Source organism: Erinaceus europaeus, chromosome 7 (genome assembly GCF_950295315.1).
Source record: "Erinaceus europaeus chromosome 7, mEriEur2.1, whole genome shotgun sequence".
In the NCBI taxonomy this organism is placed as follows: Eukaryota; Metazoa; Chordata; class Mammalia; order Eulipotyphla; family Erinaceidae; genus Erinaceus; species Erinaceus europaeus.
Window position 1 is genome coordinate 123,560,856 of NC_080168.1, and position 144,179 is coordinate 123,705,034.

Consider the following 144,179-nt stretch of genomic DNA (forward strand, 5'->3'; position numbering starts at 1 on the left):
GGTTGAATGCATATGTTACAAAGTGCAAGGACCCAGGTTTTAGTCCCCAGCCCCCCACCTGCAGCGGGAAAGCTTAGAACAGTGAAGCAGTGTTGCAGGTGTCTCTTCGTCTCCTTCCCACCCTCTCCAACCCTTTCCTCTTGATTTCTGGCTCTCTCTATCAAATAAATAAATATTTTTAATAAAGATTAAAAAAAGGGAGTTGGGCAGTAGCGCAGAGGGTTAAGTGCATGTGCCACAAAGCACAAGAAACAATGTAAGAATCCCAGTTGAAGCCCTTGGATCCCCACATGCAGGACAGTCACTTCACAGGTGGTGAAGCAGATCTGCAGGTTTCTATCTTCCTCTCTGTCTCCCCATCCTCTCTCCATTTCTTTCTTTTTTTTTTTTTTTTGGTTCATTTCTTTATTGGGGAATTAATGTTTTACATTTGACAGTAAACACAACAGTTTGTACATGTATAACATTACTCAGTTTTCCATATAACAATACAACCCCCACTAGGTCCTCTGTCATCCTTCTTGGACCTTCAACCCCCCCCCCCCAACATGCACCCAACCCAGAATCTTTTACTTTGGTGCAATATGCCAATTCCAGTTCAGGTTCTACTTGTGTTTTCTCTTCTGATCTTGTTTTTCAACTTCTGCCTCAGAGAGAGATCATCCCATATTCATCCTTCTGTTTCCTACTTAATTTAACTTAACATGAATTTTTCAAGGTCCTTCCAAGATCAGCTGAAAAGTCATAATTTTTTATAGCTGAGTAGTATTCCATTGTGTATATATACCACAACTTGCTCAGCCACTCATTTATCCTTGGACACCTGGGATGCTTCCAGGTTTTGGCTACTACAAATTGTGCTGCTAAGAATATATGTATACACAGATCTTTTTGGATGGGTGTGTTGGGTTACTTAGGATATATTCCCAGGAGAGGAATTACAGGATCATATTGTAGGTCCATTTCTAGCACTCTGAGAGTTCTCCAGACTGTTCTCCACAGAAGCTGGACCAATTGACATTCCCACCAGCAGTGCAGGAGGGTTTCTTTGACCCCACAACCTCTCCAGCATTTGCTGCTGTTACCTTTTCTGATGTCTGACATTCTCACAGGAGTGAACTGGTATCTCACTGTTGTCTTGATTTGCATTTCTTTGATAATCAAAGACTTGGAGCATTTTTTTAATGTGTTTCTTGGCCTTTTGAAACTCTTCTGTGGTAAATATTCTGTCCATGTCCTCTTCCCATTTTTGGATGGAGTTACTTGTTGTCTTGTTGTTGAGTTTGGCAAGCTCTTTACTTATTCTGGTTATTAGCCTCTTGTCTGATGTATGGCATGTAAAGATCTTCTCCCATTCTGTGAGGGGTCTCTTGGTTTGGGTAGTGGTTTCTTTTGCTGTGCAGAAGCTTTTTAATTTAATGTAGTCCCATAGTTTTATGCTTGCCTTAGTCCTCTTTGTAATTGAATTTGTTTCATTGAAGATGTCTTTAAAATTTATGTGGAAAAGAGTTCTACCAATATTTTCCTCTAAGTATCTGATAGTTTCTGGTCTAATACCTAAGTCCTTGATCCACTTGGAATTTACTTTTGTATTTGGTGCAATACAGTGGTTCAGTTTCATTCTTCTGCATATTTCAACCCATTCTTTACAACACCATTTGTTCAAGAGACTCTGCTTTCCCCATTTAATAGTCTGGGCACCTTTGTCAAAGATTAGATGTCCATAGGTGTGGGGGTTTACTTCTGGGCTCTCAGTTCTATTTCCACTGGTCAGTGTGTCTATTCATGTTCCATAACAAGCAGTTTTGATGACAATGGCCCTATAATACAGTTTGAGATCTGGGAGTGTGATGCCTCTAGTTCTGTTCTTTCTTCTCAAGATTGTTTTGGCAATTCTAGATCTTTTCTGGTTCCAGATAAACATTTGTAGCATTTGGTCTATTCTCCAAAAAAATGTGTTTGGGATCTTGATGGGGATAGCATTAAATTTGTATATGGCTCTGGGTGGTATATTCATTTTGATGATGTTAATTCTGCCAATCTATGAACATGGAATACCTTTCCACTTCTTTGTGTCTTTTTCAATTTCCTTGAGTAGTGACTCATAATTTTCAGTATACAAGTCTTTCACTTCTTTGGTTAGGTTTATTCCTAGGTATTTTATTGTTTTGTTGCTATAGTATGAGGAACTGATTTCTGGATTTCAACTTCTTCTAACTTAGTGTTTGCATAGAGGAATGTCACTGACTTTTGAATGTTAATTTTGTAGCCTGACACCTTACTGTATTGCCTGGTGATATCCAAAAGATAATTTTGATAGCTTGTGTCTTCATTTTCATTGAACTCTCAAAAAATTCTGATTTCTTCCTTTATTTCCTCATTGACCCAGTAGTTGTTAAGTAGTGCCCTGTTGACCTTCCACATTTTGGGACTCTTACTGTTTTGTTGATTGTTAAATGTTTAATTCCAATGTAGTCTTAAGAAGATGCTTGGGATGATTTCAGTGGTTTTGAATTTGCTGATGCTGTGTTTGTGGCCGAACATATGGTCTATCCTTGAAAATGACTCATGGTGGACTTGAGTAAAATGTGTATTCCAGTTTCTTGGGATGAATGATTCTGAAAATGTCCAATAGTTCTAGTTTACCTATCTCCTCATTTATCTCCCTCATGTATTTTTTGATTTTCTGCCTGGATGATCTGTCAAGTTGAGAAAGTGGGGTGTTGAAGTCCTACATGACTTTGTTGCTGTTAATATATTGCTGTAGCTCTTTCAGTAGATGTTAGATGTATTTAGATGGCTTCTCATTGAGTGCAGAGATGTGAATAATTGTTAAGTCCTCTTGATTGACTGATCCACTGAGCATTAAGTAGTGTCCATCCCTTTCTCATTGAGCCTTTCTCATTGAGCCCTCGATAGACACCTTGCCATTCCAATCTGGCCTGTAGTGTTTGTGTGGAGAAGTCTGCTGCTAATCTTATGGGTTTTCCTCTGTAGGTGACTTGTAGCCTTCAGGATCCTTTCTTTATCCTTATTCCTTTCCATTTTATATATGATGTGTCTTGGTGTATATAAGTCTGGGTTAATTCTTTTTGGGAGCCCTAGCTTCTTGAACCTTTATGTTTTTGATGTTGTCTGGGCTAGAGAAGTCCTCAGCAATTATGTCCTGAAGAATACTTTCTTCCCCTCCCTCTCTTTCTTCCTCTGGTAAGCCAATAATGCACATATTATTTCTTTTGAAATTATTTTTGAAATTATTTCCATAGGTCTCTGTTGTTGTTTTTAGTATCTCTTAATCTCTAATTTGAGATCTCTTACTAATTTTTTAGTTGTTTCTAATTCATCTTCAATCTTGCTAATTCTGTCTTCAGCCTCATTTATTCTATTCTCTCTCCCCTGGAGTGTTTTCTAGAGTTCATCTATTTTACTACCCTGTTCTGATACTGTTTTAACTTTTTCAGCTAGTTGTAATCTTAGTTCAGCTATTTCAGCTTTCAGCTCTAATAACCTTGAGATAATTAGTGTTTTCTTCCTCCATGGTCTCATTTGTTGTTTCTGCATTTCTAATGACAAATCTTTCAAACACTTTACTCACTATTGTGATTATTTCCTTAACTAGTCCTATCTTGTTGCTGTCCCAGGTGGTCTCCCTTAATATTCCTAGTTGACCCAGGAGAGGAGAAGAGAGGAGAGGAGAGGAGAGGAGAGGAGAGAAAGACCCCTCTCCATTTCTCTCTGTCCTATCTAACCATGACGACATCAACCACAATAATAACGACAACAACAATAAAAACAACAAGGGCAACAAAATGAAAATAACTAAATAAATATTTTTAAAAAAATTTAAAAATAAAGATTAAAAAAAAGAGGTAGGGAGAAAGAGACACCTACAGACCTGCTTCACTACTCATGACCCTCTCACCCTGCAGGTGGGAACTGATGGTTTGAACCTAGGTCCTTGTGCATTGTAATCTGTGCGCTCAACTAAGTACACCACCACCCGGCCCTTATAATTCATATTTTATAAAATCATATCCACAAACTTTTTAATCAGAGCATTATTTGGATGACTCTTGTTTCATAATCTGCTCATCCTTCAAGCACATGTAATTCCAGTGACCAAATGGGGTACCTCCCTCTTGAGATCCCCACATTTTATTGGTTCCCCTACTAGAAATAGATAGACATTGAGATAGGATGGGGGAGATAGAGAAAGGGAGAGAAAGATAGACACCTGAAGACATGCTTCACCACTCATGAAGCGGGGCCCCTGCAGGTGGGGAGCCAGGATTGGAACCCAGATCCTCCTGTTTGGTAATATGTCAACTTAATCAGATGCACCACCACCCAGCCCCTAATATGATTATTTTCCCCCATTTTATTGGGGAATGGTTAATGGTTTACAGTACAGTTGTGTTGGTCTGCTTCTAAATTCTTCTTCTAAGACCCCTTCTGTTGCACTGCTTGCCACTGTGGTCTGTGTACATAATCATTGTTTTGCCCACACTGGTTTAATCCCCACTGGTTTGAGCTCTTTTTCCACTCCGCCCCCTCTCCTAGTCACATCCTGTTTTCCACCATTTAATCCCCACTGGCTCTCGAGTTTTTTTCCTTCTCCCCACCCTACAACCTCTTCTGACCTGACACTTCTGCCTCAGAAGATATATAGGACAGGATTGTGATTAGAGATAGATTGCTTGCACTGCATCCCTCATTAATAAAGATTGAAGTGCGTTCCCAGCTCAGCCATGAATCCTTGGTCGTCTCTCCTACCCGTGAAGCTAGACTGGCACAGTTGTTGTCTGCTGGGTACAATTTCTCATGCCCCACAGTAGGTGTCTGCAAAGCACTCTCAGCCCTGGCTCCGGTCCTGTTCTACCAGCCTCTTCCTCCAAACCCTTTGCATCCTTAGCATAAGCTCTTCATCTTGTTGCAATAGAACACACCCAATCAAGTTGCACCTTATATTTTCCCTTACTGGCCTTGCTTCTTAAATTTCACCCAGAATAAGAAAATTGTGGTGGTGGGAGTCCAGCGGTAGCACAGACGCATAAGCACACGTGGTGCAAAGCACAAGGACCGGTGCAGGGATCCCTGTTTGAGCCCCCAGCTCCCCACCTGCAGGGGAGTCTCTTCACAGGTGGTGAAGCAGGTCTGCAGGTGTCTGTCTTTCTCTCCCCCTCTCTGTCTTCCCCTCCTCTCTCCATTTCTCTCTGTCCTAACAACAACAGCATCAATAACAACAACAACAACAATAACTACAATAATAAAACAACAAGGTTACCAAAAGGGAATAAATAAATAAATAAATAAATAAATACTTTTAAAAGAAAACTGGGGGGGGGTGTTTGTGTGTGTGCAGTATGCAGCTGTTAAAAATGATGAGGCTCTCTCCTTTGCCATATCTTGGACAGATCTTGAAGGTATCACACGGAGTGAAAAAGCCAGAAAGAGAAGGCTCAGGCATTCTTAGAGCAGCATGGCTTATAAAGCTCAGCTTCCTGAATATGTACCTTCTATAAGACCCACCCATGTTCTCCTTCCTGTTACCCCTGCTACTATCCTTCCGTGGGCCTAAAGATCTCAGAAAATATATGCAGAGCCATCTGATCGTGCCTCCTCCTGCACACGGATGTAAAGTAAGTTTCTGCCATCAGGGTGCCTCCCACTTTGTTCCCCTGCTCAGAAAGCTCTACTCACAGGAATATGCGCACCTTGCTTTCCTAGTCACGGTTCCTGCTTCTTCACAAAGTCTGTACTCAAAGCAGAGTGGATGTTTTCTCTCTCTCATTCCCTGGGGAAGATATCCTGGCCTCAGATATGCTCTTCCATTTATTTATTTATTTATTTATTTATTTATTTATTTATTTATTATTGGATAGAGACAGAAAAGTATTGAGACGGGAGGAGAAGATAGAAACACCTGCAGCCCTGCTTCACCACTTGTGAAGCTTTCCACCTGCAGGTGGAAGCCAGGGGCTTGAACCTGAGTACTTGTGCGCTGTAGCGTGTGTGCTCAGACAGGTGCACCACTGCCTGGTCCCAAAAGCCAACCTGACTTTCAGCTTCCCTGTGCTGCTGCTGCTGCTGCTACTTCTCCTTCATCATCATCATCATCATCTTCTTCTTCTCCTCCTCCTCCTGCTCCTTTTTTTAAAAAATATTTATTCCCTTTTGTTGCCCTTTTTTATTGTTGTAGTTATTGTTGTTGTTGGATAGAACAAAGAGAAATGGAGGGAGGAGAGGAGACAGAGAGGGGGAGAAAAAAGTCACACCTGCAGACCTGCTTCACCACCTGTGAATCAACACACCCCCCCCCCCCCCGCAGGTGGGGAGCCTGGGGCTCGAACCGGGATCCTTAAGCTTGTCCTTGCACTTTGCATCACCTGTGCTTAACCTGCTGCGCTACCACCCGACTCTCCCCCCCCCCCCCCTCCGTGATGCCTCTTTCTGAACTAACCCCTATGGTAGTTTTTTCCTTATCTAGATCAAGACCCCAGTGCTCTGTAATGCTCCCTTTGCATCACCATCTAAATTTACATTATAATAAGTGTCTTTCCCTGACTGAACCCATGAGGTTTTAAACCTTTATAGATGGGCTGTGTTGTTCATCATCTGTCTAAGCACAGAACCATCCAACGCGCTCAGTAAACATCTGATTTCTTTAGCTGCCTTGAGCATGCCTTCAGAGATGCAGCTTCCGTACCTCAGTGCAGTTGCTTCACTGGAGAAGAAAAGGCAACATTTGGCCATGATCCTTTCAGCATCTCATTATGGGCACCGTCCTCACCACTGCAATCATCATGCGTTAAGAGTTCCTGAACATCTGCAGACCTGAGACTTGTCCAGGGTGTAGGCCTGCATGCAACCAGCACAGTTTCCAGCAGCGGTGCTCAGAGTGCAGTGCACCTTGGCCATACTTAGGATTTCAGTGCATGGAAATCGTGAATTGAGGCAACTCTGTGGGTGCCCTTTCTGATTGGATGACTTAGGTCTTTAGGCAGTGGCAAGGTGTTGTTTAGAGATGGGACTCAGTTCTGGTTAACGTGCTTTGAATCACTGTAGATCTTGCCTGATACAAACCTTGTTCCAAAAACAAGTCCCAACCATTCTGGACTTCGGGCCAATTGGAAAGTGATCACGATCATATTTGGGGACTTTGCAATTAGAAAGATAGCCAGAGGACAGGATGTTGGTGCACTTGGTTGAGAGCACATGGTCCAATGCTCAATGACCCAGGTTCGAGCTCCCGGTCCTCACCTGCAGGAGAGGAGCTTCATGAGTGGTGAAGCAGGGCTGTAGGTGTCTATCCCTTTCCCTCTCTATCTCCCCCCCAACTTCTCTCTGTCTCTATCCAATAATAACTAATTAAAAATAATTTTTGAAGAGAGAGAGAGAAAGCTGCAGCTGTGCTTCCCCACTCATAGAGCTTTCCGCCTGCAGGTGAGGACTGAGGACTCAGACTCTGGTCCTTGCTCGTTATAATATACACACTCAACCAAGGGCGCCACCATCTGGTTTTGGGTTAGGTGATTTATTAAATAAAATATTTTACTACACAGGTCAGGTGATTACACTGTTTTTCAATGCTTGAGATAAGTCGTCTTTGGATGATCACAAAAGGACCATAAGTGTGAACTTGGGGGTTACACAGAACTGGCAACATGCTGGCCAATTCGAATATAATCCTCACAGATGATCAGGATCTGTTGTGCTAAGAATGAGCCAACCAGGAGACTACTGCAAATTATAAAATGTTACATGAATTCCTAGCAATGTAGAAAGGGTATTTATTAAGTTTATCACCATCATTTAACTTGCACAGTGTGCTAGAAATAGAAAGCTGTCTATGCTTGCTACATCTGGTACTGTTATAGACCTCTACGTGTTTGTTTGCTTAATTCTCTCTGCTTGGAGTTATCTATGGCTCACTCTGTCTTCAATACCTAAATCCTATCCCATCTTTTTTTAAAATAATATTATTGGGGACTCGGGCTGTAGCGCAAAGGATTAAGCTAACTGCAGGTGGCACTAAGTACAAGGACTGGTTCCAGCTCCTGCCTCCCCACCTGCAGGGGGGTCGCTTCACAAGTGGTAAAGCAGGTCTGCAGGTGTCTACATTGCTCTCTCCCTGTCTTCCTCCTATCTGTCCATTTCTCTGTGTTCTATCCAACAACAACAACATCAATAATAACTACAAGAATAAAACAAGGGCCACAAATGGGAATAAATATTTAAAAATATTATTTATTTGTTTTTATTATTGGAAAGAGACAGAGAGAAATTGAGAGGGAAGGGGGAGATAGGGAAAGAGACAGAGAGATACCTGCAGACCTGCTTCACCACTCATGAAGCATTTCCTCTGCAGATAAGGACCAGGGGTTTGAACCTGGGTCCTTATGCACTGTAATGTGTGTGCTTAACTAATTATGCCACCAGCTTACCCTCAGTCTTTTTTTTTTCATGAATCACTTTATTTTTATAGTTAACTGTCTTTTTCTTACTGCATTCTTCCTTTTTTTATTTCAGAAGAGCAACATGGCCTTCATAGTCAGATACTAGCCTGGGTATAAAACTAATTTTTGTATAAGTATTGGGATCACTTCAGTTATGTTTATATCTTCTAGGGTCCAAAGAGTCCACAGGGGAACTTTTTTTAAATCTTATTTTTAAATTACCTATTCATGAGAAAGATAGGAGGAGAGAAAGAACCAGACATCACTCTGGTACATGTGCTGCCAGGGATCGAACTCAGGACCTCATGGTTGAGAATCCAGTGCTTGATCCACTGCAGGACCACTCTTTTTAAATACTTATTTATTTATTACTTGATAGAGGCAGAGATAAACTGAGAGGGGAGGGAGAGATAGGGAGGGAAAGAGGCAGAAAGACACCTGGAACCCTGCTTCACCACTCATGAAGCTCTCCCCCTGCAGGTGGGGAGCAGGGATTTGAACCCAGGTCCTCACACGCTACAATGTGTACACTTAACCAGTTGTACCACTACCTGCCTGCTTCCCATTGAGTCTCCACAGCCCATGCTAGCCCACGTTCATCAAGGAGCCTGCCTGTCCTCATTCTTCAAAAGTATCCTTCTTCTCAATGCCTACATTTCCATATCTTGGCATTTGGGATGTAATAGGTTCTCTGCCATCTTTTTATTGAAAACTTCACTATAAGGCCTTTCTCCCCATGTTTTGAAGCCTTGGTATCTAGTGCAAGGCCAGACTTGTGGAGCCTATCAAAGATCAGGTAAACTGAACTAAGCCCAGATGAGGGTATGATGGATTTGTTCTGTTAAAAAAAAAGGGGGCGGAGTCAGGTGGTAGCGCAGTGGGTTAAGCACAGAGGGCACAAAGCCCAAGAACCAGCATAAGGATCGAGGCCCGGCTCTCCACCTGCAGGGGAGTCGCTTCACAGGCAGTGAAGCAGGTCTGCAGGTGTCTTTCTGTCCCCCTCTCTGTCTTCCCCTCCTCTCTCCATTTCTCTGTCCTATCCAACAATGACGACAACAAATTACAACAATAAAACAAGGGCAACAAAAGGAATGAATAAATACATGAAGAAAAAAAAAAGAATGAGAGTTAAATATGGCTCTGTGGGGAAAAAAAAAACGTAAAAATGAGGTCGGGCTTAAATATGTTGAAGTGGAAGATAGTACACAGGGAAAGAGAAAATGAGACAAGTTTCTTTGATCTCAGCCAGAGGAGACTGTGAGGGAAAGGCTGAGAGCTCCTCACAGAATCCAGGTGGGATGAGTGAGCAGAGCAGAACAGTTATGGAAGAAGCAGGCATTATGCTGGAGTGCATTAATAGAAGCATGCCAGGCTTACCATGAGTAGTGATCTTTCTCCCATATTTGGCAATGATCAGGTCTTTCCTTGAGTCTTTACAAGAGGGCAGGGGAGATGTTGGTGCTCATTCACAAAAGATCAACAGAAAACGAGAATAAGATGATTCACAAAAGATGAAAGGAACTCCAGGGCTGCAAAGAGGTCAGAGAATAGCAAGAGGGATCATGAATTAGAACTTGTCATCAAGCCCAGCCCAAGGCTTGGCACACGGGTCAACAAATAACTCTTTTTTGATTAATTAAATTACTGAAGTGGAGACTCAAAGACAGAGATCAGTAATCCTGCTTGTAGTGATGGCCAAAGATGAATAAAATCGATTAAAAGTCTAGAAATAAATAGAAAGTTATCTGAAAGAGAATAGAAAGCACCAGGTGATTAAGCACTGGAACAAACGTCACTAAGTCAAGAATAGGAACAAAGGACTGGATTACCTGCCCTATTAATCACTCAAACAGAATTATGGGGGGCTAGGTGGTGACTCACCAGGCTGAGCCCACACCAGCAGCCCTGCTTCTCCACTTGTGAAGCTCTCCCCCTGAAGGTGGGGACCAGGGGCTTGAACCTGTGTCCTTGCGCTCTTTAATGTGTGTGCTTAACCAGGTGTGCCATCGCCTGCCCCCCCTTTTGCTTCCTTCTTTTCTATCAGAGCACTGTTTAGCTTTGGCTTATGCTGGTGCAGGGGATGAACCTGGGACTTGGGAGCCTCAGGCACGAGAGTCTCTGTATAACCATTATGCTAGCTACCTTCCCCCTGCGTCCATTCTACTTCTTTAGTTGAATTATTTAAATTATTTTAACCAAAGTAACTTTTTAAAAAAATATTTATTTATTCCTTTTTGTTGCCCTTGTTTTATTGTTGTTATGACTGCTGTTGTTATTGATGTCGTCATTGTTAGATAGGACAGAGAGAAATGGAGAGAAGAGGGGAAGGCAAAGAGGGGGAGAGAAAGAGAGACACCTACAGACCTGCTTCACCGCCTGTGAAGCGACTCCCCTGCAGGTGGGGAGCCGGGGGCTCGAACCAGGATCCTTATGTGAGTCCTTGAGCTTTGCGCCATGTTTGCTTAACCTGCTGCACTACCGCCCAACTCCCAACCAAAGTAACTTTTAAGAAAACTTTCAACAGTACCAAATACACTGTCGCAGTACTTCTAGTTTTGGCCATAAACCCCAAACAAGTAGAGAGGAGAGATGTAATAAAATTTGTGTGTGTGTGTGTTTAATCTTTCACATAGTGATTACAAGTCAGAGGACTAACATTGTAAGTCTGGATAGAGTAAATAAAATCTTATAAATAACCCCATGGTTTAAAATATGTCAGTCACCAAAACAGGACTGAGAGATATTTCAGGAGGTCGTGTGTCTGTCTTGCTATCTGTGTGACTCAGGTTTGATCCCTGGCAATATGCAAGGACCCAGGTTCAAGCCTCTAGTTCCCACTTGCAGGGGGGAACCTTCAGAAAAAGGGAAGCCATACTGCAGGCCTCTCTCTTTTCTTTCTCCTCTCCTCTTTTCCCATTTCAATTTCCCTGTGTCCTATCAAATCAACTAAATAAATGGTGGGGAAAATCATGGCATATTTTTCCTACATTAAAAAAAAATGGATCGTGATGTTTCTGACAACCCACTTTATAAAAAAAAAAGTTATGATACTTAGTGTTATATAATTGTTTGTATCCTGCAGTGTGCAACTTGAATTTTACTTAACCTCTTGATAAACTCTGTCCATCATAACTATTTTCACATTTCTCAGTTTCACTCACACATGTGTTTTCCTTAAGACCATCGAGAGGGGTGTTTTTATTTATTTTTTCTTTCTTATTCTCACCTAGAAATAAACTTGAGGCAAGGTACAAGAAAACAAAAACGAGCTCTCAACTCAGCGAGAGCTGACCACCTTTCTTTTCTGTAAGTGGTTCTAGTAATAACCTGTTTATGATACCCATTAATATCATTAATGTTCCATACATTCGTGTAGGAACTTTATGTGTTCTATCTCGTTTTCTCCTCACAAAACTTCTCTGGGAAACGTACTAGTAAAATCTATTATATGGATGAGGAAAATTCATTATTAAGTACTTTCAAATCACAGGAATTAAGACACAGAGTAAGAATTGAATTATATATTTAAAAAAAAAGAATTGAAGTATAGATTTTTTTTTATTCTAAAAGATAAATTTTTTCTTTTGTTCTCCTCCCCTCTATCCCACCTCCCTTTTCTCCCTCCCTCTCTTCCTTCCTGCCTCATTTTTTGTCAAGGCCTAGGCTTCACGCCTCCAGAGAGTGGAGAGACAGAGGGACAAGGGAAAGATAGCAGTGCAGTGGGGGCTGGAACCTGAGTCCTACACGTGACAATGCAGCAGCCCTGCCAGGTAGACCCTCTCACGGAACGCAGAAGACAGACCCACAGCCGCTTTCTGTTCATCCCTTTGTCCATCAGTTTACCCAGGTGACAGGTTGAGTTTCCAAGGGAACAAATCCTGAGATAGAACTGAGTTCATTGAGTTCATAGATGTGTTGGGGAATTTTCTCAACGAGACCATTTTGAGAGAGTGAAAGAAACAGTACTGACTGAGCAGGGAAAGGTTCCAAATTCTAGGAGCTTTGTAATCATCATCATCATCACCATCACCATCACCATCACCATCACCATCACCATCACCATCATCATCATCTCAAACTGTTTCCTGAGAGGACTTCAGCTGTAGGACCCTACAGAGTTGTCTCTCTTGTGACAAGGGGTTTCTGTGTCCACATGCTCATCCTCCCATTCATGAATGGCATCCCCTAGAGAAGGGTGAATCCTAAGAGAGAGACTCAAGTTCAACTCTTAGCCCATCTCAGATGAAACAGGACATAGGAGGACCAGCCTTCACAGTTCATATGACAGGGTATATCAGAGAAGTCGTCAGTAAAGATATCTGTGGGCTCAGGTGGTAGCGCACCGGGTTAAGCACACATAGTACAAAACATAGAGATCCACGTTTGAGCCCCCGGATCCCCACCTGCGCGGGGGGGGGGGTGTCACTTAACAAGTGGTGAAGCAGATCTGCAAATGCCTATCTTTCTCTCCCCCTCTCTAGAAGCTTTCTTCTCCTCTCAAATTCTCTCTGCCCTATTTCAATAAAGATGGAAAAAATAGCCTCCAGGAGCAGTGGATTCGTAGAACCAGCACTGAGCACCAGTGATAACCCTGCAAATAAGAAAAGGCTCCCTCTTGTGTTACAATCACACTACACAGAGAAAAAAGAAATAATAAAAAAAAAAAACAGGCCAAGTGCTGAGCTGTTGCTGTAGTCCAGGTAAAAACTGACGGTAGCTAGCTGGTAATAGACTAGTTACAGGGCAGATGGAGGAAGATGACTGGAATTCTGGGTCTCTCTGGAAGGAGGAGCCAAAGAATTTGCTAATCGACCATTTACTGATGGGGCCAGGCCATGGCACACTTAGTTAAACACACATAGTACTAAGCGCAAGGACCCAGGTTCAAGCCCTGGTTCCCCACCTTCAGAGGGGACACTTTACAAGCTGCAGAACAGGTCTACAGGGATCTCTCTTTATCTCTCCTTCTCCCCTTCCTCCTTCAATTTCTCTCTGTCCTTATACAATAAAATGTAAAAGATGGCTGCCAGGGGAAGTGGGGCCTTAGTGCTGGCACTGAGCTCTAGCGATAAACCTGGAGGCAAATGATAATGATGATGATAATGATGAAGATAATAATACATTAACTGTTTGGCCTTAATGAAGCTACTTACTTTTTAAATTTTTTTTTATATTTTCCCTTTTGTTGCCCTTGTTATTTCATTGTTGTTGTTGTTATTGTTGTAGATGTCATCGTTAGATAGGACAGAGAGAAATGGAGAGAGGAGGGGAAGACAGAGATGGGAAGAGAAAGACAGACACCTGCAGACCTGCTTCACCACCTGTGAAGCGACTCCCCTGCAGTTGGGGAGCCAGGGGTTCCAACTGGGATCCTTATGCCGGTCCTTGCACTTTGCACTATGTGCGCTTAACCCACTGCGCTACAGCCCGGCTCCCGTTACTTAATTTCTTATGCCCTTAGATATTTTCTTGAAGTCTGGGATTTCCGTATCTACTCAGTTGAATGAACTAGAGGGAAAGCTGTGTGTGTGTGTGTACATCCAGCCAATGATACTCTGTTCCACCTTAAAATCCATAGTTTGCTTTTTACTTTCAACATTCCAATTGTTTTTTTTTCCTTTAAACTTCTTTTTATTTCTTCCTTATCAGATAGTGTTTCACAGTAGTGGGAAAGGGAGAGAATTTTATATACAAGAGGCAGGGAGGGAGACACTGGGTGGGAGGGGAGAGAGAGATGGGGGGAGAGAAGAAGTCAGGAAATTGCTTAAGTACATGTGTGTCCAGATTAAATGGGAACCTCAGGCATGCAAGACATGCACACTACCAGCTGAACTATTTCCCCAGGCATCACACCATTTCATATTTATTTATCCTTCCCCACTCTCTGAAGGAAGACTGGGTCAGTATACTCTGCTGCTGGAGGAAGACAGGCCCAGAAATAAGTGCAGCCTCAAATATTCCCAGCTATGACCATGGGATGTGAGATCTGACCTACAGGACTGCCGAGGTTACACAGGCTTCTCTGTTGAATATGGGCCCCAGATCCTATCAGTGGGGTTTACAGCGAATGGTATTTATATGCTTTTCCCATATTTGGGAGCTATTCTCTGCCCTGATCCAACTTTCTAGCCCTATTTCCAACTCTGACACCATCTCTCCAGACAATACTTTTAGCCTACCTGCATGTTAGCTGTTGGGCTCAGGCAAAAAAATTAGTAAATATAGGAATATACCTAAAATAGACTTCTTAGCTTATTCCAAAATGGAGACTTTGAGTCATTTCATTTTTACAAATGCACTTTAAGGTAACAGGACCAGCATTATTGAGTTTGAGTTATGTATAAGGATAGGCAACGCTGTCCATTGAACTTGTCATTTGGAAGGCTCTTCAGTTGCAGTGCTGACAATGCATACATTATTAGCTCACCAGCCAAGGCAAGATATTCAGCACAAAACAAAATGCTAATGATTTGAGATCCTTTTGAATTATTTTTTTGGTGGAACCAGGGTTTCACACATGTGTGATTTCACTGCTCTGAACAATCACAGCTCTGAGCTAATATTATATATATGGAGAAAAAGAGAGGGAGAGGGAGAGAGGGGGCCATACACCACTGGACATGACTCTTACCGCAGTTTAGCTTCAACTATAGGGTCAGCACCACACTGTCCAGTGTTTGAACCCTCCCACCTAGCTTCCCAGTCTCCCAAGGAGCCAAACCACACTTGACAGCCTGGGGACTTTTTTCAAGTATGCTCTCCAAATCGTAAATTTCAAAAATTCCTTTTTAAGAAACATATGTCACCAGCAGCTGTCTACATTTAATAAAGCAACCACTGGCATAAGGAGAAAGAGAGATGGGGCGGGGGGGGGGGGGAAACGTCGCAATGTCGGGGGCTTTTGAATACTGTGAATATAGTTAAATTGAGTTAACATGCCAGCATGGGAATTAAGGCAGAGGATGGCTCCCTAGAATGCCTGGAGAGTCCCAGGCTTCCCAAAGCAGTGTTGACAATGCATGTATGATTAACTCACCAGCCAAGGCAAGCTATTCAACATAAAACAAAATGCTGATGATTTGAGATTCTTTTGAAATTTTTTTTTTTTTTTGGTGGAACCAGGGTTTCACACGTGTGTGATTTCACAGCTATGAACAATCAGATCTCTGAATATACATACATATATATATATATATATATATATATATATATATATATATAGAGAGAGAGAGAGAGAGAGAGAGAGAGGGAGATTATAGAGGCAGAGAATGGAATATAACAGTACTGAAGCTTTCTCTGTTGCCACAGCAACTCCCATATGGTGCCAGGGGTCAAAACCCTGGTCACTATGTACATAGCAATGCAGACACCTCACCAGGTAAACTATCGCTCCAGTCCTGTTTTGGTTACTGTTATATTTGAAAGCATGTGATTATTTACAAGAGGCTTGGGTAAGATTCTGTTACATCCAGACTAATAATGTTAGTCCTCTGACCTGTAATCACTCTGTGAATGATCATACAAAAATGCTATTACGGACGTGTACATGTTTTTCATTTTTATGGTCAGAGCTAGAAGTACTGCAGCAATGTATTGGTACTATTGGAAGTTTTACTACAAGTCACCTTGGTTAAATTCATTAAAATAATTCAGCTAAAGAATAAGAGAGTGGGGGTAGATAGCATAATGGTTATACAAAATGACTTTCATGCCTGAGACTCCCAAAGAAGAAGAAAAATGTGTGTGTGGGGGGGTGGCTAGGTGGTGGTGCACCTGGTTAAACACACACATTAGAGTGTACAAGGACCCAGGTTCAAGCCACTGCAGGGGGAAAGCTTGACAAGTGGTGAAGTAGGGCTGCAAGTATCTATCTCTTTGTCTATCTTCTCTTCAGGCTCAGGTTCATCCCCCCTAGTCTGCATCTGTAGGGAGGAGGCTTCAGAAGCAGTGGAGAAGGGTTGCAGGTGTTTCCCCTTTTCTCTCTGCCTTTCTCCCTTGCTCTCTACCTCTCAGTGTCTGTGATTACTGGCCTCTAGGAAGGGTGGAATCATGCAGGCACCAAGTCCCAGAGATCACTGTGCAACACAGGCACGCGCACTGAATGTAAATTCTACCCAATGGATAGTGATGGAGTCTCACGGGAGCTTCAAGGTCAGAATCCTTAGGGACAGTTGTTAAACATGCCACACTCTAAACCACTTTCAATAATTAACTCTGGAGAAAGCAGGACTCCCGAGCCTCACTGACACAGATAGCCAGAGACTCAGTTTTCACAATCTCGTGTTTCAGGGCCACTGAGTGTTAAGAGTGAAACTTCAGAGACCACATGAACAAGTGGTGGAGGTCCTTTGGTATTTAGCTTCCTTATCTGCAAATTGGGAATAATTATATTACCTCCAGAGAATTGTGCTGGTTAAATTAGATAAGCCCAAGACTATGAATCATGCAGTCCAGAGCTGTCAATGCTTATCACTGTTATTGACCTGGAGTTGTGGTTTTTCTGGGCTGGTTCAATGGAAAAAAAAATCAAGGATTGGAGTATATTTTCAAGAAATCAGTTGAAGTAATAGATCATGAAATTTCAACATATTACTGATTAAAATGAAGCCAGCAAGAATTTGGCAGAGTGCAAGAAAAATGAGTGTTGGAAGGTCTGAGAGTCTCGATGAACTCACAGGAAAACACACAGTCTGAAGCAGGGAGAATTGGCAGCATGCAACAAAGCAGGCTCTCCTCTTATCCCTCCATTTTCAGAATGGGGTGGGGAGGGGAGGCAGGCAAACAGGGTAGTTTTTAAACTCTAAGGAGTTTAAAAAACTGGTTTTCTACTGCATTCAAAGAATCTGTTTCTCTGCCCAAAATGCTGTATTGCTTTCTGTGAGACTAAAGGGTCAGCCAGAAGATTAAGAGAAGTTGATGGGGCCTGGAGGTGGTGCGTGGTGCACCTGATTAAGCCCCCCACCCCCTCCCCCTGCAGAGGGGAATCTTCACAAGTGGTGAAGCAGGGCTACCAGTGTCTCTGTCTCTTTCTCTCTCAATCACCCCTTCTTCTCTCAATTTCTCTCTGTCTTTATCCAATAATAAATAAAGATTAAAAAAAGAAAAAAAACATTTGAAAATAAAAAAAAAACAAGAAAATTAAGGATTGCGACTGTTTTGTGGTATTGGGTATCATTCGAGGCAAGGCTCAGAATATGGTCACACAGCCAAGGAACTGAGACGGGATGTGAGGTCAGCAGGGTGAAGGTGGAGGAGTTAGTGTTGCAGAATGGGAGACTTTTCAGCACAGCTGGGAGGATGACAATGTTCAGGGGTGAAGGAGAAGATTTGACTCCAGTGGCCATTAGGCCATTAGATGAAAGAAATGTGTAACCTGGAATAGTGTCCCCACACCCCTCCAAGTTCACCCCAGTCCCCAGGAGGAAGAAGAGACTAAGCCAAGTACCCAAGAGCAGCGTGAGTCACAGGAAAGCAAAAGCTCGTATGTGTCAGAAGGTTGAGAATGTTGGCAAAATCCTGGTTGTGGGCTCTCAATTAGGGCCTGCATGCAAAGGGGTGTACACTGAGTGCCTGAGGCTCTTGGGGACATCAATCCACCTGCCAACACTCAGGTGCAGCAGAAAAGCAATCACAGAAGCCAGAACTCCCACCTTCTGCACCCCATAAAGATCTTCAGTCTGTACTGCCAGAGGGATAAAGAATAGGGAAGCTTCCCCCATGTCAGGCAGTAGCGCAGCGGGTTAAGCGCACGTGGCACAAAGTGCAAGGACCAGCGTAAAGATCCTGGTTCAAGCTCCAGGCTCCCCACCTGCAGGGGAGGCGCTTCACAGGTGGTGAAACAGGTCTGCCGGTGTCTGTCTTTCTCTCCCTCTATCTTTTCCTCCTCTCTCCATTTCTCTCTGTCCTATCCAACAACAATGACATCAATAACAACAATAATAATTACAACAATGAAACAACAAGGCCAACAAAAGGGAATAATAAATAAATATTAAAAAAAAATCTTTAAAAAGAAAAGAATAGGGGAGCTTCCAATGCAGGAGAACGGACATGGAACTCTGGTGGTGGGAATTGTGTGGAACTGTACCCCTCTTATCCCACTGTCTTGTTGATCATTATTAGATCGCTAATAATGCTTGAATTAATTTTTAAATAAAAATCAATGTTTTATACTTTATTATTTTATTTTACTCCTTTACACTTGCCATATATATGTGTGTGTGTATTATATAATTATATTAATATATATATTTAATAATGATCAACAATAACATAGAATAAGAGGGGTACAAAAATTTTATTGAAGCATTATTACACTATAAAATAGTTTTCAGGTATGTGTCAATAAAAATCAGCAAAATAATAGAAAGTAAATCACTAATAATTTTTAAAAAATGAATACTAATTTTATCTTTGGACTTGTGTTTTGTAAGTAGAGTTTGATGGGAAAGTGGAGAATTGGGGGGAGGGGAGTCTCAGCTGTTGGCCTGCATGTTTCCTGCCTCCCTGCCTGCTTGGAGTAAGCCTCAGATAACTTCCTGCCCCCTCCCCAGCTAGCTACTTAGTTAGATTCTTTGTTTAAATGAACTTATTCAGAGAGAAGGGAAAGACATTAGAGCATAATTGGCATATGCAATGATAGAATTTGGGATGTCAAGCCTCCAAGTCCTGCCCTCTGTCTTCCATGGTCTCTTTTTCAATGCATGTCTTTCTCCATTTCTATGTCATGAGTCTAAAACATCAGTGGCCCTATCCCAATCTACCCACCTTTCTTCTTTCACCAGTGAAATACCCACAAACACGCTACTTACTGTGGACCACTCGAAGTCAATAATTACCAATCTAAGGACCTTCCAGAAGCACTGATCAGCAAATAATAATGTCAGCATTTCAGAAAGAGAGCTATTGGTCATTAAGAAGTTGAAATGAGGGTAACATGATTATGACGCTTCCATAATTAATCAAGCTTAGTATGTACCAATCTTTTTGAATACCACGCCTCAAACATGTATCTAAGTATAGACTAAGTAACTTTCGTCTCTCCAATTTTGTAGTGTTTGGGGGACAATTTCTTTTATTTATAACATGGAAATACTGACAAGATCATAGTATAAGAGGGTTACAATTCCATACAAATCGCATCAGCAGAATGTCATATCCCATCCCCTTCCCTGAAAGCTTTCTTATTCTTTATCCCTCTGGGAGTATGGACCCAGGATCATTATGGGATGCAGAAGGTGTGCTGGGAAATTGTGCAGATGCAGTCAAAACCATCATGTTGTCCCCTCAGGTTATTGCCAGTTCCCAGGAGAGTTAATACGATATTCTCGGAGTGCCTTTCCCAACCAATCCTGTCCTGACTCGTCACTCCTGGTTTTTGCCCTATGAATCCCTCCTGCTTCCACCTCTCTCTCTCTTGCCCGCTTTTCACCTCGGTGAATGGACGCAGGGAAGGCTGCTGTGCATAGTGGGAGGCGGCCATTTTTGCTAGGTCCACATGGCCCGAACTGCTGCGCTCTCACCCAACTCTGAGGTGTCCTCACGAATAAAGAATTGTGTTCCCTCTCCACTCCAGATTTCCTCTCTCTCTCCTCTGTGTCACAGCCCGACAAAGGTGGAAGGTCTGGCTTCTGTGATTGCTTCCCCGTTGAATATGGGCATTAGCAGGTCGATCCATACTCCCAGCCTGTGGCTCTCTTTCCCTAATGGGGTGGACCTCTAGGGAGGTAGGCCTCCAGGACACATTGGTGGGGCCGTCTACCCAGGGAAGTCAGGTTGGCATCATGGTAGCATCTGGAACCTAGTGGCTGAAAAAGAGTTAAGATATAAAGCAGAATAAATTGTTGACTAATCATTGACCTAAAGGCAAGAATATTGTGGATGAAGATGTGCAGGTCTCCATTTTGGAAAAACATACTCTATGTTATCCAACCGACCTCTGGAGAATGGAACAGTCCCTCCCACTATTGATCCACATTGAGAGCAAGTTCCTACGGGGGCCCACAGAGGGGTCCATTATGTTGTTCCTGATGGAGATGACCAGTGACAATGGTGAGAGGAATCCGCTAGAGGTCTAGGCCCATCATGTCTGTGTGGGAATCTCAGAACTACTTGACTAGGGCCCCAGGTGATGCGATGGCCTGGTAGTGACCAAAGAGACATCATTAGAGTCTGCCAGTCTCTTTCCCTTACCCACCTTTTGTATTCCTTACTTTGTCTGGCAAGGTTAACTTTGGAGTGATTGAAGGAAGTGAAATAGGAATTAAGTGAGAAAGATGTTTAGGTCTAAGTAGAAATTATTTAATTGGGTACTTTATGATGTCTTTTTTAGGTCTTTTTCTGCTTGCTTGCTGCATTTATTGACTCACTGCAAATGATTGTGCACTTTTGCTTTAATGTATATATATTCCCCCTCAAAACTTCTGGATAGATACATGTGTATCTAAACTGTATCTCATGGGCCCTGGTCTATATCTAGGTTTTGAGGCTTTGTTAGGAAGTACACCACCTGAAATGGAATTAATGAGTCCTATGAGCTAGGAAAGGTCTCACCACAGTAATGAAGCTGAAGAGTTGATATTCCACGCTTGATGTCTCTGGACCCAGTCCCAAGTGAAACATGCTGAGGTGGTACTGGCTACATTAATTACGTTGGGATAAGCAGATGCTGTATCACTTGGTATGTAATTGAGAGAAGCATGTAGGAAAGTGAGACCCCCCCCAGAGGTTCCAGGACTGGGAGAAGTATGGGTTTTGAGAATGGGGAAGGTTCCTGCTGTCAGGGTTTATGAAGGCAATAGATAGTTATTGCTATAGCCAAACTATTTGACAATTGGGTTAACTTTGAAAATTCCCATTGTTAGGATTTGCTGTATCATACAAGACCTCACCATGATTTATATCCCTTAATGTTACTTACATATAACTGTATCTTATAAAGTGGCATCACCAGTTGCTTCTGTTCTCCCTGGTCTAAGTGTATAGGCAGTTTCCTATTTCAAAGCCCAAGTCATAATGAGAGATGCATGAACAGTTTGAGCCTAGAGTTGAAATTCAATCTGATTGATTTGTACCAATCTTTTTTGAATACCATGTCTCAAACACGTATCTAACTAGATAACGTTCATCTCTCCAATTTTGTAATGTTTGGGGGACAGTTTTTTTCCCCCTCCAGGGTTATTGCTGGGCTCGGTGCCTGCACCATGAATCCACCACTCCTGGAGGCCATTTTTCCACCTTTTTTTTGTTGCCCTTGTTGTTGTAGCCTCACTGTGGTCATCATTATTGCCATTGTTGATGTTGTTCATTGTTGGATAGGTGAGAAATGGAGAGAGGAGGGGAAGACAGAAAGGGGGAGAGAAAGACAGACACCTGCAGACCTGCTTCACCGCTTGTGAAGAGACTCCCCTGCAGGTGGGGAGTCGGGGGCTCGAACCGGAATTCTTATGCAGGTCCTTGCGCTTTGCGCCATGTGCGCTTAACCCACTGCGCCACCGCCCGACCCCCAGGGGACAGTCTTTTAATGACTTTGAGTACCCCTGATCTCTGCCTCCCTCTCCACAGCCTAAGTGCTGGATGTAGTCCCTAAATTAGGCTGCTGGCAGGGACTCAGTTCTCTCAGGGAGTGAAGACTGGAGTGATTCTTTGAAAAGATCGCCATCTAGGGGAAATTGTGGGTCAAAGCACCATCTGCAATGCACCACAAGGGCAGCCATGGTGATATCAGATGATGTCAGCAAGAACCAAAACATAGTAAGACATTCTCATATTTCAGTACATGTGGTGGGATAGCTAAGAGTCACAGACATACTAGTGGACTTAGAATGTCCTTGTGCACAGATCTACTTTTCGCATTAACTTGACAACTACTTGTACATCAGGGGTCAATTTCTATCTTTCCTTCATATATAGAATATTTACAAGCATACATATCCTGATATCTAGAGTCTATGAATCAAAATCCAGTTATGGATTCATCAGATATAAAATGTAAATGTTAATTTACTTGGGACTCTGAATATGTTTAATAACCTAACATAGAAAAGTATTTCTATCTGAATTATCTTATAGATCTTATAAACTTTTTGCTTATGAGCATTTCTAACTAGTTCCCCAAAGGAGACCCAGAAGACGGGGAGATAACTTAAGTGGTTTGTTTAGGAATAAAGAGACTTTCTTATGTTTTTTGATAAATGTGCTTAGAGAATCACTGTATTTTCCTGGAATTCACTTGGCCTGAATTATGAGCCATGTAATAGTCCCTATACACTGTGTTACAAACATGGAACCTTGTGAAGGGGCACAGTGCATATTAAAAGTAGGTTTACAAAGATTATTTAGAAGGAGAAAGGGGGGTGAGATGGTAGTGCGGTAGTGCAGTGGCTTAAGCGCACATGGCACAAAGCACAAGGGCCAGCACAGGGATCCAGGTTGGAGCCCCAGACTGGCTCCCTACCTGCTGGCACCCCACAAGCAGTGAAGCAGGCCTGCAGGTGTCTATCTTTCTCTCTCCCTCTCTGTCTTTCCCTCCTCTCTCCATTTCTCTCTGTCGTATCCAACAACAGCAGCAACAAGGGCAATAAAAATGGGGAAAATGGCCTCCAGTGGATTTGTGGTGAAGGCACTGAGCCCTAGTGATAATACTGGAGGGGAAAAAAAAAAGATGAAGTATTCCTTTTGTTTCACAAATAGTTAATTAAATTTAAAAGTTAGCTCTGTTGAGAGGTCTGAAAATAATTGACAACGAAATCATGATAGTCTACAAATAGCTTTTTTTTTTTTTTTGCGTGATTTAGCTGCCTCTGAGTTGTGCATTTTACAATGCTTAAAGAATTGTGGGACAGCTAAAGAAATGAGTCTACTGGAATACCTCAGACCTTCCTGCCTTAGGTTCTCAGTTCAAACCCTAGCACTGCATGTCCCAGGGACTTCTCCCTCTCTTCACCTCTCCCTGTGCCCTGTCTCAAGTGAAGCTCTCTTTCACAAGTAATACAGTAAATATTTTTAAAAATTTAAAAATCATGGAGTAAGCAAAGAGTCTAGAGAGGGTGAGAGCAACTGTCCAAATATCTTGGAGATATCTTATTGCCCTTTATGAGGTTATACTGTGGGGGTAATAACTTTAAATCCTATCAATCTTCTCTCCTTGCAAAGGAAAGGCAGAAACCAGGGAGGGGAAAAGCCATCAAAGTGAGCATTCAGCTGGCCACATAGTTCCGGTAAATACTGCAGTTGCCTGGTCAGGAGTGCCACCCGGAGTTGAGCTTAGGTGTGGTGCTGTCCTTCTCCCTGTCTGTCTGTCTGTCTGTCTGTCTGTCTGTCTGTCTCTGTGTTTATGTTTTTATCTGAAGAAGTGAGTGTGGACCCATGAGGCCCCTGTAATGACAAAAAGAAAAACAAAAATCCAAGCGTGTCCACATTTTGGTGCAATCTCTGTCTCTCTGTCTCTCTGTCTCTCTGTCTCTCTTACCTGTCTGTCTGTCTGTCTGCCTATCTGTCTATCTTCCCATCACTCTTTCTCTTGGCCTGCTCTCTCCCAGCCCATAAGAGCTGTTATTACCTGCTCTCCCTACACACGCACACACACATACACACACACACACACACACACACACACACACACACACACATACACACACACTCACACACATACACACACACTCACACACATACACACACACACTCACACACACATACACACACACTCACACACACATACACACACACATACACACACACTCACACTCACACACACTCACACTCACACACACACATACACACACACTCACAAACACATACACACACACACTCACACACATACACACACACATACACACACTCACACACACACACACTCACACACACACACTCACACACACACACTCACACACACACACACTCACACACACACACACACACACACACACTCACACACACACTCACACACACACACACACTCACACACACACTCACACACACACACTCACACACACACACTCACACACACACACACTCACACACACACACACACACACACACACTCACACACACACTCACACACACACACACACTCACACACACACTCACACACACACACACTCACACACACACTCACACACACACACACTTTCCCTCCTACTGTCTCACTGCTTTTCCTACTGATGGATATTGTATTTTTTTTTTCCTGAGATGTGAACACAAATCGAACTAGCTATACACAGTTCAGTATCTGCAATCACATGCTTTTCCACACTGTTTTATTTATTTATTTCTTGGGTAGAGATGGGGGAACCAAGGGAGGAGGAGCTACAAATGGAGTGAGAAAGCATGATAACAACAACACTCCCTCACTGATCCCATCCCTGGAAGCTCTGCCCCTGCAGTTTGGGGCACCTGGGCACTTAAGCCTTGGTCCTTGTACATTGTAGCATGCCTGTCTTCCCAAGTGTGCCACTGCCTGGCCTCCAGTGCTTGTAATTTTTAACATCTTTTAAACTTTATTTATGTCTTTTGATAGGACAAAGAGGAATTGAGAGGAGTGGGGGGAATAAAAGGAGAAAGAAGAAGACGGAGGGCTGAAATGGAAAGAGAGAGAGACCTGCAGCACTGCTTGTGGTTTGTGAAGCTGTTCTCCCTGAAGGTGGAGGCCGAGGGCTGGAACCCAGGACCTTGCTCATGCTAACATGCACACTTAACCAAGTGAACCACCACCCAGTCCCCTCTAATAATTATTTAAAATAATGATCTTTATTACTTTTTCAATGAAAGAGAGAAAGAGATAGCCTGGTACTGCTCAGCTCTTGGTTGTGTGTGCCTGGGATTGAACCTGGCACCTCAGAGCATCAGGCATAAGCGTCTCCTGGATAACCACTGGACTGTCTTCCTAGCCCCACTTACGATATTTGCACTGCACCGCACTCCACCCCACCCCCAAACTGTGACTGCCATGTGAGGTCTGTGTGCTGCAGTCCTCCAGTTTTCCACATCTACCCATTTCCATTGGTGGCAGCTGATTCCCAATTTAGGGAATTCAGAACTTTGCTGTCAGGGTGTGCTTTAAACTCTCACCTGGGAAGAAAGGGTCAGAACCAGGTGGCTGTGTATCTGGTTAGGCAGAGGCTACAACACACAAGGACTGGGGCTCAGAGCCCCTGCTCCCCACCTGCAGGGGGAAAGCTTTGCAAGTTGTGAAGCAGTGTTGCAGGTGTCTCTCTGTCTCTCTGTCTTGATTTCTGGCTGTCTCCCTATTCAATCAATAAATAAAGATTTGAAAATACAAATAAGTGTTGGGAACATGTGTAAGCCTGATAGAGCTTAGGGAGAACCACCCCCATCTTTGGATGGAGGTCTGAGAAGATAACCTCTTGGTAAGTCTCTCTCAACCGAGGTGAGCATAAGGGGGGAAACTCAGACTTGGTTCTTTCCTTCTTGACTCTCAGGCCCACAGAAACCCCAGTACTTCCCTCCATTAACTGCAGGCCACATGGCCGCAGATTCACTCATTCAAAGTCACCTTCTGATCACAGAAGAACACACCTTATCACACACTTCATCACACACCTCAGACCCCAGACAAGAGAAATTCCAAACTATATGGCCTTTTGATATCCATCTTCTCTCTGTCTCACCCTACGGGTTTAACCCCTATGCTTCTCTCAAATACCTTTGGATAATTAAGTTGCTTGTGTTATGGAGAATAACTGTCTTATATCTCATCAATTCCTGTCATACCAGCCCCCTACCTTAGGGGCATGCTGACTGTTAAGAAACCTGTAATTTCTGTCATATTTCAACAATAATTAACTTCATTGCTTTTCTATTTAACTCATGTCCACTTTGCTAATAAACGGACTCTAGGATTCTGGGACTCTAAGGACTCAGATTCTAGATTCACGCTAAGAGTCCCCTGGTGTCTTTTACTTCGTGTCACCCCTGTCGTGAGCGAGAAAGAACCAGCCCATTACCTTTCCCCTGGAGGACACCCTGCCGGAGAAGGAGAGAGACACCCCAAAAAATAAGAAAGGGGAAAGGGCTCAGGAAGTGGCTGTCATGCAATGAGTATTCTAGCACAGTTTTCCACTGGACTTTTCTTCTCTCTGTAAAACTTCTTACCCTGTACATAATTTATCATAGAAGCAGTGGACAGGAATTACAAAACCTCAGCTTTTTCTTTTCTTTTCTTTTTTTTTAGGATGGCATTTCAATAGGCAGTAAAACTGCAAAAGTTTGACTTTGGCTATTGCCTTAATGGTCGGTCTGTCCTCAAATAATCTGAGCCGAAGCTCACCTTCCATTACTTTCACATCTTGTTCACATAGCAGAGTCAGTGCTATTGGGAAGCCCATCCATCGTGACTCCCAAGCTCCATGGCCTGTTAGCTGTGCTGTCTTGGGAAACTTGTCTCTAGATCTTCGCATCCCTTTCCTCCTTCCTAAACGGAGTGTCTCTGTACTTAGCACTGGCCTGGGCACAGGAGAATGCAGCACAACAGATGTGGCTGTGTTGCTTTGCCTTGTCCATGAGATCCAGCTTCAGGTCTGGTTTCTAGCACCACGTTGAGCAAAGATTCAGTACTGTAGTCTCAGCCTCTGCCTGTGCCTCCCCCTCCCACTCCCCCTGCCCCTGCTTCTGCCTCTCTCTCTCCCTCCCTCTCACTCTCCTCCCCCTCCCTGTCCCTCTCCCTCCCCCTCTCTCTCCCTCTCCCTCTCCCCCTCTCTCCCACCCTTCACCTTTCCTCCCTCTGCCTCTCCTTCCCTCTCCCTCCCTTCCCTTCCCCTCCCCCTCCCCTTCCTTCCCCCTCCCTCTCCCTCCCTCTTCCTCTACCTCTCTCTTTCCCTCCGTCTCCCTCTCCCTCTCCCTCTCCCTCCCTCTCCCCTTCCCTCTCCCTCCCCCGTCCTCTCCCTTTTTCCTCCCACTCCCTCTCCCTTTCCTTCTCTCTGTCTCCCCCCTCCTTCCCTCTCCCTCCCACTTTCTCTTGCTCTCCCTGCCAATCTACCTATCTGTCTTCATCTAAAACAACAACAAAAGTAACCCACAGCTAAAGTTAGGTTAAACAGGAAATGAAATAAATGCTGTAGGTTTGTACTCTCAACTGTAGAACAAAAAAGAGAAAGAAATACGCTTTTGTATGCACTGAAGATTTGTTTTCAGTGCACATTATCAAGTAGATTTGTCCCTCTCAATAAATGGCTGTCTCTGCCGGTCCCTGTTTGAGGCGCCAGATTTGTTAGGCTAGATTTGCGGGCGGAGGGAGATGACCAGGGACTCATGGCTGAGCTGAGGCACAGTTCAATCTTTATTGATGAGCGGGGATGCAGTTCGATCTTTACAGATGAGGAATGCAGTGCAAGTTAGCTATCTCTAATCACAATCCTGTCCTTATGTATCTCCTGAGGCGGAAGTGTCAGGAAGAGGAAGTAAGTAGGATAGGGGTTGGGGAGAAGGAAAAAGTGTGCAAACCAGTGGGGATTAAACCAGTGTGGGCAAAACAATGATGATGTAAACAGATCACAGTGGCAAGCAGTGCAACAGAAGGGGTCTTAGAAGCAGAATTTAGAAGCAGACCAACATGTCTCTATTAAATAAAGATAATTAAAAAGAAGAGAGAGAAAGGCACTTACAGCACTGCTTCAAAGCTCATGAAGTTTCCTCATTCCAGGTGGGGACCAGGGGCTAGGTAGTAACTTCTGTACTGAGTGTGCCATCTCCTCCCTGCCCCCATATCTTCACTTATTAAACTTTTACTGAGGATTTCTTAGGTACAACACCCCCCCCCCCAAATATAGAAGAACAGTTCCACAGCCTTGTAAGATTATCTAGGATGAAGAGAGAACCACAGACAGATGAATCTGGTTTTGAGAAGCTGATGGAATTATCAATACAGCAAGCATACAGGTGGCACAGAGTTGCACTACCTACTTTATCCAAAGGGGCTGTGGAGTGGCACATAGCATGAAGCACAAGGACCCATACAAGGATCCATGCAAGGATCCAGGTTCAAGTCCCCAGCTCCCCACCTGCAGGAGGGAGCCATTACAGGCGGTGAAGCAGGTCTACAAGTGTCTTTCTCTCTCCTTCTCTGTCTCCCCTCCTCCATTTCTCTCTGTATCGTCCAATAAAATGATTTAAAAAAAATTATCCACAGGAACAGTGAACTCAGTGCAGACACCTAGCCCCAGAGATAACCCTGGAGGAAAAAAAATGTTATGCAAGTGCAGACCACCTGTCATGGTAAGGCAGAACAAACCCTTAGCAGTCAGTGATTTATGCTCCCAGTCAAAGTTGTTACGCAACTAGAAGTGGGACAATCATCAAAAGATTAATTATCGCCTGGCTGCCAGGCCAGCAAATAAGCAGGGCTGTATCATTCCCGAAAATGTGGTGTTCTAATTAGCATCTGTGATCGTGAATAAGTTAAAAGACACAAATCCTAGACTTAATCAGCTACTACAGGACCGCAGCCTACGCTCAGGCCCTGAATGTGCCTTCTCATTTGCTGAGCTCAGGACCAAGCTATGAAACAGATTTTAGTGTGTGATTTAGAATTAAGTATAAGCATGTACGGCTACATTTTAGAAGTGTTAGTGACCTTCTTCACCATCGATATTTTTATTGAAGAATAATAAAAACCACTGTCTTTGCAAATGGCTAATTCGCAGTCTTAATGGCCAAAGAAATTCAATACAGATCTCTTGGAGTCAGGCCTTTAAACATTTATGATGGTATACAATGGATATAGCTGTATGAAAATAACAGTTCCTGGGGCCAGACTGGGGTTGCACCTGGTGGTTAATCACTCATGCTACAGTGTGCAAGGACCTGGGTTCAAGCCCCCCTTCCCGTCCCAAGCTTCAGGGGAAAGCTTCACAAGTGGTGAAGTTGAGCTGCAGATGTCTCTCTGTCTCTTTCCATCTCTATCTTCCCCAGTCACTCTGTTTCTGTTCCTATGCAAGAATAAATAAATAAAAAGAGAACAAAAGAATAAGAAAAATACAGTTTTTGCCATGTGCACAACCAGAGTTGAAGTTTGACCCTACCACTACACTGGAGGAATCTTGGATGCTGTATTTCATGTTTCTTTGATAATTATTTTTCTCACTACCTTTTTGTCTCTGTCTATCTGAAAAATTCAAATTAGAAGCAGTGGATCCTAGTGATGAAAAAAATAGTAATAATATGTGGGATCCTAAGGACTCCTGTAGGACTGTTTTCTACACTTCATCTTAGAAACTTTGATAGCTTATACATATTTTTAAATTTTTATTTATAAAAAGGAAACATTGACAAGAACCATAGGATAAGAGGAGTAAAACTCCACACAGTTCCCACCACCAGAACTCTGTATCCCATCCCCTCCCCTGACAGCTTTTCTATTCTTTATCCCTCTGGGAATATGGACCCAGGGTCATTGTGAGATGCAGAAGGTGGAAGGTCTGGCTTCTGTAATTGCTTCCCCGCTGAACATGGGCATTGACAGGTCAATCCATACTCCCAACCTGCCTCTCTTTCTCCCTAGTGGGGTGGGGATCTGGGGAAGCAGGGCTCCAGGACACATTGGTGGAGTGGGGTCCTCTGCCCAGGGAAGTCCGATTGGCATCATGGTAGCATCTGGACCCTGGTGGCTGAAAGAAAAGTTAACATATAAAACCAAACACATTGACTAATCGTGAACCTAAAGGCTGGAATAGTTCAAATGAAGAGTTGGGGGGTCTCTGTTTTGTAGATAGCTAGTAGGCCTATTTTAGTTATATTCCAAAGGGCCCATGACTATATTAGTTTTATTTTTATTTTTTTTTCCTAAGCCTGACATCTGATAGGCAGGTGGATCCAAGTTATTGTCTGGGGAGAAGATGTCATGGCTGGAAAAGGGACCAGAAAGCTGGATCAGGGAAGAGAGTGGCTCCCAAATATTTATGGGTTATTGCAACTGATCAAAGAAATACTGCTTACAGGGACCTGGGAAGTGGTCCGGGAGATAAAGCATTAGAAATACTGCTTACGGGGGTCAGGCAGTAGTGCGGCTGTTTAAGCACACATAGTGCAAAGCACAAGGACCAGTTTAAGCCCCCAGCTCCCCACCTGCAGGGTGGGTCACCTCACAAACGGTGAAGCAGGTCTGCAGGTGTCTTTCTTTCCCATCTCTGTCTTCCCCTCCTCTCTTGATTTCTCTCTGTCCTATCCAACAACAATGAAAGTAATGACCACAATAACAATAACTAAAACGATAAACAACAAGGGCAACAAATAGAAAAAAAATGGCCTCCAGGAGCAGTGGATTCATGGTGCAGGCACCAAGCCCCAGAGATAACCCTGGAAGCAAAGCAAAGCAAAGCAAAGAAATACTCTTTACTGTTTACTTACTAAATGTTAAGGCACCTGGAACACATGGACTAAACAGTCTTTTAATTGGTGCCACTGTCTTAACAAAACTCCTCTTCAGGTGTTAACTTTTTGTAGGTCCCCAAAATAAATTTGTAAATGGTCCTATGAAGTTCCTCAATCACCAGTTCACACTGAACTATGTTCCCTCTGCCACTAGGTGGCAGTTTCCTATTAATAGCTGCAGAGCATACATTCTGCCTTTTGAAGGCAAGGCGCATTTGTTTGTTTGTTTGTTTGTTTGGGAAAAGTTCATGTGATGAATTTGATTGTGTATTGAAATATTTGTCTTAGTATGTGCATTGAGGTTACGAGCTGACTGAGTGAAATGGTGTGGAACTCAGGATAGAAAACATTAAAATGTTTTTTAAAAAATATTTATTCCCTTTTGTTGCCCTTGTTTTATTGTTGTAGTTACTATTGTTGTTATTCATGTTATTGTTGTTGGATAGGACAGAGAAAAATGGAGAGAGGAGGATAAGACAGAGAGGGGGAGAGAAAGACAGACACTTGCAGACCTGCTTCACTGCCTGTAAAGCGACTCTCCTGCAGGTGGGGAGCCAGGGGCTTGAACCAGGATCCTTATGCCAGCCCTTGTGTTCTGCACCACGTGCGCTTAACCCACTGCGTTACTGCCCGACCCCCTAAAAACCTGTTTTTAAAGAAATTTAAGATATGGAGTTGGGCGGTAGTGCAGCGGTTAAAACATGAACATGGTGCAAAGCGCAAGGGCCTGCGTAAAGATCCTGGTTCCAGCCCCTGGCTCCCCACCTACAGGGGAATCGCTTCACTAACTTTGAAGCAGGTCTGCAGGTGTCAAAAACATTTTAAGATATATGCTTATGCTGACTATATATATATATATATATATATATAACCACTTTCTAAATCAATGCTTTCTTTTCCTTTTACAGATGATATGCTATTATGTATATGTATACATATATATGTGTATGTATGATACATGCCATATGTTATATATAGCAGCATAAGTTAAAACTTTTGCATATATGCAAAGGGTTTTTTATCATAGCTTATACATTGATGGTTTATATCTGATATTTACTATTTATAGAACTTATTACTATCTTTATTTTTAAAGAGTTTTATATTATATTTTATATGTGAAGATCATTTGTGCATTATAGCTATGTTTTTCTTTTTTATTTTTTTTCAGTTTTTAAAATATTTATTTACTTATTTATTCCCTTTTGTTGCCTTTTTTTTTTAGTTTTTATGGATGTTGTTGTTGGATAGGACAGAGAGAAATAGAGAGAGGAGGGGAACACGGGGAGAGAAAGACAGACACCTGCAGACCTGCTTCGCCACCTGTGAAATGACAAGGATCCTTAGGTTGGTCCTTGCACTTTGTGCCACATGTACTTAACCCACTGCCCTACTGCCTGACTCCCTATAGCTATATTTTTACAAGCCACTTTTATCTGTGATTAATAGTAGCTTATAAGACAGTAAGATTGGTTAGTCGGAACCTAGGACCTGACCTTTTTTAAGCATCACACATGCATTTGGATGTTGAAATGCCATGTTCTAAAGCTCATTACCAGTATGAGAAGTAAGATTATACATATCAATGGGTCATTTATCTTACTGATGTAAAAAATTTTATCATCTTTATTTATTGGATAGAGACAGCCAGAAACCAAGGGGGAAGGGGGAGATATGGAGGGAGAGAGACAGAGAGACACCTGCTGCACTGCCTCACCATTTGCAGAGCTTTCCCCCTGGGGCAGGGGATAGGGTACTTGAACCTGGTTCCTTGTGCATTGTAACATGTGCACTCAACGAGGTGCACCACCACCAGGCCCTCAGTGGGAAATTTATTTATGTACATATCTATTTGTTTTCTTGTCATGGAGGCTCTACCATTCAAGGTAAACTTTTTTCAGATAGCAAGAGACAGAGAAGCAGAATCAGAGAGAAGGATAAAAGACACTATTTTACCAAAGGCTGAAACTTGGGTGGTAAAGCAGGCAGACTATTCAAGTGAGCTATTTTGCCCAGCCTCAATATTTATTTTTCCTTTTTTTTGACCACAGCATTGAGAAGCTCTGGATAATGGTTGTCCAGGGGTTAAACCAGGGACTTTGGCGCCTCAGGCATGACAGTCTCTTTGCATAACCATTATACTATCTACCCCAGGTCCCAGTGTGTAATTCTTAACACACATATTTTAGATACTATCACTAGGTATGAGAGGAAACATCATTGGCACAGAGGTGGAGGGAAAAGGTAAAGGACAGAAAAAATATTCTGGGAACAAATCCAGCTCTACAGACTTGACTGATTCTCCATCCTTTCATAACAGCAGCAGCACGTGGGGCTCAGAGGAGCAGGTCCAGCGGTGGCTGTTCATGGGGAGACAAGACAGAGGTAAAGAAATATTTTGCTAGTGTTCTTGTGAGATTCTGCATTGATAGTTGTGGTATATGCTCTTATTCAAAGTTGCTCCAGTCTGTAACAAGTGACCTTTAAATACTACCAAATATGCTAATTATGCAAGCATACAGTTAGTACTTACTATAATTAAGTAGTTATTATCACCATTCTCAGTGCTTGCTGAGTCGCAGCCTATTACACCATTTTTTAAAAATTTAATTAGTGATTTAATATCAAATTACAAAATTACAACATAGTAGGTATAACTCCACACCATTCCCACCAGCAGAGTTCTGTATCCCCACTCCCTCCCTTGGAAGCTACCACAGTTCTCCTAGCGTGACAGATATCTCTTAACTATTAGTTCTACATCTGTCTGGGTATATTTGTATGCCAGTCCCAGTTCTGGGCGCCAGTTGCCAGGCTAGCAGGCGAGAGAGAGATGACCAGGGGACTCATGGCTGAGCTGGGAATGCAGTTCAGTCTTTATTGACAAGCGGGGATGCAGTTCGATCTAGCTATCTCTAATCACAATCTTGTCCTATATATCTCCTGAGGCGGAAGTGTCAGGTCAGAAGAGGATGTACATAGGATAGGGGGTGGGGAGAAGGAAAAAGCACTGGAACCAGCGCTGGTGGGGATTAAACCAGTGTGGGCAAAACAATGATTATGTAAATAGACCACAGCGGCAAGCAGTGCAACAGAAGGGGTCTTAGAAGCAGACCAACATTTGTATAGATTGATTTTCCCATGGTCCCATCTTCTCATCCTTTCCAAGTCACACCTACACCTATCATTGCATCCCAATGCCCCCTTTTCCTCTTCTTTCTCTGTGTCCTGAAAAAGTTGGAGTTCAGAGCCCTCTAGTCATCTTTCCCTAACCCCCCCCCTCCAGTATCTCCACCACCACCACCTCTAGGAGTATGGACCAAAATTCTATTTGAGGTACAAAAGGTGAGAGTCCTGGCTTCTGTAATTGCTTCTCTGCTGGACATGGACATTGTCAGCCTATTTCATCTTTATAGTCTTGTGCCCTGTTGTGTGACCCAGGTTCAAGCCCAGTCTCCACTGGCTAGGGCAAGCTTCTTCATTCTCTCTTGTCTTGTTCTCTCTGGGAAATTTGGGTTGCAGCAGTGGAACCCCAGTAATGACAAAAGGAAATCTTTATAATCTCATTTCATCCCACAGAATGTGTACTAGAAAGGAACAAGAGAAGCTGCAATTTCAGTAACATGCCTCCAGTTAGTAAATAATTGAAGTTTCAAGCCCGCAAACCACAATCTTAATCATGCAGTTCTCATGAGGGATCTGCAGGGAATCTAACCCCTAAACCACAGAGCTCCTGAGTCTGTGATGTGATTCATCACACTTGGCAATTTTGCGACAAAGCACTTTCCAACTCATTAGGTCTGGTTAGAGCCTGGGCTTCTGAATTTCTAGCGAGTTCTCCTGGTGCCAATAGAGTGATGCATGGGTCACAGTTTAGGGGAAAAAAATCAAATCTTTATTTATTGGGTAGAGATAGTCATAAAGAGAAAGGGAAGGGGGAGAGAGGGAGAGAAAGACAGAGAGAGAGAGAGAGAGAGAGAGAGAGCGCTGCAACACTGCTTTACCACTCCCAAAGCTTCCCCTTGCAGGTGAGGATCAGGGGCTTGAACTCAGGTCTTTGTGCCCTGTAACATGTACACTTAACTAGATGTGCCACCACCTGGCCCTGGATCACACTTAAAAGTTTTATTTTTATTGTCTTTATTTATGTATTGGGTAGCGACAGCCAGAAATCAAGAGGGAAGGGGGGGTGATAGGGAGAGAAGCAGAGAGACGCCTGCAACACTGCTTCAGCACTGGCAAAGCTTTCACGCCTGCAACAAAGCTTCAGCACTGGCAAAGCTTACTGGCAAAGATGGGGTGGACTCCAAACCTGGGTCCTTGTGCATTGTAACAGGTGTGGCCACACCTGTTACAATGCACACCACCCAGGCCCAGAGCACACTTTCTCTACCAAGATGTTAGACCTCTGCCTCTGTGCTATTTTTATATAGCTATTTATTGTACCAGGGGCCAAAGCTGATTTTTTTAAAAAAGCTAAATTAATAAATTATCTAGGGACAGTGGGAGAGGGAGAGAATGAACTAGAGCAACACTCCAGGAGTCGAGGGCTTGAACTCAGAACTTTCCGCTTCAAATCTTGTTTTCTACTACTATGTCACCTATCTGGACCTCCCACCCCAACACCAGACCCATGCTTAGCAACTCCAGTATCTGTATTTGTTATTCAGTCAGTTGTTCAGTGGGATTGCAATGAGATTCTCAAGTCTTACTTACGAATTTACTCTCATGGTCAGAAATTGCATGATTCTGCTTCTAAGAAAGTGGTTTTAGTGTGTGCTGATTAATAGTGACTTAGTTCACTGTGAGTCCTTCCCAGTAACTGCTTATTTGATCTGCGCAGTAGACCTGAGCAGTAATGGAATAGGATGGTTGCATTTGAGGGAGCCATGGCACGGTCCTTAGATAGCAATAACATCACACAGATGCCCAAACTCTTTCCTTAATCATGCGATTCTCATGAGGGTTCTGCAAGGAATCTAACCCCTAAACCACAGAGCTCCTGAGTCTGTGATGTGATAGATCACACTTGGCAATTTTGCTACAAAGCAGGTTCCAACTCACTAGATCTGGTTAAAGCCTGGGCTTCTGAATTTCTAGCAAGTCCTCATGGTGCCAATACAGTGATGTATGGGTCACACTTTAGAAAAATAAATAAATCTTATTTACTGGATAGAGACAGTCAGAAGTTGAGAGGGCAGGTAGACAAAGAGGCAGAGAGAGAGAGAGAGAGAGAGAGAGAGAGAGAGAGAGCGATCAGACACTGAGCTTAGTTTATGTTCTGTAACTTGGAAGCAGCTACCAGTTGGCCCCATTCTGATTTCACTTGAACTGCACAGGTAATCAACACAGAGGGATTCAGGAACTTGGTAGTGGCTCAAATGAGCTTGGAAATGTCCATGTCATTTTGATATATAACTCAAATAAAAAGAGCTACAAAAGCTGTGTTTATATATGTTCATTTTCCTTTTATAAGCAACTCTACTAGTGCCTATTATTGTTATTAATTTATTATTTGACCGTGTGTGTGTGTGTGTGTGTGTGTGTGTGTGTGTGTATGTACACAGCTCTGTGTGTTCATGTGTACTCACAGGTAGGCACTGTTATTTCAGAGGATCAGTGCCTTCACGATGAATTCACTGCTCTGGTGATCATTTTTCCCCTTTCTTTCTTGTGTTGATAGAGACAGAGAGAAATTGAGCAGAGGTAGGGGAGATAGGGAGAGAGAAAGGGAGACACCTACAGCACTATTTCACCACTTGTTAAGCTTTTCCTCTTGAAGGTGGGAACCAGAGGGTTGAAGATAAGTCCTTGAGCCCATTACTATCCTTATCTTAAAATAAAGAAAAATTATATATATATATATAGAGAGAGAGAGGGAGATATCATTCTGCTGGGCCCTCACAGTGTTACAGCTGTAGCAGTGCTGGGCCCTGTCATTTAAGCAAATCCATCTGTAAGCTCCCAGTAGGAACAGGTAGGTATTTGGAGAGCAGAGTTACCTGCTTTGGGTCAGAATCTAGGTTGTGTTTTTATATTTATTCCCTCCTCCCCACACCCTCAGACACTGTAGATTTGGTATTTTCATTTTTTAAAAGATTTTTAAAAATATTTATTTCCTGTTTGTTGCCCTTGTTTTTATTGTTGTTGTTATTGTTGTTGATGCCGGTGTTGCCTGTGAAGTGACTCCCCTGCAGATGGAGAGCCCGGGGCTCGAACCCGGGTCCTCATGCCTGTCCTTGCGCTTTGCGCCATATGCGCTTAACCCCTTGTGCTATTGCCCAACTCCCAGATTTGGTATTTTCACAGAAGACTGGAATTTGTTCTCGTGTTTGCTTAAACAGGACTAATTATGGTAGAACTATTGGCTCTCCTTCTTCTCCTCCTTCTTCCTCTTCCTCCTCCTCTTCTTCCTCCTCCTTCTCTTCCTCTTCTTTTGTCTTCTTCCTCCTCTTCCCCATTCTCCTTCTTTTCATCCTCCTCCTCCTCCTTTTATCTGCCTCCAGGGTTATCACTGGGGCTCAGTGCATGTACTATGAATCAAATTCACTGCTCCTGAGGCCATTTTTAATTTTTTTCCATATGACAGAGAGATATTGGGGGGGGATAGAGAGGGAGAGAGCAAGAGACACCTGCAGACCTGCTTCAATGCTCGTGAAGTGACCCCCTGCACGTGGGGAGCTGGGGGCTCGAACTGGGATCCTTGCACAGGTCCTTGTGCTTCACACCATGTATATTTAACCTGGTGTACCAACTCCTGGCCCCCTATTGTCTTTTTTTTATTTTCATTTTTTATTTGACCAGACAAATTGAGAAGGGAGAAGGGGGACAAAAATGGAGGAAGAGACACCTCCAGCTATACTCCACCATCCATGAAGCTTCCCTCTTGCAGGAGTGGGCTGGGGGCTGGAACTTGGGTCCTTGCCCATGTAACATGTGCACTCTACTAGGTATGCCACTGCCTGGCTATGGAACAACTGTCTTCTTTTTAATTTTAATTTCTTGTTATTTTTATTTATTGGGTAGAGATAGTCAGAAATCAAGAAGGAAGGGGGTGATAGAGAGGGAGAGAGACAGAGACACACCTACAACCCTGCTTCACCACTCACAAAGCTTTCCCCCTGCAGGTGGGGACTGGGGGCTCGAACTTGGGTCCTTGCACATTGTAACCTGTGCCCTCAACCAGGTACACCACCACCCTGCCTCAGACTACTGTCTTCTTCATATACAAACATCACAGAATTTTATGACACCCTACTCAGAATTCAGCGTTGATCTCTGAGTCAAAGCATACTTACCTTCCCAAGAGGGATAATGTTTTAACAGAAAATATATATCCCTTCGAGTGACTGTAGTGACAAATTAATGATAAAGAGAAATGCTGTCAGTTACAGGCAGGGGAAATACCAGGATCTTACCATGCAAAAGCATCGAAACTATGCAGCAAATGATCTTACAACATATTTATGATGTGTGATGCCATTTTTTTGCCACCTGCGCTTAACCGCTGCGCTACAGCCTGACTCCCATGATGCCATTTTTTATGGCAAGTGACAAAGGAAATAACACCTCCATTCTTGATATTGTTGTGGCTCTCTTCCATGGTGTGTTCACTCATAAAAACTGGCATGATCTTAAGAAGACAATGAGCCAGGACTGGATGATGGCACACCTGGTTGAGCACAAAGACCTGGGTCCGAGCCCCCAGTCTCCACCTGAAGGGGAAATGCTTTGCAAATGGTCAAGTAGTGTTGCAGGTGTCTGTCTCTCCCTCTTTATCACCCCTTTCCATCTTGATTTCTGTCTCTATTCAATAAATAAAGATAACTTAAAAGGGTTAAAAAGAAAGTAATGAGTCTCATTTTGCAAAGATTGTGCATTGCCCTGAAACATACACTTACCTCTAAAACAAAATACCAGCTGTATGCTGAGTCCTGTTATTGTTGGTCCTCTTGCATCAAGTTGTACTGGATTGTTCCATGGAAAATGAACCATAAGACACTCCACTGATGCTTGGCCCCTGTCACTACATGGTCATGTGGAGAGAGGTCTTCTGGGTATTCTGGGATGACCATCCTATCCTCCACCAACATACTGAACCATTCCTTATTTGTTTTCTGGGTTAGTAGTAGGACCATAATAAAATATGGCTAAAGAAAAAAAGGAAGGATGGAAGGGGGAGCAAAGGAAAGAAAGAATACATGAAAGAAAAAAGTAGAGAGAAAGAATGAAAGGATGGATGGATGGATGGATGGATGGATGGATGGATGGGGAGGAAGCTCACCTTCTGGAGCACACACCTTTCCATGCTTGTAAGATCTAGAGCCCAAACCAGTACAACATGGGTTTAAGGCATTGGGGGGAAGTTCCGTAAAGTACTATGGTCTCTCTTTTCCTCTTCCTTCCTCTCCTCCTTTTTCTATAATAAACATGAAAAGTTGACCTGGGGGGCCGGGTGCTGTTGCAACTGGTTGAGCGCACACATTAGAGTTCACAACGACCCAGGCTCAAGCCCCAGGTCCCCCACCTGCAGGGGGAAAACTTCACAAGTGGTGAAGCAGGACTGCAGATGTCTCTCTGTCTCTCTCCCTCTCTATCTCCCCTTCTCCTCTCAATGTCTTTACCAAATAAATAAAGGTAAAAAAACAGGGGCTCCCCACCTGCAGGGGGTTCATTTCACAAGCAGTAAAGCAGGACTGCAGGTGTCTTTCTCTCCTCCTTTCTTCCCCTCCTCTCTCGATTTCTCTCTGTCCTATACAACAACAATGACCGCAGTAACAATAATAATGATGGTGATAAACAATAAGGGAAATTAAAAGGGAAAAAGTAGCCTCTAGGAGCAGTGGATTCATAGTGCAGGCACTGAGCCCCAGCAATAACCCTGGAGGAACAAAAATGACTCAGGAACAGTAATACCTCTCATTTGAGAAGCCCTAGCACTACTTAAAACAAAGTAATTCAAACAACAAAACCTCAGGTGGAGAACCACTGATGTCTAGTTATTCCTTTAATCCCTGCTTGCTAGTATCTGTTTCAGAAGACAGGAGTTTTGTGTTTCAGCAATGATTATCTTTTCATAAGTGAACAGCTAGCATGACTTCTGTTTCCTTCACTTACCATTAGCAGTTTCTCACCAACTCAGGTGTTTCTGTCTTTATTTCCTCACAGACACCGACCCTAAAACTAGTTTCCTTAGACTAGCCATTTCCCTTGTCTACCCCAAGGTTCATTGGTGCTGGCGGTGGAGCTGACTTATGAGAATTACTGATGCCTTTAAGAGTACTCGCAGGACACATTTTTTTAAACTCATTTTTTAAAAATATTTTCCAATTGTATTGGGTGGGCAGAGCTAATGGTTCATAGTATGACTGTTGACACTTGGGTCCAGTTTCTTACCATCCCAAGGTAGATGCCTGCAGAACAGTCTCAACCCAATTTAGGCAAGACCCCCAAAAGCTCTCTGAACCTGCCCCCAACCTTTTCCCCTCAATCTTTTTTTTTTTTTTTTTAAGTGAAGTACACCACACTCAGTCTGAGTTTGCTTTGACTTTCCCATTTATGTCATTGTTTCTTAAATGAGATTATCCAGTATTCGGCCCACTCTTTTTGGCTAATCCCACTCAACACAATGCCTTGTAAAGTCTAAGCAACACAAGAGCCAAGAGTTTGCTTATTTACCATATACCCTCATCACCATTCCCACTCCATGGGCCCTTTGTGGTTTGGAGAAATTTTATTGACCTAGAGGAAACTTTTGAAGGATGGATGACAGTTGCATCTTTTCCAATGACTAGTGCGTAGAACCTTATGTGAGACCCAGTTACCTGCTGCATTTTATTTTAATATAAAAGAATATAAAGATAGAGAAATGCCCAGATGTCACTGTAAAGAAATTCATTCCACAAGGAGAACCTACTTGTCTTATCAACTATGTGTCTTAAATGAAATACCAATGGGCTGTGCTTTGCAAGGCTTTATTGACCAGTATTAAGAGCAGGAAACTTTGTTTCCTCTCTGTGCATATAAAAGGAGAATGACAGCTTAGTCACCAACTTTAAACTGTTTTTCTCAGACACCCAGAAATTGCAGTTTGGGTGGGCGAGACACCTCACTGGATAGATTTTTGTGTTTTTCCAGATACAGTCCAGGTTCAAGCCCCAGGACCATCATGGGGCCCAGAAAGCTTCAGTGTTCTCTCACTCCAGTACCTCTTATCTGAATAAAAAGCAGCCTGAGTGTATCATGAAATCTCTGTATTTAGACCAGGTCCACACGCATCTCCACTGTGACCCCCAAATTCATCTTGTAGAAAACAGTTTTTTACAGTATAACTAAATATCTGGTTATTCACTGCTATCAGAGTGTCTGCTGTCATCAATTTTGATCGTGTTAGTTTTCTTCTGCTTATTGTGTTGGTCAATAAATGCTGATTAATATTATATATTAATAGCTGTGCCCTATGGTGTTGCTGAGTATTGAATCTGGGGCCTAGAGTACCTCAGGCAGCAAAGTTGCATCACCATTATGCTATCACCCCAGCCCCTGAAGAATAGATTTCTGATATTTCAATAATGACACAAGAGACAAAATACTTTTTAACACTTTATTTTTAGACAGCTTACTTTGTTAATCACTGCAAGTAAGCTGTAATACATTAGTAACAGAGGAGTGAAGATCAGTATCCAGGCTATATATCATAGTTCCCTTTCCAAATTAAAACTGACTTGTGGTTCAGTCTGTGTTATTTCTCAAAAGATGTCATTTTTGAGAAAGCAAGTTCAAATTCCTCATCTAGGGATGTTCTAGAAATAGAATGTGGTCTGAGACTTTTATTGAGATATTGAGTGCTCAGGAAGAAATCATTTCTTCATTTAAAAAAAAAAAGCGTAATGAAAATTACTGATTCAAGTGATCCATTTTCCAGAGGTGTTTATCTAGACCTTTAAAACTAGCTTACATAGGTTGCTCCCTCACACAGAAGAGAAAGTGGGAAAGAAAAAAGATATTCCACTCCCCAAAGATCAATCGTTTTTTGGTGTTTTTTTTTTTTTAATCTGTTCTGCAAAACCTATGATGACTCTTGTGAACTCATGCCAAGGACTAACATATCTAGGAACAAGGGTTTTGATTCTACATTGTGTTGCACTGTTGGCAGTTACCTTGGATTTGTAACTAGATGTGCAAGTTGACTGCTGGGTCACCATGGGGAATCCTCTCCATGGATGAATGGATATGGATTGCTGAGGCCATGGCAGATAACCAGTTCCACAGAAGCAACTTCATGTTCTTCTGAGGAAGATCCTTAGCACTGTGGAACAAGGAATATAAATGAGCAATGCCCCCAAGAGATGGCACATGGGGGTTACCAAAATTCAACCCTCAAAAAAAAAAAAAAAGTCTGAAGGTGGAGAGTCTGCATTGGAAAAAAAAAAATATATATATATATATGTATGTCATAGCGTTCCAAATGGTGTTTTCTATGTCAAGCGCACAGATGGACACTCAGTAACCACTGGAAGTATTTCTTAAGCACAAAATAGTAAAAAATTGTGATTTCAAGCTTCGCCAGTAAATACAGGATACTGGTCTAAAAAATAGGCAACTTAGAATGGTTTAGGTTATGTAAGTACTGATGAACATTTAGTAGTTACAGCAGGCAGACCCTTTTTTAAGCATTTGACAGTCAAAATCCATTGATTTCAAGGTCATTAAACAGAGAAATTGCATGAATTTGTATTTACTATGAAAAGAAACACTGCGTTAGTATTTCCAGAATTAAAACAAAAAACTCAGTGTCTGAGGAGAGAAAGCACAACATAATAATATTCAAAATGTAGTTAAACGCTAGCTGCCTTTAGTCATTCCCAGTGAAACTCATATATATATGAAATGGAGAGTTCCTGCCCCACCTAGAGTCACAAACACACACATCAATGTTTCAAAATTTTATAATGGCCAAAGAAGAGGGATACATAGATCTGTTCTACTGATGGAACTCACTTTTCAGGGTTATTTATTTTTTTTAAATTTTTTTTTTTTAGGAAGTTGGTCATTTATTTTAACCTCAAATCAGTTCCATCCCATTCCACAATCCCTTGCCTGGGGTCTTAACAGTTAATGTCCTGGACCATGAGGAGGGCATCCTGAGACACATTGGGCATGATCTCTTCCGGGTTTAAATAAGAACAGTCCATGAAGCACTCTCTCTCTTCTTCAGCCCCAAGCAGGAATGACAAAGGCATCTCCAGCGGGAGATGGTTCTCTTCCGCTCTCTGCTCCTCTTCCATCTGGTCCTCTCCAATCTTTTCCTCTTTCTCCCCCTCCAACATATTGCCAGCCTCCTCTACCTCCTCTTCATAGTGAGCCTCGCTCCCCTCCTCCTCCTCCTCTTCTTCTTCCTCTTCTTCCTCTTCCTCCTCTTCTTCCTCCTCCTCCTCCAACACTTCCTTGTGGTTTTTCTCTCCCTCCTCCTCCCCCATCTGCAGGTTGGGAGACTTATTTTCTTCCTGCTCCTCTGGGCCCTGGCTGAAGAGAAGGGAGGGATCTTGCATGAAGTTGTAAAGTGTTTCCTGCAGTTCCTCCTCCCCGCCTCTGGGGGACACGTGGGTCTGAGCCACCTCGCCACCCTCCTGGGCCTGCTGCTCCTGCAGCGCCTCCTGCTGGCGCTCCAGCTTCTCTTGCTGCCGCATGTCCTCGTAGATCTGGTTCATGATGAACTGCGTGGTGTTGCGTGGCGCCCGCATGCCGGGAGCTCGCCAGCCGTACAGGTTGACCGGGCGGAGCAGGGTGCTCAGATCCACCTGCGGGTTCTTCTTCGAGGTGCGGCGAGGCTGGCGGCCCCTACGGCCCCAGCGGCCCCAGCGCTTCTTTATGCCTGGGGGGCTCACCCAGCCAGGGTTGCAGGACCCGTGCATGCAAGAGCAGCAGCAGCAGAGGTGGCAGACCGGGTGCAGACCGTACACCCAGACCACCTGCACCGGGCTGGGGGGATTCCAGAATCCCATGGACGCTGGGTGGCACGGCCCACCCCAGGGCCCCCAGGGAGGGTGCATGGACCAAGAGGACCTGGGGGCAGGTTGGAACCAAGGGCCATGGCCGTACTGCGGCTGCGGGTGTTTCCTCGGGGGCTCACGCTTGGCCTTAGAGGCACAGTGGTAGCGCCTCTTAAAAACGGGGGCGCCCCTGCGCCTGCGGGGGCAGGAAGACGAGCTGGAAGACGCCTGAGCTGCAGCCTGGGTCCAGCCTCCTCCCAGGTTCAGAGGGTCTTCTTTGGTGTAGAGGGTCTGGCTCATGGTTCAGGGATCCCTCAGAGGGCCAAAAGGCAGTGTCCTACAAAGTGAGGGTGAGATCTGGCCAGGCCCCAAGGAAGGGGGTCTTCAAGAGCCTCGCCACCCCGGGCTCCGGCTTCCTTCTGCAGAATTGCCCTGGACTGCTGTTGTCTTTCGTCGTCACTGCTGGACCTTTGCACCGGGTGTGTGGGCTTATAGGTGGGTGAGATGGACACTGGGGCTGGCTAAGGATCGTGGGTGTGGGTGGGTGGGGTACACACGCAAGTGAGACCCGCTCCGAGTCCCACGCACACCCGCCTCCTCGGAGGCTTGGGCTGGGGACAGGGAGGCAGGGGTTTGCTCGCGTTACCTTGCTGATCCCTCTCTACCCAGGCACTTCTCAGTTGCTGCGTCCTGGCCCGACTGAGCTGGAGTGGCCAGGTGTGGCCTTTATATACCAGCCGGAGGCTCACCCTCCCCCGCGTGCCCATTGCGTCCTCGGTTGCCCTGGACGACAGCCAATCAGAGTCAAGAGCCTTCTCCTCGTGCACAAAGGAGACTTCCGGGTAGAACCCAGAGCTCCACGTGAAGGTTCGCCCAGGGGCTTGTGACGCAGGGTCTGAGCCCCAGCGACTGGAGGGACCGGGCTGTGTTGGTGGCAACCATCTCAGACAAAGCTCGAGGAGGTTTTCTTTGAACATTTTTCTTGATGGATTTCTCAATTTGGTATTACATTAGAAACAGAGATAGAAATCACAAGCATATGCACACACACACTCACACACACACACACACACACACACACACACACACACACACACACGAGACACCTACAACCTGCTTCACCATTTGTGAAGCTTCCCCTCCCGCCACCCCCTTGCAGGTGAGGCAACCTGGGTGCTCAAAACTCGGTCCTCATGCATGGTAACTAATACCCTTTACCAGGTGCTCCTCCTCCCAGCCTCTCTTTGCAGCTGAAGTTCCTCCTTTCAGTCCCAAGAATCCAGCAAGACACCTTTGAGCTAAAGCTTGCATCGTGGAGGGTGGGCTGGGAGGTGGGACAGCCTGTGAGCTACAGAACTGGTGTCCTTCCTACAGCCCTTCCTGAAAGATCCACAACGTCAAGAGATCATTCCTGGCCTCTGTAAACCAGCTCCGGAGCCTTACCTGATGCCCATATGTCGTTTTAACTATTGGCAACTGGAGTCATCCTATAAAAAACTGTCTAGGGGGACTTGGGGCACACCGCCCTCACAGGTGCTTTGTGAGGTTTGGCATGGTCACCATGTCTCACTGAGGAGGGGGCTGAGAGCTGCATTTGTACAAGGAGCCTCAGAACTAGGCATTTGTGGCCCCAGCGCCCCAATTCATCGTGAGGCTGGTCCACAGCCCGTCGTCCAACCCCGGACAGGACTTTTGTGACGAGTAGGTGAGCTCTGTATGAGATAGCGCTATACTGATGGGTAGACCAAATGGACCAAATAGAATTTTTTTTATTATTTTAATTTTTTAAATTTTTATTTTCCCTTTTGTTGCCCTTGTTTTTTATTGCTGTTGTAGTTATTGTTATTACTGTTGTTATTGTTAGATAAGACAGAGAGAAATGGAGAGATGAGGGGAAGCCAGAGAGGGGGAGAGAAAGACAACACCTGCAGACCTGTTTCACCGCCTGTGAAGCTGACTCCCCTGCAGGTGGGGAGCCGGGAGCTCGAACCCGGATCCTAACATCAGTTCTTGCACTTTATGCCACATGTGCTTAACCGACTCTGCTACCGCCCAACTCCCTAAATAAACTTTTTACCAAGATGTAACTTTATCATGGCTACGTGATGAAAGCGCCAATTATAGCATTCTCTTCGACCTCTATTGACTGGTCTGTCTGTCTGTATGTATGCCCTATCTTTATCTATCTACTTCTTCTCTCATAAATAGATCTTTTAATTTATGGAAGATGCACATTCTGACATAGTTAAAGTGGAATCTCATGTAAGCCATGTGCACTCACAAGTTTCTTTTTCCGTTGATGGTGGGAGGGACATACTCATGAGTGTGGGATAGAGTCCGTACACAATCCCTTTCTTACCTACTCGTCTAACTTAACTGAAACTGCTTGGATAATAAAGTCTGCTTTTAACATTGTGCTTTGACTTTAATTCACCAATAAAAATTAGCCTCATTATTCAGTTTTTGTCACCATGGTTACCATTGAGGCTCAGTGCCTGTATGACTCCACTGCAGCCATTTTGGTTTCCTCTCTGCTAGATAAAGAAGGGAAAAGAAAGGAAGGGGAGGAGAGACACCACAGCATCTCTCCACTGCTCTTGAAGTCTCTCTCCTTTATGTGATCCAGTGTGGAAGTGGTGGAGAGGGGTGATTGAAATTCAGATCCTCATGGACGTTAACACACACACACACACACACACACACACACACAGGTGAACCATCTTCTGACCTCATAGTTCACCAATTATTAACCCCTGTGAGTAAACCATGAGTATAGTTACATAGTTCATAGTCCCTAATGCTGGGGTCAAAAGTAAAGTGTTGCGTTTGAGTGCTTATTGTCAGTACACTGCACACACTCATAACTGTTGCTTTTATTATTATTTTATTATTATTTTATTACATTTAAATATTTTCAAACTTCCTTGGAAAGATCCATCCTTATGAAAAGCAAGAGAGGTTGAGAGAGACAGGCTGAGGATGGATGTGTTGACATCTGGCCCACCCCATATTCTTTAACAACTGCGAATGAAATGTTCTGAGAACACCCCATGTGCTTATGTAATACTGATATATTCGATTTCAACTACTACCTAACAAATCCCCACAAATTTGGTTCCCTGGAACACCTTAGGGTGGTTATCTCAGAGTTTTCCAGCTTTGTTGGGTTTCTGTTCAAAGTCTCCTTAAGGGGGTTATCAAGACATCTAATAGTTTGCACTCTTATCCTGGAGCTCAACACATTAATATCTGGGTGCAAAGTTATTTATGTTCTTGGAATTACTCTCTTGTTCTTGTATGACCCTATTTTGTCTTTTGGAGAGTATCTTTAGCTTTAGAGGGTTGGGATGTGAACAGAATTAGCATACAGCTGACATCGGCCTGAGGAGCGTACAAGGGATTCACTCACACCCACAAGGGATTGTGTGCGTATCAAAAGTTTCTGTTTAAGCAAGTGTCTGACAGAAAGCATTCCTCTTCTATACTGGTTGTCCCTGCTGCTCTTTCCCCTGATCTTCTCCTTGGGACCTGCCATGCTGCTTCCTCCAGGTCTTGAACACATGCATCCAGCCACGGGTAACATGGACTCATGGCTCCCAGTTGGTCATTGTGGCTAGCTGATCTTTGCCCCTTGGTCTATTTTGCTTGACCTAGGCATTACACTCTGGTTGTGATGTAATAAAACTCCCGTTTGTTTAAACCCAAACAAAGCCCATGAAAGCTTTTATTTTTGTTACGTTTTTTTTTTAGAGGACACATAATATAGCAGTTTCTAGAAGCTGCCCTCAAAAGACAAGAGTCACTCAAGAATCTTTCTCTAGTACATTCTAGTATAATGATAACACATAGACACGTGAAGTTGACATTTATCACTTGTGATATATCCCCTTTGCTACAGATTCCATTTATTGGAATCAAGATCCAGTTCCTACAATACTCAGTAGAAGATAATTACTCAAAAATACCAGCACCATAGAATCAGGAAAATCACTAACCCAAGTTCAGACCCTGGTACCACATAGGAGATGTGGTAGTGGAGAAGTCTCTGGTACCTTCCACCTTCTGCACCTCACAAAGGATTTTGGTCCATACACCCAGAGGGTTAAAGAATAGGGAAGCTGAGAATCAGGCGGTAGTGCTGCAGGTTAAGTGCAGGTGGCTGCAAAGTGCAATGACCCAGTGACCAGCATTAAGGATCCCGGTTAGAGCCCCCAGTTCCCCACCTGCTGTGGGGAGTCCCTTCACAAGCGGTGAAGCAGGTCTGCAGGTGTCTATCTTTCTCTCCTCCTCTCTCTCTACCCCTCCTCTCTCCATTTCTCACTGTCATATCCAACAACGACACCAATCACTACAGTAAAACAAGGGCAACAAAAGGGAATAAATAAATATTAAAAAAAAAGAATAGGGAAGCTTCCAGTGGAAGGGATAGGACACAGATCTCTGGTGGTGGGAACTGTGTGGAATTGTACCCCTGTTATCAAACAATCTTTTAAATTATAATTAAATCACTAGTAAAAAATTATTTAAAATGGATAGTCAGGAGGTAACGCAGCGGGTTAAGCGCAGGTGGTGCAAAGCATAAGGACTGGTGTAAGGGTCTCAGTTTAAGCCCCTGGCTCCCCACCTGCATGGGGATCCCTTCACAGGTGGTGAAGCAGGTCTGCAGGTGTCTATCTTTCTCTCCTCCTCTCTGTCTTCCCCTCCTCTATCCATTTCTCTATGTCCTATCCAACAACGACGACAACAACAATAATAACTACAACAATAAAACAACAAGGGCAACAAAAGGGAATAAATAAATAAAATAAAATAAAATAAAATAAAGTGCCTGTCATATTAACTAGTTGCAGCTTTGAGTTCTTTTAGTAGCATTGTACTTTGAAATTCTGCTAAATGCCCTAGGGTAACATGTTTTATGTTCTGCAGAAAATAGACTGGGAATGCACTGTGATTTGGATAATGTGACTGTGCATTTGTGTGGGTGGAGGAGAATAAAAGCTAACACTTGATGGCAGTAGTAAGTCATTAAAGATTCAGTCTGCAAGAACAGTCCCTGTACAAAATGAACTCGGCCACGTGACATTCATTGGATGCTTAGTTTGAGAATCTTCCCACAAATGACACATTGAAGAGATTTCAGGTTGACACTATCAATAATTACCTTTTGTTCATGGGCAAGTAGATTTGGCTTCACTTCTTCATTTTAACATTTCCAAGTTGACTTTTAGAAAGCAAGCCTCAGTTTATTAAACTTGCAAATAAAATGCTGCAGTATGGTATGAATGATTCCTTTGGCCCAGGAAGTGTAATTCGATGAATCTTTAAAATTGAAATCTTTGGGGGAGCTGAGCGACAGCGCAGTGTGTTAAGCGCACATGGCGCAAAGCACAAGGACCTGCGTAAGGATCCCAGTTCGAGCCCCGGGGTCCCCACCTGCAGGGGAGTCGCTTCATAAGTGGTGAAGCAGGTCTGCAGGTGTCTGTCTTTCTCTCCCCCTCTCTGTCTTCCCCTCCTCTCTTCATTTCTCTCTGTCCTATCCAACAACAACAGCAATGGCAACAATAACAATAACAATAAAAACTACAACAAGTGCAACAACAAGGGAAACAAAATGGGGAAAATAACCCCCAGGAGCAGTGGATTCATAGTGCAGACACCAAGCCCCAGCTTAACCCTGGAAGCAAAAAATAAATCAATAAAAATTTTAAAAAATGAAAAAAAAATTGAACTTTTTGAAAGCAACACATTACTAACTGACACACAAGTAAGGTAATTCTTGATAGAAGGCATTTTATTTTATTTTTATTTATTTATTTTTAAAAAGTAGATGCATCTTTTAAAAATGTTTATTTATTCCCTTTTGTTGCCCTTGTTTTTATTATTGTAGTTATTATTGTTGTTGTTATTGAACATGGACAATCTATAGGACCAGAGATTCCTATTCTTTTTAAAAAAATATTTATTTTTTCCCTTTTGTTGTCCTTATTGTTTTAGTTAATATTGTTGTCATTGTTGTTGGATAGGACAGAGAGAAATGGAGAGAGGAGGAGAAGCCAGAGAGGGAGAGAGAAAGACAGACACCTGCAGACCTGCTTCGCCGCTTGTGAAGCGACTCCCCTGAAGGTGGGGAGTCAGGGGCTCGAACCAGGGTCCTTACACCGGTCCTTGCACACTGCGCCACCTGTGCTTAACCCGCTGCACTGCCACCCGACTCCCAAATAGAATGCATTTTATATATTCTTAAAGATGTGCTTTATTACACTGTGAACCCATTCATGTACAGAAATATTAAATCTCCATATTAACTCACCATTTGGAATCACCAGGGTTAAATATAAGGTACAAAACCTTATCATAGCATTTCAAAAGTAAGAAGGGATTCAGTGCCATTCATTTCGTCTTTGGATTTATGAGCCATTATATTTGGATTTATGAGCCATTATATTTGGTGAAATAACTCAGTGATTGCTGTACCATGTTATTCATATGGCTATGTAGAGAAAGCATGCATAAAATAAATAGAAATAAAACACTTGAGTATGCAACCAATCTGTGGTTATCCAAAAAGGAAAGGACAAGTCAGGTGGGTAGCTTACATATAAAGAGGTCAACTGGCCTTAGAATAAGATTTTTAGCTGTCATCTGAAAACAGTATAATCCATATTTTGATTTGAATGATTCACACTTGAAACTTTCATGATTTATGATACAATCTTCAGCAAAAAAAAAAAAAAATTGGCACATTTTAAAAGCAAATACATGTGTGCTAATTTGTGAAAACAAAATGATTCATTGCTTTCTCCTAATAATTGGGAGGGGGGGGTTGCAGGTGACTTTTCAATGGATGACATGTGCTCTGTTATCAGGAAATGCCATTGCAGCTGGCATTTATCCACTGATAATTCCTATTATTTAAACAAAGGAAAAGAGAAACTTCACTTTGTAACAAGGCCACCCACAGACCAACGTTTCTATGTCTCCCAAGAGGAAGAAGGCTGTGAAGTTTATACTGCAACCAACGATACTCATTTAAGTATTCTATCACCCTGTGAACATGTTCTTAATCTTTAAACAGGTCGGGGTTTCCAGGGAATTGACACAACATGAGCTCTGAAAAATGTGCACTTGGTAGTGATTAGTTAGGAATTGTTCGTGTGGACACATTTGTTTATAGTTTTTGAGTACACTATACTATAGGGAAGTTGTTTCCCATAGTTGCCTCTCCCTCTTTGGGAAGAAGTATGCTTTTATAAATGTGTGTACCTTCTGTAATCCTATAATATCTAGAGAAAAGGTTGTTTAGTAAATGGAGAAAAGAAAACGACATGATTAAAAAAAGTCACCTTGAAATAGAGTTCAGCTTCAGACTTACAACTGCCAAGGAACATAAAAATACCATTTAACTGGGACACATTGAGAAGGTATGCTAAAATGTTGGGCCATCATTTCAAGACTATATAAAGCACATCTCCTAGAGTTGACGTTGTAGTGAGTGGGCCTGTGAATGGGCCCCCATACTGATTCTACCAGTGAGAGTATCTGTGGGCCTCCTAACATTCGCTTCTCGGAATTTGACTCGGAATTTGATTTCATTTTTGCAATGACTTCCCCCATCCTGCTTCTGTAATAACGGCTTCCTGAGAAGGCTGTGAGAACAGAGGAGTGTTTGTTCTATGCCCTGTAACCTTAGCATAGACAAAGCCTACTTCTGACTTTCAGGGGCTGTGTTGCTCCACATACAAAGAAATACTTAAATATGTTTTCGTTTTGATTTTTTTAAAAATTGAAACTATCATAGAGTTCTGTTGAATTATCATGGGTGCTATGTCTGCTGGGAGTTGCCCCTAGTGACTCTGAGGTTCTCAGTTCATCTTCCAGCTGCTTTTTCAGAGGCTAAGTAATTGGGGGTTCACTCTGTTCACCTTGGACCTAGAGATGTTTTGGGGATGTGGCTCCATTCAAAACACCTCCACAGAATACCTGTCTAGTACTTCATGTCTAACTGTTAGATACTATTAGGAGAGTATGTGCTTATTTCCAAACTCATTTGTTTATCCACTTATTGTGGTCTCTGGGGCTCCCTCATTCTGGATTGACTTCTTCAGATAGAAAGAGAAATAAAGGGAGAGAGGGGAGAAAACATAGCACTGAAGTTTTCCCCAAAGGTTGTGGGGACCAGGTTTGAGTGTAAGGTCACACACATGACAAAGCAGGGAGCTTCTGAGGGGAGCCCTCTTGCTGTCCCTTACGGACTCTTTTATGGAAAAAAAAAAAAAATAGGAGGCTGGGTGTTGGTGTACCTGGTTAAGTGCATACATTATATACACAAGGACCTGGGTTTGAGCCTCTGCTCCCCACTTGTAGAGCAAAGCTTCAGGAATAGTGAAGCAAGCACTGCAGGTGTCTCTCTGTCTCTCATCCTCTCTATCTCATCCTCCCCTTTCCACTTCTCTCTGTCCTGTCAAAGGGGAAAAAATGGCCACCAGGAGTGTTGGACTTATTGTGTAGGCACTAAGCCCCAGCCATAAACGTGTGTGTGTGTGCGTGTGCATGTGTGTGTGTGTGTGTGTGTGCAGTTTTTGAAGTTAAAACTGTATATCTAAAACTCATTTTTAAAGCATTATTTTGTTTATCTGAGTAATTATCTTTGTTTTGGTAAAGGCAGAAATTAAGATGGAAGTGGGAGATAGAAGAGAGAGACAGAGAGACACCTGCAGCACTGCTTCACTTATGCTGAAGCCCCCTCTGCAAGGGGGATTGAGGCATTCATGTGCATGCTAACTTGTGCATTCTGCCTTCCACCCAGCCCCCTAAAACTTACTTTATGATGCTATCAGTATGCCTTCTGATAATCTCTTGTTTTATTTCTGCCTTTGCTTTTTCTTTGTTGGTATGATCTTTATTTACATATTGGATAGAGACAGCAAGAAATTGAGAGGGCAGGTTGTGATGGGGAGAGATGCCTGCAGGGCTGCCTCACCACTTGCAAAGCTTTTCCCTGCAGGCTGGGATGGGGGACCGTGGCTCAAGCTTGGGTCCTTGCACACTGTAACATGTGCGCTCAGCCTGGTGCGTCACCCCCATCTTTTCTTGATAGTGTTATGTCTTTTTGTAGCTTAGACATTGTTTTACGTTATCATCAGAATGTTATGGGAATGCTGGGATTTGCCAAAGGATGCACTGTCCATGTTCTTTGACGTCATTAGGATGCATATGTGATAAATCCTCCCCATTTCTTATCTCCCATATTTTCCCCAGGGATACATGCAAAAATGACACTAGCAGATAGTTTTGACTTTAAAAAAATGTATGTGAAGAATAATTCAGGGGTGGCAAAAGAGCTCAGTGGGAATGTGAGCCTTATGCCCCAGGTTAGAGATCTGCTGCCTGGTGCTTCCTCCAGCACTGTGGTGTCCTTCCCTTTGTCTCTCTGTCTGTCTCTGTCTCTGTCTATTTGGGTAAAGTCATCCAGGCTGGAATGGTAACGACAAGCAAATGATATTAGCAATTGAGCAGTGAGAAATGTGTTGACATTTTAATTTTGTCTAAAGTGCCGTGCAGTACTTCTTAATCTGCAACAAATGAATCAGAAGCAGTTCAGCACTATCCGTGACTCTGTTAGTTTGCTCATTCTCCCACTTGGACACATGCCCAAAGAATTGTCCATTTTGATGTTTTAAAAATGTGTCAGATAATAGCTCCATGAATTGTAATGAGTAAATACTGCTGACATAGTATTACTCTTTATTATCAATCCCAACAATAGTTGTGGGTTTCTATGCAGAATTATTACATTAGAGAAGGAAGGTCATACTCTGTTTCTTATGGGGAAAAATATATGCAGAAAACCCTTGATGGCTATTTATTTTGCCTGGGAGTCCAAGGCCTTACTCACTGCACTACCTCCACCTCCAGGGCTTACACTGTTTCTCTGGAGAAGTAATGGCCCCAAAGCTGGAAGAAATGCTAACTTCCATTATATATTCATATTGTCATTAGATATTCATATTACTTGTATTATGATCCTAAATTACAAAGGGATCAACTAGTGTTCCTTAGAAGGTATCACTAGTCTTCCACATTATCTATATTCTCCACGTTCTTCTTGACAGACACAAAAATGCACCAGCAACTAGCTAGATAAACAAAGGTCACATGTAAACAGAAAGCACTTTAGGTTTATAAGAAGTTAAGGTGTGTGTATTGTTGAATTACGATGTGTAGGTTGTATTCATGATTAATACTTTCTCATGAGTTCACTGTACTTGTAAATACTTTATTCTTGTTATCAATCTAATGAATTTGTAAAGAAAAACATGCTTTGATTAAAAAAAAAAAGGATAGAAAAGTATAAGTGAAATCATCTAAGTCTTGGCAGGATAACTGCCAGTATTCATTTGTAATGTCTCCTTGTTATCTACTCAACTTGAAATCAAACAGAATGTGAGTCCCTGACACTTGAAAGCTACATGAGACTTCTCAGTATCTATGAACTATTTTCTCACTCTCCTAGATTTACTTTTCTGTGTATCTTTTGCCTTACTCCGCATTCCTCTGGTATTTTCTTAGATCACTAAATGACCATAATATCTTAAAGCTTTGAGGGGTATTTTAATCAGATCACTCTTCAGAAGATAATAGGATAGCAGCATGCGGATTTTTTTTTTTTTTTTTTGCTTAAGAAACACCATAACAATTGTTTTGTTCCAGTATCTATCATAAAACTGCTATAGGAAATTAGACAAGACTCCCAACAGGCAAACGAGGTAGGCACAGGTAAGCTTGAGGAGTTTTGCTAAGATTGATAGGATTTCCATCCAATCGGATATCTTCTAGTGCCTTCCGAATGTACGTCAGATTTTTCATGTTGCAGAATGTATCTTCATGCATCTCCAGGATATTGTTGTTCTAAACAAACACACACACAAGTTATAAGGACAAATACAACATATGCTTAGTACTGATTAACAACACAATCCATTTTGCTTTGATTGACATTCAGACTTGTAGGTTATGTAAGTTGTGCACATACATGGATCTTTTTTTTTAATATTTATTTATTCCCTTCTTTTGCCCTTGTTTTTGTTGTTGTAGTTATTATTGTTGTTATTGATGTCATTCTCATTGGATAAGAAAGAGAGAAATGGAGAGAGGAGGGGAAGACAGAGGGGGAGAGAAAGATAGACACCTGCAGACCTGCTTCACCACTTGTGAAGTGACTCCCCTGCAGGTGGGGCTTGAACAGGGATCCTTACGCGGTCCTTTAGCTTTCGCCACGTATGCTTAGCCCGCTGCGCTACAGCCCGACTCCCTCATACATGGATCTTACTGCTCATCAAACACAGTGTGAGCAGGAGGAATAAATCAGCTACCCAGCTACCAAGTAGACGTGTCAAGCCATGGCTATTTTAGTAACTGAAGAATGCAATAAAGAGATGAGAAAATTAATTTGAAAGGAAAGAAAAAAAAATTTCTACCCCCAAAAGATGAGTACTATGTAGCAAAAGCAGAGATATAGGAGTTTTCTTCAGAGAAGGTCATAGAGGGGCTGGGTAGTGGCACACTTGGTTAAGTGCACATAGTACTAAGTGCAAGGACCCACACAAGGATCCAGGTTTAAGCCCCAGCTCCCCAACTGCAGCAGTGGGGATCCACAAGCTGTGAAGCAGGTTTGCAAGTGTGCATCTTTTTCTCTCCTTTTCTATCTCCCTTAGCCCTCTCAATTTCTCTCTGTCCTGTTGTGTAAAATGATGGAGGGGAAAAAGAAAAAAAGTTGGGAATGGAAGCCAGGAGTGGTCGATTCATGCTGAGCCCCAGCAACTAGAGGCAAGATATATATGTGGAGAGAGAGAAAGACAGAGAGACAGAGAGAAGGAGGGAGAGAGAGAGACAGGCATAGGTGAAAAGAGATTTTATTTATTTAATATTTGGATAGAAACAGAGAGAAATTGAGAAACAAGGGGGGAGAGAGAGAGGGAAAGAAACAGAGACACCTACAACCCTGCTTCACCATTTGTGAAGTTTCCCCCCTGCAGGCAGCAGGGGTCGGGGGCTTGAACCTGTGCACTGTAATGTGTGTGCTCAACCAGGTGCGCCACCACCTGGCCCCCCAGAAAGAGATTTTAAATTTGAATACCCCAGAAAGAGACCACTGAGTTCTTCTTCTTCTAGTGTTTGCCCTTCTTCCGTAGCCAGTCAACAGCGTCAGGTTGAGCCTGATGTCAAGTTTCGAGACCTCCTTTGAATCTGGAGAGGTGGCAGTCGTTGACCATGTGGGTCATAGTCTGTCTGGAGCCGCAGGGGCAGTTCGGGTCATCTCTGGCTCCCCAGCGATGGAACATAGCGGCACACCGGCCATGGCCTGTTCCATAGCAATTGAGGAGGGCCCAATCATAACGTGCTAGGTCAAAGCCGTGTTGACGCTTGCAGGGGTCTGTGATGAGGTGTTTGTTCTGTACCTCAGCTGACTGCCAACTCTGTTTCCAAGAGTCTGGAACAGAGAAGTTCAGTGTAGGCACAGGGGACCAGATTGGATGACGAGACGTCAAGAGTTGGACAGGGTGGGCGAAGATATCCGCGTATATTGGCAGGTCCGGTCGAGTGTAGACGTGGGAAATGAACTTAGATGATGCCGCATCCCGACGAATATCTGGTGGGGCGATGTGGCTAAGAACTGGCAGCCATGGAACCGGGGTGGAATGGATGGTTCCAGAAATTATCCTCATGGAGGAATATAATTTGGAATCGACCAAGTGGACATGGGGGCTACCATCCTGGGGCACAGTATTCTGCAGTGGAATAGCATAATGCCAGAGATGATGATCGTAGTGTGGAAGCGCTCGCGCCCCATGAGGAGCTGGCCAGTCTTGCAATGATGTGATTCCTCACGCCCACCTTTGCTGCAGTTTTTATGAGATGTTCGTGAAATGACAGAGTGCGATCGAGAGTAACGCCAAGATAGACTGGCTGGGCTTCATGCCGTATCGCCAAGCTGCACATTAAGCTCACGCGAGGCCAAGGCATGGTGTAGATGGAAAACAGATGATACCGTTTTTGCAGTGCTAGGGATTAGTCGCCATTTTTTACAGTCATCAGATATCAGAGACATGTCTTTCGTGAGTGCTTCCTCGAGACCACTGAGTACAAACCTGGCATAGTTTCCATGGAGTGTTCAATAGTGGAATCAAAGTCAACACCTTGCAAGTGAAGTCACGGAGTACTTACCAGGAAGATGAGCAGAGTCCAAAGCCAGAAGATGCCCTGGCCTGCGCACTCACACGTGCCCCACACTAACCAATAGTTTTACTTGTTTGTCCTCTTTACTGTAGCCAGACGAGTGGGTGTGAAGCAGCATCTTATTTTGTGATTGGACTCATTGGCAATAGACCCAACACAACAAGTACAGTTTGCATGACTTTTTTTTTTTAATGTTTGTTTATTCCCTTTTGTTGCCCTTGTTTTTTTTTATTGTTGTAGTTATTAATGCTGTCCTCTTTGTTGGATAGGACAGAGAGAAATGGAGAGAGGAGGGGAAGACAGAGAGGGGGAGAGAAAGACAGACACCTGCAGACCTGCTTCACCGGCAGTGAAGCGACTCCCCTGCAGGTGGGGAGCCGGGATTCGAACCAGGATCCTTATGTTGGTCCTTGCACTTTGCACCATGTGTGCTTAACCCACTGCGCCACTGCCCGACCCCCTTTGCATGACTTTTGCAATCAGTCACACCGCTGACCCATTTTGCCATCCCAATAATTTAGTGTATTTCTTGTGGTTTTCTAGATGAGGTCTGTGGATTAGTTGGTGCAGTGATTTATGTGAATGATGATACTATTTTCCAAATTATGGCCACAAGGTATTTTCTTTATACCTTCCTTTCCCTTCAAATTTATTGCGGGGCCAGTAACATCACAGTTAGCAGTAATAAAAGTTACTGAGTAAGTAGAAGGATCCATTGCCAATTTTGTTTTGAGGTATCCTGGAAAATACTCCTTCCAGCGTACACAAGGAAGGGAATCTTCCTAAGCATACAAATTCACCCACAGAAGAAGAGAGTCGTCTAGAGGCAGGTTGAGGGCTACACAGGATGTACACAGAAAGAAAACGAATACACAGTTAAAAAGAGATGGGAGTCCACAACTCATGGGCATCAACAAAAAGGTACCGGTGCTCTACAGAAAGATGTGTATTAATAGAGAGAGAGAGAAAAAAAAAAAAGATACAGAATAGTTAACACAAGAAATTGAGATTCACTCTCACAGAGCAAAGTCATTCCTTGGAATGACTTGCACATTTTGACTGCCAAATATATATTGTTCCATGATGGTGCCCTTTCTCTGAGCTCATAATGGGCGTGTTCTCTACTTTTTTTATCCCACAGAATGAATAAAATTATTGCCACGTTGAAGACAGTTGTGGGCCAAAAACTAAAGGAAGTCATGTAGTGGATCATAACATTTAGAAACTATGTGTTTACTCATTACATCAGTGATAAAATGGAATTTAAATTAAAGCATACTTTCAAGTGTGTGTGTGTGTGTGTGTGTGTGTGTGTGTGTGTGTGTGTGTGTGTGTGTGTGTGTGTGTGATTAGACATAGGCTTTCCTTAATCTGGAAAGATAGTATTTTTATCTATCAGTAAATGTGTAGGCCCAAGATTGAATTTAACTAGATACCTAAAACCAGAAGCCAAACTTGACCTTTTTTTTTTTTTACCAGAAAACTAGAAATCAAATTATATTTCCTTTATCTTTCCTTTCTCATTTATTGAGGGGATTGTTGGTTTACAGTAATTACAGTTTTCAGTACATGAGAACTTTTTTTTTTTTGATAGGACAGAAAGAAATCTAGAGGGGAGAGAAAAATAAGGAAGGAGAGAAACAGAGGCTCTTGCAGACCTGCTTTACTACCTGCAAGTGGGAAGTGGGAGCTTGAACCCAGGTTCCTATGCATGGGAATAGGAGCACTCAACCAGGTGTGCCACCACCACTTGGACCTCCCCCCAATTTTTCAGTCTTTTGTAAAACACTGTCACCCTGAGACTTAAGTCTTCCTCTGCCACCATGCACCAGGATCTGAAAGCCCTCTTTCCCCCTGAGTCCTTTACTCTGGTGTGATGCACCTGCTCCAATCCAAATTCTACTTTGTATTGCTATTTTTCTGTTCTGATTTCTCAAGTTGTGTCCATGATTGAGATCATCCCATACTTATCCTTCATTTGTGGGCTTATCTCACTTAACATGATTCCTTCCTTCAATCTCCATCCAAGATGAGGTGAAGATAATGACTTCATCATTCTTAATAGCTAAGTAATTTATATTTCAAATTTACTCAGCCACTCATCTGGTGTTGGGCACCTGGGTTGCTTCCAGGTTTTGGCTACCACAAGTTGTGCTGCTACGAATATAGGTATACACAGATCTTTTTGAATGGTTGTGTTTGGTTCCTTAGGCTATATCCCCAGGAGAGGAATTGCAGGGTTATAGGGTAGGTCCACTTCTAGCCTTCGGAGAGTGCTCCAGACTGTTCTCCACAGAGGTTAGACCAATTGACATTCCCACCAGCAGTGCAGGAGGGTTCCTTTGTCCCCACAATCTCTCCTGTTTCATTTCTAATCCTCTCACAACTTTTCAGTAGGTGAAGTTTTCTGTTTTGAACATTCTTTTGAAAAATTTTGTGTGTGTGTGTGCAACAGAATGCTTTCTGGATCACCTGGGAAGCAGTGCAGTGCATAGACCACTAGACTTGCAAGACTGAGGTCATGAGTTCTATCCCTAGCATCACATATGCCAGACTACTGATCTGCTTTGTTCTTCTCCAGTTCTACTTCCTCTCTTTGTCATTATCCATATGCCTCTACACCATTGTTATTTCACAAAGAATACAAATTAAAATGAAGGCTTTATTGCTACAAGGCAGTATAGCTAAGATCATAAGTGTGCAAAAATTATACACTCATACATAGAGCAAAAATGAATGAGAAGAGAAAAAGAAAGTTTCCCCTTTGTCACTGCAGACCATTTTTTTGATGTCCCTTTCCTCTTGTTTGCTTTTGCTTCCCTCACTGCTGGGTTCACCTGACCAGTTACCGTCAACCTACCTGGAGATGAAGGGCCCTGAGGTTTTCCGGCAGCGGCAGAGGGATGTGGTCCAAGTTGTTGTCGGTGAGGTAGAGATGACGGAGTTCATACATATCCTGTGAAAGTCCAGACACGGGAACTTAATAGCAACTGGGAGGTCATCCTTACTTAATCCTTGTCCACACAAGCACTTGCCAGCCAACTCATGCCTGTTTGGGTTGGTCCTGCTTTGCCAAGCGGAAGCAGATTATTCCTTAGTCTTTACACTATGCAAAGGATATTTACATAAACTTTCACCCCAAGCCAGAGTTTCCTAGCGAAAAAGAAAAACTGTTTCTCCATCTCTAGAAAGAATTTCGCTTTGCCCACTCTCACTTTTTCCACTTGAGTAATGGAGCGACTTCCCAGGGAAGACATTCTACAGTAGAGTTTTGAAAGCTTTGGTAAGGTATAGAAAGCATTGGCTGGGAGTCCGATGGTAGCACAGTGAGTTAAGCTCAGGTGGCTCAAAGCTCAAGGATGGGCTTAAAGAAACCAGTTCGAGCCCCCGGCTCCCCACCTTCAGGAGAGTCACTTCACAGGCAGTGAAGCAGGTCTGTAGGTGTCTGTCTTTCTCTCCCCCTCTCTGTCTTCCCCTCCTCTCTCCATTTCTCTCTGTCCTATCCAACAACAATATCAACAATAATAGCTACAACAGTAAAACAAGGGCAACAAAAGTGTATAAATAAATATTAAAAAATAAATTGATTGATTAAAAAAAAAGCATTTGCTGGGCCAGGAGGTGGCACCAGGTTAAGCCCGCATAGTATGAAGCTCAAGGACCCACAACAAGGATCCCGGTTCGAGCCTCTGGCTCCCCACCTGCAGGGAGCAGGTCTGCAGGTGTCTGTCTTTCTATTTCCCTCTCTACCTTCCCCACTCCTCATAATTTCTTTCTGTCCTATCAAAAAATAATAATAATGGCCACAGAAGCAGTGAATTCATAGTGCAGCTACCAATCTCCAGCGATAACCCTGGAGACAAAAAAAAAATTGCTTATTTTTACAGGAATCAAGAAATGATAATTCTTTTTTTAAATTTTTTTATTATTTATTTTCCCTTTTGTTGCCCTTTTTATTGTTGCTGTTATGGATGTCATCTTTGTTGGATAGGACAGAGAGAAAATGGAGAGAGGAGGGGAAGACAGAGAGGGAAGAGAAAGACAGACACCTGAAGACCTGCTTCACCACCTGTGAAGCGACTCCCCTGCAGGTGGGAAGCCAGGGCTCAAACCAGGTTCCTTAAGCTGGTCCTTGTGCTTTGTGCCACATGCGCTTAACCCACTGAGCTACTGCCTGACTCCCAAGAAGTGATAATTCTAACAATAGTTGCTCTCTCTGGTTCAATTATGGGGAAAAGCCTAGAAAGACAGACGAGAAGTAGACCATAATATTCCAACTCTAGCCCACCATCGTAGAGGTAATGGACTCATATCACCCATGTCAACTGGAGGTGAATGAGGTTATGAGAGCTTGGTATTTAGCAGTCTTTGAAGCAGCAATCTTATTCCCTTGCCTGCCAACATGATGCCACTGGAAGGCTGCAGAACAGACAGGCCTGGGGCTGGATGGTGATGCACTTGGTTGAGCGCACATGTTACAATGCACGAGGACCTGGGATCAAGACCCCAGTCCCCTCCTGCAGGGGAAAAGCTCTGTCTCTCACCCTCTCTATCACCCCTTTCCCTCTCAATTTCTGGCTGTCTCTATCCAATACAAAAATATGAAGATAATAAAAAATGTTTAAAAGAAAGAGGACAGGCCTTTCATGAGTGTCCAGTGCCAATGGGGCTTCAGAATCTCCTTAGGTCTCCCAAGCAGTAACATGGTGACCCATCAAATAATATTTTAAATTCACTTCTTTGGAATAATTTTCAAGGAGTAGATGGAATGGGGCAACTTTGGGCTACAAAACTGGTTGGCTAATGTTTCCAGAATCTATGGCCAGTCTAGCCCCAAATTTACTGCTACTTAAAATGTAACATTTTCAATATCAACTGAACCCATCCTCTTTTCAAAATAACTGATAAAATTCTTTGGTTCTGGGGGGTCAGGCGGTAGCACAGTGGGTTAAGTGCACATGGCAAAGCGCAAGGACCAGCGTAAGGATCCCAGTTCGAGCTCCCGACTCCCCACCTGCAGGGGAATTGCTTCACAGGTGGTGAAGCAGGTCTGCTGGTGTCTGTCTTTCTCTCCCCCTCTCTCTCTTCCCCTCTATTCTCCATTTCTCTCTGTACTATCCAACAACGACATCAATAACAATGATAATAATAAGTACAACAATGATAAAACAACAAGGGCAACAAAAGGGGAAAAAATGATCTCCAGGAGCAGTGGATTTATGGTGCAGGCACCGAGCCCTGGCAATAACCCTGGAGGGAAAAAAAAAAAAAAAAAAAAAAAACTCTTTGCTTACTCAAAGTATCATCCATACCCTGTACTAGTTGTTGCCCCCATATTTTTTCTTTCTTTTGAGAGAGAGACAGAGACAGAGACAGACACCACAGCATGGAAGTTTCCAATGGAATGGAGGCCAGGCTCGAACAGGTATGGCAAAGCAGCATGCTATCCAAATGAACTATTTCAGCCTCCCAGGCTGTTCTGTTCTGCTCTTGATAACATAGCTGAGTTTCTGTAAGTGACGTGCTTGGGGACATACAAACAGTTTACACGGCTTTGAGGTCAGCCTGACGGGTTGGTGATCTAGGCAGCTACCCACATTGAAGTCCAGCCCAGCTTGCTTTGTTGGTTTCCTAGCAGCCTGGGAGCTGAGGAGAACACACTATTTTCCCAGAATATAGGTACAGTGGGTTGTCAAGCATATTGTAGGATTTAAAAGATTCCCCACTACTGGGCCCTTTCTACAGGAATAAGAACAACTTGTCATCAAGGACAAACAGAATCGGGAACGTGGGAGTCTCTCCTACCCCGGCTGAAATCTTACTTTAAATGCTTCCTGCTTGATGCCTTTTCTTCCAAGTCTGTTGTTGCTGATGTCAATAAATGTTAAGGTGGTTGGCAGTTCTGGGAGCTGCCTTATTCTGTTATCACGCAGAATAAGCTCATGGAGCTGGGGCAACTTTCTGAAGGCATCTTCATCAATCTCAGATATTAAGTTTGATGTCAGATCAATTCTTCTTAAGTCATCTAGAATGAAGAAAGCTGTTGGCCTCTACTCAGTATGTTCCGTTCACACAAAATGCCATTGTGAGTTTTTCTGAGTATAAACAATGGTAATTGTGAATTCACCTAGCAGTGGGACCTTAATAAAGTCGTTATTGATAAAAATTTAATTGTTACCTCCAAAATAATTGTCATATTTATTAGGAAGTATTGTTTTCCCGAAGAAATAGGCACATTATATATATAACAACTAGTGTTTACTCTAGATTCTTCATAAGATTTGCCTGGATCTTATTATTTAAAAAAATCAAAGCTGTAATCTTCTTTATAAAAAAATCTATTAGTTTTATTAATATTTGTTTATATTTATTATTGAATAGAGACAGAAATTGAGAGGGAGGGGGAGACAGAGATGGAAAGAGACAGATACTTACAGCCCAGCTTCACCACTCATGAAGCTTTCCCCTAATAGGTGGAGACCAGTGGCTTGAACCCGGTTCGGGTCCTTGTACACTGCAGTGTGTGTACTTAACCAGGTGTACCACCATGTGGCCCCAAACTTCAAAGTTCAACCTAATGATTTTTTTTTTTTTGCATTTTCTGACAACCAGATATCTATTAGCATTGACATATAGAAGCATCCAATACTTTTTCAAGTAAATAAAATTTAAATAGTCTGAAGAGAAGGGCATGATTTTATCCATACTTAGACTTGCAAAATCATTTCTGTTGATCTTCTTAATTCTGTTAAAACGGGAATAGAAATATGCAGTATTCTTGGGCAGTGGAGGAATAGCATCAAGTTCATGGTCATCACAGTAAACGGTGGTACTTATACAAGTACACAGAAGGCATGTTGGAAAGTCTAAAAGATAAGAAGAGAATAAATACATGGAGATTACACAGGTGTTTCTAAGACATAGCTTGATGAAGACTTTTTGTTTAACAAGATTCTCAGAAAGACCTTCCTGGAATATTTCAAATTTCTTTTTTTGTTAATATTTTATTTACTTATTCATGAGAAAGATAGGAGAAGAGAAAGAGAGAAAGAGCCAGACATCTCTCTGGTACTTGTGCTGCCAGGGATTGAACTCAGGACCTCATGCTTGAGAGTCCAGTGCCTTATCCACTACGCCACCTCCTGGACCACAATATTTCAAATTTCTTAAGTCATTTTGTAAGTGGAATATCAACATCAGATACCCCAGTAAAAGCTCACCCAATAGTTAATGTTCTCTCTGCTGCATTTTTTTTTTTACTTTTTTATTTTAAATTGCTGAGTGAATATAGTATGGTCATAATGTACCAAGTACAGATGTGAATATTAAAAGTGTGGCTTAAAAATGTAACCACGTATCCACCTATTAGGCTGTTGGCTGCATTTTTAAATAGCAGAATGAAACAAGGTCTCTCTCAAGAAATCGACTAATCACCATCAATATTCATTTATTCTGTATCTACTTAGAGACTCCTTTCAATATAAATAGCACCATGCTATCAGTTCAAATCATAGTGACACTTGTGTCTGGTCGTCTGCTGTGTAAGGTGGATGTATGTCATAGGGAGAGACTCCAGAAATGAGAGCTATTTCTAACATAATGGAAATGGAGGACATTCCAGGTTGCCACAGCAGATAAAAATGTTGAATGTACCAGCATAAATTTGATCTCCTACAGCGAGTGTACAAAAAATGATGTCTAGTTCTGTCTTTCTCTCCCTCTCCCTCTCTCCTCCCTCTCCTTCTATCCCTCTCACTGATAAATAAAATCTTTAAAAGAATGGAAATGCAGGGGAAAGTTTTAAGTTATGAAACACTTGCTCATTTCTCCAGTGATCATTCATTAGTATTTGCCATTTATCGTTCTTTTGTTGTTGTTGTTGTTTGTTTTAAGCCATGTGAACTTAATTACGATTCAGCCTGCCTAGCCCTGACCTTCATTGGTGTGTGGGCCCAGAACCCCAATGAATTCAGGTTCCTGAGGGGAGGAGCCGTCAATCAGCCTGGGGGTGGATTCTTCCTCTTCTTCTTCTTCTCCCTCCTCTGGCTGTGGGGCCGGGGTAAGGAGCTCTCTGATCCCAGAGGGCATCATGGTGGCTATTTCAACCTGGAAAAAAAGGACGATTAAAAACAAAATTATCATCATTATTTTTAAGAAGAGTAAGATGTTCGGGTTTATGGTAGCTCAGAGGCGTGAACCTCTGGCATGAAAGCCTTTTGCAGAACCATTGTGCCGTATCTCCAGTCTGGATTTTTTAAAAATATTTTTATATTTATTTATTTCCTTCTGTTGCACTTGTTGTTTTATTGTTGTAGTTATTGATGTCGTTTGATAAAGGACAGAGAGAAATGGAGAGAGGAGGGGAAGATAGAGAGGGGGGTTGCCCATTAAGCGATGCCCCTACAGGTGGGGAGCCAGGGGCTCAACCCCGGATCCTCACGCCTATCCTTGTGCTTTGCGCTACCTGCGTGTTTTTTTTTAAGGTGCAGATTACTTGTTTGTAGATCGGTGTCTACAAGGGAAATCCAAATCTTAGTTTCAATTCAGTAGTTGATTACCTTTACTAGTGACTACATGGAAAGTTTTATTCTGTGATGCACTATTTTCAGAGCATATTCTTCTTTCATTCACCAGGGCCTCCTGTTTCTTAGTAGGATGGGTTTATATAATCGTGTTCCCTCTCCTCCCTTACTGCATGAAAATGAATTTCATCCTCTTAAACACTCTGCCTGCCAGTGGCACGAATTTAACATGCGTCAATTCGGCCACGAGAGGGCGCCCGTGTTCTGAAGTTCAACCCAGTGCTTGGCCCGCTTGTTTGGGAAGGAATGTGAGGATTTTAATTGTCCTTAATGTTTTCATTTCGGTTTGCTCCTCAGATCTTAGTAAAAGTTTACACTTCCTTTACATTTTTTTCTTTTAAACAGTTTTATATGTATGTTCATTTTGTTAGACTTAAAGAAAAAGAAAAAAAAAAAAAACATGTATCCTTCAACTACATAGTCTTAACAACAAAGCACACTTATAATGAAATAGTAGTTTCATTACCAGTTGTGAAGAGTAAAATCCAGAGTCCCTTTCATTCTGCAGACCTACAAATTACCAGTAAGAAATAACTTGATGTCGTGGTCCAGGAGGTGGCTCAGTGGGTAAAGCATTGGATTCTGAAGCATGAGGTCCTGAATTCAATCCCCCGGAGCGCATGTACCAGAGTGATGCCTGGTTGTTGTTAAATTTCTTAAGCTCTAGCCGGGTGGGTTGGCTTCGCGGGCGGGTAACAGAGACGCGGAGACAACGGCTGGGCAGGGAAGCTGTATTTCCTTATTCAGGAAACAACGATTCACAAACTAATCACCAAACAGAACTCCGCTGTCCCTTTGTGGCGGCGCAAGCACTTTCTTTTACTCTGGAACTTTCGTACTTGAGAGCCCTCTGAAACTCTGGCACACTGGAACTCTCTCTTACTCTGTAACCCTGAAACTCTCGAACTCAGGAACTCAGGAAATCTCGAACTCAGGAACCCTCTCTTACTCTGGAACTCTCGAACTCTCGTACTGGGGAACCCTCTGAAAACTCTGGCCCTCTCGAACTCAGGAGCCCTCTCCCTTACTCTCGAACTCAGAAACTCTCACACTCTCGAACTCAGGAACCCTCTCCCCGGGTTTCTTGGGGCGGGGCCAAGCAGGCCGGCGAAATTAACAGGACTGATCCAATTCTCTTGGCGGGGGGGGGGGGGGCTAGAACAAACCAATGTAAAGCATACGACAATTCCCCCTTTTCTTTTTAACTAAATGACTATAGTATCAAGGGTGTGGGGTGAACAGAAACATATATAACAAAAACCAGCATGTTGCCAAGGGAAGGCCTGAGGGGGCCATATCTGAAAAAAAAAACATTTCTTGCCTCTGGGGGGCTACTTGCCTCGATGGGCAATTGCATGGGGGCGGGGAATGGCCTAGGGTCCCAAAGGCAGCTGGCTGCAACTTACTTACTATGAAACAAAACTTGTTATTAGCATATCTACTGCAGGATCTAACATTTCTAATAGAGAAGGAATTTGAGACTTTTACATATCAACAATGTCTTTTAACCTTTTGTTAAACCCATTCAAGATGGAGACACACCCTAGGTGTGGGCCAGAGAGGAAACCTCAGGCATGAGAATAATTAGCATAGCCATTGTGCGATCTACCATTTCTAATAGAGAAGGTAGTGTTTTACATATCAACAAGTCTATTTAACCTTTTGTTTAGACCAACTTAGTTAAAATATATTGATTATTAACTAATTTTTACCTTAGACCTTATATGTAAGTTAATTTTATCTTTATGAGAATTATATTGAAAGCCTTTTTCATTTAACTTTGACTAGTAAGAATTTAGCCTTAAAGCTACTGTTTACCAAACTTTAAACATACACATAAACATGGTCATTAATACACAAGGAGAGAAACCTTTGTTACGAAGACATGTCATTTTAAACACGAATTTAAATCTGTACTGTCTTAGTTGGGGGGGGGGGGGTTCACCATCCGGAGGTGGCTTCCCGCGCAGCTTCACTTTTAGGAATTGCAGGTTGCGATCTCTGCACAAATCTCTGCGTACTCCAGCTTGTCTGCCTTCAGACCGGACCGGCGGATGGAGATCTCGTGTGCCCAGTTTCGGCAGGGATCCCGGAGGTCCAGGAGGCCCGGGATGGTTCCAGAATTCATAGAAAGAGGGCAGGCAGGCCATCTTTGTAGAAGGCGTGGGCCTAGGTGCCCAGGGGTGGCGGCCATGATAGAACGCCGCGGCCCTGCCCCATGGCCCTGCCATGTCTGCTGCCCTGTTTGCAGTGGCCGAGCAGCGTGGAGGGATCACGTGTCCAGTGCCCTGTGCCACGCAGTGGAGAGCCGGCTCCTGTGGGCTGGCCTCGGGCTCTAGCGTGGAGGCATCGGGCTCTTGTGTGTTGGTATAGGGCTCAAGCATGTTGGCATTGGGCTCCTGGGGCTTTTGTGTGCTGGTGTAGGCCTCCTGCGTGCTGCGGGGCTGCCGAGCTGCGGCGCGCGGGGTTGTCTGGGCGCAGCCGGCTGGCTGGCTGTTTAACCAGGTGGAAACGGCAGCTCTGTGCCTCGCCTCCCGCCCGCTGGCTCTTCCGGCTGGCTGTTCTGAGTTCGCCCGAGCGAGTGGAAACCACAGAGTGGTCCAGAGATAAATGTTCCAGAAACAGCAAAACAGTCTCATAAAGAAAGAGCAGAGGCCTTTGGAAATCTCTTCACAAGCAGAAGAGAAGGCCATCGAGCATAGGTAGCCAAATTGTCTTTACTTATCTGAGAGATGCGCAGGTCAGCCCCATGTTGGGCGCCATTTGTTGTTAAATTTCTTAAGCTCTAGCCGGGCGGGTTGGCTTCGCGGGCGGGTAACAGAGACACGGAGACAACGGCTGGGCAGGGAAGCTGTATTTCCTTATTCAGGAAACAACGATTCACCAAACAGAACTCCGCTGTCTCTTTGCGGCAGCGCAAGCACTCTTTCTTTTACTCTGGAACTCTCGTACTTGAGAGCCCTCTGAAACTCTGGCACACTGGAACTCTCTCTTACTCTGTAACCCTGAAACTCTCGAACTCAGGAACTCAGGAAATCTCGAACTCAGGAACCCTCTCTTACTCTGGAACTCTCGAACTCTCGTACTGGGGAACCCTCTGAAAACTCTGGCCCTCTCGAACTCAGGAGCCCTCTCTCTTACTCTCGAACTCAGAAACTCTCACACTCTCAAACTCAGGAACCCTCTCCCCAGGTTTCTTGGGGCGGGGCCAAGCAGGCCGGCGAAATTAACAGGACTGATCCAATTCTCTTGGCGGGGGGGGGGGCTAGAACAAACCAATGTAAAGCATACGACACCTGGTTCTTTCTCTCACTCTCCTTCTATCACACCCTCATTTTTTGTATATTTATTTTATTTATTTATTCCCTTTTGTTGCCCTTGTTGTTTTATTGTTGTAGTTATTATTGTTGTTGTCGCTGTTGGATAGGACAGAGAGAAATGGAGAGAGGGAGGGGAAGACAGAGAGGAGGAGAGAAAGACAGACACCTGCAGACCTGCTTCACCGCCTGTGAAGCGACTCCCCTGCACGTGGGGAGCCGGGGTTCGAACCGGGATTCTTATGCCGGTCCTTGTGCTTTGCGCCACCTGCGCTTATCCCGCTGCACTACAGCCCGACTCCCCTCACACCCTCATTTTAATAAATAAATAAAATCTTTAAAAATAGAAAAGGAGGCGCGGGTAGTGGCGCTACAGTGCATAAGGACCCAGGTTCGAGCCCCTGGCCCCCACCTGCAGGGGGAAAGCTTTGCCAGTAGTGAAACAGGGCTGCAGGTGTCTCTCTGTCCCTCTCCCTCTCTATAGCCCCCTTCCCTCTTGATTTCTGGCTGTGTCTATCCAATAAATAAATACTAAAGATAAAATAAAATAAGAATTTGATGCTTATGGTCCAGTCATTGAGAGCCTTAGCTTACTTAGATCCAAACATTCTGTTTTTTACCCACAGATTATATGTCCTTTACCTGGATCTTTACTGAAAAGTCTTACTTCTGCTAAAACATATGAAGGCGTTAGAATCGTGGGATGTCATCACCGGATGCCAGTTCTCATGTATGTTCAATATTAATCCAAGTAAGTATTCCCATTGACCCCTGGGTGTGTTGAAAATGGACCCTCCACAGAGTGTTGAGAAGTGGAACTATTTCAATGCTTGATAAAGAGGAAGAAATGACTCCCCTGCCCCAGGTATGATTTTTTTTTTTATTTCAAACTTGCCCTTTTTTAATTTAATCACCTAAGTTGTTGCTACTAAGATTACTACATTTATGACAACCCTTCACTCCCCCCCCCTTTCATTACCTGGAGGTGCTGGGGATTGAATTTGGGACTTTGAAGCCTCTGGTATGATTTTTTTTTTTTTTTGCATAACAACTGTGCTCTCTCCCCAGGCCAATTCCTCCCTCATTCTTAAAGATTTTCCTTTGTCTCTTTGTATATTCTTCTACTTTTAAATATATATATTTTATTTCAAAGAGAGAGAGACCAAGACTCCAGAGCTCTGCTCAATTCTGACTTAAAGTGACCCTAGGCATTGAACCAGGGGCATCAAAACCATAGGCACTGAATTATTTTTGCATAACCCTTCTACTCTCTCCTCCTTGTGTGTGTGCTGTCTTTGTATTACTCAATGTCTACCTCCCTGATGATCTCTTAAGCTTGATCAGACACAAAGCTCGGTTACTGCTTCAGTGGCAGGCTGGCCATACCCAGTGTATTTCTAGCCTCATGAACCCTCAGTCCTGAGTTCCCTGTTGGTAGACTCAGAAGGCCTCTTTCTCCTTTTTTTTTTTTTCCCTTCTTCATTTGCTATCATTGAGAAAGGTAAAAGCTAGACAATAAACTAAATACACCACACAGATGATCTTTCTTGCTTTCTTCCTCTTTTTAAAGAAATATTTATTTATCTACTTATTCCCTTTTGTTGCCCTGGTTGTTTTGTCATCGTCATTGGATAGGACAGAGAGAAATGGAGAGAAGAGGGGAAGACAGAGATGGGGAGAGAAAGATAGACACCTGCAGACCTGCTTCACCGCCTATGAAGCGACTCCCCTGCAGGTGGGGAGCCGGGGGCTTGAACCTGGATCCTAATGCTGGTTCTTGCACTTTGTGCCATGTGTGCACTCAACCCACTGTGCTACCACACGGCTCCCCTCTTCCTCCTCTTCTTTGCCACCAGAGTATTTCAGGGACTCAGTGACAGCACTATGAATTCGCCATTCCTGATGGCCATTTTTTTTCTATTTTGTTGGATAAGACAGAGAGAAATTCAGAGGGGTGGGGGAGAGAAAGAGAGAGAGAGAGAGACCTACAGACCTTCTTCACTGCTCATGAAGCTTCCCACCTGCAGGTGGGGAGCAGGGTCTCAAACCTGGGTCCTTAAACACAGTAGCCTATGAACCACCACCTGACCCTTCATAACTTACTTTCTAACTGACTGACTGCCCAAACTATACACAGACCTTCCCTTTTACCTGTATGATGGGTATATATCTAAGTACATAATATGTACCTAACTAAGATATCTGCACCTTGGATCTTTCGGATAACGTTTCAGATCTTTTTAAATAATCATGACACTTAACAGATATACTTAGACTTTTAATGTGCCCGTGATAACTTTGTATGTTTTGCTTCTCAAAGGAGATTTCCTTCTCCTCTTCTTCCTCCTCCTCCTCCTCCCCCGGCCTTACTAAGATGCAGCTGAACACACAGCCTCGTCTAAGTTTAACACGCCCAATGTGTATTAGCCATCATCTTTACCTCACCAGGGAGCATGACTTCATTTCAGATCCCATGACATTCCAGTTAGGATCTTGCTGCCCCCGTGCGGTGGCATCGTACATTGCACGCTCAGTCTTCCAGATCTTATAACTGGAGTTTTGTATACTTCAACCAACGCAAAAGGGAGGGATTCATCAAGACAGACAGCATAATACGTCCGAATTCAGCAGTAGATCAAATGAGTGTATAAGGAAAAACATACTGACAGAGTTGCAGAAGCATGATTCATCTGAAGTAATGTTATATATATATAAATATGTTATGTATTAATTGGGTACAGACTCAGAGAACTTGAGAGGAATGGGGAAGATACTGAGGGCGAGAGATAGAGAGACACCTGCAGCCCAGCTCAACCACTCATGAAGCTTCACTCCTGCGGGTAGGAACAGGGGACTTGAACATGGGTCCTTGTGCATTGTAACATGTGTACTGAACCAAGTGTGCCACCACCTGTCTTTATATATATATTCACATTTTTTTCAACTTGGACTCAAGAGACTCCAATTTTACCATTGCTGGAGGAGTCATCCTTATTTGTTTTTTTTAATTAAATTTTAGACAAAGGCATGGAGAGACAGAGAGAGAAGTAAGGACATCACTCAGAGTTCACAAAGCCTCCCCTGGAACCTTACATGGTGCTCTCTCCTATGTGGTGCTGGGGCTCAAAGCCAGGTTTTGGTGTATGGCCCATTCTGGACTCTACTGGGTGAAATCATTCTTGACTCCATCAGTTCGACGGTCTTAATTGTGTCTCGGGGCTTCTTCTCCACCTCAGTCCTACCTCTGCTGTGTGGTTGAAATTAGCATCATTATCTCCAACCCATGCAGAAAGGGAGAGTGAAAGGCCAGGGCAGCAAAGCTCCCTTCAGTATGGCGGGGGCTGGACTTGAACCTGGGTCACACACATGGCAGAGCAGAGAGCGCCATTCAAGTGAGATATGTCGCCAGTCCTCTGCTGCATTATTTTTGCCTCATTAGTTTCCTGCCTTTTCAATTGTACTAGATGATCTTCGGTGGTTAATCATCTCTGAGTTAGGTCTTGTTTCTTGGTACTTTGAGACTGTAGCACATTAAATGATCAATCACTAATTGAAGTATGACACTTTTTTTTAAAAAAAAAAGTATTATATTTATGTATTTGTTTGGCTAGAAACAGCTAGAAATCAAGAGGGAGGGAGGAGAGAGAAGAGAGAGGAGAGAGAGAGAGAGGGAGAGAGAGAGGGAGAGAGAGGGAGAGAGAGAGAGGGAGAGAGAGAGGGGGAGAGAGAGAGAGAGAGGGACAGAGAGAGAGAGAGAGAGGGAGAGAGAGAGAGGGAGAGAGAGAGAGAGGGAGAGAGAGAGGGAAAGAGAGAGGGAGAGAGAGAGAGGGAGAGAGAGGGAGAGGGAGAGAGAGAGAGAGGGAGAGAGAGAGAGAGAGAGGAAGAGAGAGAGAGAGGGAGAGAGAGAGAGAGAGAGAGATCTGCAACACTTCTTCACCACTTGCAGAGTTTCCCCTGCAGGTGGGGAGTGGGGGCTAAAACCCAGGTTCTTGTGCATTGTAACACAGGCACTCCACCAGGTGTGCCAGCGCCAGTCCCCATAATACTTGGTTGTTTGTTTTGTTTTTTTTTTAATATGGAAAGTGCAGACATTACAGCACCAGAGTTTCCTTCCTTGTCCTGAGGGCCCGACTGGCACCTGGTTTGCACAGATTGGCAACATAGCACCCAGTCCAGGTGAGTCATTTCACTGGTGTCTCTAGTATAATCCAAGTTTTGCTCCTTCTAAGGGAACTGAAAGCCAGAGACATAGATCACAGGTAGGACACCTGACTTGCCTTACATAGGGACCAGGTTCAAATGCTGGCATCTGTGTTCTCTCCCTGTCGCTCTCTCTCTCTCCCTCTCTGAATAAAAAAAAAAAAAAAAGAGCCCAGGGACAGTGAAATCATGGTAGTATAAAGCCCCACCTCCCGCTATAAAAAAATAACTCCCAGCTCTGCACTTTGAGCAGATGCTTTCTGGAGTGCAGTCAAGTACTGACTCAAACCCCAAAGCAAGTCATCCTGTGGTGTGTTGAGAAGAAGCCATTTATGGAGATAGTATAAACCTTGGCCAGAAAGCTCTGCGGAGGCAGATTTCCTTAAACACAGGGACATAAGGTTTCCATCTGAAGGGTCCAGGGGAGACAGAGGTTATGAGGGGATGGCTGCTGGGAGGCTCCAGCAAGAGCGGAAATTGAGACAGATGTTTCATGGCGTGGAGACGGCCGGCCTAGAGGGAGAAAGGCATTCCAGACACATTGCCTGGAATCTTTAGCTGCTCAGGAAAAAAACTTTTGCACATACTTTTTTTTTTTTTCCCCTTCACAGATAATTGTTTTTCCATTGGCTTGATGGGAGCTGTGAAAACTCACTTGTAGTCCCAATATAATCAGGTCCACCTGGCTTCTTCGTGGTGTTGTCACTCTTTTGTGTACACACACACACACACACACACACACACACCTCTAAAACCTTGGGTTTGGTGGAGTAACTCACTGGGTGCTACTCACTGTGCGGCTTTGCCAGGTTCAGATCCAGCCCCTACTACATTGAAGGAAACCTTGGAGAGGTCTTCTCCTCTCCCCCTCCCCCCTTCTTCCTCTCTCAGAAAAAGAAAAAGGGAAGAAAAAAAATGAAATAAAAAATCCAAGGGGCTAAGTATGGTGGGAGCCTTTGTACCGTAGATGGCTCAGATTTCTGTGGAATAGAAGTAGTTTAGGCTCTTGTCTCCCTCACCCTTAAACAGTTGTCAGACTGCTGAGCCAGCCATACGGGAAAATGCCTCCTTCGGACAGGGCCTAGTCCTCTGTCTCTGCTGCTGAATCTGAATGGGGCATAACTACAAATGCTCAGAAACTCTGCTTTCCACGCTAAGCTTCTCACAGACTCATTGCCCTTTCATTTCTGAGATAAAGACTCGTTTTCTCTGTTTCTCTCCACTCCTGGGCTGGCGTTTTCATTTCATTTCATTATATTTTTTTTTAATCTCTGATGAAGAGAAACAGATTGGCAGAGAGGAAGAGAGAGCAGAGCTTCCTCCAGCACTGAGGATGTTCCCATGTGGTGCTGGGTCTTGAATCTATAAGGGAAGTCCTGAGCCCAGTCTTGTGAGCTAGCCCCTAACCCTAAGAGAATCTAAATAATAGTGTGCTCAGATAACCACATTTCTTCCTGAAAATACTGCCTGCTTAGCCACTGAATGGAAAAGCCTTGAAGTAAAGGCTTCCTTCCTGTTCAACTTGCCAGTCACAGATAAACTGCTCTGTTTTGTTTTTTTTTAAGGAGAACCCTTTATCTATGGAAAGCATTAATGAGGGCGGAGGGTAGATAGCATAATGGTTATGCAAACAGACTCTCATGCCTGAGGCTCCAAAGTCCCAGGTTCAATCCCTGGCACCACCATAAGCCAGAGCTGAACAGTGCTCTGGTTTAAAAAATTAAAATAAATAAGTAATAAAGCATTAATGAACATGAAAGTTATCAAACTGGGCAGGAGAGCAAGCATAGTAGTGATGCAAAAATGCTTTCATGCCTGAGGCTCCAAAGTCCCAGATTCAAACCTCTGCCACACCATAAGCCAGAGCTGAGCAGTATTCTGAATCTCAATATCTCTCTCTCTCTCTCTCTCTCTCTCTCTCTCTCTCTCTCTCTCTCTCTCGCCTCCAGGGTTATCACTAATCCTGGCATTATGAATCTACTGCTCCTGGTGGCCGTTTTTTCTATTTTATTGGATAGGACAGAGGAATTGAGAGGGAGAAGGAGAGGGAGAGGGAGAGGGAGAGGGAAGAGGGAAGAGGGAGAGGGAAGAGGGAAGAGGGAGAGGGAAGAGGGAGAGGGAGAGGGAGAGGGAGAGGGAGAGGGAGAGGGAGAGGGAGAGGGAGAGGGAGAGGGAGAGAGGGAGAGGGAGAGGGAGAGGGAGAGGGAGAGGAAGAGGGAAGAGGGAAGAGGGAAGAGGGAAGAGGGAGAGGGAGAGGGAGAGGGAGAGGGAGAGGGAGAGGGAGAGGGAGAGGGAGAGGGGAGAGGGGAGAGGGGAGAGGGGAGAGGGGAGAGGGAGAGGGAGAGGGAGAGGGAGAGGGAGAGGGAGAGGGAGAGGGAGAGGGAGAGGGAGAGGGAAGAGGGAGAGGGAGAAGTTTTCAAACCAAATAGCTGAGAGAGGATACACCACATCTGATCCCAGTCAGTGAATGGGCAGAAATCCTTTCTCTTTATTCTTTCCTTTTGGTCAGTCTGTTAGTGAAGATACCACTGTGTCTCTGAAGTTCCCAGATAAGTATGGTATCATTGGAGTGTGGGAGAAGATTGAATTCCCCAGTGGAAATGGAGGGCAGTAACCTTGTTGACTTGCACTGAGTAGTTATAGCAGCAGAATATAAATTTTTATTTTATGAAAACCACTGGGATTGTGGAGGACTTTGTTACAACTGATATGTCTTGTCCCAGTACAGAGCTTTTCTATTTTTTTTATTCATGTATTAATTATACTGAGAGAATGTTCATTCTTTTTTTTTTTTCATTTAAAATATTTGTATGGGTTAGTTAGCCTAATACATGCATTAAAAATGTTCAGGTATTTTCCATATATATGTATATGTATGTATATGTGTATAAAAACAGCTACTCCTTGATATAATATTTATTGAAATTTTATACCATAACAATTTGAAATTTATATTCATAATTTCAACTGATTTCCTTTATTTCCTTCCTTATTTATTTATTATTAGATAGAGACAGAGAGAAGTTAGAAGGGGGGGAAAGACAGAGGGAGAGCAACAGAGACACCTGTAGCCCTGTTCCACCAGTCATGAAGCTTCCCCTGCAGGTGGGCCAACTGATTTCTTTTAGGTCCTCTGTTTCATTAACAAGCCCAAAATTAGTAGACCTAAGGAATAAATGTCTGCGAGCTTGACATCAAAGTTAGCTAATGGCCTTTTACTTATATCAAAATAACACCAGATAATTCCAACAGTAGACATTGACTTGTTAAAATATTATGTATACACTTATTTTTTTAAAAAATATGGAAATTCTTTCTTAGCTTTTTAAGTCCATCTTAGTATAGGATGACACTTTGTAAATTGACAATTCATGATGCCTTCATTGCAGTGTTTAAGTGCAAAGTTCAGTGCTGAAGAATCCCAGGCCTGGTGATTTGAAAGTCTCACTTAAATTGTAACACTTTTTAATCTATTACACTCTTGGGATTTTAGTTAGCATTTTGGAGGTGAGGGTAGGGGAGCTGAACCCCCCCCCCCCCAGCATTCCTTTTGCTTATTTTCAAATAATGGCAGTATTCCATTTTCAGCTGCCAAAAAAGTTATTTTGTTTTATTTTATTTTGTTTTGTTTTCACCACCCTCCCCTTGGGCTGCAGGAACTTAATCAGTTTCCAATGTCTTCGTTTTCTCTAAATGTATCTAGGTCAAATTGAATGTCTCCAGGCAGCACTGGTGAGGAAGGCTGGCAAAGCCTTCAGAAACATTATCTAGTAACAGCTTCGGTTCATGTTTCCTTTCCCCTGACTGCCCTGTGCCCCCAAAGAAGGTAGCCAAAGGGACAGCTTTGTGGAGGCTGAAATCACTGATCTTAAGAGGATGGGGGTGAGGAGGGGGAGCCTGTCACTGTAATTGAAAACAAACAAGTTGGACTGAAAAAGCAAAAGGTTTTTGGACTCTTTCAAAGCCTAGCTCTTTATTTTAAAAGAACCCTCCTCCCCTCGCCAAGTTTTGATCTTTCCCATCCTAACACAAACTAAATGGATCCTTTTAACACAACTTTAATTGAAATACAAATATATTAAATCACACATTGTAATAGGTATGGCTTCCGTGTAGGACTTCTGTTCACAGATGAGAGCGATTAAGGAATTAAAGCATTAAGGAATCAGTCATTTTGAACAGGAAAAGCAAATGTGTGGGTTAGTAGAAAGGGTTCTAGGAAAGGACAATTAGTGACTTTTGAAAGAGGTGATTATTATGTACATGTATTTCCTGCTGTCCATCATTATCACTGATGGAGAAAAAAATAAATCGCAAAATTTTATATAGTTAGGAGCTTGACTTGATTTCCTTGGCACAGAATTGCTTTAAATTAATTCAAAAGAAAGATGGGGGGGGGAGAAGATAGTATAATGATTATGCACAGAAACTCATGCCTGGAGCTTCAAAGTCCCAGGTTCAGTGTGCTGGTTAAAAAAAAAAAAAACAAAAAACGTATAGCTCACAGGATTTGTATATGGGAGGTTCCAGGATTGATCCCTACGATGGCTAATAGACCAGAGTAATTAAATAATAATAATAATAATAATAATAATAATAATAATAATAATAATAATAATAATATTTTAGGAACATAGTTTTACACTTTTATGTTTGTATCTGCATATGTGTTCAATAATATAGAATCACTATTCTCATTTTAAAAACTTCAAAAGTTGTAAATCAGAATGAACTTGCCCCCAATATAGTCTGTAGTTATACCCACTTAGAACAGCTCTGGACAGAACTACTGAAAGGATTAACTAAGTTTTCCAAGTGCTCTGAGTATTAAAATGTGTTGATCATGAACTTCCAAGTCCTAAGGGAGATAGAAATTATCTTGCAATAAGACTGCTCAAGGGGCAGGCAGTGGTCTCCATAGGTGAGCTCACATATACTGTGTGTAAAGACCTGGGTTCAAGCCCCCACTCCCATCTGCAGCAGGAATGTATTACAAGCAGTGAAGTGGGTCTATAGGTGTTTTTGTCTCTCTCTTTCTCTCCCTCTCTATCTTCCTGTCTCCTCTCAATTTCTCTCTGTCCCATCGAATAAAAAAAGGGGGGGGGGGGATACCACTCCTTACTGGTTCATTGGCTTTGACAACTTTTGACCCCTATAGGCTTTCTTTTAGAAACTAGGCCTCAAAAGTCACTTCAGTCTCATTTGTTTGTTTGTTTGTTTCTTCATTTATTGTGTATGACCTGTACATGATTTCACTGTAGTGGATTCAAACCCAAGCCATAAACAAAGCAAGATTTTTGCCCTACCCAATCCTCTATTCTTTTTTCTTTTCTTTTTTTAATCTATATTATAAATTAAACTGAGTGTTAGTAGAATTTTGACCTGAAATGACCTGGATTTGACTTGTTTCATAGCTATATCTTGATACCATAGCTTTTTTTTTTAATTTCTTTATTGGGGAATTAATGTTTTACATTCAACAGTAAATACAATAGTTTGTACATGCATAACATTCCCCAGTTTCCCATATAACAATACAACCTCCACTATGTCATTTATCATCCTTCATGGACCTGTATTCTCCCCACCCACCCACCCCAGTGTCTTTTACTTTGATGTGATATGCCAATTCCATTTCAGGTTCTACTTCTGTTTTCTTTTTTGCTCTTGTTTTTCAACTTCTGCCTAAGAGTGAGATCATCCCATATTCATCCTTCTGTTTCTGACTTATTTCACTCAACATGATTTTTTCAAGGTCCATCCAAGATCGGCTGAAAACGGTGAAGTCACCATTTTTTACAGCTGAGTAGTATTCCATTGTGTATATAGACCGCAACTTGCTCAGCCACTCATCTGTTGTTGGACACCTGGGTTGCTTCCAGGTTTTGGCTATTACAAATTGTGCTGCCAAGAACATATGTGCACATAGATCTTTTTGGATGGATGTGTTGGGTTCCTTAGGATATATCCCCAGGAGAGGAATTGCAGGGTCATAGAGTAGGTCCATTTCCAGGCTTCTGAGAGTTCTCCAGACTGTTCTCCACAGAGGTTGGACCAATTTACATTCCCACCAGCAGTGTAGGAGGGTTCCTTTGACCCCACACCCTCTTCAGCATTTGCTGCTGTTACCTTTTCTGATGTATGACATTATCACAGGAGTGAAGTGATATCTCATTGTTGTCTTGATTTGCATTTCTCTGACAATCAGAGACTTGGAGCATTTTTTCATATGTTTCTCAGCCTTTTGGATCTCTTCTGTGGTGCATATTCTGTCCAAGTCCTCCCCTCATTTTTGGATGGGGTTATTTGTTGTCTTGTTGTTGAGTGTGGCAAGCTCTTTATATATGTTGGTTATTAAACTTTTATCTGACGTATGGCATGTAAAGATCTTCTCCCATTCTGTGAGGGGTCTCTTGGTTTGGGTAGTGGTTTCTTTTGCTGTGAAGAAGCTTTTTAATTTGATGTAGTCCCATAGGCTTATGCTTGCCTTAGTCTTCTTTGTAATTGGATTTGTTTCATTGAAAATGTCTTTAAAATTTATGCGGAAAAGAGCTCTGCCAATATTTTCCTCTAAGTATCTGATAGTTTCTGGTCTAACATCCAAGTCCTTGATCCACTTGGAATTTACTTATGTATTTGGTGAAATACAGTGATTCAGTTTCATTCTTGTGCATGTTTCAACCCATTGTTTCCAACACCATTTGTTGAAGAGACTCTGCTTTTCCCATGGAATAGTCCGGGCCCCTTTGTCAAAGATGAGGTGTCTGTAGCTGTAATAAGAATACACTCACATAACAATTCGATACAGTCTCTGTATCTCTTATACTTAGTTTCTCTGTTCTTCTCCACGTGTGGACTATGAAATGAAGTGTGACATATGCATGTGCATGTGGCATCACCTCTGTAAAAGCCTCCAGTGGATGTTAGAGTTTGCCACTGTGTCACTGAGGTTGCTCTAACCTTAGGGGACACCTGTCTAGATGCTTGGATTTACTGGTCTGATGTCACCAGCCAATACTTCCACAAATAGATGGATGATAGAACCATGCAAGAACTTGTTTTAATTTTTATTTTTTCCCCCAGTGCATGTGAGTGTTTGTTTTCATGTCTATAGGCCTCTCAGAGCCTCACAAATCTAAGATAGGGTTTACTAGGAATCTGTTTTAGAGTTGATTCGTGAAAATTAAGCACAGTAGGGATTTGGGAGATAGCATAATAGCTATAAGAAAAGCCTTTCATACCTGAGGCACCAATGTACCAGGTTCAATTCCCGCACTACCATGAGCCAGAGCTGAGCTATCCTGCGAACAGTTCAGAAGGTAGTTGAGTGTGAGGGCCCAGGACTTGGCAGTCATTGAATTGACTTTCTGGCACCAGTAAACCAGAATGAGGGACTAGGCAGTGGCACCGTGCACACCTGGTTAAACGCACACATTACAGTACGCAAGGACCAGAGTTCAAGCCCCTGGTCTCCACCTGCAGGGGGAAAGCTTCACGATTGGTGAAGTAGGTCTGCAGGTGTCTCTCTGCCTCTCCCTCTCTATCCCACCCTTTAATTCGTCTCTGTCTCTAATAAATAAATAAAATAACAATTACAATCTTAAAAAAAGACTGGAGTACCAAGCATGAAAGTCTTAAATAAATAAACCAGAAACCAGAATGATGCCCTGGTTCTCTTCTTTCTCTCTCTCTCTCTCTCTCTCTCTCTCTCTCTCTCTTTCTCTGGTTAAAAATATTTTTTTTTTCCTCCAGGGTTATTGCTGGGCTCGGTGCCTGCACCATGCATCCACCGCTCCTGGAGGCCATTTTTCCCCCTTTTTGTTGCCCTAGTTGTTGCAGCCTCGTTGCGGTTATTATTGCCATTGTTGACGTTGCTTTGTTGTTGGATGGGACAGAGAGAAATGGAGAGAGGAGGGGAAGACAGAGAGAGAGGGGAGAGAAAGTTAGACACCTGCAGACCTGCTTCACCGCCCGTGAAGCGACTCCCCTGCAGGTGGGGAGCCGGGGGCTCGAACCGGGATCCTTACGCCAGTCCATGCGCTTTGCGCCACGTGCGCTTAACCCACTGCGCCACCGCCCGACTCCCAAAAATAAATCTTTTAAAAGATATTACTATACTGGGAAACCATATCTGGGATAAGATTATCTACCTAAGAAATGAAAATATTTCCAACATTTTGGGGCTTTATAATATTGTATTTATACCTTGTTGATCTTTCATCTGTCACTATATAAGTCAGGCAACACAAAAATCTAGAGGAGTTTTTTTGTTTGTTTTTTTTTTTAGTAAAAGTAAATTCTGGACCACAAATTGAACAAAAGCTCCTCACGGAGAATGCACAATGAGAGCTCTCAAGTAAAGTAGATTAGAATACTTTAGATATAGACCAGTTAACACACACTGCTAGAAAAATTGAGAGAAAACAGACACCAAACCAGAATCTCCACCCTTAGAAACTTAGATGACAGCAGAGGCAGTGGGATTATAAAGGCTCTAAAGATGATCCAAAAAGGTGGCCAGCCTTTCTGCAGGGAGATGAAGCAGGACACAGAAATGGAACTTCGAAATGTTGGGAAAAGTCTTGAGAAATTGGAAGAAGGATTGTTTGACCTCAGGCTCAGTCTAGGGGGTGGGGTCCCAGTTTACTGAAACATCAACAGCAGTTTCAGGTCAGGAATTCGCTGAGGTTGATTCTTCAGCTAAAAACAAAACCTGCCAGAGGCTTGGAGAGTGATGGGAAAGGGGGCAGCACTGCAGGAGGTAGTTGGTTTTCTTCTTGAATTTCACAGTCAGACCAAGGGGTAGAAGCTATCAGGACATAGAGTTTTCTGACTGGAGAAAGCTCTGACTGAAAACCCTTACCCATAGGGATTTGATCACTTAGCAGGGTTGTGCAAGGCTCAGTCTTGGGCTCCAGAAACCCAGAGCTGGACAGGCAAGTGGAAATTCAGAGGCTTTAAATATGCATAGGAAAAGAAGGGAGATTCAAGCCCTGGTCTCTACTTATGTGGTGGTGAGCTTGCGGGGCAGGGGGGGCAGGGCTTCCCAAGTTGTGGAATCCTGCTGCAAAGGTTGCTCTGGGGCCAGAGGATTCATGTGGACACTGAACCTCAGTCATAAATAATCCTGGTGCCCAAAGGAGGGAGGAAAGGAGGCAGGGAGGGAGGAGGGAGAAAGAGAGAGAAGTAGAAACTTCATTAAGATCTGGTGATTAGTTTACTGCCATTATATAGAGATATGTTAAATGGTGTGGGGCTATGTGAAAGCTTGGTAGAGCTTAGGGGAGCTCTCCCATCCTTGGATGGAGGTCTGGAAAGACAACCCGCTTGTTAGCCTCTCTCTATAGAGATGAGCCAAGAGGGAAAAGTCTCCTAGACTCAGCTTGCCCTTGTTAGACTCTCAAGCCCACAGAAATCTCACAGTTTCTCCCTGCTAGCAGCAGGCCACATGGCTGCCTGCTTTAAGGTTCATTTACTCAAAGTTCACCTCACCTTCTGATCACAAAGGAGAACACACCTTATCACACACTCCTAACGGTTTTCTTTGATGACCTTAATTTAAGTCAAGCCTTGTTTATCTTCTCTCTATCTCACCTTAACTGGTTTAACCCCTATTCTCCTCTCAAATGCCTTTGGGTAATTAAATGCCTGCATCAGGAGACTAATTATCTTGACCTTTATCTGCATCAATTCTGCATCAATTCTTGTCATACCAGGCCCCTACCATAGGGGCAAGCCAACCTTTAAGAAACCTGTAATTTCGGATGTATTTGAAAAATGTCCTTTTTTTAAAATCTCTCCCACCCCTGAATAAATTGAGAGTGTTCTTATCAAAATACTCCCCAGTGTCTCCTTTCTCTGGGCCCCTTAGAGCTGGAGAGGGAGAACTGGTCAGCTTATCTTCCTGGCTGGAGTCATTCCACATGAGCCCCAGCAAGATGCTATATGTTTTTCAAATTTTATTTTCAGGGTAACAGATACTAATGTGTCCTAATTCAGCTCTGTTCACACCATAGGTGTGTCCAATGCCTGAGGAGTTTTGTGAGCTCACTGATCACTGAACCATCCCCTAGAGTTGCTGGTCCACTCACCCAGAAGAGGGGCCTGTGAATTTGCATTTATCTCCAGTTCCCGAGTCCTTTCAGGAACCAGAGAGCCACAGTTAACTTCAGGTGGCAGGTTTCTCCAAGTCGTGTTTGAGCTCTGAGTTTGCGAACTAGAAGCATTTCAGTATATGTTTACCATTTGGCTGAGGCTAGGCCAAATCTCTACCGTCTTACTGTTGTTATTATTTTTTAATGAGGTGGGTTAATGAATTCAGCACCTCTCACAAAATTGACACTGTATATGTATTCATATCACCACACAGACCTTGTTATCAGATTGAAAGAACAAGTTACCCTTAAGGACTTGAAGTACAAGACACATTTTTTTTTTTTTTTTGCATAGAAAAACATAGGGGGAAAAAAATGTCATGACTTTTCCCAAATGCCTGGGCAGAAGTGTATTCCCCAAAGCCAGAACAATCTATTGTTAGAGACTCAAGAAGACACTGTGGGTTTTTAAGAAGGAAGAAAATAGAAAATGGCAATAGAAGATAGCTCACCAGGTAAAACACACACCTTTCTTGGCATGAGGCGCTGAGTTACAGTTTTGAGGACACATGAGAACTCCATGAATTATACTAGGGGAGATCTGTACATGGTGGAATGGCTCTCTCTGTCTCTGTCTCTCATAGAAAAGATAAAAAGGGGACAGGTGGTGCACCAGTTAAGCACACTTAAGTACTAAGTGCAAGGACTTGAGCAAGGATCCAGGTTTAAGACCCCAGCTCCCCACCTGTAGGGGAGAATCTTCACAAGCTGCAAAGCAGGTCTGCAAGTGTCTGTCTTTCTCTCTCCCTATCTCATTTGAGTAAAAAGGTTGCCAGGAGCAGTAGATTTGTACTGCAAGGAACTGGGGCCCCATGATAACTCTGGATGCAAAAGAGGAGGAGGAGGGGAAGGGGGAGGAGGAGGAAAGCATTTAATCAGTTTATACTCACTGAAAAAGTTTAGCTTGACTGAGGCAGTAGGGACCCACCTCAGGTGAAGAAAAAAGAACAACAGAACCCAGGGACTGAGGGACGAGTTGGAGGCTACTGTTCTTGGACTGTTAAATCACAAGCATTTCTGATTTTGTGTTGTATTATCTTTGGATTCAGATAAGTTTGGAATTGAATATGCCATGAGTGTTGAGCTGCAAGTCTTTGAGATTTTCTTCACAAATATTAGAAAAGTAGCTGGGAGAAGTGGTGCAGTGGTAGGATACAGGGCTTGAAAGGGTGAGGTCCTGAGTTCAGTCCCTAGTATCAGATACACCAAGTGATGCTTTGTTTTCCCCCTTCATCTGTGACTCTTCCTCACACACATACACACAAAACAAAACAAAACAAAAACAAACTACCAAAAAAATTGGGGGGGGAGTCGGGCAGTAGCGCAGTCGGTTAAGCACACATGGCGCAAAGCACAAGGATCGGCATAAGGATCCCCGCTCAAGCCCCTGGCTCTGGCTCTCCACCTGCAAGGGAGTCACTTCACAGGTGGTGAAGCAGGTCTGCAGGTGTCTGTCTTTCTCTCCCCCTCTCTGTCTTCCCCTCCTTTCTCCATTTCTCTCTGTCCTATCTAACAATGACAATATCAGTAACAACAACAATAATAACTACTACAACAATGAAAAACAACAAGGGCAACAAAAGGGAAAATAGATATAAAAAAATTTTAAAAAACTTTTTGAGTCATAAAGTAAGGGCGTTATACACAAAATCGTGTCACTGATAGGTTTCTGGGACTGCAATATTATGGCATTTTTATCCCGCATTTTAAGATCTCATCTTTATGCCACCTTTAATATCACCACAGACTATAAGTGTCATTGCACACTCTCATATTATTTCTAGGAATTGTGGCTCATTATAAGTCCAAGTAGAACCAAAATATTTCAATCTTAGATACACAGACCTTTGAGATGAGTTCACTAGTGTTATTGGCTTTGTTAGTCTTTGGGGCCCAAAACCAACACATTTCAGCATGCCCTTCAGGGTGCTTACCCTGGGGGTACGGGTGGCCTCATACAAGTGGGACAGGACAGTCCTAAAAGTGGGCTGCTTGTCTCTCATGAGGGAAGAGCTCCAATGGACATACTGGCTGAACAGAGTGGTCTGAGATGCTAGCACTTGTTTTTGGGTTTTTTTTTTTTTTTTTTTTTTTGCCTCTGGTACTGGGGCTGGGGCTCAGTGCAGGCACTGCCAATCCACTACTTCTGGATACTTTTTTTTTTATTCAAGTGAGAGGGGAGTGTAGATAAAGAGAGGGAGAGGGAGATAGACACCTGCAGACCTGCTTCACTTTTTGTGAAGCGACCCTCCTGCAGGTGGGGAGCCAGGGGCCTTGAACCAGGATTCTTTTTTTTTTTTTAATTATTTTTCTTTATTTATTGGACAGAGACAGCCAGAAATTGAGAGGGAAGAGGGTTGATAGAGAGGTAGAGAGACAGAGAGACACCTACAGCACTGCTTCACCCCTTGTGAAGCTTTCCCCGTGAAGGTGGGGACTGGGAGCTCAAACCTAGGTCCTTGCACATTGTAACATGTGCGCTCAACCAGGTGCACCACCACCCGGCCTCTCGAACCAGGATTCTTGTACTCTGTGTGCTTAACCCAGTGCACCACCGCCAGACCCCTATTTGGTCTTTCACTTCCCTTTGTGACAGAAGAAGAAGGGCACAGCTAATTGATGAGTGGAAGAATGAACTGGTCTCGGTTGATTCATATTTTCCTTTGAGAGGAAGGGATCGGTTGCCCGTGAAGACCAAACCCTCTGTCTTGTTCCTGACATGCTCAGGTTTCCTGGAACAGGTGCTAATCTGAAGCCAGCAGGCAGCAGCATCCTCTGTGACTGATGACACTTTCTGTTGCTGGATAAATCCTCCATTTCAAACCAATAGGTATTAATGTAAAGGAAGGCTTTGCTTATGTGTCCTGTTTCTGTATCTCAATGGATTCTGAGAGGAGTAAGAATAGGTGCAACACTTAAAACCTGGCACTTGGGGGCCAGGTGGTGGCACAGCAGGTTAAGTGCGCATGTCACAGTGCACAAGGACCAGAGTTCAAGCCCCTACCCCCCCCCCCCACCTGCAGGGGAAATGCTTTGCGAGTAGTGAAGCAGGGCTGCAGATATCTCTCTGCCTCTCTCCCACTCTGTCTCCCCTGACACTCTCAACTTCTCTGTCTCCTTTCAATAATAGATAGATTTTAAAAAAAAAACAACCTGGCACTTAATTGCTTTGAAAATCTCTAGTACAAATGCCTCTAGAGAGGCTATAAATCAAAGTGGTGGGCCTTTTAATGTGTTCCTAGATGTTAATTTCCCTTTGCTTAACTTTCTTAAAGTTTTTATTTCTTATACTATCTAGCATGTGTAATATAATATGTAATAATATCAAATATAAGCTCTGGGAAACTATAAGAGCATTTAGTCAGCGTTACATGATTTCGCAAGTATTTGGTGACTGGGCTCCTGGGTTATTGCTGGGGCTCAGTGCCAACACTACAAACCCACTGCTCCTGGCAGCCATTTTTTTCATCATGTTACTTGACAGGACAGAGAAAATGTGAGAGAGGATGAGGTGATAGGGATGGAGAGAGAAAGACAGATACTTACCGACCTGACCTGCTTCACTGTCTGTGAAGGGTCCCCCCTGCAGGTGGGAAGCAGGGGCTGAAACTTGTATCCTAGCACTTTAGCACTCAGTACTATGTGGGCTTAACTAGTGTGCCCCTCCTCCCCTGTAAGTAATCTTGTTTTTTATTTTAAATGTGTTTATTTATTTCTTTGCCTCCAGGGTTATTGCTGGAGCTCACTGCCTATACTAGGAATCCACCACTCCTAGAGGCTATTTTTCCAATTTTGTTGTTATTGTTGCCCTTGTTGTTGTTGTTATTTCCATAGCTGCTGCTGTTGTTGGATAGGACAGAGAGAAATCAAGAGAGAAGGGGAAGACAAAGAGAGGGAGAGAAAGATAGACACCTGCAGACCGGCTACACCACCTGTGAAGTGACCTTCCCACTTCATGCCATGTGCATTTAACCCTCTGCACTACCTCCTGGCTCCCTAAGTAATCCTTTTTAAAGACCTTTTTTTTTTTTTTAGATAGAGCCAGAGAGAGAAGGGAGAAAATGAGAGAGAGAGAGAGAGAGAGAGAGAGAGAGAGAGAGAGACCACAACACAAAAGCATCCTTAAATGTCTGGGCAAGGATTGAACTGGGTCCTTCACACAGCAAAGCAGCACACTATCCCAAGCCAACTATTGCCTTGTTGGAAATGTCATGGGATAGTTTTTCTATGCAGAATTGATCTTTCTGACAACCTAGTATTTCACTGGCCCATGAAAGTATTCCTGAATGCTGCTTGAAAAGATACGAGATAAACACACAAGTCTTAGATTTGTGGTCAACCGGCTCAGTGGCAAATGACAGATTCAGAGACCTAACTTCCAACATGTATGTCATAGGGTATGACGCAGGTCATAGAAAGCCCATACCCCGGTATATAATACAGATACTATTTAGTTTACTCTTTCCCCACTCCCCGTAAGGGGTCTCAAAACTGCTTTTATATAAGAAGACTAGGTACTGAGGGGCAAGAAACACTGGTCTTATTTACTTGCCTTTGTTCATGGTCTCTAGTGGAAGACTGTGAGAGAAACACCCACAGCACTGCTTCATAGCTCATGACGCTCCCCACTTGCAGGTGGGTGTTGAGGGCTTGAACCCAGGTCATTGTGCGTTGTAATGTGTGTACTCTATCAGCTATACCATCCCCTAGGTCCCATTCTCCCCCTTTTCTTAAGTGTCTGAAATTCACAGTGACACTGGGACTTTTTTTTAAAATATTTAAATATTTATTTATTCCCTTTTATTGCCCTTGTTTTATTGTTGTAGTTATTAATGTTTTTGTTGTTGGATAAGACAGAGAGAAATGGAGAGAGGAGGGGAAGACAGAGGGGGAGTGAAAGACAGACACCTGCGACCTGCTTCACCGCCTGTGAAGTGACTCCCCTGCAGGTGGGAAGCCGGGGGGCTCGAACCGGGATCCTTATGCCGGTCCCTGAGCTTTGCGCCAAGTGCGCTTAACCCTCTGTGCTACCGTCTGACTCCCTGGATTTTTTTTTTTTTTTTTTTACTACTCTAGCAGACTCTTTCTTTTTGTTGTTTTAATTTTTATTAAATCAGAATCTTCTGTTTATCTTTCTCCTCAGTCCCCCATTGATGTATCTCCACAGCTGATGATCAGTCTTGAAACTCTTCCTTGTTCTTGCCCTATGTCAAAAGCTGTTTACCAAAAGTGTGAAAAGACTCTGAGATTCTTCAGCCCAGGTTACCAAACGGTGTTGTCCCGAGTTCCACATACCAGCCTGCAGACAGAGACCGCACTTTGGCATCCCTCTCTAAGCACAAGTCTGGTGCTTCCATCGATTACAGTCAGCCACATTCACGATGGTGAAGAATGTGACCTTGAAAGCTGGCAAGGAAAGATCCATTTTATTTTCTAATCTATCTTGAACCTAGATGAGAAAGAAATGTGTTTGGCCAAGGTTGCCCAGGCCTCCCATTTCTGACAGAGCCAGCTTTGAGTTCAGAAGGATCCACTTACCTCTCATTCCATTAGATACTTTTTGACAGTGGAGAGAAATGCTTAGATACAGTCTTAATAATAACCGCTCAGGAATTCTTGTTTTGCTGATGCCTAATAATTAAATTACAGAACTGCAGTGAAAAGGAACCTCAGTATTGGACACCGTTAAAAGAAATAAAGATTAAAGAGAAAAAGCAGTACGATAATGGAGGCCTTCAGTGCCAACGTTTCTCTGGGTTGGCATTAACAGAATCTAGTTCACATTTGACTGTGAAACTCACAAGCTGAATAACCTTGGGGAACAATCTGAAACTCAGCTGTCCTCAGCAATAACAATAGCACTGATAATAACAGTAATGATAGAATAATTTTCTCTTTATTTCAGGGAAATGTTTTCAGATTCAACTACTGTTGGTGGTCTCATAAATAATGTATATTACCATTGTGAACACAAACAAGCCCCTGGCAAAGATTGTCACTGTTGGTTTGGTTTTCTGGCGAGCTTACATAATAGTGTTTTTGTTGTTGCTGCTTATTTTTAAGACTTTAAATAGCATTAAAAGAAAAAAAAAAAAAAAGGAACCAAGTGGGAGGGAACCTGGATGGACAGAGGTACAACCTAGTTAAGCTCAGGGACCTGAGCAAGGATCTGGGTTTGAGCCTGCACACCCCACCTGCCAGGGTTGGGGGCGGGGAGGGGGTATGTTTCATAAGGCAAACCAAGTCTGAAGGTATCTCTCTTTCTCTTTTCTCTCTCCTCTATCTCCCCTTTCTCTCTCAATTTCTCTCTGTCCTATCCAATAAAATGGGGGGGAAAATGTCCTCCAGGAGCAGTGGATTCATAGTGCAGGTATCCAGCCCCAGTGATAACCCTGGAGGTGAGGAAAAAAAAAAAAAAAAATGAACCAAGTGGTTTAACACTGTTTGGGGAAGATGTGTAGGGAATAGGGAGAGCCAATAAGAAATTTGTCAACAAAATTCTTCCCTCCTGTTTCTCAAAGCACCTTCAGGGGAATGAAAGAATGAAGAGGAGGATTTGCATTTAATTTCTTTCCCATATCCCAAAAACAGTATTTAATTCAGACTGACTGAGCTAAAATTACATCTCCCAATAAAAGGTGTTTTATATTCAAACCATATGTCTGAGTCTTCAAAACAGGTTTTATAAGTCGGCAAAACTGAGGCATAGCTTCAAAGGTAACATTAGAAGTACTATATGCCTTTTATTTTTTTAATCCACCAGAGGAAAAATAGGAGAAATAATTCTAATTTCATTATTTTTTGTTCATAAAATACACAGATGATCTTTGAGACGAACTCTCCATTATCTTTAACAAAATTATTCACCGATTAATTCTATGTCAAAAATCTAATTTTGAGATACTCTAATTTTACAATTTTAAAAAGACGTTGATTCAGTAACCAGTTCCGAATTCCTTACAGTCTCCATAATTTCTGTAGTTGAAGGAATCAACATATATTCTAAAACCATTTTTGATGGGTACCACATTACCCTGATGATTAATTAGAGGGTAATCATAGCTCTCTGGCTCATTCACAACTTACTGAATGCTTCCCTTTTTCCTAATTTCAATAAATTTAAATTTCATTATCTGATGGCCCTCATTCCTCCTCCTCCTCCTATATGGGCTCCTTTTCAAGCTGAACATATATGCTTCCACAGCAGTGTTCTTTGTTAAGTGTGATTTTGAATAACCCAAATTGTCTGTTCTCTCGTGAGAAGAGAAAGAATGGTTGCCATCATTTCAAGAGACAGAAAAAGTAATAGCAAAGGGAATGTCCATCATTCAAGAATCTTTCTCCAGCGCAATCACTACTGGTCTTCTCTTGTGAGTTGTTATGGCTATCTGCTATGATTAGCAGAATAATTAAAGTAGATATTTGACAGCTTCAGGCTTTATGCATACTTACGTCTAACTCAGTACCCAGAGGACTCTGTACCCAGTAAGCTACTTGCAAATTCTTCAGTCATAAATGAGGTTAATGAGCAAGGTCATTCAGGAAGCAAAGGCCCCTGGTAATTTCTTAAGTCCTGGTGTGGGAAAGGCTTGCTGCAGCACAGTAACCATAAAGAGACCAAGGTGAGGTCTGGGATGTATGGACCCCACTACCATTCTTCATAACCTCAAACTGTTTTGCCTTACCCTTTGTTTTGCTTCCTGCTTGTATCAACCCCTTTGAAATTTGGAATTCTGGGGGGGGGGGGGGGGGTGGTGGTAGCGCATCTGGTTAAGCAAAATTGGCTCCAAGCACAAGGACCTGCATAAGGATCCTGGCTGGAGCCCTGGGCTCCTCACCTGCAGGGGAGTCACTTCACAGGCGGTGAAGCAGGTCTGCAAGTGTCTGTCTTTCACTCCCCCTCTCTGTCTTCCCCTCCTCTCTCCATTTCTCTCTCTCCTATCCAACAACGACGACATCAATAACAACAATAGTAATCACAACAACAAGGGCAACAGAAGGGAAAATAAATAAATACTAAAAAAAAAAAAGAAAGAAAGAAATTTGGAACTCTGGATGTGTTCTAACACTAGTTAATAAAATGACCCTGACCCTAAAGGTGACACTTTTCTGCCTGCTTGATGAACATGCAGGAAAGACACATCAGACTTTCTGTCAGACAGGGGACTTGTCTCTCGGTGTAATCTTTTGGGATCCTGTATCACAAGCCCCATGGACAACATGACAAATGTCCACTCCATCTCATATTGGAAAGTATATGAGGGACTGGGGAAGGTAGTATACCTGGTTGAGTGCATATATTATATTGTCCAAAGTCCTGGGTTCAAGCCCCAGGTCCCCATTTGTAGGGGGTAAACTTTGCAAGAGATGAGGTAGTGCTGCAGGTGTCTCTCTTTCTCCCTCTTTATCTCCCCCTGGCCTCTTTATTTCTGGCTGTCTCTATCCAATAAATAAATATAATTGGGGCAGGGTGGTGGTGGACATGGCTGAGTTCACATGTTACAATGCACAAGGACCTAGGCTTAAGTCCCTTGTCCCCACCTGAAGGGGAAAGCTTCATGAGTGCTGAAACAGGGCTGCAGGTGTCTCTCTGTCTCTTTCTCTCTATTTCCCCCTTTGCTCTCAATTTCTGGCATCTTTATCCCAAATAAATAAATAAGTATAATAAAGTTAAAAATAAAGATAATGTATATAATAATATATATGAGGCCATTTATATAGTTTACATGTTAGTACTGTGAGAAATTTACACACCAACTTATCTCACTTCACATGACTTTTTCAAGTTCCATGCAAGATACAGAAAAAAGAAAACGAGGGCCAGATGCTGGCACACCTGGTTAAGGGCACACCTTATAATGCGCAGGCGCCAGGGTTCAAACCCGCAGCCCCCACTTGCAGGGGAAAGCTTCACGAGTGGTGAAGCAGGGCTGCAGGTGTCTTTCTGTCTCTCTCCCTCTCCATCTCCTTCTCCCCTCTCAATTTCTCTCTGTCTCTAACCACTCATCTGTCCTTGAATATCTGAGTTGTTTACACATTTTGGTTACTATCCCTGGTGATGCTATAGACATAGATATAGATATAGATATAGATATAGATATAGATATAGATACAGATACAGATACAGATACAGATACAGATACAGATACAGATACAGATACAGATACAGATACAGATATAGATATATGCATAGACATATATGTAGACATAGGTATGCATATATCTATTCAAATATATCCTTTTCTGTTCTGTGGCTAGATCCCAAGGAGAAGAATTGCTGAATCATATGGTGGGTTCATTTTCTATAGGAGCTGAACGTTTACCAACAGCATAGAAGTCTTCCTCTTTCCTCAAATCATCACCCGAACTTGTGGTTTCTATTATTTGTAAAGTTTTATTTGATAGAGACTGAGAGAGATTGGGAGGGGAGGAAGTGAGAGATACCTAAAGCATTGCTTCACCACTCATGAAGCTTTGGGGCAAAGGGGCTTGAAACCAGGTCTCTCACACATGGTAACATGTCCAGTCAAGCAGGTGTACCATCACTTGGCCCTGTTCCTGTTTGCTTTTCTTTTGACAACATTCTCACAGATGTGGGTTAGTGTGTGAGAAGGTGGAATAGCAAATGGCATCATTCATAGATGGGACTTATGGAATAGAAAGAGAAAATAGAGGATGCAAATTTGATGAGCTGTGGTCTGTTGTAGCAGACTCAAGGACTCTAAGGGAGAGGTGGTGGGTGGAGTTGAAAGGCCTTGAGAGGAGGATAACGGCAGTCAGTAGTTGCTGTGTATTTATTTCGGGGAGGTAAGAAACTGTGTACTGGGCCAATTGTCTTCTGAATCACTGTTTACTTTCTATAAAGTTATTATTATTGTTGTTGTTGTTGTTGTTGTTGCTAGAGCACTGCTCAGCTCTGGTTTATAGTCATTCAGGGAATTCAACCTGGGACCTAGGAGCTGCAGGCTTGAGAGTCTCTTTGCATAGCCATTATGCTATATCCTCCAGCCCAATACAATGATTTTTAATTTTTTTTAACTTTTAAAAAAATATTTATTTATTTACTCCCTTTTGTTGCCCTTGTTATTTTATTGTTGTTGTAATTATTACTGTTCTTGCTATTGATTACGTTGCTGTTTGATAGGACAGAGAGAAATGGAGAGAGGAAGGGAAGACAGAAAAGGGGAGAGAAAGACAGACACCTGCAGACCTGCTTCTTCCCCGCCTGTGAAGTGACTCCCCTGCAGGTGGGGAACTGGGGGCTCGAACCGGGATCCTTAACACCAGTTCTTGTGCTTTGGGCCACCTGCACTTAACTGTGATACCGCCTGATGCACTAATTTTTTTTTATGCCAGAAGATTGGGCTGATAGGGAAATCAAGGTGGAGCAGTAAGCTAAAGCTAAGGAGTTAATGAGGTCAAAGTTAAATGGTTGGTTTCTGGGAAAAAATGACAAACATAAATAGAGTCTAGAAAATAAACATGCTTCTTAAAAGTTGCTCTCTTTTCTGACATCAGGTTTTGAGGGAAAAAAAATTTTTTCTCTTATCATCTTGAAGAGTACTGTGGAGTCATCATCAAATGTCTCTCATCATCTGACAAACATTACAGCCAAATGCTCCACTGGGCTCCGCAGTGTGGCATTCACTGGATGTTACTGAAGATACTGAGACATTTGCATAAGCATAAGAAAGACTTAACAGAAGACTGATGTCATGTATCATAGGGGAGGGGAAGTTCATCTGTCTATGGAACAGAAGATATTTTACTAAAGGCATAAAAGTGTATACCTTTTAGCAGTGTTTCTATACATACTAATACAGTCTCTGAGTACGTGGAGGAAAAAAAAAAATTCCAGCCACTAGTTGTTATGAGGATACCGCCACCAGTAGACATCAATACACTATTTGTATTTTACATCTGGGGGACCAGAAGGGATGGAGTAGGCTCATTAATTAGATTTATTTGTGGATTCAGAAAGGTAAGCTTTGAAGCAGTGTAACTTAGATATAGTGTTTGGGGAAAAAATTGGACGGCTATGGTCTATATTTGTACAGTGAGAACTTCAAGTCATTGTTTTCTTCATCATACTGCTCTTGAATTTCTCCGTTTATAGGTAGTTGGTCTTTACTATTTACCTCATGTAGGTTTTAAATATTAACTATATTTTATATTTTCAAATGTGTTGTGTCTCACTGTAAAACATGAATCAATATGCCAAGAGCTATCAAAATATAAATCACCTATCTAAACACTTGCCTGCAGATAATACACACTCACCACAAAGTATTGCTAAACCAAGAATGATTTGAGTAGATATTTCAGTCAATTACAAAGAATTAGGAGTTACAGTCGGAAGTCATTTGTTAAGGATTTTGCCTTTGGTTAGATTTATGTGAAAAAAAAAATTCTGTGGAAATTGGTGATGTTTGCAAGACTGGGGTATATAATAATAAAAAGCCAGTAGTGTCAATCTGTAGGAAGGATGATTTCTACAATATACAAACACCAATGAAAAGTTGCACAGTAAATCATCTTGATGTAGACAGATGTACTGGCTTATCATTTCTTAAAAACAAACAAACAAACAAACAAAAAAAAAAAAAACCTTTGTATTTCTTATTGTGGGAGAAAAAACCAGAAAACTGGTTTTTTCATCTCTGGCAGAAGATGTTGCCAAGGGTTGAACCCATGACTTCAGACAGTCATGAACCTCAGACAGTCCAGCTGATACTCAAATATGCTAGGCTCTCTCTCTAACCCTAGCTCAGGAAATCTTGATGACAGGAAGAAATTTAGACTTTCATGAGGCTTCCTGGGTAGCAAAGAGGATCCTGAGAACAACAAATTATTTAAGTAAGTGATATCTAAAAACAAACTTCATCTTTTGACAATTTTGATTTGGATACTTCTGATCCCAAACAGTATCCCTTCTATGGTGTGTTTGATCTGTCAGTGAGAAAACAAACAAAAACTTCCTGAGTCTACTCTACTCTTCCGCCTTGCTCAAAACCACGTTTTACAGAGCCAGGAGGTAGCTTGCCTGGCAGCATGCACGTCATCATGCGCAAGGATGTAGGTTCAAGTACCCAGTCCCCACTGACAAAGGCATAGTTCTTCAGGTATCTCCTCTTTCTCTTCTCTTACCCACCTCCTTCAGCTCCTCCTCCTCCCTGTCCCTCTTGATTGCTCTACAAAAGACTACCATAAATTGTGAAGTCATGCAGGCACTGAGCCCCAGTGGAAAGTCCTGGTGGCAGCCACAGTAAGGAAGGAAATAATAGAGGGGGGGGAGGGAGAGAGAGAGAGAAAGAGAGAAAGAGAGAGAGAGAGAAGAAGGAGAGAAAGCTTGAAAAAGAGAAAGCTTATGTATGACAATCTCCAAAACTTTTTGATTCCACTAGATACTTTTAGATTATGGCACCTCTGTGTATACTAAAATACATAATTTCATTGGGAAATACAAATATGCACTGAATTAAATAAATAAATTTTTAAGGTGTAAAGAAGAGCAGGGCAGATGAATAAAGAGCCGGAAAGTTCTCTGTTATACTCTATGTCAGTGTTTGGGTTCGAGATAGAGAACAAACAAAAGACTGGTATTGCTGACTGTCAAGTCCCAAAGAGAAACCCCTTACAATACAGAAGTATACACTAGAAAATCAAACAGTGGGTGACAGTGGACCTGGAAAACAGCCACAGCAAATCTGCAGAAGAAAAGTGAGGCTGTAGCGCAGTGGGTTAAGCACAGGTGGCGCAAAGCCCAGGGACCAATTTAAGGATCCCAGTTCAAGCCCCGGCTCCCCACCTGCAGGGGAGTCGATTCACAGGCTGTGAAGCAGGTCTGCAGGTGTCTTTCTCTACCCCTCTCTGTCTTCCCCTCTTCTCTTCATTTCTCTCTGTCCTATCCAACAATGACGTCAATAAAACAACAAGGGCAACAGAAGGGAATAAATAAATAAGATATTAAAAAAAAAAAGAAGAAGTGACATGTTGTTGAGCCTAAAACTTTACTAAAAAAGAGAGTGTAAGGGAGACAAGTGGTTAGAGGTGACAAGAGAGTGGAGACAGGAAGGAGAGAGGGAGAGAGAGAAAGAGATAAGAGGGAGAGGAGGAGGACAAAGTGGAGAATTGTATTGGGGAGAAAACTACCATACTGTGAAAATTATTTGATAAAAAAATTATTTCACATATTTCATAAAAAAATGAGAATGTTGGAACTTCCGGGAGGCGTGGTTTATGGAGTAGCTGCCATCAGACCTCCACTCTCCCCGACACAGCTATTAAACACAACAAGAGACTGAATTGGACACTTAATCCACAGCTGAAAAAAATCCACAGCCTCAGGTGGGTGCTTGCGCGCGGTTGGGGAAATGGGAGTGGGTTGGAAGACACGGTCTAAAGGGGAGCTCTGGGCTGATGGTGCTCAGTAACACAGTTAGCAGACTCCCCCTAAGAAAAGAAATTGGAGCTTAAAATCTCTCAATCTTTGCCTCGGGGTTCTGTTCGCTTTTGTTTTTTCTCAGTCTGAGTTTAAGACAAAGACAAAACTCAGTCCACAAGGTAGCCCAAAACACCACTCCCCCCACCCACAGCCGCAGATTCAAATAAGTGGAAAGCAAAGCCCACAACAGCACCACCTGCTGGCCAACATAACCAACACAATAACGTGTGGAAGCAAAGAGGCAGAAAGTTAAATAGCATGTCACATCAAACGGAGAAAAATAAATCAGAAGAAATTCCAGAAACAGAGAGTCTATCAGAGACAGACTATAGAAATCTTATGAGAACTTTACAAGAATACAAGCAAGAGTTGAAAGAGCATTTTTCTTTGGAATTTGATAAGAAGTTACAAAATGTGAAAGAAGTCAAAGCAGAGTTTACCAAGCCGTTTAACAGCATGGAGGAAATATTTCAGACAGAACTACAAGGCCTGAAAGACATCTTTAGTGTAGTATAATCTCAGATAGAAAGCTTAGGTAAGAGACTCACACATCCAGAAGGAAGAATTTCCAGTGTAGAAGACACAAGTAGCCCACTCTTTCAGTTGAAAGATGAGGGAGAGGAAAGGTTTAGAAAGAAGGAAGCTACTCTCTGTCAAACTGCAGACTCCATAAAAAGGTTAAATATAGGAGTTATAGGGATACCCGAGGAAGGAGACTGGGTCAAAGGTCCAGAGGTAATTTTCGGAAAAATTTTAGATGAAAATTTCCCTCACCTAGGTAATCCTCAGAATATACCTATTTTGAAGGCAGATCGATCACCCAGGTTCACAAATTCAAAATGGCCAGCACTAAGGCACATTATTGTAAAATTATTAAAACTCAACAACATGGAGAAAATTGTGCAGGCTGCTAGGGAAATGAAAGAATTGACATATAAAGGGAGAAATATCAGACTTTCATCAGACTTCTCTTTACGAACCCTAGAGGAAAGGAGAGAGGTATGACATATTCAAGGCATGAAAGGAAAGGGAATTTCAGCCCTGAATTTTGTATCCTGCAAAATTATCCTTCAAGTATGAAGGAGAAATAAAGGTATTCCCAAATACTCAAAAACTAAAGGAATTTGCCACAATTAGCCCCACCTTACAAGAAATACTGAATGGAGTCTTAGAGGAAGGGAGACGACAAAAGAACACATGTTCTCAGTGAGGTGAACAGTAGTAGACTAGAAACAACAACAGAAAAAACAATAAAATAGCAAAGAACAATAAGAAAATAGGGGAGGGAATTAAAAGACAAAGAAGTTGTGAGTGGCGCTAGCGCAGTGGGTTAAGAGCACGTGGCACAAAGCGCAAGGACTGGCATAAGGATCCTAGTTCGAGCCCCTGGCTCCCCATCTGCAGGACAGTCACTTCACAGGTGGTGAAGCAGGTCTGCAGGTGTCTGTCTTTCTCTCCCCCTCTCTGTCTTCCCATCCTTTCTCCATCTCTCTATTCTACCTAACAATGATGACATGAGTAACAACAATAATAACTACAACAACAATAAAAAGATAAAAAAGACAAGCCTTATCAAATGTTTGTTAATTAAGATCAACTTAAAAAAGACTTTTCTAGCTACACAATGCTAGTTATTCTACACAGGTTAACCACAAAACAAAATAGGGAACAGACATTTGCAGAGAACACAAGTTACTGAGGAATTCACTACAGAAACTCATCCACACAATAGGTTAGGTAGAAACAAATATGCAAAGATTCAACAATTTAAAATAAATTTAAAACAAAAACTAAAATGGACATAAGTAAACCACACATATCAGTAATCACCTTAAATGTGAATGGCCTAAAATCACCTGTCAAAAAATGCAGAGTAGCTAGATTAAAGGACAGGATCCATCCATCATATGCCTTCAGGAAACACACAGCCAAAGACAAGACAAAAGGAAACTGAATACACGAGATTGGAGCAAGATGTTCCAAGCTAATAACTCACAAAAAAAGGGCAGGGACAGTTATCCTACTCTCTGATAAAATAGACTTTCAGGCAAAGAAAGTAATCAACAGTAGAGAAGGACAGTATATAATGGTTAAAGGTTCAATCCAACAAGAAGATATAACCATCATTAATATATATGCCCCTAACCTAGGAGCACCCAAGTATATAAAACAAACACTCACTGAATTCAAGGGATATATTGATAGCAACACAATAATAGTAGGAGATTTCAACACACCATTCACAGCAAGAGACAGAACATCTGGACAAAAAAAATCAATAGAAAAATAGTGAACTTAAATGAAACCATAAATGAAATGGAATATATATATATATATATATATATATATATATATATATATATATACAGAACTTACCATCCTACAAGTAATGAATACACATTCTTCTCAAGTGCACATGGAAAATTTACAAGGTTTGACCATATTCTGGGCCACAAAGACAGTCTAAACAGATATGTAAATATTTAAATTATGAAATGCATTATTAAATTATGAAATGCATCCTCTCAGACCATGAAGGCATGAAACTAGAAATCAACCAAAAAGAGAAAAGAAGTTTCCCCAAAGCCTGGAGACTAAACAATATGCTGCTGAACAGTAAATGGATCATTGAAGAGATCATAAAAGAAATTAAGAATCAATGAAGAAACCAGTTACCAGACCCTATGGGATACCGCAAAAGCAGTGCTGAGAGGGAAGTTCATAGCATTACAGGCCACATGAATAAACAGGAGAAATCACTGGTAAACCATCTAACAACCCACCTCAACCAACAAGTAGTGGAGCAACAGAAAGAACCATCAGTCAGCAGGAGAGTAGAAATAGTCAAAGTCAGAGCAGAAATCAATGAAATGGAAAATAAGAAGACCATTAGGAAGATTAATGAAACCAAGACTTGGTTCTTTGAATGGATAGATAAAATAGATAAGCCACTAGCTACACTCAAGAGAAAAAGAGAATGCTATGGTAAAATCACTCAAAAATGAAAGAGGCATTATTACAGCAGACGATGTAGAGCAACAATATTATGGACACCTGTATAGAACTGAATTTGATAAGTTATAAGAAGTAGACACATTCATAGAGTCATACCCACTACCAACCTTGACACAAGAGAAAGTAGATAAACTTAACAGGCCAATCACTAGTAAAGAAATTGAAACAGTAATCAAAAGCCTACCCAAGAACAAAATCCTGGATCCTGATGGCTATACTAACGAATTTTACAAAACATTCAAAGAAGAACTAACACCTATCCTCCTCAAACTCTTCCAGAAAATAGAAGAATAGGGAACACAGCCAAATATATTCTATGAGGCTAACATCACCATGATCCCCAAAGCAGGAAAGGACCCCACCAAAGTAGAAAACTATAGACCTATATCTGATGAATATTGATGCAAAGATCCTCAAAAAAATCTTGGCTAATCGAATACAACAATATATTAGGAGAGTCATCCACCAAGATCAAGTGGGATTCATCCCTGGGAAATAAGGATGGTTTAATATCCATAAGTCAATAAACATAATCTACTATATCAACAAAAGGAAAGATAAAAATCACATGATGGGAGTTGGGCGGTGGTGCAGCAGGTTAAGCGCACGTGGTGCAAAGCGCAAGGACCAGCCTAAGGATCCCAGTTCCAGCCCCCGGCTCCCACCTGTAGGGGTGTCGCTTCACAGGCAATGAAGTAGTTCTGCAGGTGTCTGTCTTTCTCTCCCCCTCTGTCTTCCCCTCCTCTCTCCATTTCTCTCTGTCCTATCCGAAAACAATGACATCAACACCACAACAATGTTAAACAAGGGCAACAAAAGGAAAAATATTTTCAAAATCACATGATTCTATCAATTGATGCAGAAAAAGCATTCCACAAGGTACAACACTCATTTATGATAAAGGCCCTCGAGAAAACTGGGAGTGGAAGGAAAATTCCTTAACATAATAAAGGCTATATATGAGAAGCCCATGGCTAATATCTTAGTCAATGGGGAAACATTGAAAGTTTTTCCCCTAAAATCAGGAACTAGACAAGGGTGCCCACTCTCACCATTTCTATTCAACATAGTCCTAGACATCTTTGCCATAGCAATCAGACAAGAAAGAGATATCAAAGAAATACAAATCAGAAAGGACAAAGTTAAACTCTCATTATTCACAGATGATATGTTGATATATCTAGAAGACCCCAGAAACTCTTCCAAGAAACTACTGGAAATCACCAATAAATTCAGTAAAGTAGCAGGCTACAATACCCATATATTTGTGGCATTTCTTTATACAAAAGATAGGTCAAAAGAAATGAAACTGAAGGAAGCAATACCATCCACAATTGAATCCAAGAAGACTAAATATCTATGAATAAATCTAACAGGATATAAAGGATCCTTTTAAGGAAAACTATAGGACACTGTTAAAAGGAATAGAAGATGACACAAAGGAATGGAAGACCTTCCCCTGTTCTTAGACTGGGAGAATAAATATCATTAAAATTGCCAAAAGCAATCTACAGATTCATTGCAATCCCTATTAACATCTCAATGATATATTTCAAGGAAATTAAACAGATTATTCAAAAATTTGTGTGGAACTCTAAAAAGCCACAAATAGCAAAAACACTCCTAAGGGAAAAGAAGAAAAATGGAGACATTGCAATACTCGGTTTTAGGCTATACTACAAAGCAGTGGTAATCAAAACAGTCTGGTACTGGAGCAAAAATGGTCATATGGACCAATGGAATAGGACAGAGAGCCCAGAACTCAATCGATACATATTCAGATACCTTATATATGTCAAAGGGGCCAGATATGCCCATTGGGGAAAGAAAGTCTCTTTAACAAAGAGTGTTGGCAGAATTGGACAGCCACAGGTAGAAAAATGAAACTAGATCACCAATTCATACCATACACTAAAATTAACTCAAAATGGATCAAAGATCTGGATATCAGACCTGAAAGTATAAAATACATAGAAGAATATATCAGTGAAACATTTCATGACATTAACACTAAAGATGTATTTGGAGACTCCACCCCATGGACAAATAACAAAAGCAAGATTGAACAAGTGGGACTACATAAAATAAGCATGCTTCCATACATCAAAAGAAAACTCCATAAAGATAAACAGGAAACTCAGCCAATGGGAGAACATATTTGCAATCATACTTCAGAAAGACACTTGATACCCAACATCTACATAGAACTCATTCTCAACAAAAAGAAAAAGAACAACCCAATAAAAAGGTGGGCAGAGGACATGCATAGACAGTTCTGCAAAGAAGAGATATACGCATGGCCGACAAACATATACAGAAATGCTCTAATTCACTCATCACCAGAGAAATACAAATGAAAACCACGCTGAAATACCACCTCATACCTGTAAAAATGGACTTCATCAACAAAACAGGAGAAGATAAACGTTAGAAAGGATGTGGAGAGAAAGGAACTCTAATACACTGCTGGTGGGAATGGTACAACCATTCTGGAGAATAGGATGGAGAATCCTTAAGCAAATACAGATGGAAATACCTTATGACCCAGCAATCACACTCTTAGGCATTGATCCAAAAGAGATAATATCACTCATTCAAAGGGCTGTATGCACCCCCATGTTCATAGCCACATTATCTGCAATAGCAAAAAATTGGAAGCAACCAAAATGTCCCTTCACAAATTATTGGTAAAAAATGTTATGGGACATACACTCAATGGAATATTACTTAGCAATAAAAAAAGATGATTTTTACATCCTTTGGGATAAAATGGGTGAAACTTGAGAACATTATGCTTAGTGAAATAAGCAAGTAGGTAAAGGAAAACTATAGGATGGTCTCACTCATGGAATTTAGAGAACTGAACACACATAAAATAAACCACCAGACACAACACAACCCATATTTAAAATGGGAAAACTATTGCAGTTACCTGGGGGGGGCATAGACTTTTGGTGGCAGGGAAGATGTGAAACTCCAGTCTGATCACTATTTAGTCCTATCACTAGCGATACGACCTGTGGGAGGGGTGGATAGATTTAATATCTCAAATTCCCCAACTTCCTAGACTAGAGCGCTAAACACAGATACTAGCTCTTGCTCATATTTATCTCAGATTTGCAAAATGATCAAACTCTGATAAGGGGATTGTTTATGGATCTCTAAAAATGTACTGGAAAATAAAGCTCTGCGAACATCTAAATCAGTCCCAGCTTTAGGCCAGATAAGTCAGAACCTTTTTGACCTTGTAAGTATTTAAAATACAAGGAGGTTCAGATACCACTAGAAGCATTCAGATCATAGTGAAGTCAATTATAATAACACACTTAGCCCTCCAACTACCCTGGCTATAATAATTAACTCTTGATATGTAAACTTTCTCTAAGACTATAAGAAACCCCTTGCATCCACTTTAAGACCTGCATTTCTCCTAGTCCTGGTCCCTCTAGGATATGCCCACACTTCTTGAAATTCCTTTTCTGTGACTCCTTACTGCCATACCAACCCTGTCAACTTTAACCAAATTGCTACTGGTGCTGCCACCCCGCATGATGCTGCTATTGAAATCCTACTGTGGACTGTCACCTGAGATTCCAGCCTGAGAAGTCAACCTCACAGCTCTTCAAACCTGGTGCTCCACTCTGACACCACTCTCTCGGACAACGTTCTCATCCAACCTCAGTCTAGTTACCAAACTCAAGCAAAACTATCATAGTTGTGTGCCCCCAGGAACATGCCTAAAATAGTTTCCCTAGCTTTCTTCTGCCCTAAAAACCCCTAATCTCATCTGCTCTGATCCTACTTTCTGGTTCCTGTTCATTAACCACCTTGTCTCAATTTAGCTCATGCCGCGTTCCAGATACCAGGCTGCCCATGCTACCGTGACTCTACCCCGACTTCTCTGGACAGCTGACCTCACCAATGTGTCCTGGACCCTCGCATCTCCAGTGCTCTGGTCCTCTAGAAAAAGATAGAAATAGGCTAGGGGTGTGGATTGACCTGTCAATGCCTATGCTCAGCAAAGAAGCAGCTACAGAAGCCATAATTCTTACCTTCTGCTCCCCATAAACAACCTTGATCCAGACTCCCAGCGGGGGAGAAGTGATAGGATGAAGATAAGAGGACTCTGCACTCCAGCTCCCTCAGCATCCGGGGAGAGAGAGAGAGAAAGAGAGAGGGACATCGGGAGGTAGCTTTGATGTCATGAGTGGCTTAGAGGGGAAGAGAAGATTGAATCAGAAAAAGAAGAGGCAACTATGTATAAATGTGGACAGATAGTTGCAGAGAAGATGGTCAGCCCATGTCTACAACCTTAGGGGAACTGCGGTGGATTACAGTGGAGAGAGTGAAGATTCAGAACTCTGTTGGTGGGAATGGTGTGGATTCAAACCCCCTGTGGACGTGTAATTCTGTAATTTAAAAATATAAGAAAAATAAAGAAATGTGAATGTTTATTATTGAAGACATCTACTCCATGTTACTTGAATAGAGACTCTTGTGTAAACGCTTCATCTCATTGGCTATCAAAAGTAGTTGCTGTGGAAAGATTTGTGCTGGAAAAACTGCCTCAAACACGTTCTGATTCGGTAGAGGTGATGGGGTTTCCATTTTGATTTATTTACACTTCATTAGATTTTGTCACTGTGGGACATTAATTACACTACCATCTGACAAGGACTGTTTGTTTTCTTATTCAGAAAAATTAGTCTGTATCCTACAGTTACGTGAGAAGTCTAGCATTTAATTAGCAACCTGTCATATCAGATTTATTTAATGGGCTGTAACCTTGCCAGTGTCTACATTACTGCGAGGGGTAATCAGTCATTTAAGAGAGCCTTCTCGTCTGCAGCTGGGGTACAGTGGTGTCCCAGACCATTGTCCTGCCTGGGCTTTCTCTCATTGTCTTTTAGTTGACTTTAACCTCACATCTTTTTGCTTTACTCCAAATGCTTTCACTGTTTCTTCATTGCTAGATTACTAGTTTCCTTCCTCTTTATCTTAATTATTCCTTGTTCCCCTAGCATTTGCTATTCTAATGTGATATGTTTCCTTCTATCTTTCCACCTTCTCTCTCTCTTTCTCTCTCTCTCTCTCTCTCTCTCTCTCTCTCTCTCTCTCTCTCACTGCTCAGCTCTGGCTTCTTTTATTTTTTTTTAAATTAACCAATTTAATAACGATTGTCAAGGCTGTAGGATAAGAGGGCTACAATTCCACACAGTTGCCACTACTAGGGTTCTGTATCCCATCCCCTCCATTGGGAGCTTTCCTGTTCTTTATCCCTCTGGGAGCATGGACCCCAGATCATTATGGGGTACAGAAGGTGGAAGGTCTGGTTTCAGTAATTGCTTCTGCAGTGGACATGGGTGTTGGCAGGTCCCTCCATACTCCCAGATCTACAAGACATTCCCCTCAATGTGGAACAACAATAGTGGGGACTGCTCCCACCCCACTCTCCCCAAATGGAGACTGGATCAACATACTCTGCCCCTTGAGGAAGATGAGTTCTGCAATGGGTGTGGCCTAGAATGTTCCTAGCTATGACCACAGAATATGAACTCAGACCTACAGGGAAGCAGAGGTTACACAGGCTCCTGTGCTCAGCATGGCTCCAGATAAGATTAAGGGGGTTTACAGTTAGCAATGTTTTTATACTTGTTTCCATATTTGGGAGCTACTCTCTTCCCAGATCCAGCCTTCTAGTCCTATTACCAACTCTTACAGCATCTCCCCAGACAGTACCTTTAGCCCACCTGCATTTTAGCTGTCAGGCTCAGGCAAAAACTGGCACTAAAATAGACTCACTAGCTTATTCCAAAAGGGAGACCCCCAAATCTCATCTGCTATATTCTTACCGTTAGACCCCTGATTACTAAACAATTCATTCTAATTTATATCTTAGTGCTTTTGCAGCCACCTAGTTGCAGAGGCTACCATGATGCCAACCTGACTTCCCTGGGCAGACCACCTCACCAATATGTCCTGGAACCCAACCTCCCCAGAACCCTGCCCCATAAGGGAAAGAGAGAGACAGCTTTGGTTTCTAATGGTGCTGGGAAGTGAATCTGGGAGCTCAGAGTGTCAGGCATGTTTATATAGCTGTTATTTTCTCTCCCCAGCCCAGAATATCCCCCCCTCTGTGTATGTGTGTGTGTGTGTGTGTGTGTGTGTGTGTGTGTATGTGTGTTAGTGAAAATATAAAAGATATGAACATTAATGCAAAGTATTCTACCAGAATTAACTGGTACAAAAGATTGAACCTGATCTGGAAAAATGGGGTGTGAGCATCTTATTGTGCAGAATGTCTCTGCTGATTAGTAAAGGACTCATCTGAAGAGAACAAACTCAAGGGGTCCTCCAGACAGTGCTTTTAATTTTTTTTTATTATTTTATATTTATTTATTTATTTTCCCTCTTGTTGCCCTTGTTATTTTTCATTATTGTTGTAGTTATTATTATTGTTATTGATGTCATTGTTGTTAGATAGGACAGAGAGAAATGGAGACAGGAGGGAAAGACAAAGGGGGAGAAAGAAAGATAGACACCTGTAGACCTGCCTCACCGCCTGTGAAGCGACTCCCCTGCAGATGGGGAGCCGGAGGCTCAGACCCTGGGAGCCAGAGGCTTGAACCAGGGTCCTTAGGCTGGTCCTTGCTCTTCAAGCCACATACTCTTAACCCTCTGGGCTACTGCCAGACTCCCCCAGACAGTGCTTTTTTTAAGTGTCATGCACAGAAGGGATGGATTACCTCCGCATGGCCAAGGGGGATGTTTTCATAGTTGTATAAGTTATCCAGGGCCTCCATGGTGTCAGCGGCGTAGTTGTCTAAGTCGTAGTTGATGGGCTGTAGAGTCGGGGCCGTTACAGCAGCTTCAAAGAGAACAAGTCCCAAAACAAGTCTGGCCAACACTTCCATTTTGCAGACGTCCCTAATCATAAAGGAATAAAATTCATGAATACCTCGCTGACAATGTCTTAAAGGTACTTTACACTAAATCGGAATGATCGGTCATCACTTAGGACATGAATGCATGGAGGTGGGGGAGCACCACACTTAACATGTCTAAGGCCTGGGGTTCAGTTCTTTGCACCACCATCAGGCAGAGCTCAGCTGTGCTCTGCTCTCTCCCATAAAAGTAAATAAATGGTGGGATCAGGCTGGTGGCACACTTGGTTGAGTCCACCCTACCATGTGCAAGGACACAGGTTCAAGCCTCTGGTCCCTACCTGCAGAGGGTAGTTTCAGCTTCATAAGATGAGAAATAGCACTGTAGGTCTCTCTCTACACCCCCCACTCCTCTCTCAATTTCCCTCTGTCCTATCAGATATATAAAAAATAATCAAAATAAATAAATGTTTATTTTCCCTATTGTCCTTGTTTTATCATTGTTTTGGTTATTATTGTTGTTGTTATTGATGTTGTTAGATAGAACAGAGAGAGAAGGATAGACACCTGCAGACCTGCCTCAGGCAGTCCCCCTGCGGGTGGAGAGCCAGGGGCTTGAACCAGGATTCTTATGCTGGACCTTGCGCTTCACACCATGTGAACTTAACCCTCTGTGCTAGCTCCCTTCCCCCAAATAAATAAATCTTAAAAAAAAAAAAAAAAAAAAAAAAACACTCAGGAACTCACTCAGATAATTTTCCTTTCCTGGCTATTTTCTTTTAAAAAAGATTATCTTTATTTATTGGATATAAACAGTCAGAAATCGAGAGTAGAGGGGGTGATAAAGAGGGAGAGAGACAGAGAAAAATACCTGCAGTCCAGCTTCACCACTTGCAAAGCTTTTCCCCTACAGGTGGGGATGGGGGATGGGGCTCGAACCCAGGTCATTGCATATTGTAATTTGTGCGCTCAACCAATTGTGCCACCAGCTGGTCCCCAGGGTTAATTTCTAAACACAATACATGACCTTGTTGTATACTTTCTACAGACCTTTGGTACCAGAAGTTCAAATTAATTCACAACACTATTTTTTCACCAATGATAGTGAATTTATTTATTTTAGATATACATGGCAAAAATGGGACAAAGATGTTAAAACATTGACTCATAAGCTTATAAAATCAAAGGGTTCTACCATTTACTAAGCACTAAGTTCTTCCATTAACTCTGGGATTTGGGGCTGAGAAGATGGCAGTGAGAAAGATAACTGTGACTATTATATCATTTTATAGATTAGGACACCAAGAAAGAGTAGGCTCCTCTCTCTCACCAACAATCAGTAAAGCAGGACTCATCACTACTTCTTGTACCTCCAAATCCAGTACTACTTCCAGAAAAAATGCTGTTTTCTTGATTTTCCCTGAATCTCCTGAATACAAACATGATTTAGCATTAGTAAATATCCCATGTACTTTTTTCAAAATTTTCTTGACTAAATGAAACAAACATGAAACATATTTTATTTTCCCTGGACTTAGTATTTTATTTCAGACATATTAACTATCTAGGATTTAAACTGAGATTTAATAGGAATATATATATATATATATTCCTATATATATATTCCTATTTTTATAAATTCTGAAAAAATATATGCATGCATTTGGTAATATTTTCCTAGAAGATTGGCATGTGTGTGGGATTAGTTCAGCTCTGTTGTAAACATTTTTAAATATTTTTATTGTGGGGATTAGTGGTTTACAGTTGAAACGGTTGTTCATACATGTGTAAAATTTCTCCATTTTCTGCCAAACACTCTCACCCCCCATCCTCCTCCACCATCATGCACCAAGACCTGAAAGCTCCCTGCCACCTCCTCAGGTGGTTGTTATTATTGATTGACTGGCTGATTGATTGATTTACTGCAATACACCACACCCTGTCCAAGCTTAACTGTGCGCTTTAAAGACATACTTCTATTATGAGAGAAGACAGAGTTCAGAGCAGTCACCTTTGATAATGTGTTGTTGGGTCCTGTCCGGGATTGAACCTGAGGTCTCAAATATGCAATGTCCATCCTCTTACTGACTTCAGACTCTCTAGTTCCTGATTGATAATTCTTTAAGAGCACAATTCTTTTATTTTTTTTCCCTTAATAAATGATTCATTTGAGGAATTGAGTCAAGATCTTAACAATTTTAGTTGAGTTCTCTGTGTAATCTTTTGAATACATTTCACTTTAAGGGGGGGGGGGGAGCTTCGCTGTTTAAATATTTAAGTTGGGCTTATCAAATATGTCCCCATCAATTTATTGAGGAAATATCGTATGTACAGAACAGTTCTATCAAACATGTCTAATATGAAAGGCTTGGTGTTTTACATCCTGGTTTTGCATTAAGAACAATGATGACATCAATGACAACAATAATGACTACAACAATAAAACAACAAGGGGAACAAAAGGGAATAAATAAATAAATATTAAAAAATCAATTTAAGAAAAGAACAGAACACGTGGTGTTTGTGTCTATGTACACCTAAAAAAGGGGATTCGTGATAAATATTGCTCTTAAACTCAGATGCACTGGCAGACAAACTGACCTTCAGTTACTTGAAAGAAAGTCTTTATAGAGTACATTTAGGCAGAAGGCTTTGAAATTCCTCTGAGAATAAGAAGCAGTACAAGGGGCTCCTTTTTTATTTCCCCCTATGCTTTCTTTATATATATCCAAGGTGGGTCAAATGAGCCTCTATTTGACTTGCCTATGTGGAGGTCTTTGCAGACTTGCAGATTTGGAAGTGTCTAATATAATTACTAACAAGGTCCAAACTTAATAAAAAAATAAGTGTGATTTACAAAACTTCCAGGAACCATTCTCAAATACTCCAGTGAGAAGCACGAGCAGAGGCCAGCACTAGTCCAATTTTTTTTCTTGTACATTTCTGGCCCCTTTATTGTTCAAAGAAATCATGCATTTGCTCACTTCCTCCTCATACTGTTTAGTTATCACGACTACCTGTATCTTAGAGTTTACTTGCATTAAGCATCTCCCTGGCAGCTATGAGCAATTAGCTGGCCTGTGTGAGCTTTAGAGATTTGAAGAACATCTGTCTATAGTAACTTTAAAAGTGTATGTTCCTTTCATCAGATGATTACAATTAGCATTCCATGTCCTGTTTTTTTTGTTGGAATTTTCATGGTCTGAAAATGTATACTTGCATGAAGTATTAAAATACAAGACTTAAAGTACATAAAAAGTACATAATTCATAAAATCATCGGTATAGTGTCAGATACCTGGCATAGCCCTTTACTTTTGTACACTATTTCCATCAAAACCAGTCAGCAGTACCTGCATAGAGTAGCAAGGAACCCGCTCTGTTCCAGGGCTTTTGAACTAAGAAATATTTTGGAGACTATTATAATTTTATTGGCATCTGTCACGACTACTAACATCAACTATTTGACCATGTATTATGAATTCCAAAACAAATTCTTTAGAACTTTTGGATTTTTCCAACAATAACATCCATCTAAAAATGGCAAAATTAAACTGAGTCCATCAAATCAAAGTTTACTGTGCAATATTAGAACAAGTTGAATTATTATTTTCTTTCAAAGGTTGCTATAGTAGGGAGGAAAAAAAAATTCTAACACCAGAATAAAGCAAGTGTAAAAACTTACCTTTGGCTCCTACTTGACGGAATGGCACGCAGTGACTTAGAATGTAGAACCAGTGGGTTTTTTTATCCCTGAGCAGTGGTTGAGAATTCTGATCTGTGGGAGGTGAAATTTCTAACAGTCAATTTTCTGTTTGGAGAAGCTCGCCTTCAAAGAATGCTTCTCAGTCTTTAAAAATCCCAAGTCTCCTCATAGTTATCCAAACTAAGCAATAGAACCCAAAGGAAATAGTATGTAGCTTCTGGAATTCTATCAAGAGAGTCAAAATTACCTATGTGTCACCCAGGTAAGTCTAAAGTAAAAATTTGATTCCACATCTCAAATCTAGGACAAATTTGCCAGTCAAGAAAACTGAAGTTCATGTGTAGTAGTGATACCACAGTTGGATATTTCAGAATGAATCAACAAAATAAAACAAAGTAAAATTCCCTGACACCACCACCCCCACCTCTGCATGTCCCAAATCTCTTTCTTCACTTTTTCACTCATGTTAACAGAAATTCAGTGAATAAAAAAAAAAAAAAAAAAAAAAAAGTAGCTCCAAATTATCTTGATTTTTTGGAATGTTTTGAAAGCAACATAACAATGAACCTTTTGCATGAAAAATTATGACAATCACTTTCAAAAAAGTGCACAAAAATGATCGGAGTGTTTTCGAGGAAAAAAATAAATATTTCTCTTTCTCGTCTATCAGAGCTAAGCAATTCAAATTCCATTGAAAAATTATCTAAAATGCCAGCTTTGTGTTTAAGCTCTTTGTACCTAGCATGGTCAGTGAGACTCAGTTTTATTTACAGGCAGGCAGAGAAAATCTATACCCAATTTATTTTCTTTACTTTCACTCACACTGTAAAAACTCTAAAGAAAGATGCTTCTTGGGTTTTGCATTCTGATGTCCTTTATGTATGTCCAGGAGACTCCTAATCTGTGCCATCAGGATTTTTGTTTTTGCCCTTCTTGATCCAGAAATGAATGTATTACATTTCAAAAGCAGGTTCAGGCCTGCACAAAATGTAGAGGGTCATTCCTCCCATTTTTTGTTATTGTTGTTACTTTCCTCCTCCTCTTTCCTCTGGTGCTGTGTGTGCATACTTAGCACAGTCTCATTCATTATTTCCATCCCCGTATCTACTTCCAGGTGACTTGTTCTTGATGTGCATTTTTTTCTTAGTTTTCCTTGTAATTAAAATCAGTCATCCTGTATAAAGCTGACCTCAATCTCTCAAGACTATCTTGGAGGTTGATGCGTCCTCTCAGCTCCTGTATCTAATAGTATCTACTTTCAGAAACTTTTCTTGAAAGAGTCCTGAATCTTAAATCTTTGTGCTCTTCCCTTTGAAAACACCATCCCCCACAATGGGCTTTAGATTACCCTGTATGCCCTGGATTTAGGCTTGATCAGAGTGTTGTCACTGTTCACAGAGAAGTAAGCTGCATGCAGATTTTACATTATCTTGTGTCCACATGTGATGCAAAGAAAAAAAAAAATCAGGTCATATTACATTTCCAGATGTTGTTGGATCCCATCTGAGAGATAGAATGAGCCTAAAATATAGTAACCAGAGCTGGGGGAGACAGCATAATGGTTCTGCAAAAACCTTTTCATACTTGAGGTTCTGGGTCTCAGGTTCAATTCCCAGCATCACCAGAAGCCAGAGCTGAGCAGTGCTCTGGTTCCCCTCTGAGTGTGAGTCTTTCATTAAAATAAATAATAACATAATACATTAACAAAACTTAAGTAAATATAATGATCTTTTTTTTTTTCTAAAGGAAGTAAGAGCTTTTAGTTCCTTCAGTGACCTCACAACACTGTTTATCTGTCATTAGTGTCTAGGCTCTTGCAGATTCTTTGGGACAAAATCTGATGAATATAATTCTCATAAAGATACCTGACATTTACTTTTCCCCCTTAAGTACCCAAGCTAACTGACAAAGGCGGGGCCTACCATGTCTCTTTCTTTCTGAATCACCCTAGCTGAAATTACAAGGCTCTATCTCCAGAAATAATAAAATGTTCACACTCTTAGTGAAATATTTGCAACTAAATGAGAAGTCTTCCCATAAGCTCAGAACACAGCTGATACAGTTGTTTCTGTTTTACTAGGGGATTGGAAACATCAATGATCATTTCTGAGCCCCTTTTTCCCTCCCAATAAGTATTATTTCCTTCTCTTCTTAACAAATCTAAATTGAAAATAATAATAAGACCTCTTGGTTGTATTATAACCCTCTCCTCCAGTATTTCAAATTCTGTTTTCATCTGTGGGGATTCAAATTTGTAGCACTCTCTTGAGAACCTAATCTCTATGGAGTGGTAAAGCAGTATTAATTACCAGTCCCAGCCCTTCTTATCCCTGGTACATTTCTAGTTATTTCATGATAATTTTCTTTAATAGAGAATAGAACCTGAGCTGGGCTATCAGAAACCCTCAGGGGACCAGGTATTATGACTAGTGGCATTATCTAGTTAGAAACTGAGACTTTATGGTTTGATCTCTTAATGTCTAAAAACATTTTACAAATCCTTTTGGCTACAACTGTTTACACAGTTAAGTAATTAGCATGTCATTTGCTTTACCAGACTTAATTTGAAGCGGAACGAATTTTCTCTAAATGGTTTCCTTTCCTCTATTTTAATAGCACTGGTGAGTTCAAAGAATAGCTACTTCCCACGTTTGGCCTCAACTCCTATGAGCTGGGGGAGGGGAGAAGTGGTAGAGTGGATATATTACCATGTGCAAGGCTCCAGGTTCAAGCCCCAGTCCATCCTTACTTGCAGGGGGGAAACTTCACCAGTGGTGAGGCAGTACAGTCAGGTGTCTCTCTTTCTCCCTCTCTGTATCCCTCTTCCCCCTGCATTTCTGTCTCTCTATGAAAAAAAGGTATATATATATTTTTTTAAAAAAGGCTGTCAGGAATACTGGATTCATCTTATAGGCATGGAATCCTAGCAGAAACCCTGGTGTTTATAAATGAAATAAATAAATAAAATCATTTTTACAATCTAAGGAAAGGAACAGGTAGCCATTTCACACCACCGGTAGGTAGGACTAAAACCCTAGCTGAAGTGATAAACTACATTTGTAGGAAGAATTCCCTGGAGAGGGGTAGTGACACACCTGGTTGAATGCACATGTACAGTGCACGAGGACACAATTTCAAGGCCCCAGTCCCCACCTGCAGGGGGAGAGCTTTGCAAGTAAGTGGTGGAGCAGTGCTGCAGGTCTCTCTCTGACTCTCTCCCTCGCTCTATCTCACCCTTCCCTCTTGATTTCTGGCTGTCTCTAGCCAATAAATTAATAAATATTTTTTTAAATATTTATTTTTATTTATTCCCTTTTGTTGCCCTTATTGTTTTATTGTTGTAGTTATTATTGTTATTGTTATTGATGTCTTCGTTGTTGGGTAGGACAGAGAGAAATAAGAGAGGAGGGGAAGACAGAGAGGGGGAGAGAAAGATAGATACCTGCAAACCTGCTTTACCGCTTGTGAAGTGACCCCCCTGCAGGTGGGGAGCCAGGTTCTCGAACTGGGATCCTTACGCCGGTCCTTGCACTTTGTGCCACCTGCACTTAACCTGCTGCGCTACCGCCTGACTCTCTTAAAATTTTTTTATAGATATAAAAGAGAATTCCCATGTGAATTCAGCCTTTCTTCTTATCAGAAGCCTCTGTGTGTCCACTGATTTAACTGGTGCCTATTTTTCTGTCTGTCTGTTTTGTTTTACTTCTTCACTCTCATAATTCAAAGCTGGAGGGATTTTTCTTTGCTCTGCAGTTTCTCTCTGAAATGATTTCTTCTCTTTACTTTTTTTTTTTTTCCAAAAACATCCCCCCTTCTAAAGTTCACAGTATGTAGCTTAAATATCTATAACCTGTCATCTCTTCCCTGTCTTGAACTTGTTAACTCAAATTTCTTACTGCTGATAACATTCCTCTTCTCTTCCTTGGTTCTCATTTCCACTGACTTCCATTTCTCTGTGTTTGATCCTTCTATCTTTGTGGCCTGGTAGTTTCTTTATCTTCTTATGGATGAGAAAGTTACCATTCCCTACCCAGCCATTCACCACCACTGTTACACCCTTAAGCTTGGTGTCATTAGGCTTCATATCAGTGGAGACACTGGGGCACTGCGGATTTTTTTTTTTCCTCCAGGGTTATCTCTGGAGTTAGTTGGCATCACTATGAATCCACTGCTCCTGGCAGACTTTTTTTTTTTCCATTTTATTGGGTAGGACAGAGTGAAATTGAGTGGAGAGATAAAGATAGAGAGGGAGCGAGAAAGGCACCTGCAAACCTGCTTTGCTGCTTAGGAAGCATTCCCTCCCCCCACAGGTAGAAAGTGGGGGCTTGAACCCAGATCCTCACAGAGGTCCTTGCACTTAGTACTATGTGAGCTTACCCCAGTGTGCCTCTGCCTGGCCTCCAAGAACTTCATTCCTCAGATTCCATCACTTTCTCACTCTTTTTTTCTCACTCTTTTTTCCCACTCTTTTTATCCTCAAATCATTTCTTTTTTTTTATTTTCCCTTTTGTTGTCCTTGTTTATCTTTTACTGTTGTAATAGTAATTGTTGTTGTTATTGATGTTGTCATTGTTAGATGGGACAGAGAGAAATGGAGAGAGGAGGGGAAGACAGAGAGGAGGAGAGAAAGATAGACACCTGCAGACCTGCTTCACAGTCTGTGAAGCCACTCCCCTGCAAGTGGAGAGCCAGGAGCTAGAACCAGGATCCTTACACTGATCCTTGTGCTTTGTGCCACATGTGCTTAACCCGCTGCGCTACCGCCCCACTCCCCCTCAAATCATTTCTTAATGTGCCACTGTCATTATCATCATTATTTCTTGAGTTCACTCCCCCCACCCATGATATTCACCAAGTAAAACTTTCTCCATCTCACCTTCTTGCCTGAATCCAGATGAAAAAAAAAACAAAAAACTCCATGGCATGAGCTTTGGTACCACTTAGGTTCTTATGTACAAAACGTTAACCCCAGCTGGTATTCTCATGTTTCTGCTGTTGATTTCCCTTCCAACACTCTATGAGGATTATTTTTGTGGCATTCCCTCCACCTCTGATCTCCTAAACTCCCTTTTATTTCACTGGATCAGCAGAGAAACACTCACTTAGCTTCTTACAGTCAGACCCATTTGCATCTCTAGGCGTCCCCTTTGTTTGTGCCAGTGCAGAAAGTTCAAAGTAAATTCCCCAGGGGGACCTGGTGGAGCTGCACAGATTATAATGCACAGGGCCAGAGTTCAAGCCACTAGTCTCCCTTGCAGGGATGGGAGGTGTGTGTGGGTGTGTGTGAGAGAAAGCTTTGCATGTGGTGAAGCTTCAGGTATCTCTCTTGTCTCTATCTCCCTTTCTCCTCTCAACATCTCTCTGCCTCTGTCTAATCAATAGGTACTTTTTTTTTTTTTTTTTTGGAAAAGTAGATTTCCAGGATCAGGTGGTGGTGGTGCACCTGGTTAAGTGTATACCTCACAGTGTGCAAGGAACCAGGTTCAAGCCCCTGGTCCCCACCTGGGGGTGGGGAATTCAAGAGTGGTAAAGTAGAGCTGCAGATGTCTCTCTGTGTCTCTACCTCTCTATCTCCCCTTCTCCTCTCAATTTTTTCTGTCTCTAGCCAATAATAATAATAATAATAATAATAATAAATTAAAAAAAAACTTAAAAGTAGATTTCCCACCCAATGCCCTGAAACTGAGGGCTTTTGCTCTGGTTAGTGTTTCTTCGATTACCTCCTCGTTGTCAAGGTCTCCCTCTCGATAGGGTCCATGTGCAGACATATATGCACTGGATGAGACTCAAGCAGGCATTCTGCTGTTCAGAGGGGAATTGACTGAAAGTCAACAAAACAGAGCAAAGCAGAGCTGGGAGAGCAACTGACACTCACTGCGGAGACCCTCCAATCAATGGCTTGATAGCACTCTTCAGAGCAAACACGGATAGATGCAGACGCCATTCTCTTCTTCAAATCCCTCTCTTTCAACTTCTAGAACCATGTCTCATTTAAAAACTACAGCATGTGCAGTCAGCAGGACAGCTCATCGGGGAAAGGTTCCTGCGGCTCTAAGCACATGAGGGAGGGTTGAGTCTGACCCCCAAGACACCCTGTGAAGCTTCAGTGCTGTGGTGTCTTTACTGCTGTCTCTCCCTCTATCTCTGAATCTATTTGAAAAAAGTCAACCTAGAGTAGTGAAACCCAGTGACAACAAACTAATTTTTTTTTTTTAAGTCTTAACAGATAATGGTAAAAGAATAATAAGAGAGGCCCAGCAGTGGCACACACCTGACTAAGCACACACATTACAGTGCTCATGGACCCAAGTTCAAGACCCTGATCCCCGCCTGCAGAGGGAAACATCACAAGTGGTGAAGCAGGGCTGCAGGTGTCTCTCTGTCTATCTGTACCTGCCCTCTTAACTCCTCTCTGTCTCTACTCAATAATAAATAAATAAATTTTTAAATTTATAAAATTTTAAATAAATTTTTAAATAATTTTTTAAATAAATTTTTAAAAAGAAGAACCACCTTTGGGTTCTATGATTGTCATACTTCTCTGTTTGATTTTTTTTACAGAAGAAGAAACTCCCAAATTGACTTTTTGCTTTGTTGCCCTAATTCGCTTTTGCTCTTACTGCAGTTGGTACTCTGGCCGGCTGACGTCCTGCATTTGTCTGAATGCTCCTCTCCTTGTGCTAAACGTAGGCTTTGTCGTTGTTTTCTGTTTGGCTGGCTATGAAATGTCAGTTCTTCATCAGTCTCCCTTTTTTCTGTTTACCATCTAGATTTGGGAGTGTCCTGTGTTTTAGTCCAGGAGTCTATCGTTCCTCTTTTTTTCTTTTTTCTCTCCTTTTCTTTTCCCCTTGGATGACCTCATGTGTTTCCATGCTACAGTTACAACAAAACAAAGATAACTGACATTTTACACTCTCATTGTATGCCTGTGATTGCTTTGATGTGCCTGTGATTGCTTGTTATTTTAATTTAGGCCAGACTAATCTAAAGTCCAGAGAGGTGGCTTGAATTCAGCCATTAAGAGGTGGCCAAAATCAAAGTCAGAGTAGTCTGGGAGCAAAGTCTGAGCTCTCAACCAAACCCTAGCTTCCTCAGACTTAAATTTTTATGCCTTCTGTCTCCTTCTTCTTCTAGCGTTTGCCCTTCTTCCGTAGCCAGTCAACAGCGTCAGGTTGAGCCTGATGTAAACTTTCGAGACCTCCTTGAATCTGGAGAGGTGGCAGTCGTTGACTATGTGGGTCATAGTCTGTCTGTAGCCGCAGGGGCAGTTCGGGTCGTCTCTGGCTCCCCGACTTCTGTCTCCACTCGACTTAGTCTCCTCTGAACTGCAGATTCTAATATACACCGACTACTGAGTCCTTGATACCTACACTTGGATGTCTCACAAGCAAGTAACAGTTCAGTGGTATCATATGTTTCTCCATGGTTCTTGCCCAGAGTGTTAAAACTAATGCAGATTTTTTTTTTCCTTTTCCCCAGTGCCTTTCTTTCCCCTGTCTATCCCCAGAGTCAGGTTCTCTTCCAGTATATCTCTTTCTACAGTCGTCTGGTCTGAGCTGCCAAAAGAAAGGTGCTGCTGTGTGTGGGATTCCTCTCTTGTGTTTCAGTCATTCACAATCCAGATGCCAGAAAAAGAAAAAAAGGTCTTTTGTTCTTTTTTTTTTATTATTGACTTTATTAGAAAAACAAATGACTTTGTCTGTCTGTTGACCTAATATCCTGTGATGCCTGATTCATTTATTATTTCTACTAGCTTTTAAATATATTTCTTTTTAAAAAATATATGTATATATTTCAGGGGCTGGGTGGTAGCGCACCTGGTTGAGCACACATGTTACAGTGCGCAAGGACCCAGGTTCGAGCCCCCAGTCCCCACCTGCAGGGGAAAAGTTTCACAAGTGGTGAAGCAATACTGCGTGTGTGTCTCTCTGTCTCTCACCCTCTCGTTCCCTCCCTTCCCTCTTGATTTCTGACTGTCTCTCCAATAAATAAATAAAAAATATACATATATATGTATATTTCTTATAATCATCTATAAAGCCATGCTTTTCTTGTCTTTTCTCCTTTCCTTTTCCTCCCAAAAGTCATTGTTAATATACAAAGCATCACTGTTAAAAACAGAAAACATTCAGTAGCTTTATGATTAATTTTTATTTTTACTACCAGAGCACTGCTCAGCTGTGGCTGATCGTGGTGCAGAGGATTGGACCTGGGTCTTCGGAGCTTCAAGCCTGAGAGACTCTTTGTATAACCATTATTCTATCTACTCCCCTTCCCGCCTCAGGATTTTCTATGACCAGAATTAGAACACCTAAATCAGGCCCTGGCAAGCACCCCATCAGCAAGATTCCACCTTCCTCCCCAATCTTAGACCAAGGACCTCTCTCTCAGTCACTCAGCTCTTCCTTCCTGCTCTGGACCCAGAACCAGTGCTCTCTCACAGCACTGCCTCCAAGGTCTCTCCTGAATGAATGCAAGCTCGGGTTGCTTTCACAAAGGTTTCCTCAGACTCTCAAGCAGCCTTTGGTTCACAGTTCACGCTCACTGTTATTCTTGAATGAACGTGTCCATCAGTCATCGATTACCGGCACCATCAAATGCTTAGTGATTCAAAGTAATATTTACTCCACAAAATACTGTGATTTGCTTGAGGTTTTTTTTTTTTATAATTTTTATTAATTTTTATTTTTTATTGTATGTCTGTATGGCTCTACCATAGTTCCCTGATAGCCATTTTCTTTTTTTGCTTTAATTTTTTTATGTTTATTTATTTATTTACTCCCTTTTGTTGCCCTTGCTGTTTTATTGTTGTAGATGTTGTTGTAGTTATTATTGTTATCGTTGTTGGATAGGACAGAGAGAAATGGAAAGAGGAAGGGAAGACAGAGAGGGGGAGAGAAAGACAGACACCTGCAGACCTGCTTCACCGCCTGTGAAGCGACTCCCCTGCAGGTGGGGAGCCGGGGGCTTGAACCAGGAACCTTATACCAGTCCTTGCGTTTCGGGCCAAGTATGCTTAATCTGCTGTACTACCACCCTACTCCCCCCTCTTAGCCATTTTCTTTCTCTTTCTCTTTCTCCTTCATCCTCTTTGCAGTAGAAGGAAAGAGACAGGGAGCTAGACATGGAGAGACACCTACAACGCAATTGTACCATGTGTGAAGCTTCCGCCAACCACCCAGCACAGGTGGAGAATGGGGGCTTGAACTTCTGTCTGTGCATAAGATAATGTGTACACTCGACCTGGTGTACCACCACCCAGTCCCTGCTTGGACTATTTTAAGTTATCGAAGACTTTACACTAATGAGAACTAGTCCTTTGTAAAGGTGTGAGGTTGATTCCTTTTCCTTTTTAATTCAATTTTACCTTTCTAGCTGACTGGCAAACTATTGATGATGTTTTACACACTGTTATCCAGTGATCTCTTGCAGTCAAGTTTTTTACATTTAGTTACTGTTAAGACTTTCTTGTGTTTGGGTTAAGTGCACGTGATGCTAAATGCAGGGACCGGCATAAGAATCCGGGTTTGAGCCCCTGGCTCCCCACCTACAGGGGAGTCGCTTCACAGGCAGTGAAGCAGGTCTGCAGGTGTCTCTTTTTCTCCTCCTCTCTGTCATCCCCTCCTCTCTACATTTCTCTCTGTCCTATCTTTTAATTTATTTTTTTATTTATTTGTTATTGGATAGAGACAGAGAGAAATTGACAAAGAAGGAGAAGATAGAGAGGAAGAGAGAGAGATGCCTGCAGACCTGCTTTACCGCCTGTGAAGTGACTCGAACCTAGGGCTCGAACCAAGATCCTAACTGGTTCTTGCAATTTGCGCCACATGCGCTTAACCCACTGCACTTAACGCACTGCGCTACTGCCTGACTCCCCTCTCTTTCCTATCTAACAACCACAACATCAATAACAACTACAATGATAACTACCAAAACAATTTAAAAAAAAGTTTCTTGTGTTATGTACACAAACATATCACAGGGTGGGGATAGATAGCCTAATGGTTATGCAAAGAGACTCATGCCTGAGGCTCCAAAGCCTCAGGTTCAATCCCCCGCACCACCACAAACCAGCTGGAGGATGCACATGACTCCACATATGCAGACAGACACTGAAATGAGTATAGATGACTAGATATATAATATGAAAATAGGTACTGGACTCTTTATGAAGAAATGGTACAAATCAAAGAGAGATCTAATCACCAAAATTATGCAGTAAAGGTTAATAATTATTGGAAGGTTTATTTAGCTACTAAACAATACTTGATACCCTTAAAAAATGTCATAGTCACATGTACCTGTTTATACTGGATTCTGCTTTCACTTTACAGGTATTTGGTTTTCTTCCTTTCATCTTCATGAATGGACAATCTTTGCCCATTTCAGTGGATATATTTTGAGGGATTCAAAGCCTGTTGTCCTTTTATGCACAGATGACAGCATTTAATTTCACAACAATCCTATATAACATTTATTTGATTAATTAGCCCAAATGATATCCACCTCAAACATTTCAAATTGAAATTAAAATTTAAGGGTCTGGGCCCAGAAAAATTATTTTTACCTGATTATATATAATGCTTTGTCCTTGATACCAATAAATCTTAAATATGGTGTTTTATGCTAAAGTTAACCTTTTCTCTCCCCCCCCACATCTGCCTTTATTTTGAATGTACAATCTTGTCATGACTCTATTTTCTGTATTCATCTCCAGAATTTCTTTTTCTACAAAAATCTTTTAAGTACTATGTAGCTGTAATCATCTATGTTTGAGGATGTCCAAATGCCTCCCCCTAAGGACAATTTTGCAAGCTATTCCTGGCTCACAGTTTTCTCAGAGCGCTGAGACACTGCTTGGTTGTCTTTTGGCACTAACGGATCCAGTGGAAAAGTCTGACGTCGTCCTAATTATTTTCCATTGTTGATGTCGCTGATGTCTCCTTCTTCAAGGTCCCAAAGATGTATTGTAGATCTGAAAACCATGGTAACATCACTAAATGATGATTTGGCATTCATGGCTCTATCACAAAATTTCCTGGAGAATAAAAGCATTCTTCAATTACAGTTTAATCTCTGTCCTTAACCTCAGCACAAATATCTGCTAACACACCTTTGAATTAGTCTTCCCATTTAACTGCGAACATTTTCTAAAATATAGTGTTTATATTAAGACTCTTTTTTTTTTCCCTTTCCATCAATACCACTTTTCACTCTTAGAAATCTGTTTGTTTCCTACATTTTTTTTTAAAGGGAAACATTAACAGAACCATAGGATAAGAGGGTTACAACTCAACACAGTTCCCACCACCAGCTCTCCATATCCCATCCCCTCCCCTGATAGCTTTCCTATTCTTTATCCCTCTGGGAGCATGGGCCCAAGGTCATTATGGGATGCAGAAGGTGGAAGGTGGAAGCTTCTGTAATTGCTTCCCTGCTGAACATGGGCATTGATAGGTTGATCCATACTCCCAGCCTGTCTCTCTCTTTCCCTAGTGGGGAAGGGCTCTGGGGAAGCAGAGCTCCAGGACAAATTGGTGGGGTTGTCTGTCCAGGGAAGTCTGGTCGGCATCATGCTAGCATCTGGAACCTAGTGGCTGAAAAGAGTTAACATATAAAGTCAAACAAATTGTTGACCAATCATGGACCTAAATGGTGGAACAGTGCAGATGAAGAGTTGGGGGTGTCCTCCATTTTTGAGAAATCATGCCACTATTCTTGTATTTTTAGTAAATATTTTGAAATACTTCAGCCTATGCCCTTGGAAATTACAAAGGCCTGTTGTTTGTGATAGTGACCTATAAATTCTCATTTGAGTTCCAGAAAAAGCAACTAATTAGCTTCAGTGTCCTCTAGTCATTTTGTCTCACATAAGTGGGAAGTTAAAAAGAATGCAAGGGGAGGAGATGAGGAAGGGAAAAAGAAGGAGAAAAAAAAGTATGGTTCAAAGGATGTTTCTGAAGATGAGAAGATGTTATCTCAGAAACTCCTGTTTTCAAAGCGTTTTGAGATTTCATCTTAAGAACACAGAACACTTACCCTCCCTAAGACCTCCCCAACACATCAGTCAAGTTGTAATAGAACAAAGACAAATTACAACTGAACTCATTTAAAGTCACTGGCTCTACAAAAGACATTTTCACAGAAACCAAAGGAAAAAGTTCCAGGAAAGAAACTCCATTAAACTGACTCTTCTGACAAACAATAAATACAACACAGCTTTTAGCCAAGTTAACAGAAGAGCTCACATGAAAATCCTATCACAGTAGCAGTTATCCAATATGACACACCCAATTTTTTGTTTGTTTATTTGCCTTCAGGGTTATCACCGAGGCTCAGAGCCAGCACTACGAATCCTATAGCCATATTTTCTATTCTTTTTTTCTTTTTTTTTTTTTTTGGTAGAACAGAGGTAAATTGAGAGGGGAGAAGAGTCAGAGTGAGAGAGAAAGAAAGACAACTGAAGATCTTTTTCATCTCCCTCCTGCAGGTGGGGAGCTGGGGGCTTGAACTGGGATCCTTGCATGGGTCCTTGGGTTTCCTACTATGTGCTTAACCTCCTGTGCTACCGCCCAGTCTCTCACACCCAGCTTTTTTTTTAATGTTTATTTATTTCTTCCCCTTTTTTGCCCTTGTTGTTTTATTGTTGTAGTTATTATTGTTGTTGTTATTGATGTCGTCGTTGTTGTATAGGACAGAGAGAAATGGAGAGGAGGGGAAGACAGAGAGGGGGAGAGAAAGACAGACACCTGCAGACCTGCTTCACCATTTGTGATGTGACTCCTCTGCAGGTGGGGAGCCAGGGGCTCAGACCTGGATTCTTATGCCTGTCTTTGTGCTTTGCGCCAAATGTGCTTAACCTGCTGCTCTACCGCCCAGTTCCCCACACCCAACTTTTAACAACAGCCAATAGCAAGTTATGCTCAAGGGAAAGAAACTCAGTTGAAATGAGAGAGAAAACACCTTTAGGAACGACCAGACATGATCCCAAGTAATTACAGCGGATACCTTAGGGATTCACGGAGTAAACAGGTGACTTGTAATCATCCCCGAGGAATGTAAGCAGAAAGCTAGAGATGCCGAGACATAGTCAATAACAAAATCTAGATGTCAAAGATTGGAAGTCAAATCAGGAGTGTTTTTATGGCCTCCTCAAGAGACTGAACCTGGTCACAGAGAAAATCAGTGAGCCTAAAGATAAGTCACTGGAAGTTTCCCAAAGTGAAATGCAGTGAGAATTTAATATATATATATATATATATATATATATATATATATATATATATATATATATATATATATATACATGAATTGTTGGGTAATCTTTTTTAAAATGTGCAATATATGTGCAATAAATGTGCACAGTGGAAACACTAGATGTAGTAGAGTAAAAGGAACAACAAAGAGGGTCAGGCGGTGGTGCAGCGGGTTAAGCGAAAATGGCGCAAAGCACAAGGGCCCGCTTAAGGATCCCGGTTTGAGCCCTGGATTCCCCCCAGCAGAGGGGTTGCTTCACAGGCAGTGAAGCAGGTCTGCAGGTGTCTTATCTTTCTCTCCCACTTCTGTCTTCCCTTCCTCTCTTGATTTCTCTCTGTCATATCCAGCAGTAACAACAACAATAAACAACAAGGGTAACGAAATGGAAAAAATAGCCTCCAGGAGAAGTAGATTCCTAGTGCAGGCACTGAACTCCAGCAGTAATCCTGGAACCAAAAAAAAAAAAAAAAGAACAGAAAAACGATGTAAGAATGACAGCATTTCTCCAAGAATCTGATAGATATCAAAGTAAAGAGCATGGAAGCTCAGTAAACACCATGCAATAGCAAAAATTCTGCAAATAGGTATGTCATACGCAAAGCACAGAACCAAAGATAAAAGAAAAAATCTTGACACAATTTTTACAGGAAGAGAAAGGTTGCCTTTAAAGTGAGAATTCAGTTAAACTGCTTGTCAGAAATTATGTGGAAAAGATCCGGCAGAGAACGTTTTAAAGTGATGGGAGTGGGGGAAATGTAAATTCTAGAATTATTTAACCATCAACAATATTTTAGGACAGTGAAGGAGAAGTTCATCTTCTTATTTTTTTAATCTGCTTTTTTCCCCTTTTGCTACCCTTGTTTTTTTTATCGTTGTTGTAGTTATTATTGTTGTTGTTATTGATGTCGTCATTATTGGATAGGACAAAGAGAAAAATGGAGAGAGGAGGGGGAGACAAAGAGGGGGAGAGAAAGACAGACACCTGCAGACCTGCTTCACCGCCTGTGAAGTGACTCCCCTGCAGGTGGGGAGCCGGGGTTTGAACCGGCATCCTTATGCTGGTCCTTGCTTTTCATGCCATGTGCACTTAACCCACTGCGCTACCGCCCGACCCTCGAGAAGTTCATATTTTGAATGTTTATTTTTTAATAATTTCATTATCTTTATTTATTTATTGGATAGAAACAGACGCTAATTGAGAAGGAAAAGAGAGATAGCGAGGGAGACAGAGAGATACCTGCAACCCTTTGTCACCACTCCTGAAGCTTTCCGGGGACCCGATTCTGGGTCCTGTGTGCTCAACCAGGTGGGCCACTGCCCAGCCCCAAGAACTGTAATTTTTTACATACAAACATAACCTTTGTTGTTGGAATATCTGCCTGGAAATACATGTTTAGAGAGGTTCTTTGGGGAGAAAAATGATAGATCAAAAACTTGAGATAACATTAAAAAAAAAAAAGAAGAACATACAGGAAGCCATGAATGAAGATGAGACAAAAGTGCTTATTTCTCTTATTCTTACATAACTTAATGGATAATGGTTTGTTTACAGTAAAAGTAATAATGCTTGAAGTGATTATAGTTTCTGAGCAAGAAAAGGAATGAAAGGAATGTGAATATTGTGAAGGAAGGGGGGGAGGAGCAGGGCAGTTTCTGTTTTAAGAAGTCATTTATGGGGGCCAGGTGGTGGCGCACCACATCACAGTGCCAAGGACCCAGGTTCAAGCCCCTGGCCCCACCTGCAGCTGGAAAGCTTCACATGTGTTGAAGCAGGGTTTTGTGGGTCTCTCTGTCTCTCTCTCTCTCTCTCCTTCTCTGTCTTGCCTTGCCTTCTAAATGTCTGTCTGTCTCTGGGCAATACTAAATAAATAAATAAAATATTTCAAAAAGAAGTCATTTGTGTATGTTTGTATGTATGTATTTTTAAGCAGAAAGACAGAGAGAAAGAATAAAAGAGTGCAATATGGGGATCTGTCAAGGTCTCCTTCAATGAAGAATGGTCCCGCATACGTGGTATGGTCATTCAGTGGAGTGTAATTCTGAATTTTTTTTTGTTAAGTCTTTTTATTTATTTATTTATTCCCTTTTGTTGCCCTTCTTGTTTTATTGTTTTAGTTATTATTTATGCCATTGTTGTTGGATAGGACAGAGAAAAATGGAGAGAGGAGGGGAAGGCAGAGAGGGGGACAGAAAGACAGACACCTGCAGACCTGCTTCACCGCCTGTGAAGTGACGCCCCTGCAGGTGGGGAGCCGGGGGCTCGAACCGCCATCCTTAATCCGGTCTTTGTGCTTTGCGCCACATGCGCGTAACCCGCTGTGCTACCACCCGACTCCCAATACGGAATTTTTTAAATATGTTATCAGTCACAAAAAACTTAGAAAAACTTGAAAAGGTATTCCTGGGTGTCTGAAGGCAATCTTAAAAGTCCACTGACTGATCTCAACCACAGGGTGTCCTGAAACTCGATAATCTAGAGACGGTGTTAAGAATCAGTAGTTCCTTGAATTTAGAGGTTAGACTTGAGCAGGTGAAGCACAGAAATATTTAAGACGAGGAAGTCTATTCTGCGTGACAGTAAAATAACACCTGATGCTTTTGCCGTACTTCTGGAGCTCAATGTTACATATATCAACTGTGGACTTTGTTTACTAGAAGTCAGTAGTGTTTCATTAACTATTCCATACTCATGGAACATACTAATAATCAAGATAGTATGTGGGGAACAGGTGGATTCGCACCTGGTTAAGGCACACATTATAATGCACAGGGGCATGGGTTCAAGCCCCTGGTCCTCACCTGCAAGGGGAAAGCTTCACAAGTGGTGAAGCAGGGTTGCTGGTGTCTCTTTGTCTCTCTCCCTCTCTTATCTCCTCCTCCTCCCCTCTCAATTTCACTCTGTCTCTATAAAATTATCAATCAATACAAATGTTTTTATAAAACAATGAGAATGTGAGGTGGTCAAGTAGCCTGGGAATTTCTATACTGTCTGCTCAACTTCCTGTAAATCTGAAGCTTTCCTGGGATACAAATATCTAGGTTTTTCATCTCATACCAATACTCTGTAATATGTGTGCCTGTCAACTTACCTTATTTTTTATTTCTTTTCTATTTTTTTTATTATCTTTATTAGATCGAGACAGCCAGAGACCAAGAGGGTAGGGGGAGATAAGGAGAGAGACAGAGAGACACCTGCAGCCCTGCTTCATCACTGGCAAAGCTCCCCCCCTCCCCCCGCAGGTGGCGACTGGGAGCTCGAAGCTAGGTCCTTATACATTGTAACATGTGCACTCAACCACCACCACCCAGCCCCACTTACTTTATTTTTTATGTGTCCACTATGCTCTGGGCACTATTCTTGGAGCATATGACTTAATGATTTATGGAGGGTCTAGAGAAATATATAGTATCTCATTGAATCAAACATAGATCTCATTTTAGAGGCTGGCAAAATAGTTCAGTAGGTAGTGTGCTGCTTTGCCATATGGACAGGGCAGGTTTGAGTCCAGCCCCAACCATTCTCAAGGAAGCTTAGGTGCAATAGTCTCTGTCTGACTCTCTCCCTCTCCCTCTCCCTCTCCCTCTCCCTCTCCCTCTCCCTCTCCCTCTCCCTCTCCCTCTCCCTCTCCCTCTCCCTCTCCCTCTCCCTCTCCCTCTCCCTCTCCCTCTCCCTCTCCCTCTCCCTCTCCCTCTCCCTCTCCCTCTCCCTCTCCCTCTCTCTCTCCCTCTCCTCCTTCTCCTCTCACTTCTCCTCACTCCCGTTTTCTCTGTGTCAAAACATCAAAAAATGGGACACAGTTTAGAATGGCAACTTATGACTGTGGGCAACGTTTCCCACTCTTGCATTAAAAATGCAAGGATAATCCCTCCACTGTGTGTCTTGGAGTAGAAATTTTGTCTCCTTGAGCCAATGTTTTCTTGGTGAGGGAAAACATGTGAAATTGAAAGAGGCTTTTTCTCAGAGCCAGGAACTCCATCACACAGTACGTTTATGGCACTAACTATAAAATATCCTCTGACTTCCAGCTCTTGAGGTCTACACAGGGATATAAATGCCTGTAGTCTTAGCTCTTTACTCTCCCAGTTTCTAACTCTGATGTTTGTTGGCTCTTTTATAGTTACTATGGTCCAGTCTTTTCTCAGCTGAAGTTACTTCGTGTTGTCTAACTTGGTTAAATCTGCTTGTTCTGAGTTGAATAAGTTAATGCATACACTAGTTTACAAGATGATGTTTTTTCTTTGCTTAATTAATTAATTTATTTATTATTACATAGAGACAGAGAGAAATCGAGAGGGGAGAAGTGAGAGGAAGAAAGGGAGAGAGACAGAGAGACATCTGTAGCCCTGCTACACCTTTAGTGAATCCGCAGGTGGGGACTAGAGGCTTGAACTCAGGTCCTTGTGCTCTATAGTGTGTGCGCTTAACCAGGTGTGCCACCACTTGGCCCCAAATCATATACATTTAAATATATAATTGCCAAAATCATCAATGAAGTTATGTGATAAAGTGATAAACAAATACACCTAGTAAAGTAAGCTAAAATGAGATTTCAGTGGATCTGTTTATAATTAAGCTTATATACAATGCACTGGATACATGAACATCAGAGTTAATGATTTAATTCTATTTTTCTTTCGGTTGCATTCAAAATGACTGGTGACACCCCCCCCCCCCAGGAATTAAATGCATCTCAAGCTACAACAAAAGGAGGTGTTCTCTTCATGTCAACTACATCATTTTTCTTTAAAGGAATATAGAGCATTATGTTCTTCCTTATTAAGAAGGAAGGTCTGAGATCTGACTCTCTGTAAGCTGTCAATAGTGCATGATTTTATACTATTGTGTCATATATATGCTGGTAACATAGGGTTGGGTGGTGGTACAGCTGGTTGAGCGCACATGTTACAATGTGAAAGGACCCAGCTTTGAGCCCTGGTCCCCACCTGCAGGGGGAAAGCTTCACAAGTGGTGAAGCAGGGCTACAGGTGTCTCTCTGTCTCTCTCCCTCTCTGTCTCCCCGCCCCTCTCAGTTTCTGGCTATCTCTATCCAATGAATAGAGAGAATAAAAACACATTTTTGAAAAGCTGATAACACTGCTGATATCTACAAAAAATGACTTTAGTCTGTTTTTGAGATTAAGTAAAATAACAGTGCTGCTGCTGATGACATAGCTACATTTCCCATTGTGGCAACTTTTGCTTCATCTCACCCACATTCCCTTCTTACCGAGGTCCCATTAGTCCCTTAAAGGCCAAGCTGTTCCCCACAGCAGGCTCTGCACTTCTGTTCTTTCCTTTGTTTTGTATGTACTTCAGTCTCTTGCAAATTACCACCATCAATTACTTACCATAGAGAAGTCTTTTAAACTTACATCCAAAACAAAATTCTTCTAATTCTGAAGAGGCTGGGTTTCAGCACATCTGGTTGAGTGCACATGTTATAATGCACAAGGATCCCCGGTCCCCACCTCCCCACCTACATGGAAAAGCTTTGTGAAGCAGTGCTGCCTGTGTCCTTCTGTCTGTCTGTCTGTCTCTCTTTCTCTATCACCCTCTTTCCTCTCATCTCTAGCTGTCTCTATGCAATAAAATAAAGAAGAAAGAAAATGAAAAAATAAAGTTATTTTAACTCTTATTCTTCATAAGATCAGACTCCTGCTAATTTTCCATATGAATTATTGAAGAATATTATTTTTAGTATGAAAATTAGTTTCTATGAGCTAAAATTGTATGAAAGCTAAAATCACTTTAAGTTTCCACCTTTGGGTACCCAATATTTAATTTTGTCCCTGGAGAACAGGAGTATGTGTTGCATAAAGAGAAAAATAGTTTCCAGGTCAGGTGGTGGTACACCTGGTTAAGTGCACACATTACAGTGCACAAGGACCCAGGTTCAAGCCCCTGGCTCTCACCTGCAGGGGAAAGCTTCGGGAGTGGTGAAGCAGGGCTGCAGGTGTCCCTCTGTCCCTCTCCCTGAAAAGTAGTCATTTACATGAAATTCAAAATTAACTGTGTGTACAGTATTTTTCACTTGGTTATATTTATAGCAACGGTGACTAGTAATTGAGAGACATACATAGAGATTAAATCAAATAGGGCAGAAAGCATCACACTTGCTTTTGCTAGCATAATCAGTAATGTTGATAAAATTATAACGGCCATTTTCACTTGAACATAGTAACGAAGGATATCATAAAAGTGTATTTAAAGAGCTGAGTCTTCTCCCAGTAGTACAGCTCAACAGACCATTTACTCAGTGTGATTGTGAGTTGGTGAAGGTTATACTTTAAATTCAAAAGCAATTTTGAAAATTTTAAAATTGTGGCAAGATAGGGATGATCCCATCTATAGCGTCTGCAATTTTAACCTATATAGGTCAGAGTGACTGACATCTTGGTGCTTTTATCTCCAATCATATGTATGTTTTGTGTGTGTGTCTGTTTATGTGTGTGTGTCTGTATGTGTATGCATGTACATTTATTTAGAATGACACATAAATATGTATAATTAGAATGAAGAATTGGCCCCACATTCTTATTTTTCTTATTTTATTCATTTTATTTTATTATTTTTTAAAGATTTTATTCATTAATTCATTAAGAAGATAAGCAGAGAGAGAGAGAGACAGAACCAAACATCTCTCTGCTACATGTACTTTTGGGGATTGAACTCAGGACCTCATGTCTGATAGTTCAATACTTTATCAACTTTGCCACCTCCTGGACCACTTCTTATTTATTTTAAATACATTTATTTATTTTCTGGGAGAAAGAGAGAGAGAAAGAGAGAGAGAGAGAGAGAGAGAGAGAGACCCCTGCAGCATTGTTGTACCAATCATGAAGTTATCCCTGAGGAAGGGCTTGAACTTGAATTCTTGAACATTGTAACATATATGCTTTACCTGACGTGTCAGTGATGGTCCCCATATTCAATTAAAAAAATGCTTTTATTTATCCATGTATTCATGTTTGCTTATTGCCTCCAAGTTTATCCCTGGGGCTCAGTGCCTACACTATAAATCCCCTACTCCTGCCAGCCATTTTTGTTTATTTGCTTGTTTGTTTTTGTTATTGGATAGGACAGAGAAGAATTGACAGGGGAAGGGGGGAGAGAAAGAGGGAGAAAGTTATCCCTGAGGAAGGGCTTGAACTTGAATTCTTGAACATTGTAACATATATGCTTTACCTGACGTGTCAGTGCTGGTCCCCATATTCAATTTTAAAAAATGCTTTTATTTATCCATGTATTCATGTTTGCTTATTGCCTCCAAGGTTATCCCTGGGGCTCAGTGCCTACACTATAAATCTCCTACTCCTGCCAGCCATTTTTGTTTATTTGCTTGTTTGTTTTTGTTATTGGATAGGACAGAGAAGAATTGACAGGGGAAGGGGGGGAGAGAAAGAGGGAGAAAGAAAGACACCTGCAGACCTGCTTTATTGCTTGTGAAGAATACACCCATGCAAGTGGGGAGCCAGTGGCTCGAACCCAGATATTTGCACAGGTCCTTGCGCTTAGTACTATGTACTCTTAACTGTGTGCCTGGCCACCCTAAAAGAGACTTAATTTGGGGGTTGGGTGGTAGCGCAGTGGGTAAAGCGCACATGACATACGGATCCCAATTCCAGCTCGAACTGGGATCCTTACACTTGTCCTTGAGCTTGGCACCATGTGCGCTTAACTGGCTGCACTACCGCCTGACTCCTGATTACAAAGATTTAAACCCCAACGGATGATTATGAAGATCTTTCTTTTTTTTTAATTGTTATTCATCAAAAGGACACTGACAAAAACCACAGGGTAAGAGGGGCACAACTCCACACAATTCCCACCACCAGAACTCTGTATCCCATCCCCTCCCCTGATAGCTTTCCTATTCTTTATCCCTCTGGGAGTATGGACCCAAGGGCATTGTGGGATGCAGAAGGTGGAAGGTCTGGCTTCTGTAATTGCTTCCCTGCTGAACATGGGCGTTGACAGACCAATACATACTCCCAGCCTGTCTCTCTGTTTCCCTAGCGGGGCAGGGCTCTGGAGCTCCAGGACACATGGGTGGGGTCGTCTGCCCAGGAGTCCATTTGGCATAGTGGTAGCATCTGGAACCTGGTGGCTGAAAAAAGAGTCAACATATAGAGCCAAACAAATTGTTGACTCATCATGAACCTAAAGGCTGGAAAAGTTCATATGAAAAGTTGGGGGGTGGGTCTCTGTTTTGTAGATAGTTAGTAGTCCTATTTTAGTTATATTCCAAAGAGCCCATGATTATACTAATTTTTTTTTCCTGAGTCTGACATCTGATATGCAGGTAGGTCTAAGCTAGAAGTTTTTTATTTTATTTATAAAAAGGAAACAGTGACAAAACCATAGGCAGGACGTTTAAAGTTTGTTTAGAAAAGGTAGCTTAAAAAAAAAAAAGGCTCAACATGTAAATTTGATTAACTGCCTCTCAGGGGATATGCAAATGAGGTTTCATTGAAGGCAAATGAATCTACCTCATCTAGAAGAATGTGATAACTTTGGTCTGCAGGCTTGGGGGCAGGTTTATTTTTCCTTTGAAATCCAAGATTATATTCTTGAAGCAGCCTGCAATTTTCAAGGCTAAAGTTCCCTACAGAGCAACACCTAGGAGTTCTGTAAGTATAAAGAATAGTCATTATTCTAAAGTGACCAGTATGGGTCAACAATATAGAGACTTCACTTACAAGTTCTGCCCTCACACTCTGCTTTATGCAGCTTTGGGCCAGACTGCATTAAATGATATATTTCAGAGACACACAGGATGTGAGCTAAGGCGTGGCATGAAAGAACTCTTCAGTCAGGTTTCTCTGGGGAAGTAAAAACCATAGACACTATGCACTATCCAACTGAGATTTACTTTAAGGGCTTGACTCATAGGATTGTAGGTTCTGCCAAGGTCAGAATTCCTAGGGTAAGCCAACACAACTTGCAGATTCAGGCAGTGCTTAATATTGGTGCTAAAAATCTGTAAGTGGGGAAAAGCATTGCCACTGGGGTCATATTTTAAAAGGACCAGAGAAAGATATTGCAGATAAAAAGAAAGTTACTTCATTGTTCTTTTTTTGATATATAATTTGTTATTGGATAGAGACAGAAATTGAGAGGGCTGGGGGGAGAAGTAGAGAGGGAGAGAGACAGAGAGACACCTACAATATTGCCAGTGTCTTTTTCCCCTGCAGGTGCAGACCAGGGCCTTAAACCTGAGTTCTTGTGCACTGTAATATGTGTACAGGTGTGCCACTACCTGACACCCTCCCCACCCCCGTTCACTGTTCTCTTTAAATGTTACCCAAATCCTTGGGCTCGAACTATCAAACCGCCAACATTCCAAGAGAAGAACAATAAGAAGATCATGTTTGAAAGAACTGGTGAAGATGATTGAACCTTTGTTTTGTTATCCTTCCCCCAGATCTCAAAGGGAGTGAGTCTCCTATTAACTGGGTAGCATAATATGATCTGTTTCTCTCTGTCTCTATCAAATAAGTAAATAAATAATTAAATAAAAGTTTAAAAAATATATTGGTAAAAGAGTATTAGGATAAATCTTCATGAGACTCAACAGAAAGTTGAGTTATTCAAGTTACTCAAGAAAGTCAGGATAAACTTTACATAGTACTCAGATTTAAAGACATAGCATGGCTTATTTCAATTACGTTCTTGTATGACGGCAAAAAAACAAACAAACACTGAAATAAAGCTTATTCCAAGTTCTTGAAAGATATTCATTTACATAGATATATATTAACAGCCATAGGCATGTGAATGTTTGTTTATATGGATAAACACTAGTGCTTTGAGTTGGGTGTTCCCATGCTAGAGGAAGAATTTCTTACTTTGAGTGAAAGTTAAAAGCCACAAGTCAGCTGAAAACCAATTTTCAACAGAGGCTACATTTGCAAACTCCAGTTTTATAGGGATCACTGGTCTACCTGTGGACCCTGTGGAATGTTGTCTACCCTGAAATCACTTTTTGTTTTTTCTTTGGGTAAGCCTTGATGAGTGTTGGGCTGTTAGTATTCTTTAAGAACTCCACTGATGAATTTGGCACTAGGGCTGTTGTTTTAAAAGACATGCATTGGCTCTAGTAAAGTAAAATAAATAAAACACTGTGAAAAAATGAGTAGTGACATTTTGACTCTTCTTTTGCAGTTTTTCAGTGAAAGATAAAGGGTTTGGGAACATTTCAAACATGTGGAGTTGGATTGCAAAGTAGGGTGGATTGTCAATCAATTTTATGAAAGCACTGTGTTTATACAAGTGTATCTGATATAAGTGGATTAATGCGACCATAGCTCTTATTATGAGGAACTCATGAGGAATTTTCAGCTGAGGAAAGAAAATTTCCTTGAAATCTTACTGGAAAACCACTAAAAGGATTGAATTTCCATTTCAAAGTTAAGCCTTCCTGAGATGGAGGGACAGAAAGGAAAGAAGCATTCGGATTACTGTTTTGTTTAGTGAATGAAGGCTTTCATTTTATGTAGATTAATATTCAAAGTGTGTATGCCTGCTCCAGTTATGTTACTGAGACATTTAAAGATGGTGTGAATGAATTCAAGGTGTACATTTTTAACCCTTCTGAAAGCCAGCTCCTTGAGGTGTGAGAAAAGTAGACCTTTTTAGATATTAGTGATCTGGAGAAGATGGGAGTCTTGTATCTCCGTAAACATCTTATTCTCAGTGTTGGGCTTGGGTAAGTTGAGATAGGATTGGTGCATCAGTGGAGGAGACTATTTTGCTGCAAGCGTTCTCTTATGTGTAAGGAATCACCTGAGGATTCCTGTAAAACTCTTGAATCACATCTCAAGTAATATATTTTCCCAGGAAACTATGCCACAGACCCTAGTTTAATATCCTTTAGAATTAAGACATAAGGCAAAGCGGGAATGACCAGAGCTATGTATGCAAGTGGCTCACTGAATACAAAGTGTACACGTTATCAAACCTGTGACTCAAGTTCAAGTCCCTGACCCCCATCTGCATGGGAGAAGCTTCCTGAGTGGTGGAATAGCGCTGCAAATATGTCCTTCTCTCTCTCTCTCTCTTTCTCCTGTGACTCTCATCCTCTATCAAGGAAAGAAAAATAGCTTCCAGGAGCAGTGGAATCACTGTGTTATCACAGAATACCAGAAATAACCCTAATGGCAAAATGTATTAACAAGCCTGTAATGCTTATTAGCTAACAATATTAAGAATAAGTGTGCTGGTATCATAATTTGTTTAAGTTCTGTGGACTTTATTAAAGGATTCACAAACCAAATCTAGTGAAAAGGTTCAGCATAAAGATTTGCAACATAATAGGAGTGCTTTTCAAATGAAGTGTTTCTCAGTAGTCAGAGGACATTAGACCAAGGGCATTAGCAGAAGGAAAGGAAAATTAGAGGCAAATTCACCTTCTATTAGGGAAGATAAGCGAGTGTTGCAGAAATTCATCCCAAAACACAAGACCAGAGTCGAGGTAGGTGAAAAAGAGAGAGATTTTATACACAGGTGGGCAAGAGAACTGAATAATTTCAAAAAGATTCTCTGCCCCAGACAAAGGAACAGCATGAGTTTAAATAGCCTTTTTACAGAATAATTACATTTCAGTTACAAACGAGCAAGACAAGATGAATCAGTTTTCACGGGGTTGCAGTCAGGATTAATGTTTTACTTTGACAAAATGCAACTCGGCTCTGGAGAGGAGGGGCATGGAACTTATCTGGGGCCTGAATTGTACCCTGGTGCCGGCCAACCTGAATTCCTCCCTAAAAGTTCTCTTATTTTTTTTTAATCATATTTATTTACTGGCTAGAGATAGCCAGAAATTGAGAGGGGGAGGGGATATATAGAGGGTGAGAGACAGAGAGATACCTGCAGACTTGCTTCACCACTCTCAAAGCTTTCCCCCTACAGGCGGGGACCGGGGGCTCGAACCCGGGACCTTGTGCACTGTAACATGTACACTCAACCAGATGCGCCACCAGCCAGCTCCCCTCCCTAAAAGTCTTATCTCTCATGGACATCTCAGGTCGTTCTGCCTAGGAGTGTGGGCACCAGTGCTGCAGCAACCTCTGATTGCTGTAAGGCCGGGACTTGAGGGAAATATGAACACAGGTGATGCCATAGGAATGTTGATCTGTTATCCACAGCAGGAGCAGATCAGAAAGGTACTCTGCCAAGTGCTGATCTGGGAACTCCAGACTAGTTATAGTTTTCTCATTTAGGGCCTATGAAATAACTCGCTTGGACCGTGTTTCTTTGTCATGCGCACAACCCAGGTTTGAGTCTGACCTTCACCACATAATAGGAAGACTCAGTGCTGTGGTCTCTCTCTCTCTCTCTTTCACTCTCTGTTCTTTCTCCCTTCTTGCCTCTATCCGTAAAATAATAATAATAATAATAATAATAAGTTCCACGTTGAAGAGAAGCTGAAACTATGAGTAAGTTAGGTGTTGAGTCTTGGTGGACCTGACATAGACAATTTCATCAGGAATCCACTTATTATTTGTTATTACAAAATCTCTTTTGCCATATTTTGATCTGACTCTTGGTCTGAGAGAATTGATCAAAATAGTATAATATAACTAATATTATATTAATTATATTATTTATATTATTTTATGTTATTAAGTGACATCTCTTATAAAGTCTTGCATTTGCTCTACCTCCAGACTCTAAATTTATGAACTATAGTCTGTAACAACTCAAAAAAATAACCTGGCACTGTTATCGACTTCATAAACATATTTGAAATAGACAACTATTTCCAAATACAAATTACCAATGATGACTGAGAAGAAAGAAAAAAAAAATCCGATTGTGTGTGTGTGTGTGTGTGTGTGTGTGTGTGTGTGTGTGTGTGATATTTATTCAAACATACAATCCACTATGGAAACATTTTCTACCAATTCTTGCTCATATAATGGTAGAGTATATGACTAAGTTTCCTGAACATAAAATGATGAGTGTTGTACAAAAGTGCTGAAGAAATAATAAGGGAATGTTGAATGGAAAAGGGTTCAGGTAAGGAAGGGAATTTTATTTAAAAAAGAAGCTTGGATATAGTGTTTGTGGTAGTTAAAGGAGTTGTTGGGTCGAGATGCCATGATAACTGTGAACTGTGGATTTGACTTGTAGGAGTGAGACTGGATTCAGATTTCTAGCTTCAAATAAAAGGTCAATTATTAACCCTCCTGTTGGAAAGTGAGAAGAAAGAAAAGCTCCCAGAATCCCCCCAAAATGTACCTTTTCTGTACATTGACTAGAAGACAACTAACCTTTAAAGTCCAAGACTTTTATTGGAAAAATAATTATGTATTTCATATTGTAAAAACAGACTATGACTAGGGAATCTGTCAATGGAAAAAATATTTTAGTATATAACAGAAGGCTTATTGGCTAACCAGGCTTACACTAGCTCTTTATGTTTGTAAGTTTACATCCTACTGCTTAAAAGTAGACTTTCTCTTTGCTTGAGTTTGTTATATTCTGTTTTTATTAGCATCTGGCATCAATATTATGGTTGTTTAAAAAACAATTCTAATCATAAGCTTTTTTTTCAGGATTTTGTTCGGTTGGAATTCTAGTTTTATTACTTACACATGGTGCTGTTCTCTTTAAAATTCATTAAGCTTTGACTAACTTCTTTTCAAATCTTGAAGTCAAGCTGCTTGTGTTACATAAGCTATCATGAAAATTTGTGTGAGCTATATCCAATTTCTCTGACAGGTAATTGCATCCCCTCAGGAAAGATCTTTCCCTGAACCACTTTACACATCCTTCTCTGGCATTGAAAGTCATTCTATTCTCCAGTAAATCAAAAATGATAAATGTGGCATTGAATTTTCCTTTTATGACAAAGAAAGGAGTAGATTTGTTGTAGTCATAATGAAAATGTCTTTGGTTGATGAATCTTGGAGCTTAAAACTGGAAAAACAGTTGCATCAATAATTCAGGTGTGTGCTTTTTTCAAAAGACAAAAACTCTAACGTCCAGAAAGATTGCCCCATTTTGTTGTCAGCTGTGGCATAGAAAGGGTCAGATAAATTCCATTTCTCTGAATCAGAGTCTATTCTTTCTTTCTTTCTTTCTTTTTTTTACTACTAGAACAGATTTGCCATATTGCACAAGTGCAGATTGCAAACATGGCATTTTTTAAAGCAGGCCATCTGTAGCTGTTCATACTGCAGTCATGCACAATTGCCCATTTTACAGAGATGAAAAAATTTGAATTAGTAAGAATGGTAATAGTGGTCTGGAGAGATGGCATAGTGTGTATATGAAAAGACTTTCATTCCAAGGTACCAGATGTACCAGGCTCTATCCACAGTACCTCCATATCACTATCCCTTCATAAACCAGAGCTGAGCAGTGCTGTGGGAAGGGAAAGGAAGAAAGGCAGTAAAAAGAATGGTGTGTGAGGGAGAGGGAGAGGGAGAGAGGAGAGGGAGAGAGGAGAAAGGGAGAGGGAGAGGGAGAGGGAGAGGGAGAGGGAGAGGGAGAGGGAGAGGGAGAGGGAGAGGGAGAGGGAGAGGGAGAGGGAGAGGGAGAGGGAGAGGGAGAGGGAGAGGGAGAGGGAGAGAGAGAGGGAGCCACCCTTTACTTGCTAATTCCAAGATCTCCCCCATGGTTTCTCAATCCCCATCATATTGGTCTGTGAGGGTTGCCACCATGGTGACAACTCATAATACATTCTTAACAGCTTTACCTACTTAACTTCCCCATTAAATTCTTTCTTAACTGAAATTAAGACAAAGGGAGATAAGAGAATTGAAATGTAACTTAGATTGTCCAATCTGCAGAGAAATAGGAGGTGGAAAATAGACCATTGGAAAGGCTTTTGGCATTGAACAACCGACCACGTCAGATTTCAGCAACTGTGATTACTCTTGTTTAGCAGAAAACAAGAAAATTTTATAGAGCTCTTATAACTGGATGAACTTAGACAAGAAGCCAGTGGTGTGTCGGATAAAGACAATCTGTTAAAGTCGTTACCACTACAGCATGTGAGCCCCTAGTAGGAAAGAAATAAGCAACTTGTCTTGACTTCCTTGATGCCTTAATCTTTTTCTATCTATTTTTTCCAGACTTAAACATGAACACCTTTGGTATTTGATTTACTATAAATTGGATCTTTTGGGTGTGTTTGAGCTCATGCTTTTTATGACATACCCAAAAGATCCAATTTATGGGCTAGATATTGTTTAGTTATGAAGTTAGCAGTAAGGGCCAGCTAAATAGCTCACTAGGATAGTGTACTGCTTTGCCTTGGGTACGACCCAGGTTCAAGTCCAGCCTCTGCCACACTGAAGGACGTGTCTGTGTTGTAGCCTCCCCGCCCCCCCAAACCAGAGGAAAAGGAAAAGAATTGCAATAGGTATTTATCGGTGAATTTTTGGCGGTGAAGCCTTGTTTTTCTATTTAATCGTAGATGTAGCCTAAGTGTCTACATTCTTCTCTCACACTATGGACAATTGATTCCCAAAATTTAATTCTACTAAAACATGTGACTTTGGTAGGACTTCTGATAAAAAATAAGAACACTTATGTAGAAATAGAACAGCATTCTTGACACATTATCTTCTATCCAAATTAGAATTCTTGCTGGTTTGTCGATTTCCTTTTTTTTTTTTTTTTTTTAAGTTTTAACTACTTTTCACAGTCTTTCATATAACTTAGATAAAGTATATAACCTGGCAATCGTAAATTTAAAAACTTGGAAGGAAATATTTCTTTCTTCTTTCTTCCTTTCTCTCCTCTATTTTTTTTTTTTTTTTTTTTGGAAGTCAGGACCTTACATGATTTCACTGCTCCAGGTCTTTTTGTTTGTTCATTTACATGAAGACAGAGAGAGTTGTCAGAGCACTAGAGAACCCCTTGGTGTCACCTCTTCCCCATGTGATGCTGGGAGTGGAACCTGGACCCTAGGCTCAAGGCAAAGCTCCCACCTCTGAGCGTCTCTCTCACACTAAAATATCATTTTCCCCGCGAAGATAGAATTAGTGATAGTTGAATCTGGTGCATTTCAAAAATTCTTTAAAATATCACATTACTAGACATTAATGGGCTGGGGAGGTGGCATCATGGTTCTGTAAAATACTTTTATGCCTGAGGCTCTGAGGTCTCGGATTCAGTCTCCATCACCACCATAAACCAGAGCTGAGACGTGTTCTTATCTCTTTCTCTTTCTCTCCTTTCCATCTCTCTCTCATTTCGATAAAATAAATAAAATATTTTCAAAGACTATTGGTAAAAAAATAATAAATCAGTAATATTACCCATCTCAAGAAAAAAAAAAAAGAAAAGCAGAGAGACAATAAATAGAAAAATCTAGAATACTTACTCTTTGGTAAAATACTTTTTTTGTATTCTTTTATTAGTGATTTAATAATGATTAACAAGATTGTAAGCTAACAGGGGTACAATTCCATACAATTCCCTCTACCAAAATTCTGTATTTCAGTATCCCATCCCCTCCATTGGAAACTTCCCTATTTTTTATCTGTCTGGGAGTATGGACCAGATCTTTATGGGATGCAGAAGGTGGGAGGTCTGGCTTCTGTAATTGCTTCTCCGCTGGACATGGCCATTAATAGGTCAGTCTATACCCTCAGCCTGTTTCTATCTTTAGCTAGTGTGGCATGGCTCTGGAGAGGTGGGGTTCCAGGACACATTGGTGAGATTGTCTGTCCAGGGATGTCAGGTTGGTGTCATAGTAGCGTCTGCAACTTGGTGGGTGAAAAGCATTAAGAACAGAACCGGAGGCATCACACTCCCAGATCTCAAACTGTATTATAGGGCCATTGTCATCAAAACTGCTTGGTACTGGAACATGAACAGACACACTGACCAGTGGAATAGAATTGAGAGCCCAGAAGTGAGGCCCCACACCTATGGACATCTAATCTTTGACAAAGGGGCCCAGACTATTACATGGGGAAAGCAGAGTCTCTTCAACAAATGGTGTTGGGAACAATGGGTTGAAACATGCAGAAGAATGAAACTGAATCACTGTATTTCACCAAATACAAAAGTAAATTCTAAGTGGATCAAGGACTTGGATGTTAGACCAGAAACTATCAGATACTTAGAGGAAAATATTGGCAGAACTTTTTCCCGCATAAATTTTAAAGACATTTTCAATGAAAGGAATCCAATTACAAGGAAGACTAAGGCAAGTATAAACCTATGGGACTACATCAAATTAAAAAGCTTCTTCACAGCAAAAGAAACCACTACCCACACCAAGAGACCCCTCACAGAATGGGAGAAGATCTTTACATGCCATACATCAGATAAGAATTTAATAACCAACATATATAAAGAGCTTGCCAGACTCAACAACAAGACAACAAATAACCCCATCCAAAAATGGGGGGAGGACTTGGACAGAATATTCACCACAGAAGAGATCCAAAAGGCTGAGAAACACATGAAAAAATGCTCCAAGTCTCTGATTGTCAGAGAAATGCAAATCAAGACAACAATGAGATATCACTTCACTCCTGTGAGAATGTCATACATCAGAAAAGGTAACAGCAGCAAATGCTGGAGAGGGTGTGGCGTCAAAGGAACCCTCCTACACTGCTGGTGGGAATGTCAGTTGGTCCAACCTCTGTGGAGAACAGTCTGGAGAACTCTCAGAAGGCTAGAAATGGACCTACCCTATGATCCTGCAATTCCTCTCCTGGGGATATATCCTAAGGAACCCAACACATCCATCCAAAAAGATCTGTGTACACATATGTTCTTGGCAGCACAATTTGTAATAGCCAAAACCTGGAAGCAACCCAGGTGTCCAACAACAGATGAGTGGCTGAGCAAGTTGTGGTATATATACACAATGGAATACTACTCAGCTGTAAAAAATGGTGACTTCACCGTTTTCAGCCGATCTTGGATGGGCCTTGAAAAAATCATGTTGAGTGAAATAAGTCAGAAACAGAAGAATGAATATGGGATGATCTCACTCTCAGGCCGAAGTTGAAAAACAAGATTAGAAAAGAAAACACAAGTCGAACCTGAAATGGAATTGGAGTATTACACCAAAGTAAAAGACTCTGGGGTGGGTGGGTGGGTGGGTGGAGAGAATACAGGTCCATGAAAAATGATGAATGAAATAGTGGGGGTTGTATTGTTAAATGGGAATCTGGGGAATGTTATGCATGTACAAACTATTGTATTTACTGTTGAATGTAAAGCATTAATTCCCCAATAAAGAAATAAATTATTAAAAAAAAATTTAAAAAAAAAAGAAAATTATGAGTCACTACTCAAAGTAAAAAAAAAGATATAAAGAAGAGGGAGTTGGGCAGTAGCACAGAGGTTTAAGCACACCTGACGCAAAGTGCAAGGGCCGGCTAAGGGTCCTGGTGCAAGCCCCCGGCTCCCACCTGCAGGGGATTCACTTCACAGGCGGTGAAGCAGGTCTGCAGGTATCTTTCTCTCCCCCTCTCTGTCTTCTCCTCCTCTCTCCATTTCTCTCTGTTCTTTCCAACAACAACAACAGCTATGACAACAATAACAACTACAACAAGCACAGCAACAAGGGCAACAAAAGAGAAAAAATGGCCTCCAGGAGCAGTGGATGAGCCCTAGCAAAACCCCGGAGGCAAAAAAAAAAAAAAAAAAATATATATATATATATATATATATATATGAACACATTGTTTAATTATCAGGAACTTAAAGATAAGAATAGAGCACATGAAAATTGGGGTCTTCACTTGGAAGAAGCTAGGAAGTCTATTTTAGGTATATTCCAAGGAACCCATGACTTTACTAATTTTTGCCTGAGCCTGACTTTTATATGCTTGAACTCACACAACTTCTGAGGAGTGATAATAAATAATATGCACCATCTAGAATTAAAATGATTATCCTTCAGTAACATAGATAAAGAAGGAACATTTGTTATCTCTATAGTTCAGTCACAGAAGAAGCACTCTTTTGATTGTAAAAAATGATACATAGAAACCATCTTGTCATTATTTTTCCTTAGTTATATGACACAGGAGAAACTAAATCCAAAACTATGTTTTGTGTGTGTGTCTGTATGTCTGTGTGAGTTTTTTTTGAATCTGTCAGTAAAGAGATGATAAAGTTCTTTCCAGATCTGCACAATTTTATTCTCTGTCTGTGTGAAATGCACCATCACTTTGAAACATTTATTTATTTCATTTACCACTGTGCCCAATTTAATTTAGTAGAATCACAACCTACTTTTGGCATGTATTCCCTGGTCCAGTTATTCAGTATTTAATTGCAGGGATGATTGGCATCCATCTGTATGGAATCTGTAAAGGTCTATTCAAATGATCTATTCAAATGGTGTAGGATGATTTTATTTTCTTATCAGCATTTTCAAGTTGAAAACCAAGTTTCAGAAAGGTTACTTTGAATATTAATTCACTGTCCTCAGGCTCCTTTGTCACAGCTGGTCCTTTTATGAACAGAGAAGCTTTGATGTGGTGACTTTCATTTTGCTCTGTTGAGATCTTTTCTTAAGAATTTGGGATTGGGAGTTGGGCAGTAGCCCAGCAGGTTAAGCACAGCAGGTGCAAAGTGCAAGGACCAGCTAAGAATCCTGGTTCCAGCCCCCCCCCCCCCTGCTCCCCACCTGCAGGGGTGTCGCTTCATGGGCAGTGAAGCAGGTCTGCAGGTGTCTTGTCTTTCTTCCCCCACCTCTGTCTTCCCCTCCTCTCTCCGTTTCTCTCTGTCCTATCCAAAAACGATGACATCAATAACAACAACAACAATAATTACAATAAAACAAGGGCAGCAAAAGGGAAAATAAATAAATAAATAAATAAATAAATAAAAAGAATTTGGGATTATTGCCTAGCACTCAAAAACCAGTTATTGAGTGTCGGGCAGTAGCACAGCGGGATAAGCGCACATGGCACAAAGCGCAAAGACCTGCATAAGGATCCCAGTTCAAGCCTCTGGCTCCCCACCTGCAGGGGAGTCACTTCACAGGCGGTGAAGCAGGTCTGCAGGTGTCTGTCTTTCTCTCCCCCTCTCTGTCTTCCCCTCCTCTCTCCATTTCTCTCTGTCCTATCCAACAGCAATAACCACAATAATGATGAAAAACAAGGGCAACAAAAGGGAAAATAAATAAATAAATATAAAAAAAAATTTAAAACCAGTTATCTGTGTTCAGGTAACTTAGAAGTTGTAGAATTCTCTTGGCTCTTTAGTATTGCTGAGAATTTAGACTGGTCTTTCTTTTCTTTGGAAAGTTATCTGCATAGAACCTTGGAGGAAATATTTGATTTTCTTTCTTATTTATTTTCCCTTTTGTTGCCCTGTTGTTTTTCATTGTTGTAGTTATTATTGTTGTTGTTCTTGTTGTTAGATAGAACAAAGAGAAATGGAGAGAGGAGGGGAAGAAAGAGGGGGAGAGAAATACAGACGCCTGCAGACCTGCTCTGCCTGCAGGTGGGGAGCCAGAGGCTCAAACCTGGATCCTTGAGCCAGTCCTTGCGCTTTGCCACATGTGCTTAACCCGCTGCTGTGCTACCACTCAGCTCCCAGAAATATTTGATTTTCAAAAAC

General features: G+C 41.9%; 2 protein-coding genes across 2 annotated transcripts; both read right to left on the reverse strand.

The window, feature by feature from the left end:
* Positions 1–42,393: 42,393 nt before the first annotated feature.
* Positions 42,394–44,516, reverse strand: CCER1 (coiled-coil glutamate rich protein 1). Its single transcript, XM_007524241.2, has one exon. The coding sequence runs from the start codon at positions 44,129–44,131 to the stop codon at positions 42,947–42,949; it is 1,185 nt and encodes a 394-aa protein (XP_007524303.1). The 5' UTR covers positions 44,132–44,516; the 3' UTR covers positions 42,394–42,946.
* A 9,471-nt stretch (positions 44,517–53,987) lies between these two features.
* On the reverse strand, positions 53,988–106,697 carry EPYC (epiphycan). The gene is made up of 6 exons (XM_007524242.2): positions 106,526–106,697; positions 65,002–65,173; positions 63,775–63,933; positions 62,890–63,092; positions 59,928–60,023; positions 53,988–54,739 (listed from the first exon to the last, which is right to left on the reverse strand). Exons 1-6 carry the CDS (start codon positions 106,691–106,693, stop codon positions 54,569–54,571), a joined length of 969 nt encoding a protein of 322 aa, XP_007524304.2. The 5' UTR covers positions 106,694–106,697; the 3' UTR covers positions 53,988–54,568.
* Between the last annotated feature and the right edge of the window lie 37,482 nt (positions 106,698–144,179).

What these genes read in the sequence shown, in the direction of transcription:
- CCER1 (XM_007524241.2), bottom strand. Translation starts at nt 44,131, where the DNA reads ATGAGCCAGACCCTCTACACCAAAGAAGACCCTCTGAACCTGGGAGGA.
- EPYC (XM_007524242.2), bottom strand. Translation starts at nt 106,693, where the DNA reads ATGGAAGTGTTGGCCAGACTTGTTTTGGGACTTGTTCTCTTTGAAGCT. An exon ending in TCCCCCTTGGCCATGCGGAG is followed by an intron (nt 65,174 to 106,525) that starts GTAATCCATCCC and finishes CTTTTTTTCCAG; the next exon opens with GTTGAAATAGCCACCATGAT. An exon ending in TCAGGGCCCTTCATCTCCAG is followed by an intron (nt 54,740 to 59,927) that starts GTAGGTTGACGG and finishes GTGTTTGTTTAG; the next exon opens with AACAACAATATCCTGGAGAT.